Source organism: Lepisma saccharinum, chromosome 1 (assembly GCF_977018435.1).
Source record: "Lepisma saccharinum chromosome 1, izLepSacc3.1, whole genome shotgun sequence".
Lineage (NCBI taxonomy): Eukaryota > Metazoa > Arthropoda > Insecta > Zygentoma > Lepismatidae > Lepisma > Lepisma saccharinum.
In genome coordinates this window covers 99,392,052-99,536,230 of record NC_139229.1, presented here as the reverse complement: position 1 = coordinate 99,536,230, position 144,179 = coordinate 99,392,052, and the positions used below count along the sequence as shown (strand labels likewise).

General features: G+C 38.4%; 2 protein-coding genes across 12 annotated transcripts in view; both read right to left on the bottom strand.

The window, feature by feature from the left end:
- LOC145998714 (uncharacterized) overlaps window positions 1-42,602 on the bottom strand; it is a 372,904-nt gene extending 330,302 nt beyond the window's left edge. For all 7 annotated transcript variants that reach the window (XR_014443344.1, XM_083135223.1, XM_083135230.1 and 4 more), the window contains exon 1: window positions 42,462-42,602. Coding sequence is in view for 6 of the 7 variants with exons in the window: in XM_083135223.1 (XP_082991349.1) it covers window positions 42,462-42,587 (126 nt within the window). In the remaining variant the exon portion in view is untranslated. The remainder of the gene's footprint in view (window positions 1-42,461) is intronic.
- Window positions 42,603-71,684: 29,082 nt separating this feature from the next.
- On the bottom strand, window positions 71,685-140,677 carry LOC145998695 (GTP-binding protein 2). 5 transcript variants are annotated; one of them, XM_083135193.1, is made up of 8 exons: window positions 140,443-140,677; window positions 96,536-96,712; window positions 94,768-94,992; window positions 91,046-91,255; window positions 86,581-87,096; window positions 83,215-83,326; window positions 81,789-81,976; window positions 71,685-74,702 (listed from the first exon to the last, which is right to left on the bottom strand). In XM_083135193.1, the coding sequence occupies exons 2-8, from the start codon at window positions 96,704-96,706 to the stop codon at window positions 74,445-74,447; spliced, it is 1,680 nt and encodes a 559-aa protein (XP_082991319.1). In that variant the 5' UTR covers window positions 96,707-96,712; window positions 140,443-140,677; the 3' UTR covers window positions 71,685-74,444. The 5 variants fall into 5 exon arrangements, with proteins under 5 accessions (XP_082991319.1, XP_082991301.1, XP_082991334.1 ...); XM_083135175.1 differs by lacking the exon at window positions 140,443-140,677 and adding an exon at window positions 139,732-140,230; XM_083135208.1 differs by lacking the exon at window positions 140,443-140,677 and adding an exon at window positions 127,703-127,827.
- Between the last annotated feature and the right edge of the window lie 3,502 nt (window positions 140,678-144,179).

Sequence of the window (144,179 nt, the reverse complement as noted above, 5' to 3'; positions counted from 1 at the left end):
TAAATTGTTTCACGATTTTCTTTCAAACGAGAACATATGCTCATTTTCTTTCGCTCCTAAAGGTTCAGGGTTCGAATCTCTCATCATCAATTGAATCTAAGATTCATCCTAATCGTAGCAATTAACCTAGTCAGGTAGCAAAAATACGTACAAGACACACAACTCATAACTTACACAATACAAAGACATGTAACCCCAAACTTTTCGTTACAAGTCTATGAAAGCAAAGCAGTGCTTCCAGTGAATGAAAATACCTTATGTATGTTTAATTCTCTTACAATGTGGATGTATCCAGATACAGATTCACGCACGTAACCCCTTGCGTTGCCATGACAGCGCGGAAGACGCCGTCTGCCGAGGTTATCTGAGAGATCATGACGCAGACAGTCAGGAGTCATTAGCATCCACCAAGAAAAGCAGAGCGCCTCCTCTCTGTGTATAAATACCCTCCGAAAGAGGGACGAAAATACCCGATCGCTTCGTTTCTTCTGTGGCCACATTTTTGCCATTGTCGTCAAGTCGTAAGGGCTGCTCCTCCTTCGTAGTTTTTTGGTCAACGCACGTGTACATTGTACTCCCCCTCCCTTCAACTTGATTTCTGTATAAGGATTATGCAAGTATGTTTGTTTCTTATCAGTGGACAAGCAGCCTGCAGGAAAACCTGATTTTCTTCGGAAGCAGCAGGTTGATTTCTTGTGGAATAATTGTTTTTAGTAGACATAAACTAAAGTATGGTTACGAATACTAAAATTCTAAATCAAGATTAGTTTGTCAGTTACCCAGGGCACAAAATTGTGTATTTCAAAATATGTGGATTCTATTTGCTTTATGGCTTAGTAAAAAATAACCAAATCCGGTGAGTTAGATATAATCCCGTAAGGAAAATAAGATGGAATGATTGCAGACAATAACTGATATGACAGAACTACATTTGACAATAGGCAAAATACTTATATTACCTTCTCCTCAACGTCATAACTTTGGTTCACATCGTGATTTTTCTTTAATGTCGTCAATGTGTCTTGTCGAGCCTAATTCTGAATGTTTAGTGTCTATTTTTTATAATGTTTGGTTATACACGGTTTTTTAAATGCCTATTTCTATTGTTACTCATGTCTATTTGTGTCTGTGTGCCATATCGCATTGGGGGGACTTGTGGTTAGGTCTCCAGACATTGACAATCACGGCTACTTGTGAGTGATGTGATCAGCACCAGTGTGTGATCAGTGTGTGACCTTTACCCCTAGGGTGCTCTCAAGAACCCATTTATTAGAGTCTGGGTGATCCTCAGAGCAGATCCATACAGCGATAGTGCTGTGGATATATTGTGGAAAAATTTCCCCACTTGAAATCGAACTCGGGTCTCCTGCGTGGCAGGCAGACGGCCTACCAACTGGACCACCTCGGCTCTCTTTCTCTGTCTATTTATCGATCTATCTCTCACTCACTCTGATATTTTGACTTCGATTTTTACTTCTCTAGGTTAATCACGACGCTAAGGATGGTATGAATTGGAGAAATAACAATGACACTTTCACACCTTAGCCATCGTAGCTCGTTACGCTAACAATTTCGCCACGGAGGTACGCTATTAATAGTTTTAAACTAGAGTCCCTTCAAAGGTTACCCCATTAGGAAAGGTTCGAAACTTGCAAACTTTCACAGAGCGTGTTAAACGACATGAAGGTGAGCAAGTTTCGTTAGTAACATTTTGCTCATTACTCGGTATTGAAAAGTTTATCTTTATCGCAAAAAAAATTTCGTAACTTTGAATTAACTTTTCAAACTTGTGATGTTTTGATGAACTTTCCAGTCTTCAAGCCAATTTGTTGAAATCTTGGCAAATGAAGAACAAACAGTTCTGTGCCACGTTGGTCTTCCTCTTCTACCATTTCAAAATTAGCGCCATTAAATTTGGCTACACCGACTCTTTATCCGCCAAAAGGGCATACAGCGAATCGTAGAATTGGCACAAGAAAATGAAGGTAAGAATGAATTACGTTCTTACCTTGACGACTGTTTGATGTCCTCTTTAGAAATGTAATTAGTGCAAAATGCAACCAAGAGAGGATGAAAGCAAGGAGAAAAACACAAAAGGGTTAGCATAAATAAGTCTGTTTCTGCCGCCCCTGTGCTTTCTGTTGGGTGTGCATCAAGTACAAGATGGATGGACGGACGTCTTTGGTTGCCTTTGAGGTTAAGGCACGTCATCCAAAGAGAAGTCCAAAGGTCCCAGACAGCGTGTGTGATTGCCAGAACCACCAAAACGGTGGATGAAAGCGTGAAGCAAGTGCCAGAAGACATTCAGGACAATTAAAGTGGTCGATGAGTGAAGGAAAGGCTTTGCTTCGAGTACTGAAGTGCGTCAAGCTCTAAATGGAAGAAAATGCTTATTCTCATGTGAAGAGAAAAAATTGTATTCTTGGGCAAATTAAGGTGGATATCACGGTCAAACTGAGACAGTGCCTGAGGAACCGTTTTGATTACCGTGTCTTTAACGTCGATTATTTCAGTCTTTGAAAGTAACGAGTAACTTCCAGTAGCTATAACTCGGTTACTCTTTAAGTGAGTAATTCTAACTCACTTTTGTCAAATAAAGAGTTTGAGTTTTTGAAGCAAGTCTTGAAGCTTTCCCAAAAGACGAATGATGAAAATATTCTCTCTGAATATCGACCAGGTGAAGTGTGGAAAGGATTCCAAACTTTCTAGAGCTAACGTCACTCTCATCTTCAGGGTAGAAAATTGTAGTACTACCCTGAAGATGAGAGTGACGTTAGCTCTCGAAAGCTTGGAATCTTTTCCACAACTCACCTAGTCGATATCTCGAGAGAATCTTTTAATCAATTTGAGGTTAAGTCCACTTTATTCATAAATAGGCTAATCAGGACTGGACCTACAGTTTAAAGTGGCATCCGAACAACTATGTGTCTCCACACTCTAAAAATTATGAAACTGAGTTGCCACGTAAGGCAGCGGCAAGAGGACTCTCCCTTTGGTGTTGATGCGGAATTGTCGTTGCTTAGCACCATCTTTGGTGTCTTGTTACACCATTTGCTGTCAAATCACACCAATTGTGGAGGCCTTTAAACTCCATTAGGAATTGTTTTACACCTACGTATTAGGGTGTTACAGCACTTTCGGAGGCAACTCGGTTGCATTTTTTGTAGTGCATTTAGATAGGCTAATCGGAACTGGAACTACAGTTTAAATTTGGATCCGAACCACTGTGCAATGTGCCTCACAAGGGGAGAAAATAGGTTTTTGTCTCCTATTCACTTTACTCCTCATCTGATCGTTCGGCCGTAGGCGAGGAGCGCACAAATAAAAGGCTGCGTGCGATTGTGGTTAAAAATGTATACCACGAGTGCACAAAATCCATGGCGATGTTGACACGTTGTGTCAACTGTTTTTTGCCTTTCAAGGGACCCCGGCTGGGTCCTTATAACTTCAAATATAATGTACCATATATTATGTGAACGGCTATATTCATAACACCCTATTCCATTTGAATAACGTCACTATCTTATAAAGAATTTGGCCTCGTAAGATGGGCAATGTATCGCTGCAGAAGGAGGAAGACCCCAGAGACATAGTCGAAGCTTACCTAACCTAGCCATTACACAATATAGATGTGGCAACGCAGCATTGGATGTTGTGCGCTCGTGGCACCTTTCATATACCACGAGCTCACACTTTCACAATTTTGTGCGCTAGTGGACCGCACCCGATCGTTCAGTTTCATGTGGCAATTGGAGGAATTGTGACAAAGGCACACAATAATCATGACCTATTCCAGCCCAGAACCCCTGTTCTTGCAAGGAGTCAGCTTGGTTCCTGTTTACAGTACTATGTAATACTTACATAAAAACAGCGGATGTGTAGTATGGAATTGATTCTAGATCAGGTCAGGTTCCCCTACTGAAATTCGTCTATACCAACTATTGTGCGAATTAACGAGGGAATACCGAGGATTCCCCGTCCCCACAAAAAAAAAAATATCGGCGGCAAATGAAAATTACTTTTATACCTCTGAATGGAAATGGAATTGAAAGAATATAGCATACCATTTCTTAAATATGCAACAAATGCAATTGAAAAATCATTCGTGTACATTAATGGTCCAGTTATCAAACCATTCCCTGCCGAAAAGTTTGCCAAAAAGAACACCATTCTGCAACTGGCCAACCCCACAAGCGCAGGTTGTTCTCCATTTGAATTTTCATGGCAAAGTGCCTATATTAAAAATTTCACAAGATGCTTGCAGGTAGGTTAAACTGACGTTAAGTTTGAACTTGAAAATTTGGTCAATTTTTCGGTGTTACTAGTTCGGTAGCTCCTTGTGTATATGAGTTTGGATTTTCATAGACTGTTTCTAAATTACGTATAAATGTTATAAGATTTAATGACCCAGGTTAGAGCCCATGTTGTAAGGTACTTAGAACTGCAAGGCAATAGTTTAGTTAGTGACATGTATCATAGAAATTTGCATACTCCCTCCCAAATGAATACGCCACTGAGTGGGCACCCCCCCCCCCCCAAAAAAGCTTAAGTCGCATAGTGCTTCCAATTGTAGCTTCTGGATACGCCACTGTCACCGTGAGCATGTCTACATAGTGACTGGACCCTCCCACGTTGAATAACCGTTGCGGGAAGGTCAGTGGAGCAGTTTTCTCCTCGTGACAGAGTTCCTGGCAAGAATCCCTTCATCAGGCGGCGAGGGAGTCCAAGAAGAAGAAACTTGGCAATATTTTACGTCAGCTTACAAAGTCTTCAACGCCAAGTAACATTTAAAATGACCTCTCCCTTAAGTAGTGCTGACACAAGGTCCAGACCGCATGAAGACGACCACGCATCTAATGAAGGAACAGGGAGGGGGCGATTTAAAGATGTTTTTTTGGGAATGACACAGTGACGACACCGAAGTAGGCAAAGGTTCTTGCCAGGTCGGTCTGTCTACCTCACTCCCAGCTCACCCTACAAATATAAATTTGATAACTAATTAGTTTTAACCCAAATACATTAATTTTATTACAAGAGCAAAATGGAAACTTTAAAAGTCCAATAAAAACTGTATACACTTAAAATTTATATTCAAGTGTCAATTGTTATTTACAAAACGATCTCAAGGCTGCAACACAAATCAAGTGAGTTTCAAAACGCCATTTTTGTTATTTTAAAGATGGCGCCTCCTATACACACTTGCACCAGTCAAGAGGTAACACACGTAAGCCTTGTTTCCATATCAGATACATTAAATTGCTGACGAAGGCAATTTATTAAAAATTAAAATCACTTTACAAGTAACGTTTCTACCCTATATCAGCGTCTTCCTCAGGCGAAGAAATAAATTAAAGTGATGGAATACACAACCAGAAAGTATTTATATCCATAGCAGTGTGTCTAGATAGTCAAGAGGATTGGATTCTTGCCCTCTGTCAGCCTAAAACTTACATAAATTTCTCGGCAATTGAAAATTCAATGTATCTCTGCATACTTACCGCACCAGCAAGTTTACTAATGGAGGAGAAAGTTCGACAATGACAGTTCGCAAGCAGATGGGTGGAAAGGCCTTCGCAGTGGCTCATAAGCGATTACCCGTGGACCCCAAAGACATTTTCTTCTTAAGGTATACAGGCACTATATTAAAAGTTGAAAATATGTGTAGATCAGCAATAGGTCTGTGCTAGAATGGAGCAAACTTGTGCATCCCTACATACAGAAATCTACTAGATAAGGAACAAGCAAATTAAGGTTTTGATTTTACTCTCCCTGGTACAGGTGGTATTTGGGCACGCCTGAATTTAACTGGCTATCTGCTGTTACTATAATTCTGCACAAAGTTGAAATTTGAATTACGATTTTTTTTATTTTGCCTAATATGACACACCTCTCCATCAGAAGCAGTCGTCAAATAAAGACATTAGGGAGAGAAATAAATTATTCTTGAGTAGGCCTACCAAGAATACCTACCGGGAAGAAGAAAATGGCAGAGACAGGTTTCGATAATTTTACCTATTAGGGAATTTTTGTTTCCCCTCTCATTTTTCAAAATAATTTTCTTCTAAAACATGTTAATTTTTAAAATGAGATGGCATTTTTGTTTCAATTTCCACAAAAATATTTTTTCAGGACTTTCAACGGTTGTCTAATATTACCATATCACTTCTGAGAGGCGTAATTTTTTGGTATAATTTATTTTTCTCTAGAAAAACTGTACGTCAGTAAACGTGTAGCAAGTTGTTTCTAAGTAATCGACATTTCCAGCTAATTTCAAATAATGAACCTCGTGAAGAGTTGGGATAAATTCCTGAACCGGGGAAGACTATGTTGAAAAGTAGTGTATGAAGTGTCCTTTCACGTGAGCCCGTTTGTATTCGTCCAATAAATACCTACTGGAATTTGTAGGCTTTGTATTATTTTCTTTCGATCATCCCTATACCTTCACTGAACTCGATTGTTCAGTTTCAAACAAGGGTCCAATATTCGATGACTTTATCGTACTACATATTTTTTCTGAAGCAATGTTGAAAGTGTAACAAAATATTATATTTACCTAAAATAGTAACAACAATAATTCATGGGTAAAAATGGACATGATAAGTACTCACATTATTGCCTCATTACGCAATTTTTCATCTCTGCATCTTGTCTTTTCTAAATTTACATACTGCATATCAGCACCGTTTGCAGAATGATTTCAATTATTTATACAAATTATCAACGCTGCCACATAATCCTTGACGAATTTCACTTTCGTGTATCTATGCAAACAACACGTAGCACAGGTCTATTTTACACAAAAGAACCTAGTAACTCAAAGAAGATCTCTCTTGTACAGACTTCCCACACAATATAAAGACCTCCCATCAAGTATTGATATATTTTCCTGAGAGTACGTCATTCGGTCTTCCCTCAGAAGAAGTGCTTGTAAATAATATCAAATAGGGTCATCTTTTACTTATTTTTTATTAATTTGTTATTCATTTTTATGTTATTTTCTTGTTTTAATATTTTTCTTTGGCTTCTTTTCATTGTTGACAATTTCAGTGTAAAATGGCCATCTGTGTTGAATCTGGAATTTTCTCAATGAATAAATTTTTAGAACATCTGCAGCTTACTTCATGATTCTGGCTAGAGAGCCTACCAACAGTGCAGTATGTGGACAAGAGTGTTAGAGATATGTGCTGGGTTAGGATGACGTCATCGATTCACTTGCTGATTGGGTTCCTTCGGAAGTTGAGACTCGCACTCAAGCTGCAAATACATAACAGCCACAGACAGTAGCATAACTAACACGCTCTGCGCTTCCCCCCTCCCCAACTTTCAGTTGTTCGCCCCTACTCGTTTAAACAAAAGAAAGGCTTCCTTTTCTAATAGAGAAAAAACATACATGTAACTTGAATCAGTGAAAAACTGGTAAGAAAGGTTAAGACGACATGTACAATACAGTTACTACAAAAATTACGATATTGTTAAATGCCAATTACCAGTTCCCTGCGTTTTTTGATGGATGCAAATTCTTATACTAGTTTGGTCAAGTCCAGTTTTCAAGCCCGATCACTTTCGATGGTTAACAGAGTCCATTCAATCTCACTTTTGTCATCTTGCTTCTTTTGATCAACTTTAGCTTGGACAACGACCTCTCAGCTGATGAAGACGTCACGGGTAGGGTTAAATACAGCATATAAGCAGTCAGGAATGGTACTAACCAGAATTTTGTTTTCTATCAAGAGGAATTCTGCAACTTCGCTGATGTTCGACATGCTTCTTCCTTTGATTTCAGTTAACACTACATTCCGAAAACAAACAATTTCTGTGGCTAGCATCATCTTCATATTTCTCCCAGAAATTAGTAGCGGATTCCAGTAACAGCCTGTCGGTGTGTTCCCCATTAGGGCTGTGAGGCTTAAAAACGTGAAGCTATCTTTGATCTGTTTCATACTCTGAAATCTATTGTTTACTTGATTTACTAGAATATGTAAAGCACGGTAGAAAATCTTCACTATAAAACAATGCATTGGACGAAAAAGCCAACATCTGTCGGTTCGTCAAAAAAATATTAACTTTACTTTTCCGTTTGGTAGAAATTGACGTTTCTATTTGCCACATTCTGACCAATTCTTTAGCTTCATTTTCTCACACCCAAAAATTATTCCGAGACTCATTAAGACCACGTACCGACTTTTCTAGAATGCTGGCAGTATGCCTCATCAAGGAATATTCTGGGAGTTTGTAAAGTTTTGTAACAACATTTACATGTTGCAATATTTACCTTGGATACAAGTATTATTTAAGACGAAGTGGAATGAAGACATTTTCCTTCGTAATGCAGATGCTTCTGCTATTTGTGCATTTTTCTTTGGCGTTCCTATGATTTTTGAAAAGCAGTTTAAGATTAAATGGAAATTGACTTGAATTGCGAACAAGTAATCAAATCCAGACGACCATCTAGTAGGGCACAATCTTTCACTTGTCTGTCGTCTACCCTTCGGTGACGTAATCATCGACTTGAACTACTCAGCTAGTGAAGGTTTTCTTCTAATCTGGTAATTCACTTTCTACTTTTCTAGTGAGTGATATTTTATGTTTGCAGAAAAAAAATGTTTGGATTTGGAAATATATTTTAACGCTGAAAGAAAAACTTTAGAAAACTATCGGTCTTTCTTAATTTATCATTCTTACTTCGCCCCCTAAGCTCCTACGCCCCCCACCCCGCACCGCTGGGGTTGCAGGTGTGTTATCAACGCCCCCTGGCCACAGATGTTACGAATATAATCTCACCCTACCCTCAGCAACCCACTAATGCCCCTTTCTGTTTCAGGGAGGTAAATAACGCTTTAAGTACACAAAGAGAAATAAAATCTAAAACTTAGGATTATTTCACCCCGTAACTTTATTGCAATTCTGAAAATCTTACCTATACTATTTTTATCCAAGGGTAACTTTCGGGATAGTTATAAAAATTGCTAAGTAACACTTGCTGAATTTGATTATTTATCGTTTATTATTAATTAAATTAATATTATTACCAGTAATTGTCAATATTCTTCAGTTACTTTCAGTTGCAAACATAACATCAGAATCTTAACTCCTTTCCACACAGAAATGATTCTTTTCTACAATTAAGTTCAAAAATATCCAAATAATATGGTAAACTGTTCTCATGATACATCACGGTCACGAACTCTCAATGTCACATGGTGCGCATCGTACAGTGCTTCCCTCTGTTATCACGTCTGGAATCTCGTTTGGCGCAGCTCCAGCTGGCTAAAGCCCCGCTTCAGGGTTTGTTACACTGAGCGAATCCCTATTTTTGCCGCTTAAGTGAACCCATCCGAAACACGTCCAAAATATGCATGCGGGGAAATTTTTGTATGCTATCTTCCCCAATGCTTTTGTTTCTAGGAAAGGAGATAAAAGACAACTGCCAAGAAAATCCAAAGTTTTTCTGGAACCGCATGGTGAATAGAAAATTGCATCGCATTGTGGGTAGCTTCAGTACCTCGCTACTCGCGACAATGATAATGAACGGTTGTCAACACATCGAAGACAGTTTTTATTACTGTTACTTTGATTTCATTTTGAGTTTTCTTTTTGCAACTCTTGGCTAATAGCGACGACGAGGATGAAGGATGATATGATGAAAAAATTGATGATGGTACACTCCCAAAAAACATCCATTCCCATGACGCGATTCAAACCGGGTATCCTTGGAGTCACAGCGCGCTGTGCTAACCACTCCGCCACGGAGATCAGCTACTGTTAGAGTTGCGGCGATTAGGGGGGCGAGGGGGTGAGTTGCCCCCCCCCCAATTTTCGCCACTTTTGCCCCCGCACTATGCTAAATCTTATCTACAAGGGGAAATATACAGTCTTTGCCCCCCAGGTTTGGCACCTTGCCCCCCCCCCCCCCAGTTTTGAGACCCGAACGCCGCCTGCTGGTCAAGATTACACTTGAGGGGACAGTCACGAAAGGGTTCCCGATAGAGTAGTGGTATTTTATTCGCCTTGTGATCAAGAGGTTCCCGGTTCGATACTCAATTGATTCACACAATGCTTCGGATCCCACTTTAAACTGGAGGCTCAGTACCGATTAGCCTATATGTGCATAAAGTGGACTCAAAACAACACTTCAGACAAAGAGACGTTCACGAAGGTACAGTCACCAACAATAAAAATGGAACACCTAGATCCTGGAATACTCGCTTTTCTAACTCTAAGGCAACAAGTGGATTTTAATAACAAACTTTCAATGCCAACTTCTACCACCGCCGTAGACTTAGGCAACACGCACAACGCCTTGGATGCGAATATTTCAGGATACAGGTGTCACATATTTATGCCTCTGGCTGTACATCCGTGCCCGGGAGGACTCGAATAATAACCTTCGGGCGACGACTCGGCTACCGAGACAGCTGATTTCACATGAAGAGATAGACTTTTCGGCCCAAGACGAAAACGCAGGTAAGGTGTTTGTAGATTCAGCCTATGTCAAGAATCACCATTCGGCTAGTCAACACCTCCCCCCTCGGAATTTAGCCGAGAAGATCTTGGACAGCAAATGCATTTCATAAAGTTACAAATCCCTAGTTGCAAATCCGTTCTGGCTGTTATGTTTGGTAACATATCAAAACAAGAAATCCGTCTTCATGGTAACGAACCTTGTTTGATTGGTTCAAGTACCAATCCAACTACAAGAAGACAAATGTTCATTGACAGCCCTCAACAACTGTCACTCAGAGAACAGTAGTGAATTACTATCTGAATACGAATTGACAATAAAAATATATATGCGGTATATACTGAGGTCTACAGTAATGTCATGCGCATTTTTTTATAAAACAAACATTGAAGGCAGATATAACAGATTTATTCTACTCATATACTTCAACCAGTTTTTACTTCGACTGTACCGTTGATGCTGTACACGTTCTTCCCGTGTTTCACAGATTTCTCTGCACAAATTGTTTGCACCGGTATAATTATGTAAAGCTGCATTTTCATCGGGTCATTTTTACATCTGCAAAGGGAGTAATTGCCTTTTAAATGTAATGTACTCATGTAGCTTTCATTGATAAACTTTCACTTTGTTTATCGCAAATGTTTATCTTATCAAAACTTTCTGCAACCGAAGAAACAATAAATATGAAATTCTTCAACATATATTGACAAACGAAGTTACGTTTTTAGCAACGACTTCACATTATAAAACAAACAACATACATTTAAATTACTTTGCTTTAAAAAAAACACTCATTTTAAATTTTACTTAAAATATACAGGTTGTACCAGAAGTGATAGCGCAAACTGAAACGGTGAAAAAAGTACACAATAGTAGAAGCAAAAATGTCTCAGTGAACGAACCGTTTGCAATATAATTGTGAATGTATGGTTACGATCCGTCACTGACTTGATTGTTTGTACACATCGTATGCTTTTCACATATGTGGTGCCATAGTCCTACTTAGTAAGAAATAACAGAATTTAAAAGGTTCACCTCGCTAGACATTACTGTTGCTCTTTTTACCAAGGACTATTGTACTGTACAGCATGTTACATGTTCGGCAGTATTCAGTTTATAAAAAAAAACTCGGAGTGTGCAAGGAGACAAGAGTACGATGTGTACGAACAATCAAGTCAGTGTCGGATCGTAACCATACATTCGCCATTATCTCGCAAACGGTGCGTTTCCGACCCCATGTTTACCGAGACTTTTTGCTTCTACTATTGTGTACTTTTCACCTTTTCACTTTGCGCTATCACTTCTGCTACACCCTGTATAATTTATTATTAGGAACGTCGAGAAGAAAGTTGTTCTTACTCGACTACGTATTGGACACAGCCGTCTAACCCATCGTCACTTGCTGTAAGTACTGGACCCTCCGATGTGTCGTGTTTGTAATGTTGGTTTAAGTATTCGGCATATTCTCGTTGAATTTTTGCTTTCTTCAGGCAGACTTAGTATCTTCCCAATTGTTTGTCTTCGCTGTTGGGAGATGATGACAGTGTTTTATCAAATATTTTTAGCTTCTTGCGAAGAACTGATCTCTTCCACTGTCTGTGAGGAAGTTTTTATAAAACTCTTGGTTTTTAATGTGTTGTGTTTGTCTTGTGGACGTCCTTTAAAACCTTGCCTTTTAACTCTTCCCAACGGGCTTTTTACACCCCTTGTTTTAAATTTTAAGTAAGAGTTTCAGACAAGGGGATATTTCCCCGTGTACATTGAAGGGTGCAAAATGGCCTGAAGTGGCGACGCACCAAAAAAAAAATAATTCATACATTCTTAAGGGGGGGTCTGGTCGCCCAGAACCCCCTCCTAAACACGAGCTTAATTATTACAAAAAGAAAAAGAAACTGTGCTCGAGAACGAAAGTGTAGAAAATTGTGAAAATGTGTAACGACAGTACGCAATGATCTGGACTGCTTCATATGCGTAATTTTCCGCATGTTTGGCGCGAAACTAATCTTCATCTTGTGCCACTTTTTCGGAGAGCTTCGAGTCGAAAGTGAAAACAGCTTAGTTAACGTTTTTCCTTCTGTTCCTCAGCCACTGCATTGTTCGGCAAGAATTTACAGCCTCGTATGCAAAATGCACTTGTTAGAAGTGAATTTGTTGGATCGGAAAATGATTGAATATAATTTCCACATGCGCATATGTAACAAGACTTTCACTGATGAAAGTGTGAATGCATTTTGCAATATCACTACACAACCCTTTTGTGTGATATAAGTTGCATGAGATCCTAAAGGAATAAGGATTAACCGTGGGTTTTGATCAGTGACGTACTTACGGTTCCATTTCGGGGTGGGCGTCAATTGACACAAATATGTCGACTTCAATAACACGTTGTAATGCATGCATGCACTTTTGGTGCATCAGAATATACTTTCAACTAAAAATGCATCTATTTAACAAATCAGACACGACAATTTCAAATAAATCAAAATTACACGTTTAACTGAGTCAATTCGTGCATCAAAATGTATCAACTTTGATTTCAGGGACGTCGTTAAGGTGAACTTAGGGGACACTGGCCCAATGTTTAGACGAAAATTTAATATTATAAAAGCAAATTATCTACAAATTACCGTATTTGCGGACGTATAAGACTCACCCGCTTTTCCTACACATTTTTGAGGAAAAAGCTTTATCACTGAATTTACAATTAATTTACAGTATTTTAAATATAAATTAACACGAAGGTCTACTTTCAGCAAATAACTTACCTAATCTAACTAGGAAAGAATACAATTTAATCTCCTTCATATCACACCCCAAGAAAGCAACAAAAAACGTCTAAATCAGAACAGAGAAAATTTCAAGAAATAAAGATGATCAAAAACTCAGTATCGGCGTATAAGACGCACTCTGTTTTGAAAAAAGGGCGTCTTACGCCGGCAAATACGATATATTTTAGAAAACGTTACATGTAGATTGTAGGGATAGCTATACAATATATAATTCTTAATATATGTAACTCATATGTAGGTATTGACTCCCAAATCACATCATTCGAAGCATTTCGAATTCTGTGTGCACAATACAATGTCTCTTGTCCGAGCACTCCACCGATAACAATACTACAAGGTGAGTAGGAAATGATAGCAGTACTGTCAGCCTCATTCCCACATGCCTCAGCAGAAATGGACGATCAACTAGTTACGGGATGACGAGTGGTCAGCACAACGAACCCCCAGTCTTTGTTGTGGGTTTCCATGACCGGATTACGCTACTTATTCATAGCTCTCCAATTTCCTCACGATGGTGAGTGGCCACCGGTTTCATACGCAGGCCGAAATCTCAGAAGGGAGGTTGTTACGCTTCCCCCAGGAGACTCGAACCAGCGAGTGTCTTGTTGTCCGAGCACGGCCATGGTCTGTGATATTTTACTTCTCCTCTGCTTGTTCATTTAGGGTGATATACAGCATGTGCAATTCATGTTAATATTAATATGTGTATCTAAGATTGCAAGATTTGTGTTTCGTTGTCAAGTAACATACACTCCTCACAAAAAGTTTGGAATGTTGTTATATTAGGCAATATGTGATAGGCACGGTGGCATATGTCGGGGAAAAGACGAGAAGGCCACCAGACAGATACCATGTGTTGTTGCATTCCAAGGCCTATTGTCTAACGTAAGAATATTTCAAACTTCTTGTGAGGAGTGTATCTAACTTTATTTTGTAGTTAAGAGGTGTGAAGACAAATCTGAAATTTATAAATTTAATTTACCTAAAAGTTAAAATTAAACATATCTGTTTATGAAATTTTATCTTTATAAAGCAATTTGAAGCCTACTTGCAACTATTGGAACTAATTATTACATTCCTATTTTGGTTATTTTATGTTACTCTTTCTACCTTTGTAAGTTTATTACGACGATGAGAATAAATGATGAAACAAACACAATGAAAATATCCATTCTTTACACAAGGTCTGATCCTGGAACTTCTCTCGTCGCAACACTTCACGAAACTATTTCTGAAATGGTAGCTAGTTCCGTACAAAAGAGACGAATGATGCGTTAAACTGTCCCTTCCCGTTTGAAAGCAATTTCCGGCGTGAAACCTCCTGTTTCACCTAAGCTGTTGCAAGCTGGCGCCGTGATTGGTCACTTGCGGGTTTCCTTTCCTACGCGTCACAGCAGGCGCTCGGAATAGCTAATCAAACGACCATATTGTTGACCAAATCTGCCCGCGCTCTTATGCTATTGAAGGCCGGAAATTACGCCGGTCGTTCTTAGTGTTTCGTTGCAGCTATTTACAGAGCTTCAGTACAGTAGCTACAGTTAATTTCTTATTCAGTGAACACAATTCACGGAATTTCCACGGTGCCAGTCCTGAATAATTCCCAGATTTCAAGGAACTGGCAGTCAATAGTAGACACCACGTAACTGGGGCCGTAAGTACAGATCAAACTACACATGTCGGCCTTGAAATAGAGCCACGTCTCATTGCGGAGTGAATTCCTGGAGAAATATATCCAGGAAGCATCTCATTTATTCGCCAGTGGAGCGCCCGCGTTCTAATTTTCACACCAAGTCGAATTCTTGGTGAGCGATGAAAGCGGAGATGCACACCTGGGCTAGTTGCGAGCCCCCCCCCCACCCTCCCCTCTCTTTCTGCGAGACTCAAGTACGCCAGCAACTCGTTTTATCTCCGACGAGACGAGTGATAAAAATGACTCCCGATTCGTCACCCTGGCCGAGTTGACGATAATGAGGGCCCTTGTTTGCTGGAGGACCCAAGGATGCAGAGCAGTGTTGCCATCCTGCATTATTTGCCGCTGAATTTCCCCCATGTTGCAGGATGTCTCTTGTCAAGTTGAAAAATGGGGAAACGAGATTGAGCTCTCGTTTCAGGCAACAAACATGAACGTCATTGGAATTTTTTCTGCCTTAATTATTATCATTACCTGCAGGAGCATTTCTCAAGACCTGGCGTGTAACGAAAGCAGCTTCATAGATGTTACGATTATTTATTTTTTTTTTTTTTTTAAAAAAAAAGTGTTAAATCTGTAAAACAGAAAGCTATTAGAGTATAAGAGAATTTCAAGAATGAGATTTCTTGTGACATAATTTATCCGTCCAAACATGGAACTTTTGGGAGTTTATCAAAAAGTATATTTATTATAAAGAGATCAAAAATACTGAACGATTAATTGATTTGGTTTATTTCACTTCGCTTTTCTTTCACTTCTGGCTAATCGTGAAGACGAGAATCAGTGACGATTCACAAAGAACATCCATGACCAAGTAGGGATTCGAACCCGAGACCCCTGGCGTCGTAGCGCTTCAAAAACATATAAGTATATATGTTGGCTGAGTTAAATATAAAATTTTAAGATCAATGACGAATTCATTAACAGACAACTGATACTGAATTACACATCTCGCGACTATTAACGATTATATAATTGTTTAATATACAGGGTGTACACAAATTAATATCGGAGTTTTAAACTTGTATATTTTATATGCTATACACATTACAAACATGAACCATATATGACATGAAAGAATAACTCACCAATTTTTGATTCTACGCATGCGCAAAATTTGTTTCCTAACTCTGCCGCTTGGCGGAGCCATTCGTAAAGATGGCGACTCCCGAGCATAAGTATCTTTGTGTGTTGGAACTCGCAAGGTCTAATTCAGTTGTTACAGTTCAACGGACATATCGGCGAAGATTTGGAAGTGAGAACAACATTCGTAGGTGATATAACCACTTTAAGACGACAGGATGCATGTGTAAAGGTAAAAGTTCCGGATGGCCACGTGTATCAGGCGAGAAGGTGGAAAACGTCAGAACGGCTTTCACTCACAGTCCTAGAAAATCTATGTGGCGGGCGAGTCAAGAACTAGCAATGCCAACAATGACAGTGTGGAAAGTGTTAAGGAAAAGACCCCAAATGAGACTGTACCATCTGCAGCTGTACAGGCCCTAAAGCCTGCAATTCATTAGGCTCGTAGGAACTCCTGCACACAAATTCTTAATCAAGAAGATATATTTTCTTAGTCGTATGATTTTCAAAGATGAATCCACATTTCATCTAAGGGAAAAAGTGAACACACAGACGGGCGGTCACGTCCAAATCTTCGCTGATGCGCCCGTTGAACTGTAACAACTGAATTAGATCTCGCGAGTTCCAACACACAAAATGTCTTACGCTAGGGAATCACCATCTTTACGAATGGCTCCGCCCAGCGGCAGAGTGAGGAAACAAATTTTGCAAATGCATAGAATCGAAACTTGGCGAGTTACTCTTTCATTTCATATATGGTTCATATTTGTAATGTGTATAGCATAGAAAATATACAAGTTTAAAGATCCGATATTAATTTGTGTACACCCGGTACTATGATATGAACTCAATAAATCACCACAAAACGAAACTCCTTGGCCCTTAAGCCCTCTGAGGGCCAAGGACCTGCCAAGCTGTTTTGATCGTCAGCGGCCTTTTGGCACCCTACGCTACTGGTTTGAAGAATAATAGTAGAAATCATACATACCAATCCTTAGCCTACCGGCACGGACCTGTATAAAAGTGTTTGAGAGGCAAAAGCATCTACCACACCGAATATAACTCCAACTCTGAATGTACGAGTAAACTACCAATACTTTGCTTGTTGAAAGTGTTTCACTCTTCAGTACCGCTTATGCATTACGGTAGCTTAATGTTATTTTCGAAAGCAATAAACACCAAACGCACATTGCAGATGCAACACACGTTCAAAGCAATTTCCGCCATGTTACTTTCGACTAACAGCTTGTTAATGCTTTAACGGAACCAAAAGGTTCCATTAAAACTTAATAGCGCACATTTAGTATTCCGTTAGCTGTAAGGAAGATTCGAGAAATATTTAATTGTGATAAGAAAGCATAGCATGAACTTGGTAATTCAGCTAAAGTGACCAGCATTACAGGGACAGACCCTTTAATTGAGTTCCTGTCCCGATTTTTTAAACGTAAAACGAGACGCCAAAATAGCCTTCTTTATGACGATGACTTATCAGCATAGAATTACCACAACAATACACCTTCTCTACTATTACTATGAACAATAGCATAGTTTATCTGTTTCCCTGGAACTAATTTGCCCGCTTAACAAGTTGGACATTGTTTGTGGAGAACATAAACAAACCCCCACCCATTTATTTTTCCAATGCCCGTTATGGAATACACAACGTCAGGCACTCTTTCACAGACTCCTTCGAAAAAAGGTTCCTTTTCCTCTCTCCTTGCCCTCTTTACTTTCATCACCTTCCCCCTCTACTATGTGGATTCTCTATGGATTTGCTCGACAGTGTGAACTTCGCTTTTGATATCATCCCTCATCATTGCAGTGCTATAGTGACAGTGAAGTGAAGTGTAACAAAATACTGTGCTGTTCATACTAGTGCGCGAATTTCCAGCCCTCAATGTTTTCAGACCGTTGCCCAAGACTGCTACCATACAAGCGGTGAGGGGCATGAAGAAGAAGAAGAAGAAGAATTGTTTGTGGACGAGTGACAAGAACGCTCATTTAGCACAAACTTTGAAAGGTATGTTGATTAATAAGGTGAACGTTAATCACACGTGTGTAAACGTTTACAAAATGTTATTTGAAATGAAAGATCAACTGAAGAAGTTCAACTCATGGGCAAAATATCAATAAAAGTCTAAAGGACTGCTTGGTTGGATTGATCGATTTGATGTTTAGTCCACAGTAAGGCTAATCGGGACTGGACCTATAGTTTAAAGTGGGATCCGAGTCACTAAGTGCCTCCACCAGCTATCGAACCCAGGACCTCTTGATTACAAACCGACGACGCTACCACGACGGAGAGGAGCTGCTTGGTTGGAGTGTAGTGCATATCACCACATAATATAAGTTATTTACACAGTACTTATGTATTTATTTAATTAGTTTTCGAACACAAGTATCTTTGACGAAGAAGTGTTTCTATTAAAATGAATTTTTCCTTCAGGAAAATATGAAAATGCCCCGTTCTGTTAAAGTTGCCAATGTTTATCAAATTGTATAATTACTGATAATAATAGATATTTTTTCCCACTCTCCTCACCTCCTCGTTGGGGCCCCCTGGGATCTTTCAAGATGCGAAAGGGAGAGTGGTGTGCGGAAAAGCAACGGGAAGCTACCGCATATATATTTTCCCTAGAAAAACTACAATCATGATGAGTCGTTCCAAGGCAAAATATTCTGTACGTAAACTAGCCCCCAATCGGATGTCCGGGAGGGGGATGTCTGGGAAGGGCAAATTATGACAAAGGACAGTGATGGGGAAAAGAGATGAAACAGAAGGTAAGATTAAGGATTGGAACGTGGAATGTCAGAACCCTGTTACAGTCTGTAAAGCTAGAAAACTTAAAAGCAGAAATGAGAAGAAACAAAGTAGATGTTATGGGAATATCAGAAGTGAGGTGGGAACAAAATGGTGAAATAGTGAGTGATGAGTTCAAGATGTTTTATTCTGGAGGTGGTCAACAAGGAAACCGTGGTGTGGGAATAGTGCTAGGACCACGTGTGAGACATAAAGTTATAGCAGTGCGTTATGTGGATGACAGAATTATAATAGGGAAACTTCAAGGAAAGAAGAAAGACTTAGCGTTAATTCAAGTGTATATGCCACATAGTGGGTTGTCAGAAGAAGAAATGGAGGAAAACTATGAGATGATAGAAGACTTGATGGAAAAAGAGAGAAAGGGACCGTGCATTATCGTAATGGGTGATTGGAATGATGTAGTAGGAGAAAGGCAGGATGGAAGTACAGTAGGATAATATGGATTAGGTGAGAGAAATGAGAGGGGGGAAAGCCTGGTAAATTTCTCCCTAATTGTTGGAAACACACTCTTCCAGCAACATAAGAGAAGGAGATACACTTGGATATGTCCAAGAGATAGCAAAATATACCAGATAGATTACATACTGGTACAAGAAAGATTTTAAAATTGTTTGAAAAATGCGAAGACATTGCCAGGAGCTGACAATAATTCAGACCACATCTTGCTAATAGCAGAAATCAATCTTAGATTGAAGAAGATAACACAAGATCAGGTGAGCAAGAACCCCTACTTAGAGAAGCTAAGGGAAGAAGGACAAAAATTTGCAGAAAATTTCCAAGGAAACTATACTAAGTTTAAAGCTAGTTGTAACAATAAGAATGAGATGTGGGATGGAATAAAAAGTTGCTTACAGAAGGCAGTGGATGAAACAATAGGTTACAGGGAAAGGAAAAGTGAAAAAAACATGGATTACTGAAAGTATGCTGGAAAAAATGGAGGAAAGGAGAAAATGGAAGAATGTAAATACAGAAGAGGGAAGAAATAATTACAGAATACTGAATAACCAGCTAAGAAGAGAAACTGACAGGGCAAAAGAACAATGCATGTAAGAAAAATGTGAAAAAATTGAAGAACTGGAGAAAAAAAGGGAAGGTATGACTTGATGTATCGTGAAGTAAACTGCTTAGGCTTCCAAAAGAAGAAATGGAAAACAATGTGGATGATAGAAGACGAGGGAGGATGTGAAATGACAGACAAAAAAAGGAATATCGAATGTGTGGGGAAAGTACGTTGAAGAGCTCTACCAGAAAGAGAATCGCCCAGACAGTCTGAATGTAGAAAATGAAGAAGACGTGCCTGATGATGAGAAAGGATACTATATCCTGAATGAAGAATTTGAGCAAGCACTTAAAGAAATTAGGAATGGGAAAGCAACGGGCACTGATGAAATTCCTGTTGAACTTATCAAATGCCTGGGAGATGGAAAAAGAGAAATACTGCACTTATGCAATGAAATCTGTGAGAAAAGGGATTGGCCACAAAATTTCACGGAGACTATTTTGGTACCTCTGCAGAAGAAAAGCAATGCCAGAAAATGTTCTGAGTACAGGACAATCAGCTTGATATCTCACTCGGCAAAGATTCTTCTAATAATTCTGAACAGACGCCTATACTCGAAGGCAGTGGCGAGTTAGAGGAAAAACAGTTTGGTTTCAGGAAAGGAAGAGGTACATACAAGGGATGCAATTGGTTTACTGAGGACCATTGGGGAAAGATATTTAGAGAAAGGATAGGAGGTGTTTGTAGTATTTGTAGACCTGGAAAAAAGCCTTTGATAGAGTGAATTGGGTTAAACTTTCAGAAATTCTGAAGAAAATTGGTGTAGATTGGAAAGAGAAAACATTTCTAAGCAACTTATACATGAATCAACGATTTAAAGTGAGAATAGGAGACAAAATGACAGAAGGCTGTGAATTTGGAAGAAGAGTACGACAAGGATGTTGACTATCGCCTACTTTGTTTAATATCTACTTAGAAAATATAGTGAAAAATTGTTTCCAGGGCACAGGAGGTGTCAAATTGGGACAAGAAGAATAAACTGCATAAGATTTGCTGATGACATGGCATTATTCGCTGGGGATGAAAGAACCATAAATAGTATGTTAGAAGAGTTAAACAGCAGCTGTGAGCAGTATGGGATGAAGATTAATGTAAACAAGACAAAGGCAATGGTTATAGGACGGAAACCAAGGAATATTAATGTGAGAGCAAACAGTGAAAGAATCCAGCAAGTGGATAGCTTCAAGTACCTCGGGTGCACTATAAGCAGTGACATGAGCTGCAACCAAGAAGTGAAAATGAGAATCGCAATAGCAAAAGAAGCTTTCAATAGAAGAAGAAATATTTTTCGTGGACCCTTGGACATAGGTCTAAGGAAGAGATTAGTGAAATGTTTTGTGTGGAGTGTAGCACTATACGGTGCAGAAACCTAGACGTTGAGTTTTGGTTGTTGAGTTGATGTTTTAAAGTCCACTTTATGCACAGTAAGGCTAATTGGGACTGGACCTACAGTTTAAAGTGCCTATGTGCTTCCACCGGGTTTCGAACACCTGGACGTTGAGAAAAAATGAAGAAAAACGACTCGAAGCTTTTGAAATGTGGACATGGCGAAAACTGGAGAGTGTAAAATGGACGGACAAGGTAAGAAACGTAGCCGTACTGAAAAGAGTTTGTGAAAAAAGATCTATACTGGAGGCCATCAAGAGGAGGAAAAGAAACTGGTTTGGAAACTGTCTAAGAAGGAACTGCCTGCTAAGGTATGCCTTGGAGGGAATGGTTGAAGTAGGGGTCGTATGCTATTATGAAACGTAAGGCAGAGAATAGGGAAAGCTGCAGATTGCAGTGAAAAACCTGCCAATTAGGCAGAATACAATGAATGAATGAATGTGAAAATACTTAAATGGAAGTAAAAGACCTATGCAACAACTCTACCATTATAAATAAATACATGAAAATGAAGAGAACAATTATTGTCAAAGGTTGGATCTGGAATGTTTACATGACAAAATGCTTGGATGGCATAAGCTGTCACACCCTTATTGAATCCGAACCCCGTAACCCCGATTTAATCAAATTACTAAACATCAACTTCTCTCTCACTGTTCACTTCCACAAATCAATAATTTGCTCTGTCCATATGAAAGTTGTGAAAGTACAGCGTTATAAAAGAGAAAAAACCTTCATAGGCGAAAACTGCTATCTTTATTATTGATATTTTAGAAATAAAATCAAGATGCCAACAAATTTTTGAAACAAAGATCTCCGCTTGTTTGAAGGAAATGGTCTGTAACTGCTATCACAGTAATGGCAATTAACTTTCACCTCGGCTTAGGAAATTTTATATAAGGGCTCTGTAATATATAAATGCGATGTACAGAACAATCCGTGCTATAAAAATCATCTGGATCCAAGCAGCTGATAAGTGCAATAGAAAACTCCTCTCGCTCACATTGTTACGCAATTGCTATTTGATGTAAATTGGCCGTGTCGAAGTATGCAGTAACGCTGGAACCTCCTTGGGCCATCGGAAGACGCTCTCACCAGCCTCAATGGTATATATTAACACGGATATTTCACGTGGTAATTTGATCCTACATTGATCACTCTAACAGAGGAAGAACGGGCACTCCGATGACTTTGATTTCTGGTTCCTGAGTGGCCTCCCTATGACGTAGTGCTAACGCAGTAGCCTTGCAATCAGAGTCCCTGGTTCAATTTCCTAATGAGGCGCATTGCCCAGTGCTTCTGATCCTAATTTAAACCGCTGACCTCCGTAACCGAGTGGTTTCTTCACAGCGCGCTACGACGATAGGGTCTCGGGTTCGAATCCCGGCCTGGGCATGGCTGTTCTTTCTGAGTGTCCCTTCATCAACATCATCGTATAATCACTTATCCTCATCATCGCGATTAGCTAACACTGGCAGATGAATCGACGCTAAATAACAAAATTGACATCAAAATCAAACCTACTCTAAACTGTAGGTCCACTCCAGATTAGCCTACCTGAGAAAAAAATGACTTTTTATAGAAAAGCTGTGCCATGGTCGTGATATGGGGCGAGAAGAGGGTAGATGCCCCCCTAAGTTGCTACAAAATAAAAACAATAATTTCCGATAACTGCTGCATTTCCATTGAGATTCAGCACGGTGGAAAATATTATATTTCAGAAAACACTAAATAATCATTGCCTCTTGAAATGTATTTTTAAAAGCAGTATTGCATATTCATTGTTACGAGGGTCACTATTTATATTTTGAGCCTAACAATGAAAAAACAGGAATTTGGCATTGAAAACTGCTTTATTGTTTTTCGAAGTATTCTCCTTTATGGTCAATACACTTTTGCATTCGTTCGAACCATTTGTCAAAGCAGTTTTTCCAATCTTCTTGAGACACCTCCATAATATGGTTTTTGAACGCATCAACGGCGTCTTCCGCCAACGAAAATCGTTGTCCACGCAATTCATTCTTGATATTCGGGAACAAGAAGAAGTCATTGGGTGCCAAATCAGGACTGTATGGCGGACGACCCATCAATTCGATTTTTTGACTGTTCATAAAGTCGGTTGTTAGACGAGATGTGTGACAGCTGGCATTGTCTTGATGAAGAATGATCCGACGGCGTTTGTTTGTTTTCCGTATTTGAACGAAGACCTCTGGCAAACAAATTGTTGTGTACCATTCAGAGTTGACCGTTCTACGTTCCTCTAAAGGCACAGTTGCCACATGACCAGTTTTCCCGATAAAACAGGCGACCATTTGTTTCGATGTGCTTCGAGCGCAAACAACTTTTGCTGAATTGGGTTCATCTTGAAACACCCATACAGTCGACTGCTGTTTACGTTCCGGCTCTTATGCATATATCCAAAATTAGTCACCTGTTACAACAATCTTATATACGTCTTTTGAAGCACCACGATTGTATTTATTGAGCATTTGTTTGCACCAATTGACGCGAGCGTCTTTTTGAGTTTTTGTCAAATTGTGTGGGATCCAACGAGAACATACCTTTCTCACAGCTAAATGATCATGTAATATTTTATATATGCTGATGGAACTAATGCCTATGGTTGCCTCAATCTCACAGTATGTCACATGACGATCTTGCAGTATTAGGTTTTGCACAGCATCAATGTTTTCCTGAACAACAACTGATTTTGGACGACCTTCGCGAATCTCGTCGGTGAGCGAATGGCGGCCACGATTAAATTCGTTATACCAGCGTTTCACAGTGGCAAAGGATGGAGCTTCATCGCCAAATGTGGAAGTAAGTTGATCGATGCACTCTTGTCTTGATAATCCACGTCGAAAATCGTAAAAAAATCATCGCACGATAATGTTCACGAGTTAATTCCATTTTATTGTTGTCGCGCAATCTCCAAGGCAACATAAACAACACAAATGAAGCTATTGACAAAAACATTTGAAGTACGTTATGGTCAATAATGCCAGACGATTCCGTGCAAATGTCAAATCGCGCCTAACTTCAATCAGTGTTGCCAAGGCTCAAAATATAAATAGTGACCCTCGTATCTTGTATTTTTGCTTCGTAACAGTAAACGCTAAGCCACTCCGCCTCGGTTAGCAATGCATACCTAGTACTATGTCAAAAACGTAAATTACGGTTTGTTTAGTGTAATTGCTAAAAGCACGTTTGTAACTACTGATGAATCACTAGACCTCCAGGAAGATTATTTTTTTAAAAATAAAAAAGGTTTGAAATGATTGGTTAGAAAGACATAAAACACAGTTCCGATTAGTCAACACCAAAAAATGGACGTAGTTCACCAGAGTAGTCGCGTGAACATGAATGTGTTACAGTAACACATATGGAATGTTACTGACTATGTGGTAAGAGTGAAGACATGGACGTTGTGAATGATTGATTTCTAATTATGGGTGCGTTAGTACTCTTGCTATTTGCCCCTTACTTAATACGGGGTCAAGCCCCTTAACGAAAACCTCATAGAAGAATAAACTTCACTTGAAAACAAGCTTATTTATAAATGCTATAATACAATAAATACACTATCGTCAGAGGACTTAAAATCTCCATATCCTAGTTAAAAGGTGAGACTGTAGAGGGGAACTCGGTACACTTATAAGTCAGTGGCGGCGATTGGGTTCCAATACCGGGGGGGGGGGGGCAAGGTGCCATAACTTGGGGGGGCAAAGACAGTATATTTCCCGTTGTAGATAAGGTTTAGCATAGTCCGGGAGCAAAAGTGGAGAAAAGTGGAGGGCAACTGCCTCTCTCGCCCCCCTAATCCCCGCCACTGCTTGCTTATAGTCAAACACAGAACAACACACGAGAACACAGAGAATTATACTGAGTGTGGGTCCAGTCCGTTGTAAGCGAGGAGGGGGTCCAGATGTGTCTCCGCTAATAATTCAGAAACATACTTTTGGTGTGCGAATGGGTGATGCATATGAGATAGTGTAATAACATTACGTTATACGTTGAATGTTTGTCTCCTGTAAGTATTCAATTTCAGTTACACATTGAACGGTTCAATGAAGGAATAACTCTCCCCTCTCTCTCTGTATATATATATATATATATATATATATATATATATATATATATATATATATATATATACTCAGTAATAAATACCCATGGCCAGGAAGGGACTCGAACCTAGAAACGTTGGTACAGAGATTGAGAGTCAGCTCAACCGTCCGGCATCCGAGGCTTCGTGTATATAAATGCATTATTTTCGCTTACGTAACAACGAAAGATTAACCGTAATAATTTAAAATTTTAAAAAAACTGCTAGACCAATGTCAGCAAACTCACCTACACCTCCATCCATGAGGGTTCCAACACACGTGTAGTCGTTCACATACTTCCATCACTCCAAAGACCACATTCTGCACTAAATCCCCACCTTGCTTGCAGGAACAAATCCGCACGAGAACTGAATGATCCAAGAGACATGCATCGCTGACCCCGAGCTTCTGACTTTACACAAAACTCGTTTTCTTTTATTCAATGTCGTGCAAGGCTCCCAATGGCATAGCGGTAATGCTACGTAGTAATTCACGGATTATTATATACGAGGGAGATTCACATGAAAAACCTTATTTTGCTTTTGATCTATTAGATATATGCATATAAGGACGCGCAAATTAGCTGCATTTTAGAATAGACCCTTTGCTGATCTTTTATACATATATTTTTAAATCTTAGTTAGCGTGTGTACCTCAAGGAGAATCATCTCTGGAATGCACATTCAGTTAGGGGTTTCCATCTGGGGGTGTAAGTTCGTATTTGGAGGAGGGTAAGTGTAAATTTAGAGCCAAAAACACCGTAAATTGGGATTTTGTGCAAAAAATTATGGGGTATTGAAGGTGTGTGGATAAATCACTGCATGCAGCCGCCGCTGCGAAGACTTGCCTCCGTTCGTAAACTTGTTGATTAAGTAAGCATTTATAGGGATGTTGAAGTTGAATTTGCCAAAGCATTTCTATAGGTTTTAGGGTTCCAGAGGGCAAGAAACCACTGCTCTTCACTGGTGCAAGTGTGTGCAGGTGGCGCCATGTTTAAAATAACAGAATAGAGTTTTGAGACTTTATAAGTGTTGCAACATTCGGATAGTTTTGTGAATAACATTTGATATGTAAAGAGTTGCCCGAGACCCTGCGATTTAGGGGCCTCCGCGCTAGATAAAAATAATTGTTTGTGTAAGGTTTATTAGGAGTTTATAGGACGCAGATGCTTCGAATTGAGCTACAAATCTTAATTTTCCTGACATCATGGATTGTATGACGTACTTAAAAATATCGAAAATTACTCAAATCTTATTCTGAACAAAGCACTACATAAAAATCGCGTTCAAATATAGAATCAAAGCTTAGTGGTAACGTCGTCGCCTTGTAATCATGGGGTACCGGGTTTGATGCCCGGCGAAGACACACAGGAATTCGGATCCCACTTTTTTTTAAACAAAAAAAAACTGTAGGTCAAGTCCCGATTAGCCATACTCTGGCCATTCAAGCATTTTTCGAAAATTTATGTTCTTTCAAAAACCCACTATGATATTCCAAATTGTGAGAAATCACATCTGCTTAGAATTACTCCGAGAGCATTCACGTGAATTTTTGTGTGGCTTGCTTTCGCTGTTGTCTAAATAGTAGGCCTATATGTGATTGAAAACAAGCTTACGTAGCCACGAAACTATTGTACGTAAATAGGCAAGTGAAAGCAAGCCACATGAAGATTTACGTAAATGCTCTCGGAGGAATTCTAACCTGACAGATTTATTTTTCAGGATTTGGGATATCCTAGCAGTTTCTCGAAAGGAAATGAATTTTCGAACGGTTTGGTTGTCGTTGCCCAAAACTTGCATACAAATAGTGAAATGAATCAAGTCCGAACTCAGTTTACGGCAGCTGGTATTTAGTAGGGCACTGTCTCGTGGATACTATTGGCCAAAAATCTCTTCCCGAACTATTTAGAGCAGTTTAAGATAGGGACACCTCATACTCGTTATGAAAGTTGAGACCTTTAGCAATTGGAAACTGTTTACGTACACCATATTCATCAAAACTTTGGTAGAGATAAAAGAACATATCAGCCAATACACAAAAATCTGGAAACTTTTTGGGCACACATTATACTGTACGTTATAACTTGTTTGTACATAATTTAATCCTAGGACTTTTTTTTAACATTACGCAAAGTAAGAGCTGTTCGAAATTTATGTTTCTGTTAACTCAAGTTTCTTTGGAATAGCGGAGAATCGGTGATGTGTTAAATGTATTCACTGCAAGAGCACGAAAGTGAAATCACTATTGTCGCAGATGGGCGCGTCATCCCCTTCGCTCTTGTCGTCTCCGCCTTTATCCCTCACTTATCCACTTACTTTCACTCTCGGTTCTCCTTCTCCTTTACTCCTCTTTCATTAAATCTCTATCGCTCTCTCTCTCTCTTTTTACACATACAGGCCGCATAATACCGACATTTTTTTTCCCAATGACGTAAAGGACATCAAATACCAGTTGGTTGTTGACAACTTGTGTTAATAACATTTTGCTCCTTAAGATCTCGTTTCCAGTCTATGGCCCCTCCAAAAGCGAACTTTTCTATCCTGTATGTAGGCAGCCATGCAGCACAGTTTCAGGTTGGCCACCGCCTACTTTTTTTCTGTCGGATAACATGCTGCAATCGATAATATGTTACAGAAAGAGTATCGTGTCCACAGAAACACTGAATTAAATCCATAAATTACGTAGAAGGTCCAATTTTATGCTTTTCCATTCAAGAAGTACTTCATTTGTCTTGTTCATAAGTCTTCATACTCCAGATTGTTTGTGATTATCCTTTCATCAATTTCAGCTTACCACCTTTCATCCTCATGAAAAGTGAGAGTACCGCAAAGTACAGGGTGATTCACAGAAAACTAACACATTTCTTTCCTAATTTATTTCAACAAGAATGTTGCTAAAAACAATTTGTTATGCCACAAATGTAGAGTAACTTTGGGAGATTACTACCCTCTACAGCAAATGCTGAAAATGTCCTCCCTGCTACTCCAAGCACAACGCAACATGTCGTTCCATGTTACTGGCCGCTCGTTGGAGAACGCTGTTGTCAATACAATTGATCTCGTGTAGTACAATGTTCTGCTTCAAATCGTCCAAAGTCTGGGGGCGTGTGGCGTAAACTCTGTCTTTAAGTAACCCCCATAGGAAGAAGTCCGTGGTTTCCAAATCTGGAGATCTCGGTGGCCACAGGTTCTTGGAAATTATCCGGTCGTCAAGAAAACTTTCAATGAGCTCCATCGATTTGTTCGATGTATGGCATGTGGCGCCGTCTTGTTGAAAATATCCTTAACTCAGCTCTAGCCTTTACGCAGCCCTGTGTCATTGCTCAACAAACACCATAAAAATATGAAACACGTACTGTATCCTTATCCTTGCAATGACTGAGCCAGTTTCAGAGACGAAAGCTACCAAATTCTGCACAGCTGCGTACTCTCTTGAGGAGGTATGAATCTCCCAGATGTCCTGAAACTAACTTGAAGAATTACGAGGTATTCTTGTAACAATAAAACGGCAAAGAAATGTGTTAGTTTTATATGAATCACCCTTTATAATAAACTAACTCAATTTTGTTTTACGTTACTTTCCTGCCACTTTTGGCTGATTGTCACAATGAGGATGAATCATCATTAGATGAAATTGATTCGCAAGCAGGGATCAAACCTAGGGCCTTCGGACACAAAAAACACCTTATTTTTCACTGCCTTAGTGTAATGCAACACAGCATTCTTCGTGAGCGTTTCTTCACCAATTTCATCACATAATCACCCTTCCTAAACGTCGAGATTAGATGAAAATGGCACGAAAGCAATGCTGAATAACAACAATCAAATCAATTGATTTATTTATTGATTTGGTATATTTTACTTTGTCTTTCTGCCACTTTTGGCTAATCGCTAAAATGAGGTTGAGTGATGATATGATGAAAATAATGAAGAAACACTCACAATGAACGTCCTGGTTAGGGTCTAAAACCGGGGCTAAAAAAAAATCAAATCATAGTTTAGACCAATTACTGGACACTAAATATTGGGCAATATATCATGAAAGTTCTGCTACAGTGCATAACAAATCGGTAGAGTAACTAGTCTAGTATTTACCAACAAATGTTACAGAATACCTATGCTTGTAACCTCTCACCAAAAGTCGTGATTGACAGTTCTTTCTAAAGAGGTTAACTTGACGTCAATACATGTTACTTATAATAGATTTTGTATCTACTAATTGCGTTCCACAGAAGAGGGCCAAGGTAAATATTAGTTGGGAAGGTCATGGGAGGGCGTCGGGAAGAGTTTCCGCCCAAGCACCGATCGATGTCTCCTCTCGTAACCATAGCCACGCCCTACGCATGTTTATTCAACGTTCGCGCCTCATCTTATTCTGCGAATACAGTTGGAGGATGCGCAGATTCGAGTTACCAACTGAGTTATTCTGCTTCCATGAAATACAGTTTCTAATTACTTGAGTTACTTCAGTTTGAGTTGTTGTTTCTACGTTCACTTTATGCACAGATAGGCTAATCGGGACTGGACCTACAGTTTAAAGTGCGATTCGAACCACTGTGTGTCTTCACCGGGTATCGAACCCAGGATCTCTTGATTACAAAGCAACGACGTTACCACTACGCCATCGAGAAGGTCTGGAAATACGATTGAATTGTAATCAATGATTTTGTGTTCAGTTTCAGGCAATATTACCAAATGCAGTCGACCGTTTTTTCAAGGTAAAAGTGGCGATCTCCTTGACGGAGTGGTTAGCACAGCACGCTACGACGCCAGTTGTTCAGGGTTCAATTCCGACTCGGCACAGGTGTTTGTATGTTCGTTCACCAATTTCATCATATCACTCACTCATCCTCATATTTGCAATTAGACAAAAGTGACAAAAGCGAAGTAAAATAAATCAACAAACAAAACTATTCATCACTTCAGAGCAGGCAGAGGATTCTTTCTACATTTTAATACCGGAAAAATTTGGCATGTCCCTTTCTCATTTCATCGTTATGGTAAGATCCAGCCAAAGCTTGGAGCATACAGTAAGCGTACATGAAACATTCTTTGGATGAATTAAAAATTGCTAGAAAAATAATAGATTTTATTTTCTCGGTTTCAAGCACGTGGTAAACAGAATAAAAACCATATCTAATTACAAAATCTTTCCTTTTTTTTTAATTCGATGGTGGATCAGTGAGGTTTAGATTTAACTCAGTTACAAACATTGTTGAAAAAATTGTTTGTCCAAGTTCCATTTAATTTCACTTTATACTCAAGTAGTAGTACTGTCTGGAACAGTTTACTGTAACCACTGTATATTGTGTGTATATAAAGTAGGAACATACCTTCGAGCAGACGGCGAGAAAATTCAACCAGCATAACACAAGCGTAACTCACAGTAAGAAATTGCAAATGAGCTTCTACTAATCCTTCTTGCAACAACAAAAAAAACAGCTTTTACTCCAAGTATGTAGGTCTGATAAACAGTTCATCTTCTCTTGATTTTTCCAGAATGTTCAATGTTCAATTCGCTGATGCATGTAAAAGGTCTTGTTCGTATGAAATTTCCGCGGCTTGCAAACCGTCAAAGAGATCTGAATATTTTAATCTGGTCAGCACGACTATTGAGTTGGAGTTTTTGCTTTAAGTTCTCTTTTTTGCACATAGGCTAATAGGGACTGAACCTACAGTTTAAATTGGGATCCGAACCACTATGTCCCTCCACCGGGTATCGAACCCGGGACGCCTTGAGTACAAGTTATTATTCTTCAGCGCATGGATGGTACTGAGAGACGAGAATTGGAACATTCTCGTCTCGTGAGGCGAGTCTCCTTCTCTGTCCCTCCTAGAGCCGTAAATTCTCGTGTACGTCGAGAAATAATAAATACATAAATGTAGAGAGCTACGTCAATTGATGACTTATTGCTAAGTTTAGACATTTCGTTTGGGGGGGGGTGAACCCCTTGTGCCTCCCCTGTAATCCGCCCGTGGACATTACATAACCAAAATACAAGTGAAATAATGAAATATAAATATATTGCTTGTAATATTGCTCTCATCATCTTTATAATGATGATGATGATGGTAATACCAGCAACAACCTGTAGAATTCAAATGAAATGCAGGCTTGACTGGGACTCTACCCTGGGTCTCTGACATACCAGACCTTTGCTTTACTAACTGAGTTATCGAGTCAGTACTGTTTTCGCCTAATTTTTATCGTATTTGCTCTTTTAGCTGTGTGGAAATTCATTTCAATCAGTCTTTCAAAGGAACAGATCCTGTTACTTTGAAACACTGAAGACGTTGAGTGTGTCTACTATCTAAGAGCTTGGTAGCGTAGTGGTCAACGTATACTCTCTCTGTCCCTGGAATCTCTTGAGCAAGCTGACGAAAACAAGTCTCTGCTCAAGTAGTGACGCGAGGGGGTTCGACCAATGAACACATGCGAGGGGACGAGATTGCGTGGAGGGGGAAAAGGAACTACAGCTAACAGCGGTTTGCAGGAGCATGTTCTGCTTTGCTCCACCCACTAGCTTTCTCCCCTTCTCTATCGTTACGGGCAACCTTGCTCCACATACAACAGGGATAGAGTATAGATCTCTATGACACCAGAAGTCTCAGGTTCGAATCCTAGGCAGGGTATGGATGCGTGTTTACAGCAGAAAAGAGAAATAGAGGAAAACGAAGTTCATGGGGCGAGATCACAGTATGCCAGAGAGCCTGGTTCGAGTCCTGACAGTACATCTGCATATGGAGCCGCGGTGGTTCTATCGATAGGACGCCTGACTGTCACTCGGGAGACTCGGATTCGATTTCCAGGGTGGGTGATTTCAGGTGAGAAATTTTCCACAAATGTCCCTGCAAGGAGTGGCTCTTGGGTTTACCCAGCCTGTAATAAATTGATACCTGGAAGCAACCCTGGTAAAGGCAGCCGAAAAACGGTGCTGATCACAACACCTCTACAAATCTCTGATATTGCGAATACGTGGTGCCACCTTCCACATGTGCTTAAAGTTTAGGTGATAAAATCGTTAATAAAATTTAACCTCTCAACCCCCGTACACAAAAGAATGTCTAAATACGTCCATGGACGCGCAACAGGAAATTGTTATTTTCGAACACTGAAAAACCAATTCAAGAAGGCGTCCATGCAGTCTTCCCCCGGCGTCACCCACGTCTCAGCTGATGTCTCATTTTTCAAAGCCGCGACGATGAGTAAGAAGTCACGTGTGGGTGTCCCCGAAGGTCACACCACTTGGGAACCATTCTTCCGTAACATTAGGTTACGAAACAGCAGAACCGCCCTGCACATACGCCGCGGCTTCGTCTACTCCTCGTTCTGGTCTTCCAGCTAGTCTCCGTCTACTCGAACCAAGCGTATTTCCATATATTGCTAAGAATAATGGATTCACTCCTTCCCGGAACTTTGCAGAAACTGATAATTTTCTCTATTTGTTGGTAACGCCCTCTGAGTCATAATGTTAGTAAATCGACATTACTTAAGATTTATTCTAACATATTCATAGAAGCCGAATTTGAATGGCGATACACCCTCCCCCCCGAAATTTCTCAAGAAGGGGCGATGCTATATCAATGCCGACCGCAGGATATCTTCTCAGATAGGGAGGGGCATCAGTGTTAAAGTGGGGAAAATGTGGACTGATGCTTTCCCCTAGTTAAGATAATTCTCATAAAGCATCCCAGAACCAGGATAATTTCCATAGGCATATAATCTGCTGTCTTTCACGGCACCCCTCGTCCATGTTTTCAAGCTACAATATCGAAATTTGGGGGGGGGGGGAAGTGTCCCCTTGGGCTCGCTACGGGCGACCTTGTGCTATGTATATAAAATAGCGTTTCTATAAATCTTGCCTTCGTCCATTCAGAATAAAGTTTGACAATGTTTAACGTTCGTCCCACTGAGAACAAAGTTCACAATGTTTAACCTTCGTCTTATGAGAAAAAGTTTCACAATGTTTAACCTTCGTCCACTGATGTTTGTAAACAGTATATCCATTCATATTGTTGAGAAGCCAGCCGGCTAAGCACAGTCCGTCCGCAATAGTCGTGACCACTGACGCAAGTGCGCATGCTCTAACTGGACGAGGCTACTGGCTAAATAGGGGAGACTGTTGCAAGTGGAAGAGAAGATCGGTCAATGAAGCAGGTACCGATAAAATCGTCTTTCTTCCACTGTGAAAGGATTCGTTACGTGCCATCGAATACACACACAAAAAATGCGAGCGAATATAAACAACCGAATGCATACAAGCGAGATACTTATCTGAAACGTACAGTGTTGTTTCGCGCATATTTCTACCTACCTTCCCTTTCGCGTTTGAAATCGTCCACTCGAACTAGGCGCGTTTTTAGCGGTCGAATAGTTCTTACCGAAAAGAAAAGCATGGGGACAGCTCATTAAGAGACCCAAATGACTATCTTTATTACTGAACTGTTCACGGCCAATAAAGCAACAGCATTTCTGTGCTAGTGCGGTGAATGACTGGACAAATTAGTTTCACGTTTTTTCATTAATGAAAGCATAATAAAAGTCACGAAATTTTTGTGATAAAAGTAATGGCAAATTAGGAACGGGAAGATCCGCGAAACACGAAATGAATTAATCGACCAACATACCGCTCACGAAATGGTTGAGTTTTTAAGTCCACTTTATGAACAGATAGGCTAATCGGGACAGGACTTACAGTTTAATGTGCAATCCGAAATACTGTGCAGTGTACTTCCACCAGAGTTCGAAGCTGGGATCCCTTGATTACCAGGCGACGACGTTACAAGTACATCATCGGGGAGGTCCTGCACGAAATGTCATTAATATCTCATGGACTATAATAGCTAGAGAGATATTACATGGTGATGAGTAGAAAAATACACTAAACTATACACTCTTCTGGAAGGCAAAAACTATAATTCGTACACTGCATTCAAGTATGATCCTCACAAAAGCAAGAAGTAGAATGCGAGTGATGAAAACGAATGCTTTATGTTACTATGGTTGTCTCTGTATATCTCCTTTAATCTGGCCCATTTGTCCTTGGTCGCGCGCTCGATGCGAATCTGTCCTTGCCAACGCCAAATACAGTGTTCCTGTTCTCCAGAAAGTGTTTCAAGAGCAAAGAAGCTATTCTCTGTCCACTGTAAGGACAAAGTCAATGTAAACAAAAGCACGTGGCTACTGAGAAATCCTACTGGTTGTTCGAATGGCAACAATGGACGGAGAATAGGAAGGATGCAGCTAAAGGACACACAGAGGGTACACGGCTTCTCTTTCCTATGATTGATTGATTTGATTTAATTTACTTCATTTTTCTGCTACTTTGGCTAATCGCAAAGATGAGGATGGGTGATATGAAATTGATGAAGGGACACTCACAAAGAACACTCATTCACGGATTCAAACCCGGGACCCCTGGCATCGTAGCGCGCTGTGCTCTTTTCTCCGAGTTTCTTCCTTGCCTATTACTTTCAGCCCTCGTTGTGCGTTTTAGACGTGGTCCGGGGGGAAGATCGTTTAATTGTCACATGTTGTTTGCGTCCTACTTATGTTGGTTTTTTCCGTTTTTGGATTATCGCGACGATGGGAATGAATGGTGATAAAAGATGAGACGTATGAAGGGAAAATCACAAAGCCACATGGACAGAATACATGAGTCCCTACAGAGGATTATATTGGCTGTGGTGCCAGGCACCAGTGCCTCGTCAGCATGCAATCGGAGGTTATCGTTTAATCTTAGACCTCAGGAAAGTCGTCTTCTTCTTTTATTTAACAAAAAAAATCAAATATAGCCAAGGGCGCCCCCACGATTTTTTCTCAGGGGGCGTCAGAGTAACAAACTTTTATTATTATTATTATTATTATTATTATTATTATTATTATTATTATTATTTTATTATTATTATTATTATTATTACTGTTATTACTATTACTACTGTTATTATTAATATTGCTATTATTACTGCTATTATGATTTTTATTTCTGTTGTTATTAATATTGTATTACATTACTATTACTACTACTACTACTACTAATGTTTTTTTAAAAATTACATACATTTGTAATTTCCATATTCTGTATATCTATATACGATTTGCATAACTGTATACTTAACATTAATTCATGTAGGACAAAAAGCTGTTTTTATAGTTAGATAGTCTGGAGGAGAGTATTTTTGTGTATATATATCGTCCTTTTCTTGTACCTTGTTACATTTGTACTTGGTACATAGTCCGAAGAAGACCTTGCTAGAAGGTTGAAACGTTACGTTTATGTTTATGTTTTATAATAAAATACATCTCTGCCTTGGTCAGCATATTGAGTTTTTCATATCATGGAAACAAGGCTTAATGGTGTTATAATTACATAATCAGTGTAAAATAGTCTGTAAGCTTAAATGTAAGCGATTACTTTACATGATTTTGTACACTATTAAAAAAAATCAGAAACCTTAGGTAGGCCATATTGGGTTCAGGTACCTTACGTTTGGCAACAAGAGCCCGCAGACAATAGATCATTTAGTGGTGGACACTTTACGTATTGAGCTACATAATGTTACAATTGGTTAGTTTATATACAGTGTTGTAGTTCCAAACTTTTCAAAGGGTACACGCCAAATTTCATGAAACGGCCAAATTACATGAATAAATATAAACGAAACGGTAGTAGAATTTACGTATACCATTGTAGCAGAAGGTTAACCAGAGGGTATACGGCGTATACAGTCGTATACCCTTGACTTCACCCCTGGGAATATGTGTTCTTCAATCTTGAGCATCTCGATGAGAGTGTAGATATCCGGCATATTTATAAGGGGTGTCCACAGGGGAAATTCATGACGCGCCTGGATCATGGGAATTTTTGGAGTGGACAAAATTCTGTACCAATTCTATATATCTAAACACAAAAATGGGGGAGGGTCGTTTCCTTGATTGAGTTGTTATTGATTTTTAGTTATTGTTATTATGTAGTTTTTCAACCTACCTGCGGGCGACGACGGGGTTGAAATGAAACACCACATCTTATGCCCTTAGAATCGATTTGGAAGGGGGAACCTGCTGTTTGCATTAATACAAGGTTAGTCAAGCAGACAAATTGTTACGAATAAGGTTCAGTACACTAACAATGGCAGAAAGCCTGAGCAGTTTTGTACGTTTTATGTTAGCAAACATGAAAATGAGCCTAAAGTAAAGATACGTATATTGTTTAAATATGTTTGTATTATATCGTTCCGCAAATTTTGTCTGACCAAAATAATTTGAGTAAATAATTCGGCATAAAGGGGGGGGCGGGGGGAATGCTCTACCTTCTGGGGGGAGTGCGTCATAGGCCTTGGGGGAAGGAGGGTGGGCACCCCTGCCCTTTGAATGTCTTGCAGATAGAATTCAATTATGAAAGATCGGCACTTGAGGCCGAGTGGCCAACTTGACGTGATTCGAAGCCAAAGGTCCCAGATTCGAATACTCGTCAGGCAAGGATGTATCATTGTGTTTGTCTCATCGGGATTGCATCAGTTCATCATCCTGATCGTCGCTATTAACCCAAATGGTAAAAAAGCGACGAAAATAATAGAAATAGGGTAGGGACTTAAAATAGAGTTTAATCTAGATAGATAAAATGCACTGAAAGCAGTGATAAATTATTAACTTCAGTAGCTATACATCACCGAGGAAGGGCTTGATTGGTTTGGTTTATTTAACCTAGCTTCTCTGCCACTTTTGGCTAATCTCGAAGATGAGAATGAGTGATGATATGATGAAATTGATGAAGGGGCATTCACAAAGAACGCCCTTGCCGAGACCCTGATTCGAACCCGCAACCCCTGGTGTCGTAGCGGGACTTGGTGGAGACGATTACCATTAATTGTAGACGTTTTGGAAAATAATCGCTTGATTATAGATGTAAATGAGGAGGGAAATGATTGCCTTTTTAAAACTTTCCTCATCAATAACCCACCGACACATTGGTCATCATCAATAGATGGAAAAATGAAAGATGCAGAACGAGAGAAGAGCCAAAAATTTCCTGAACTGGAGTTACACTGTTGTTATTCAATCTTCAACATTCCTGGCTCGAATCCAAACAGGATGCAGCACTGAATTCTCGCAATAAAGGCAGAGGACAGCGACTGAAGCCCTGGATGAGATCATGCTCGATGATGCGGTTAATAAAACCCCATCGTCTATCTCTCCCCACATCGGCTGACGTTCTCTCTGTAGCGAACGCTTCGGATTATGAAATTCCTAGATATTGACTCTGCCCTTCTGCACAATTGACTGCTCGGAACACGAGGAACTCCCGTGTTGATATTAAGGAGCGTTTAACTCTCGGGGCGTGCCTGAAACCAGCGGCGGAAACAGACAAAAGCCTCGTCTGGTCTATTTTTGCCTCAGATCTTCTCTTCGCTCTGGTACATAGCTTGGCTGAAGTGATCATATTGCTTGACAACATTTAAAACGATTCCAAAGTAAAGCTCGACTTCAACATAGTTTCCACAACGTAGTACTTGGGAAATTTAAAGAGAGGGGAAGAGTTGCAGTCATAGGCGTAACTTGATATATATATATATATATATATATATATATATATATATATATATATATATATTATTTAGCATTGTTCTCTGCTACTTTTGATTTAATCGCGACGATGGGAATGATGCGATGGATAAAGGGGCAACCACGAACATATGTGGACACCTAAGAAACACCCACAGAAGATTATGCAGAGGAGAAGTTGATCGCGACGATGAGCATGAGGGATGACGAACTGAAACTGATGAAGGTATACTCGCAAATTCATTCATGCCCAGGCCGGAACTCGAACCCGGAAACTTAGGTAGCGAGATCGAAAGTCTACAGTTCAACGTGATTTGTGACATTTTGTGAAGGATCGTATTACATGTATTCAGTATGTCACCGTAAAACACCAATAAACTTGTACATCGTGGCGAATAAGAGTTTTTTTTTGTTTTTGTTTTCAAGCCATGCTAGTTTTTCCGTCGTGGTGTTTAGCGTAGCACGATACGAAGCCAGAGCCACAAGGTTTGAATCCTGGGGTCAAGGGTGTTTCACCGTGCTGGCTCCTTCATCCATTTCATTAATTCACGGTTCATCTTCATCGTCGCGATTAACTTAAAGAGAAAGAAACATGAGCGTCCGCCAGAATTTTTTCAGGGTGAGGGGAGGAAGCAAGGAGTTATTATCCAGAAGGAGCAAGTAAGACATTTTCCCCCAAGCACTACAACGATCTATACTAGTCTTACTTATTATTTTCAGTTCCTTATAATAATTATCCCAAAGTACAGTGAAATTATAATAAATGTATGAAATTTCTAATTATGGTCCGACATTTATTGAATTGTTGTTTTAAGTCCACTTTCTACACAGATAAGCTAGTCGGGACTTGACATACAGTTTGGGATCCGAATCACTGTGCAATGTGCCTCCACTGGGTATCGAAACCGGGGACTCCTTGATAACAAGGCAACTACGTCATCGGAGAAGCCCTGACATTGATTTTCCAGGGGGCGGGCAGAACTCCCCTTATTCCTCCGGAAACCTATGGATAGAGCGAGCATAAACTTAAAAAATACAAATATAGATTTTGTTCGAGAATATTAAAGGTGAAAAAAGGATAATTATTTATAAGGGCACATACTATTATGTGCCGTATGCTTGTTGTCAATTATCTTTCTTGGTGATCTACCAACTTCTGACTGTCTTCTACATTCACGAATAACAATATTTGCTTTATTTCTATTGTACAGTGGGATCCATGAGTATTACCGTGCAAATTGTCCATGACTATTTTCATTAATTTTCCTCTCACATCCCATGTGTTTTTAAGCGATGGATCTCTATGTTCGATGATGCAGAAGTTGTCGACAACTTGTTTTGAGTTTTCTTTTCATTCTTGAAGCTCTTATTGGGTCAAATAAAGTGCATGAACATGATGATGGACAATTTGCACGGTATTACTCATGGATCCCACTGTACACAAGCTTATAAAATTAACAGGGACCCATTAAGATTAAGAACGCTGTATCAATGTCGATGTACTTTTAAGTTGTTGATTTCGATTCGTTTTTGTTATGTGAGAAGATTGATTTAAAACGTTTTGTGCCAAAAAGTTGCAAATGAATTTGTATCGAATGATTTAAGATGAAATAATATTTAAGAAGTTAAATTGTGCTCTTTTAATTCTTACAATGTAAGTTATATAACATTATAAAAACCCAGTTGAGCGCTGAGGACTTGCAATTTAAATTTTAAATTGCGTAATAGTCTGCTCATCCCTCGCGTACTGTATGAACCATTATGTTCAGCGTAAAGTATACTAATTACATTTAACTAATTACATTTTTTTTCGTAAAACATTTAATAATTTCATAATAAAGCACTAAAAAGACGAAAATAAGTTGACCTGTGTGTATGCCCATAAGTGAAAATAGCAGAGTGTTGTTTTCATAGCTTGTATAATTGTCCACTTTGTGGACACCGTTTGTTCATATTAGAATGAGAACCTTGTGTAAAGCTTTGAAATGTTAAGAGGGAGTCTGCATCATTCCCGAGCATCTCCTTTAACGTGGCCGAATTCCACGTTGTTCATCGTTCGATGCAACATGGCTGTCTGCTTCCCACGCCAAATACAGCTCTTCTCAACTTGTTTCAAGATCAGATGCTCCACAGATAATTTGCAGGGTAAACCAAAAGTCACCCATTTAATGAAGCAAACGTAAACATACTGTTTTATACAATGGGCCCTACGAATAAATTTGGACCTACAATTGATCTATTTCTCTGTCAAACGCTACATCAATGTACTAGTCTAACGCACTTGACGCCTATGTGATGGAGCATCATCATGTTGAAAGTAAAGTATGTTGAAACTATTACAGCTCGTCTGCAACCCGAGATATATGAGCCAAGTGACATTTTTAAAGTCCGATGCATAAGTATTACCAAGCAAATTGTCCATCACCACGTTTATTCTCTTTGTTTTACGCAATGAGAGCTTCAAGAACTGAAAGAAAACGCCAAACAAGCTGAAATTAGTCATGTACAAATTGCCGAGCAATACTTGTGCATCCCACTGTACCGTCTTATAAAAATTATTTAAATTTACCGAAAAATTATCAGAGAAACAGAGAAATGCATGCACAGATGCCGTGGTGAGAAATATTTGCACACTAGCGGAACGTAATAAATGAAAACTGGTTCTAAGAATGGGATATAGTGTCAATTAAACCTTCCTTCCGAGGAAGAGAGGGGCGGGGGGGGGGGGGGTAATACACAACGACGGGCATTTCAAGAGGACAGTAGTACTTTTTCCCTAAATATATTACTATTATTTCAGTTATTAAGAATAATGTGCGTTGCACCATGTCCACGGATAAGATGTCGATTTTTTTTCAAACAGCCATTAAGTGACTGACAGAAAATCCATGAAGACTAAATACCCATTTTGAAAACTTTCAATAACAGATTTCTAAGAAGACACTCGTAAAATGTAACCACGTGTCGAGCAAAAGCACTGATTCGTGCCAGTGGTAAAATGACACAGGAATTATCTATGAAGTTCATCTTGTGAAGGTACTCACGTGTCCAGAAAGAAGGAAAATGATATTCCTATGAAGCAATTGAAAAGGAATACACGTACGAAGAATAAATTTTACTGATTTATCCTTAATATAGTTTACAACTGTCTCAATAAAAGCAATGTTATGTTTCTGCTACATCAAGTTATTCTATGAAATTGTACAAGTTTGCTTTAAAAAATCAATACAAAATTGTATCCAAATGTGTAAAAAATGCATGGGTAAGAAACGCCGTGTTCAATATACAGAAATGTGCGATCCACGCTATTCATATTTGTAACATTTTGTACTTGTTTATTATGTCATATTGAAATGATCAAATCTGTGTTTGTCCCACTCGAAAATAAATATAACTTTTTGTTACTTTTCCACCATTATATTTAGAATAGTAAAAGAAATAATACTATCATAATTATCTAAATTAATTATCATCCACCTGATTTATTCTATTAGTTCACAGAACTTCAATAAATTTGGCATGCTTCCAATATTTACTACGACATACTGTAAAATTAAATTTTACGTAGAAATAACGTGAACCTTACTTCATGCTTACGTCTCGGTCATGTCAAGAAGTATATTTCAAGTTCAACAGCAAATTATAGTAAAATTAAATTAATTAAGTGGAAAGTAATAAAAACACCTATCATATTCAACCTTAGCTAATGAATTTGCAAACACTGATCGATACAGTTTTCAACTCAAAATAAATTATGAACACAATTTAACTTATGTCAGTCACTTATTGTTAAATCTAGAAGTACATAAACACAAGGCATAATCAAATATGCCAAAATGAAATTAATTGATGTGGGATGTTATTTTACTACACTAGGAATAGTGTTACAGGATCAAACAACGCCCACGCACGCAAGGAAATTGAACGTCAAAGAAAAATGTGTTATGTGACATTGCCAAATTCGAACAAGTAGGCTATGCCCTTGTACAGTCGTATTTTGGGTAATAATTTTGTTGTGTGCTCTATGTTACGTTAATACTATTGTACAGTGGGATCCACTAGTATTACATTGCAAATTATCCATGACCATTTTCATTATTTTCTCTCTTACATCCTGTGTGTTTTTAAGTAATGTATTTTTATGTATGCTGGAGCAGAAGTTGTCAACAGCTTGTTTTGGGTTTTCTTTTAATTCTTCAAGCTCTTATTGGGTCAAATAAAGTGCACGAACATGGTGATGGACAATTTGCACGGTAATACTCATGGATCCCACTGTACCTATGTAATTTTATTGTTTCTTATTAGTGGACTTCGTGTGTGACATGCCCAATTAATAACTCAATGAATTTCGAAGACATTTTCACCCAAGCGTATTGAACAAACCGGACATTAACTTCATATTCGGTCTGCACATTTCTCGCTTTATGCAGCAAATAAGGGAATGTCATAAAACCAAAATTGAACTGTCACGTTTGTAAAGCCATAAATAAGAGCAGTCCTTACCTTAAAATAACGACCGGTCCTGCTTTCAAGTGTCCCGGGACCCAGGAAGACCTTTGCAGAAAACTTGGCCACTGGTCGTTGTAAAATGTCGTCGAGTATTGCGACGGTGTAGCACCGAATCTTCATTTCTCGCCGCAAGATGCCACCAGCAGTCGCTGCTGGATTTGTTGGGTTCAGACGGCGGATTTTAAAATTAGCCACATTTCACTTCTGTAAGCTGCTTGACGAAATCGGGCTACCCATGTTTATGCATCACTGTGGAACCGTCATTTTTTGTTTACATGAAATAAACATCAAAGCGCGTAAACAGAAAAAAAAAATGAAGAAATATCAGGTTTTGGCTTCGCATCCAAATATGTTTGAAGGCGGATCCCGGTTATGTATTACGTAATTTCGTCGTGTAGGGCGTATGTTGCAAGATCAATGAGGTTAGGACAAAGAAGAAGAACGTAAATTAAGGTACAGGAAAGAGCAAGGTAATTTTGGAACAGAGGAAGCCGTAAATTTAGTATTTGTAATGCGCCCACACTTGGAGGTAACCCGTGTGCAAGGGGAAAAAAGCACTGGAATGAACACAACACCGAATAAAAAAAGACGATCTGGTTGAAAAAAAGCTACACGACTGTCACTGCACAAAGTATAAACACAACTAACTTAATGGCACCTGTTGCTCGCTGGCTTGAAATCTCCCTTGCACCAAGAAACACGACCTAACCCAGTTTTCACGTTAGACAGATTGCACGCACGCAAGGGGCTCTTTAAAGTCAAATGCTTCTCTTTAAGAATTTCTTCGGTCAGCGAAGCGAGTCTTATAAAAGATCGTTAGCATTGTCGATATTAGCTCATTTAATTCATGCACTTTTTAAATGTTTATATCGGCATACCACGTACGATGTGTACTTGTTGTAGTAATTTCCATTAAAGGTTTTTTAAAAGTTCTATTTTACAGTTCGGTGATCTTCAGAGGGTGAAAGTAATATGGATTAGGAATAGAGAAATCGAAAGGGGGGAGAAAGGGGGAGAATATCATTGGGGAAGAGTTGTTATGGTTAAGAAAAAGGAATTAGACGTTATGTTGATAGGCAGCAAATGGGAAATGGACAGGGGCTGCAGTTTGTAGTAATCCGAATCAGTGAAGTTTGCTACCCGCAGAATGGATTTCCCCACTCCTGTCTCTTTCGTTTATTCAAGTGTTTCCACGAGCAAACAGGTCCTGTGAATTGACTCAGTGCTCCCGGAGACAAGAGAAATAAAGAAAAGTTCGCCGTTTTGAAAATAGTAACCGTTACAAAACAATTTTTGTCATAACTAAACCCCGGATTTCTAGGCACTAATAGGCTATCTAACCGAATGGGAAGGCAAAAAGGCACTAAAAGCGTGGTAAATAGGCACGATAATAGACATTAAAAATAACTGAGTTATTTTATGTCCAATTTATGCAAAGATAGGCTAATCGGGACTGGATCTGCAGTTTAAAGTGGGATCCGAACCACTATGGAGCTTCACCGGGCAACGAACACGGGACACCTTGATTACAAGGCGGCGACGTTACCAAGTCGCCATCGGAGAGGTCCTGCACTAAAAATAAATAATGTATATGATGGGCATTCACTTTTAATATTATGAATAATGAAAGGCTCATAAATCAATTTCCCTCATCCAAAATGTCACACTTCCATAATATTAACAGCTGCAATTTATAATACATGCAAAGGATTGAACAATACGTGTATATTTTTTATCTGACGGAAACGGGTGTTATATATTTATGTTCCGACTCAAATAATACAGAAATTTTGTATAACATCAATTGCTCTGCATTCATGATGACATGGCATTTGCACAGGAACGGTCATGCCCGAGTCGCGATTCGAAACTGGAATCTTCGGTATCAAGAATGTGGGTCGGCCGTTTTGTTTTTAGTTTGTTTTTAAGTCCACTTTATGCACAGAAAGGCTAATTCGAACTGGACCTGCTGTTTATATTGAGATCCGAACATTAGTGTGTCCCCACCGGGTATCGAATCCGGGACTCCTTGATTACAAGGCGGTGACGTTACTACTACACAATCGGGGAAGCCCAGATCGTGGTCGACCGTTCAAAGCGCTTGGACAACTACAATAACGCAGTGACAGACGGACTTCCTCTCAAGGCACGAGAGGATTTGGTTTTCTAGTTGCCACCTACTATGCACATTGAAATGACGCCAAGGGGCAGTCGCTCTTTATTCTCATGTTAATTGAATATTTATTGTTAAGTTCTAGTCCTAGAAAAAGGACTTTCCTGTGCTCCGTCTGCGGGCAAAACCTAGACAAGAAGCGGCACAAAACCACACTTCTTGCAGTCGAAAAGTTATTTTGTTCCTTTTTTTAAACATTTTAGGCACTTATAGGCACTAATAACTAAACAGTTTTATCTTAATAATAAATTGCCTTGGTCAGCAACTTAGTGCTTTTAAATATGGAAACAAGGCTTAATTATATTACAAACCTACTTCTGTATACTCAAAGCATACGAATATGATCACAGAAACAAAGTACGGATTTAGGGCAAGAATCTCTTTGAAAAGTGAAAATATCTGTTTCCTTTATATTTTGGGGCCATTGTATGTTGTGGGGTGTAAGGGGTAACCCTTTCAGTAGTTCAACCTGGACTGGATTTTGCAGACTACCGAGGCTCTGGCGTCTGAACTCTGCGGATCTCGTGTTGTGTGGTCCATATATGTTTGTGTTTGTCCTATCATCCATTCATTTTGTCACCATTCATACTCATCTTCCCGATTAGAAAAAAAAGTGGCAGAAAAGCGAAGCAAAATAAATCAATCAAGGTTAATATTTTTGGGATTGAGGCATCGACTTTCAAAGAAGAATACACCGGATCACGGTCTCACTAACCACTGATCTAGGATGTTGCATGTGGTTATTGTGAAAGTGCACGGTAACACTGAGCAGCGTATGTCTGCAGCTTTGTACTATTGAGGACAGCATGTAAACTTCACTTATCAGAAAGTAAACTGAGTGCAAGGGCACCGTTAATATACCATAAGGAAATTATTGGGTCAGTCATGATTTGTGGAGTGAAAGCTGAATAGATAAGGCACTTTGTGGTTGCTTAAATGAGAAATTAAATGTTTCGAGTCAGGAGTGTTGTTTGTATCGACAGGACGGATTGGCTTGTAATATACTTTTGAAGGAACTGAGGCAAGCACCGTGACTTTAGCAGTGGGCGTTTCGTTTATATCGAACAGTCTACTTTTTTAACCATGATCGGACGCATGAAGCTAACAATAAATCGTCAATTAATGTAAAGACTATATGGTGATCCCCCCTATCCTCCTCACCTTTTTGCACGTCCTCTTAGTTTCTTACTTGAGTAAAGGCCGAATCACACGGAACCAGTTGGTTGGCGCTGAACTGGCTAACTGACTGGAAGTGATGCCTGCTTGACTGGTTTTGATTTTTTGAGAAATAGGTCTTGTTCTAATTGCAACTGGCTTTCGTCGACTGGATTCTGTGGAACAGCCAATCAGAGCGAAGTTTGACCATGTGAAGATAATCTGAGTTTGCTGAAGGAAATATTTTGTCTGTAGTTTCCAAGTGTTGGTTTGCTTTCTTCGCTTCTCGAAGAAAGAAAAAGTAACTGAAATGATTCGCGTTCGTGTTTAGTCTGTTAGTTATTTATGCAAAGCGATGAGATTTAACGTGACAAATATGATTAGTCGATAATGAAAATCTTTATTATTATAAGTTGAAAAAAATATTGTTTTAATGAATGAATCCTGCTAATGTTGTGTATGAATACTCATACCAGAGTTCGTTAAAAAGTTTGTTCAGTACGCATTGATTACCATACTTTCTTCCGAGTCAATTTCTAGTCCATACTTCTTTTCTTAATTTTTAATACAGCAGTAATTCTCCTACAAAGTTCTTCAAATTGCGCATCCATCTTTTTAGATTGTTTGCTCTGCGCAGTGTCTTGTGGGTGGGAACAAAAGTATACCGACAAGTACGGTAAGAAGTAAATTTTAAATAAAGCATATAAATGAACCTAGTCACTTCCCAATTGATTCCGTAATTTTTGAATAATAATTTCTTCCGCTTTTAAGGTCGCCTTTTTCTTCGATACTTTAATCGGTATTCGACCTATCTTAAATTACGATATAAACCTTTGAATCGAATTCAGGACACCTTGATTCAAAGGTAATAATACATGTAAGCCATCGGAACTTTTCAGTCGAATACAAGACATCCATTTGGATTCACGTCTTAAAAGCAACTACTGTATTATAACACCATTAAGCCTTGTTTCCATGATATGAAAAACTCAATATGCTGACCAAGGCAGAAATTTATTTTATTATAAAACATAAACTAAACGTAACGTTTCAATCTTCCAGCAAGGTCTTCTTCATACTCTGCACCAAGTACAAATGTAACAAGAAATTATAGGAGAATGGGATAGTGAAAGGGTAGTGAAGGCGCTGGAAACCATTTGGAATAACGGTTACAGTAAAATGGGGGATAAAATAATGTTAATGAGTGAAGGACTGAATATAGGTTCTAGCCTAAGCCCAGCATTGGCTGAATTGGTTATGAGTGAATGGGAAAAGAAAGTGGTAGAAAATGGATGTGACAAAATAATTCTGTTTTGCAGATATGTGGACGATTGTTTTGGCATATGGAAGGAAACGAAGAGGCAGCTCGACATAGCCTATTTGCCAAAGAAATACAAGATGAAGAAAGAGGGATATTGTTGGAACTCAAAATTGAAGAAGACAAGATAAGCTACCTAGATATATTGATGAAAAGGAAGAGAGGACAAGAAATTGAAACCGCTTGGCATCAGAAGAAGTGTGCAGCAGGGGTATACTGCCACAAAAGAAGTGATGTAAGTGAGGTGACAAAAAAGAAATTTTATAAAGAATATGGAGGACAGAATCAAGAAAATATGCACGAAAGATTGTGAAAAAGAAGACAAAGTAAATAGCCTATGGAAACAGTTGGAAAAGAATGGCTACGAGAAGGAGGATAGACTGGACATAAACAGAAGAAGGAAGAAAAGTGGCAGGGGAGAATTGGAAGAGAAAGAAAAAGAGAGAAGGTTTGGAATAAGGAGTATGGGGAAGACCACAGAAAAGATATGCAAAGTGCTTAGGAAAGCGGGCATTAAAACTTACAGGAAGGGAGGGAGAAGCATCTTAAGAATAGCGAAGAATTCAAACAAGAAAAAGGAAAACAGAGAAGAGGAAGGGATTATCTACGAAGTTAAATGTAAAGATTGTCAGTGTGTGAACATAGGAGAAACGAAAAAGAGGCTGAAAGACAGGTTGAAACAACATAGGGATGATGTACGACTTAGAGAGAAATGCGAAATTTAAACACACGAGAGAAACAGGACATGACATAGAGTGGGGTGAGGTTAAGCAGATAGGAAGGGAGAAGAGAATACTAGTGAGAAAATGGAAGGAGGCCAAGGAAATAGAGAAGAAAGGTGAAGAAGACACAACGAACTGGAATGGGGGACTGAAGATAAACAAAGAATGTAAGAAGGTGTTAGAAAGAGTGGAAAGGACACGAGAGAAAGAGGAGAGAAGAAGGAAGAAGAATGAAGAATGAAGAAAGGAAAAAGAGCGTGAGATAGAGAGCCCAACCACATCCCAGATGAAAGAAAAATGTTTAGCTAAATCGCCTATCAGGTGAAAGTACAGTTGACAAGGGAAGGCCACCTGCTAGAATGTTCTAGGAAATCAACTTTATAAAAGTCTGAAGGGAAATAATTTTTGTGTATAATTATCGTCTTGTTTTGTACCTTGTTACATTTGTACTTTGTGCAGAGTCTGAAGAAGACCTTGCTAGAAGGTTGAAACGTTACGTTTAGTTTATGTTTCATAATAAAATAAATTTCTGCCTTGGTCAGCCTATTGAGTTTTTCATAACTACTGTATATTAGCATCGGAATAAATTATTATTATTGTGAATTATCATTTTGAATACCTCTTGAATGCGCAACTGCTTAAATGTAACAGATTAACAAATAATGTTACACCAAAATGAGAACTTTGGTTCGTAAATTATTTAATTTAGTAACATTTCAATATATTACACGTACAGTAATCTTCTTCAAGAGCTAAGAATACATTGTAATCTAATATGTTACAAGATACGTATACACCTGCAAAGATTTGAGTAACAGATCGGACAGGGGAAGAACACAATATTTTTTTTAAAAGTGTGCGTATTCTCACCCGACCCAAAATAGGAACAGTTTTTTTCAAACGATTTTGAAAGTCTTCCATTCTCCCTAAATCAATTGTCAGCATGTTTATAATCCAGCAACGTTAATTCTAGTGTTGCCCACGGGACGAGACGGGACAGGCTTTTAAAAATTCGAGACGAGACGAGATTGACCATGTGTCATAAGACAAACGAATATTTTCGAGACGAGATAGCATTTCCACGAGACGAGACAGGCCAAAGTCTCGTCTCGTGGGCAACACTAGTTAATTCCATGCTGAAGCTGTAAAAATGTAGCAGGTCTGATGAAAATATTAGTTATTTCTATCAAGATCAAGTACTTTTTGCTACTTGTCTGTTTTCCATAGTTGTTTCGAGTATCTGTGCTCGTTTGTTCTATATACGTGCATATTGCAACACTGCTCTTTCTCATCTTGTTGGTTAGTTCACAGACATGTAGAAATGCATGCTTCAATGCAAAAGCGTGGTCCTACATTTCGTATTAGAAAATTGTCTGATGTTAGAAACAAGAAAAGTGTGGATTTTTTATGAAGTGGAGTGCACGACGGATCAGGCACTGTGCATTTCTCTTCTGTCTGTGGGTGATTAATCCATACATGCTGTGAAATACGAAACGTTCCCACAAAATGCATCATTTATACACATACTCACAATTTTCCGTGTCAAATACCAAGGAAATTAATCACGCGAAGGAAAATTTGTCAAATTTCAACTTCGATTTAAATGTTTGTTACAAACAATTAGCACAGAATGAATTTTATCATTCATGAATCTTCATTTACGCAAAGCATTACACACTTCTCGTATGTGAGATTTGAAGATTTGTTCCCACGATACCTTCACGAGCAAGGAAAAAAAACAATTGAAGTACTACTTAGCTACTGACCGAAGTTGGGTGAACACCTTAAACTCCTTCAAAATTGAAATAGCAGCCTCTCCAAGAAAAGAATGGTGATCCGGCTTCCGTCACAGAGAATGTGCACAGCCTACATCCAAGAAGAAGCTGAAAGCTGAGTTCCTGAAGAAGTGATTTTCCAGGTAAGATCAGCGGCGGCGTAATCAACTAGGGGTACAGGCCTCAGCTCCCCGGTAGCCCCCTAGATTTTTGTAGTACGGTAGACGCATTTCAACCGAAAACTTAAAAAGTAAAATTTACATTTTCCATAATGAAACTTCCATTGGGGCAAGTACAATGTTCAAGTACATTTTCTAGTTCGGTTAGATCACAAGGTTACTTTATTACGATGTGTTCTGAAATCAATGGGCCACTGGTCATTCGATACTAAGTAATTTGCCAATCAGGAGTCGCCAAACTTGCTACGAAATCATCTGCCTGCCTGGAAGATGGACCTATTCAGTGGCTGTGAGATTGTTCTTTGATTGTTGTTGGCAGCCTCTGTAAATCGTATCACCAGGTATCACAATATTTCGGAATAGGTTTAACAGGTATGACAAATAAGATTTTATAAGTAGGATGACGTTCAAAACCTCAAAAAGCGTTATGTTTCTTTCTGTTTGTTAGTTCCTCATTAGAGTACCGACAACTACATGAGAGTTAGAGATGTTTTCTCATTGGATTCATCGTTATATCTATTCTTAAGTAACTAATTCTCCAGCATTCTTAAACCCGAAGGTTTATGGCTGCTGCAACACAAGCCATCCTATCCTTATCACTGTAAATATTCGAAAGGGATAAATACAAAGTTACAGAATGAAAGAGTACACAAAGTACCTAATTCCTAAGCGCTAAAACATTGGAAATATTAAAATTGGCCTCCCAGCCCGCATGGTCTAGCGATAGAATTGCTGCCTTCATATCAAGTGGTCCCAGGTTCGATCCCAGTGGAGGTAACATTTCATTAAGTCATTCAGATTCCACTAGAAGGGCTTCCCCTATGGCGTAATGGCAACGTCGTCAACTAGTAATAAGGGGTCCCAAGTTCGATACCCGGTGGAGGCACATTGCACAGTGGTTCGGATCCCACTTTAAACTGTAGGTCCAGTCTCGATTAACCTATCTGTGCATAAAGGACAATTCAATTCCACTAGAAGCTGTAGCTCTCGTCCCGATTAGCCTCTGTGCATATAATAGACCTTAATACAAATTCAATCAAGTAATCATTGAAATACGGTGCGAATATCAGCAGGCTTGGGCAATTTTCTTGCTCGCAGTCCTAGTCCTACATGTTAATATTATAATTTGAGGTTAGAAAATAATTTCTGCAGTACCACCATATGGACAAACTTGAATCTGTGCAGAAGAATTATTCTTTGAAGCAATTCTAAAACTATTGATCCAATTCTGTGCAGTATTTATGCACAATATATTCTGCAAAAAAATATTAGAATTTTCAGCAGTTATTTTCACTAATAAAAATGCCCAGTGCAAGTGTTGCAACTATATTCATTGCTTTTATGTCAATGTATTTGTCTCCTAGTGGAAGTGAATTTGTAGTAAAAATATTCTTGTTCCTTGTGAGTGGCACCTCCTAAGTGGACGGCATTTCTGCATCCCAACTATTTTTAGCCATAAATTCTGAATTTCAGTCGTTGAACAAAAAAAGTAAGATATTTCATCATGGCAGAGAAAATGGCATCATTAACATACTTTCTATTCAAAGGTGGTTTGTTTATTTGATGCCTACTTTATTAAGTTAGTGCTGCTTTTCTGATGTACGAAAAGCTACAATCTTCGCCGGTCCCTACTGTTGTAATTTGAACAGTTTAGAGTTATGGCACACTGAAGCAGAACTGGAACTCAAAATAAAGACCCTTCAGCAGCTGCTTGCAATGGTTGAAATATTTAGAATTGCCTTTAACGAACTTTATAAGCTTGTGTTATTGAAATGTTTCCCACCCCCATCAACGTCTGCTTACGGCAAATCAAGTGTTGCCTTCATAATCGAAATAGTAATGAGAGGTTGAATGCTGTCATTGGATTTAAACAAGGTTGTAGCTGCTCATAGAAACAGACGTACCTTATCGTAGTTTCTTTGTGTGGGTATTTTCTTATTTGAACAAAAAAAGTACTTATATTCTCTACATATATACATAGAAGGGTGCAAAATGGCCTTAAGTGCCGACAAACCCAAAACTTTTAATTCAATCAATCACATTCTCTACATAGAAAAAGTGTTACGTGTGGTATTTATACATACATCCAGCAAGTTGATAATGAGTGTATTTTTTATGGTGTATTTTGTTTGCTGTTCATATGAATAGTAAGTATGGAATACTATTTCTCTCGATAATGGCTTAGGAAAAGAAAACAATACAATTATTGCATTTTATTTGACATAAAAGATTCGTGCCTGTGGAACAAAATGCAACATGACATCTTTGGATCTAACTGTAAAGTATGTCACTGGTAAAATTATACCGTAGTAAAGTATTATGTAATTGCCTTTTAGCCGATATTAGTTAGCCCCCCGAGAATTTGACTCCGAAATCTGTAGTCCCCTCCCCCCCCCCCCCACTTAATTTAGGCTGGCGTCGTCACTGGTGCTGAGGGGGTGCGATTTTGAAAATATAGAAAACGAGAAAACTGCATGTTTATTTTAGAGACTAAGTCAAGCATAATTCACTTTTAGGAAGCATGTGTGATAATATGCCAATGAAATAAGAATATTATCTACCTGCTTCGCTTTGCTTGATTTTAGCACACCAACAACATGTTTGGAAATTTTAAATTTTGTTCTTGGAGAGGCACGAACTGTTTTATAATCAACGTAAGTTACTGTGACTGAAATTATATGTGTGAAATATGTAATTACTGCGCTTTGGGGAATGGGAGAGGTGGTGTGCCCACTCAGTGGGGTATTAGTGACTTCATTTTGGAAAGTAGGTTTCTATGGGTATGCAAATTTGAGACAGTTAACTAAACTTTGGCCTAGCGGGTCTAAGCACCTTAGAACACTGGTCCTAACCTAGGTTATTAAATCTTATGATAATATTTACACGTAATTTAGAAACAGTACGTTTGCATTCTAAGAAAATCCAAACTCGTACACAAAAATATTGCCAGGTTCAAACATAACGTCCATTTAACCTACCTACAAGTTTCTTGAGAACACTTTAATACAATTTCGGTGAGATTGGCCAGTTGCAGAATGGTGTCCTCCTTTAATTCACAAGGCTGCATACTTTCCGGAAGAGAAATTTTGATGACTGGTCCATTAATGGGCACGAATGATTTATGAGTTGTCTTGCTACATAGTTAAGGAATGGTAGGTATCCTTTCAAATTTTCTTTCAGTGGGATAAAAACATCCCCGACACTGGAAAAAAGTAATTTTATTTTGGCCGGAATAAAATTATTTGTGTGTGTATGGGGGGAGGGTGAAATCCCGCAGGATTTCCTCTCGGGGGGGGGGGGGGTGCAGAATCATACAATTTTTTATGATTATTATATTATTTTATTATTATTGCTATTATTTTTGTTATTATTATTAAAATAAATAAAAGCTAAAAAGGATTTAGGTTTCATATTTTTTAATTGGACTTTCTTTAATAGAATGGAAACTTTTAGATTCCTATTTCTAGTTTTGGTTCGACCATTAGTGGAATATGGAAGTGAATTATGGAACGTAGCAGCAAATAGTCACACCGAGAAAATTGAATCAATTCAGAAATTATTTATTAGGTTACTCTGTATGAAAATGAAGAAAAGTTACATATCACTAAATTATATGGAGTGGTTGGAGATATTTAATTTACCAACCTTGAGCTCAAGAAGGAAATATAAAATTCATTTATTGATTGATACAAAACATTTTTTCAAATAGGATTGATAGTGGATACTTTATAAATGCAATAGTATATAACGTTCCAAGATACAAAACAAGAAAAATTAATTATTATCAGTAAATTTGAAAAGTGGTGGTGAATTTATAAAAATATTAATTGATGATTTTTAACTATGACTTCCCTTAAATATTATCTTTAGATATAAGATACGATTTACTGTAAAAACTATTATGAGTAAATCCTTTTATATTACTCTTTGTGACATAGTGCTGTATAAGGTTTCTTTTCTTAACTGTTCTCAGTACTTTAAAATAAACAACTATTAGAGGAAAGGAGCCAAATATGGCATACCATTTACATTTTGGTTCATACCAGGGGCGGCGCCAGAAATTTTCGACCGGGTGGGCAGAAGCTCCTTATTGATAGATTAGGGTGGGCAGTATAAATGTAAGACCATATATAGTTTATATGGTGTATGTAAGACGTATGTATCCCCCTCTCTCTTACACTCCCGATTTTCTTCTTACTTCTTTTCCCTTCCCTTTTCTTGTTTTCTTTTTATTCTTTTCTAATCTATTCTCGCATCTTGTTCCATTTCCTTTCCTTTGTCTCTGATGGACACAATTATTTCAAGGAAGTGTTTACCCATGCGCAGACATACATTCTAATCACATTCTTTCATGGATGTTAATACAGTGAAATAAATGTGAATTAGGTTTAAGCTTGTGTTGGAAATACAAGGCACATACTTGACAATGATAGAAAGTGCGACGGTAGATATCGTGAAGTTTCCTGAGCATAGTATTTTCATCGTATGAGTTTTTAACTGAAATAATTTTTTTTTTTTACTCCTTAGGGGTCACTTTTCTTAGCTTACAAGGTTTGTACAACTGAGAAATCTATCTCAATGTTTGTAGTAGCGGCGATTGGGTGCCAACATTTGAGGGGCAAAGACAATATACTTTTTCTTGGTAGAAAAGGCTTAGCATAAAGAGGCCATCGTGCGGGGGCAAAAAGTGGCAAAATTTGGCGATGGAACTGCATCCCCCACTTCCCGGTCCTCCTAATCGCCGCCACTGAATGTTTGGATTAAAATGAACGTCTTATTAGGAATGATTTAAAACACACACGGAAATCAAATTCTTTGTTCATTGTCCATGAAGTATTCCTAGGCTAACGAAAGGCTAACCCCGTTTTTCTCACTTGGGCTTTCTGAATTGTACACGGTCGCGTGCTCCGATGTTTTTGTTTTCAAACAAAAGTTATCCGAAGTAGATTGCTCAAATAGTCTCAGAGATATAACGTTTTTCTGAAATAAGTGTAAAAATTTAAAAATCGCGCGCAAAGGCCGCGGCGAGAGAGGGGTTACTTTCGAAAGGTTTAAAGGTTAAATATAACAAATCAACCACAACTTACTCTTCCAAAAATGGAGTTGCATTATTTCATACCTCTTAGAAAGTTGAGATGGTAGTTTCAATTGCACAGTGTTTCATTAGTAGATCAAGGCAGCTAATTCCGTGAACAATGATGTTGTTTTCCGAAAGTCTCAAATATTTGTCTCAGGCAATAGCCCTCCTAAAATGGACGCACCTTCTGTAGTGATAAAATGCCACGTTTGGTGCGAGTTCATTCTGTATATTTTTCCACAAAGGCATAACGCTGTCGCATTATAATGAAGAGGTCCCGTGTGCGACTCCCTCCTCCTCTGGTGGAAGCACAATGCACACTGGTTCCACGTTAAACTGCAGGTTTAGTCCCGATTAGCCTATATGAGTATAAAAGTGGATTTAAAAACAAACTAATAAAATCGTCTTCTGGATACTTCGTGACATAACTTTTTTTCTCTACTTCAGCTACATCTACAGATTCTGTTGACATTTTCGGCTGATTCATGTGGCAAAACTTATGTGCGGAAAGAGGATTTCTAAATAGGATAAGCCACTCATTAGCAATTGAATAATTATGTAGCTTTTTCCATACAAAACTGGTTTATTAAAATTTATTAACTGCAGTATTGTAGTGATTATTGTGATTCCTTCTTATTAGTAGAATGAATATATAGTTGATATTTCGCATACCATATTGATATTTGAAGATAACAAGTATATAAAAATTGTAATGAAATAAAAAAGGGACACTTCTGGAATTTTAATGCCGTGCTAAATACAAACTATATTATACTCTATAGCATTCTTAAACCCGAAGGTTTATGGCTTCAGCAACAGAAGCCTTCCATCTGTCCCTATTCGGGGCAAGATCAATCCAATCTTTTCGATCCTTGCCGATTTATTTTAGGTCCATCTCAACGTTACCCCTCCATCCTCGTCTTGGCCTTCCTACTGCTCTCTTACCATCAGGTTTCCCAACAAGAATCCTGTAAACTATTTTTTTCCTCTGCATTTGTGTCACATGGCCTGCCCATCTAAGTCTTCTTGATTAAATTATTCTAATAATAATAATTAAAAAGTCAAAATAATGTATTGTGTTGCCGGAGGAAGTAAGGCTAAGGTGATGATTTTATTTGTTTATTTGGAGATTATTTTAACCATACCCAGGGCGGGATTTATATACGTATGTGGAGGCTCGGAGCTACAGTCCTCAAGTTCACCCTAAATTCTGATATAATCTTGATCATACCCTGCATAATTTTGAGCCTCCTAAGCCTACTAGCTGCTTTTAATCATGGAAGTATTCATTTTATCACAATTTTTGTTTCAATAGCTCTAGTATTTACTTTCACTTTCTAATGACAAAATTGGCTTTTTATGGGTTGATAATATGTGAATATTTCTAGCATAGATAATATTCACAAGTAAAATATATATGTCATGAACACCAGAATACACTTATTTATCGAATTATTCATATAGCTATCTCCAAGTATATGTACTTATTGAATTTGATTGGGTGGGCAATCGGGTGGGCACAGGAATTTTTGGGTAGGCGCTTGCCCACCCGTGCCCACCCCTGGCGCCGTCCCTGGTTCATACGTCAGTCAGATTTATTTCCAAGTGTGTGCAATGTACATAAATAGTTATAGTATTGAATGTTGTGTAATTATTGATAATAGTAGTCACATCGGACAACACAATTAGTCATGATATACAAAAAATACAAACACTGCACAATTTCAGACATGGCAAGTAGGGTTACTAATATGGCATACCTGTAACTTCTGTGAACAAAACAGTTTTAGAACCTGATAAACATAACCACATTGCGTTACAGAATATTAGAAAACAGTACGGTCTATGTCAGTGTTTTCAAGTTGTGATAGTCTCTGCCATAGACCTAATAGAACTCATTCCTAGTCTATTGACAAAAGTAACACACATAGCATTCTTCTTTGATCCAGCAGACTCCACGTGGGTCCACAAACTACACAACATACACATAATCCACTGTTCACCATGAACAACATTTGAAAATTTCCCATCACAGAGCATACAGATGGCATCAGAGTCCTGTGGTTCGTGATCGCCATTACTGCTAAAATTAGAGCTAGATGAATCATCCCTAATGCTCATAACGTCATCTTCCTCCTCGGAATCTGTTGATTGCTGATCGACGTACTTCATTTTCTTTTTCTTGTTTTTTGCTGCCGCAAGAGGAGTCTGCACAGATTTCTCTACTTCGTTAGGGCTAATCATTTGCGCCAATTGAAGTTTCTTCTTTGTTGACTTAGCAGGTTCCTTATTTAGTGAAATTTCCAATGTGGTTTTGTATGGGGAAGATGTAAGAACAGCTGAGGAACCAGCCTTCCTTCCACGACGTCCAGCACTTTTCACAAGTTTGGGAATGGGAGAGATGTTCCATGGTGTTACCCTCGATGTTGAAGGTCCTGCCTCATCCGTTGCTTTTTGGGATGAAGTGTTGATGTCTGTAGTCAAATCTTCAGCAGAGGCCTCCATCTCGGCATTTATGAATTCATCGGCAAAAATGTTGGGCTTGAGAGGATAAATCCCCGTTACCTTAAATCCATTCACAGCAATTGCCCCTGTCTGAACTTTTAAGTATGCATTTCCCAAATAGTTCTGCAATATCAAAGTTGTTTAGGGGGCGTGAATTGATCTCATCCAGAGGCGGATTTCTTCACTGTGTCTTGCTTTCAGTGGACTCATAAAACTCCTATCTAAAGGTTGAAGTTTATGCGACGCATGTGGAGGAAGGCATACAATGCAAACATGATTCTCTCTTGCCAATAGCAACACCTGCCACTTGCCGTTTACCTTTACGGGCCAACACCTGGCGAACTCTCGACTGCACTATGCTTAACCCAGTTTCATCAACGTTAAATATTCTCTCTGGTCCATAGTTTTTCTTTTCCATCTCTTCTCCTGCAATATGCTATTGCTCGACTCATGTTGTCATGGTCCCACTGCTTCCTTTTGGGTGGCATGTCTGAAAGAAGAATACAGACCCTATAGAACCTCCACTAGCATGTTTAGGTAGCTGTTATCGTTCCATTATAGAGGTTAACGTTCGATTATCTTTCATATTCCTTCTTAGGCAGTGTGTGGCGGTTCCCTATTAATGTGGCTGCCTGCGTCAATTAGGCCAATGGGTCATCCTCTAGTTTCACTGTAGCATTTTTCTACCTAAGACTGCGCAATACTCTCTCTCCTTCTCTTGCGATTGAACAACGGGCAAAAACGGTTCTTTCATATGCCAACGTTAACCTTTACAGTGGGACGAGTACAACTTGCTTTGTATCTGGTATGGTATGTTACAGGAAATTATTCATTTATTTCATTTTTAAACAAAACAAGTAGTTGATATTTATTACCTAGACTAATGGATACATTTATTTATTATTATTTTATACTTATTGTCACTTTTCTTAGTGTTTGTCATGAAAATAATTAATGTATTCCTACAAATGAACATTGAATAGTAGAATACAAATATGGCGTGATGTGGGTACAAATATGGCATACTACTATGCCATATTTGTAGCCTCGCCATCTTTGATTTCCTGATCGAAATTTTACTGAACCCTGGCAGCACACATAAAAAACAACTATGCTCATTTGTGCTTCAAACAATAGCCTTTTAAGTGCACACACGGTTATTGCCACTTTGTTGCAACCAAATAAACTGCCGATGGAAATACAACTTACCTAAAAACTTCTGAAATCTTCGAAAAACAAACAAGGTTCTCCTGTCTCACAATACACGTGCGGTGCTCAACGCGATAACACTCACAATGCAAAGACCTTCCAAGGGTTCGTTCCAGGAAACACCAACAGAGTATAGTAGTTACCAGCAGAGATAATGCATCATGCCAAATTAGTACCCCTATGCCATATATCTCTCCTTTCCTCTATTATTATTATTACTTACTTACTTTACAAATCATAAAATTTCAAATGAATTGAAAATACTTTGGCGTTATATACAAGTTCAGACTCGAGTCTATTATTTAGATAGAAACTGGATTCGCCTTGGTGCCATTCAATAAACATTATCACTTTGTTGATGAACAGTTCTTTGTTTTTTGTACTTTTTCACAATGCACAGATATCAATCAGAGTCAGAGACCACTTAACCCTAGCAGGACCAAGGTCTGATCTGTTACATGCTGGACTAAGGGTGGCATTTTGTGCCACTTTACTATTCGGCAACATTTGTTAGTAATTTTGCACTACTAGTATGTTTTGTTTAATATAAGTCATAGTTTGTATATTTTTAATGTTTGTTAAGTATTTTTTTATTTTGAAAAGTAAGTCAGTCATATTTTATATATTTTTAATGTATGTTAAGTATTTTTTTTATTTGGAAATGTACATCTGCATATTTATTATTAACAATAATAAAACACATTTCAGTTCTACATTGTCAGTAAATTACAGTTCCTCAGTATTACTCACTATTATTTGAAATAACACAGTTGTCACAGATCTGAACTTTCATGCAGTGTCTTCCACAGACACATTTACCACAGTCATTGCATGAAATTGTAGTTCGTGAGAGTTTGTTTCTTCTTTCTCCATTGGAAATGCAAATGTAACACCTATTTCCTTTTCTCGAAGCAGTTGCATAAGTAGATATATCTATGGGATTGTCAACCGTTGACCTAATTTTCCTTTGAAGCACGTTTTCCATTGCCGTAACTGTATTTGCATTCAATCCCTCAATGTTCTTTCCTCTATCTGCTACATGTGGCTCAATCAACTTCAGTCCAAGTTCTTGCAAGTAGATCCGATGTCTGTTTGAACTTTTTAGTTCCCACTGTGGATTGTTCATCAAATATAATGAATATCCATTTACCCCAGCAATGTCTAACAGAGTGAAAAATACTGATAATACGAGTACATCTCTTTGTTGTAAATTTTCTTGCCATTTGATCAATTGTATCAACCCCACCTTTGGTTTCGTTGTAGAATAAATTTATATGAGATTTATTCTTTGCTTGTGCGGTATCAACAGAATCGTCCATATGTCGTGTGGACAGCAGGAGCACAAGTTTCTTTGGCTTTTCACGAATTACATAAGAAACCAAAGTAACAGGGTGTTTCCCTGAGGCTGGGTCAGTAAATGCAAATTTGTTCGAGTAGACCGTTCGATCTTTGGTAGTCTTGAATTCTTCGGGAATGTGCTTCCGATGAAGGGTTATGGTACCAACAAGTTAAGTTGTTTACAGCGAAATCGCTGTAAAGTTCATCTGCCAGTTCCACTGAGGTATAATATCTGTCTGTTGTAACGTTTCTTCCGGATTGTCTAAACGGAGCTACAAGTCTCTTCACAACTTCCTTAGGACCTCTGTACTGTGGGCTGCTGTCATCCGTCTTGCCTGCATAAACTTCCATTTGTAGAACACCTTTCGGCACAGTCAGCCAACATTCTTATAAGTGTTCCTTACTTTCCAGGTTTAGACTTCATAAAAACTTTAAATGGACATCCTCCCCTAAACAATGACAACATCTCATCAACAACTATGTTCTCTCCTGGGCAGTAATACCGTAAGAAAGTTTTATTCATTTCATCAAAAACTTCTCTCCGTGCAGCGAACTTGTCAGACTTCCTGCGAGCGTCTCTAGTTTCTCTGTCATCAAAACGTATTATTTTCAATAAATCTAGTACGGCTCATTGTTGCTAAGTAGACAGGTCGACCAAATTTTTATGACCACAAATCGTGGTAGTCAGTGGCGTGCCCAGGATTTTCGAAAGGGAGGGGTTAAGTACACTTTTTCTGGTAGTCAGCTCTCATTTTGCCATCTTTTCCTACCTTTGATGTTCTTTTTTTTAGGAATACTGGACCAAAAGGGGGGGGGTTATAACCCCCACCAACCCCCCCTTGGGCACGCCACTGGTGGTAGTTGATTATTGTATCATCATTACACGCCATGAGAATAAAGACGCCAATCAGTGCCTTCATTTCAACCTCATTTGTCTTACTTATGCCAGTCCGCTAAGCCTCTTCATTTGAATATCTCACTATTATTTGTAGAATGTCTGAAGTGAAAAAATTCAAGAAAGAATCCAAGATATTGTCGACTCTTCCTGCAGGTAGCAAACTCGAGCGAACTCTAACAATCTTTTGTGTAGAGCGTCGTCTTCCTCGAGGAGGTTCAGGTAAGTACATTCTGCCTGACTTCGCAACATACACTGTTGGAGAACTAGATCCAGAGATTTGTTCTGTTCCCTCAGCACCATCTTCATCCTCACTTGAATGCGCAACATCAGTATATTCAATTGAATCATCTTCTACCTCACTAATATTTTCGTCTGAAACTGCATCATCATCCCATAAATGCTCAATAGCCTCCTCCAACTCTTTCGGAGAAATAACGTCACATTTTCTTCCGCTCATGATGGAAGGAAACATACGTCTATGAACAGTGCACTTCTGAAACCGAATGATTATTTGCGGTAACAACCAAATAACAGCGGCGGCTACTTCAAAGAGAATTCGGTACGAAACCGCTCTGAAAACTTTATCAACTGCCTCCGGACAAATATTGTAGCATACAAATAACACATGCAGCTAAACAACAATACCAAACACTAAATGCAAATGATGCCGACAAGAATTGTAAAGAAATTGGCAGGTATCACCTTGGACCAAGGGTGGCAGTTAGTGCCACTTTCTATATGTGACCTTTAAAAATTAAAATGGAGATAAAATTTTCTCTTGAATTTTAGCAGATATGAAAATACACACCTGAATTGACAATAAACAGGATTTTTAATTCAATTGCTCAAGGCAGTTTCGATTAGCAACACAAAAACTTCAAAAGTGGTACTTTATGCCACACCTTGGTCGGAGAGGTCGCGCCCATTTCACAACTTAATGCGGTCGCGGTGGGTCACTGTGACCCGCAATTATAAACTTTTCTATTTTTAACATGTAAATATTTTTCTTTGTTTTGTTCTTCGGATATTATTTTTAACCTATTTGACAAATTAATATATATAAATTTATGTTTCCTTAATTTTTATTTCTAATGTTATTTGGAATTACATATTGAATAAATGCAACATTTCTGTGATTGTCTCAAGTAATCACTAGAGAGCTTTAGAAAAAAACAAAGAATTACAATTTTTTGAATAGTAATACAATCAGTAAATATGTACAGTACATTTTCATGTGAAATACCTTATAATTTGCTTCTTTCCAAACAGTCATCACAGGTGATTTTTTCATGTTTCCCGCAGATTGGTACCTGACAAAGCTGGCAGCATTGGGAAGTCTTATTGCCAGTTCTCGGACATTTTCCACATCTTTTTCTTTTACTTGAAGTTCCTTGTTCCTGGTCATCACTAGGAGATGGTTGAACATGGTCTTTCAAAAGTTCGAGGATGTCAGTTCTCAGTTTTCTGCTGAGATTTGGAATTACCAGACGAGACCTTATCTCTGTTTTCTTCTTCCCTGTCAACGTCACTTCCAATATCGCTCTCGTCACTCTAACTCTTGGCCTTCTTCGTCTTCTGACACCACATCGTTCAGCATACGACGAATTCGATCTATAGCTTTTGAATCCATCACACCGAAATTCAAACAATGCACGATGCAACAATGCCACGCTACTGCAACAAACTGAGCGTTGACTATTTGCGCAAACGTTAACGGTCGCTGCGGGTCACTGTGACCCGCACACACCCTTTCCTGCCGACACCTGAACGCAAACTAAAGATCGTCTGCAGGGGGGTAAAGGACAACAGAAGGTAGGAAGCTACTACAAGCACCAATCGCTTATTGCGGACCCTAACGGAATTGTAAAGAAAGAAAACTTAGGTGCGGATCATGGTGACCCGCGCGACCTCTCCCGGGTTAATACTGTCCTTCATGGTATCTCGGATTATGTTTTTACGTGCTGAAGGGTACTATTAAATAGTAGTAGTAATTATCTAGTTCTGAAAAACTCTGGCTTTAATCGCGGCGTTGAGGACGAATGGTGATAAGATGAAAGGACAATCACGAAGGAACATGGACAAGACAAAACAGAACCCGTCATAGGATTACACTGGCTGTGGATCCACATACCGGAGCCTCATTAATCTGCAACAATTCAGTCCACGGTGTACTACGTGGAAGAAAGGTTGATATTTGAGCGCCCTCTGTAAATACCACTCCCTATTTTAAATAATATTGGTGGTTTACTGACTACTGTGATACCGCAAGCGCACGTGTGTGTGTGTTTAACAATACGATAAGTAAACAATAAGGAATCATTACACAATATTAATAACCATGTCGGTTTTGAGAGTAGAATTTTACTAGAAATGGATGTTGCTGTTATTTCAGTTTTCGTTATGTAACATAGACGCCGACATGAGCCTTGAGTGGTGTATACGTACTTGCGCCAAGATAACTGGAACATCGGAACTACAGACTTCCCTTCCTTTATTCACCCTGGCATTTCCATGCTACTAGGGTTTCAAATGCGGTGATGGATCTGTAATATGGGAATATAACTCCAACAGCTGGGTATCTCATGTATATAGCTTATACCAGATTCGAACCTAGCACCTTTTATTTCGAGGCGATCGTGTTACCCACTACCCTTCGGGGAGGTCCCTGTCTGTTTTACCAACTTGTGGACTTCAAGAATGATGACTTTGGATAACCAATTTTACATATATTTATGGTCTAATTTCTTAAAAAATAATCTTCTTTGCGAGTGCAGAACTAAATATTTTATGGCACTGGATATAACAGATTTCGCACAGCTAGTGGCTAATTTAATTTTTATACGAGAGCCTAACGTGGCTTTTTATGCACCCCGAGATGGTAATTTCCTTCAGTCCATTTTTACAGTTTTTACAAAGGATTCTGCTTTCGACGTGTAAGTGTAATACGCTATGAAACCAGAGGCCCCAGGCTCTAACTCTGGTCAGGCATGGGTGTATTATCATGCTTGTCTCATCCCCATTTCTTCAGTTCATCATTCACCCTCACCCAAGAGATAGAAAAGCAACGAAAAATAAGCAACCTAGAAATGGAATTTCAAAACGTTCTCTCGAAACTGCACTGAGTATACTGCCCTACGGGAAGATTTCCGCTCCCGTAAGTAATGATTCATTGATTTGCTTTATTTTACTTTGCTATTTGTGCCACTTTTGGCTAATTTGCGAATATGTGGATGATATGATGAAACTGATGAATGGACACTCACAAACATCCATGCCCAGGCCGGGATTCGAACCCACGACCTCTGGCGTCATATCGCGATGTGCTAACCACTCAGCCATCTTCCTTGAGTAATTATACAAACAAATGATAACAGAAAGCGCTTCATAAGTATTGCTTTGGTGTTCTTGCCGCGGAAGATTTAAGAGCAGTGTTTCAAACTGTAAGCAAAATTTACTGAAGAACAATTTTGCAAATTTGTCATCAAAGTAAAATTTGCATACCTTAGTCTTGTCCTTATTTGGTTTTCATGGATGCCTGTACACTCGCTTCTTACTTCACTGTTGAAGGAATGACATGATGCTTCAAATGTTGACATCCTGGGATATGAATTGCAGTGAATAACCACAACAGTTCTAGACATTTCCACAGCACTGAGCGCCATGTCACAAAGTACAAATCTTTAGCACTTGTAATAAACTCGACAACTTTCCGAAGCACGCACGCTTACCAAGCCTTCATGCAACAGATGTTCGTTTGGTTAGTCGCTGAGCTGGTCCAATTGGACGTAAAATTCTTTCGTCTACAGATTCAGTCTTTAGCACAAAATGTGGTTCACTTCACTACCGATAAGGAACCTCGTCTGAGACCTCACACTGCACACTAGTATGCACTGGGGATACAGAGTAAACTACTCTATTTTCGCTACACAGGTGGCCGCACAGAAACAATGTTTTGTAAGAAACTCGTCTGTTCTGTCCCAGATGTTGAGGCTAATGAATCCTGGGAGAATAGTGATGATTGTGACGTTCATTTAATTTTGTTGCTTTCGTTGTGTAAACGTTAAAAAGTAAGTACACGACGTGAATTTCGTCATTTGATAAAACTTCTGGAACTCAAATTTAAAGACTATTTTCGGACGGTTACGGATCAGTTTGATCGTCTTTTATCGCTACAAGCATGAATACTTTTTTGTTTGACGTAGCGAACATAGCGCTCTGTGGCAGAAAACTATATAAGACAAGTGAAAATCAATGCTTGTTTCTTCATTCTAAGCGCCATCTACATTCGAAGCGCTATCCACTCATGGCCTTTTCTATGGGGAGGGTTTATAAAGCAAATGCACAAATATCACAGGCCTTTCAAAATGTTTCAAATGCACAACAAATATACAAATACAAATGCCCGAATATTTAACTGAGAACGACTACATTGCGCTCCTTGCAAGGGAGCCAGGGGTGCATTTGTCCCCCCTGAGATATAGGCCTATATAAAAATAAGTTTAACCAAAGGTGGAGGGTGTTTGCATGGATCAAAATGGAGAAAATGCAATCGGCCTTCGTGACGGAATGATTAGCACAGCGTGCTACGACGCCAGGGGTCCCGGGTTCGTAAACCAGCCTGGCCATGGGTGTTCTGAGTGAGGTTCCCTTCATCAATTTCATGTCACTCATCCTCATCTTCGAGATTAGCCAAAAGTGACAGAAATTTGAAATAAAATTAACCAAATCAAGGAGGATGTCTATGCAAATTTTCTTAATGGTTCCACTTTATCACTTCTGCCGCCCATCGAAAAAAATCATGTGAGCAACCTTGGTTCCTTGTATATTGGGATGCCCAACTATTGCTCAGCAAATTGTCCCTATTTTCGTTTATTTTTCTCTTGCATTCTATGTAAGGATTTTCATGTATATTAGTGTAGATGCTGTCCTGGTGGCAGCTTGTTTAAATTCTTAAAGCTCTTATTCCTTAAAACAAAGAGAATAAACATGGTGATGGACAATTAATTTGTTTTATAATACTTATGCATCCCACTGTACCTTTGCTTTGTTGTCAGTTTTCTTCCAGTTCTTGGACCTTATACAGTGCAAACCAAAGTGACCGAAAAATAAATCAATTAATGTAAGCAAAATGTGGGATGCAACCATCTCCAGTAAACAATATACTTTACCAGGAAGTGTTGGTAAATAATGTAAAACTGTCACATTTTCAGGTGCGCTCTCGAGCACAGAAGTTCCAAACTTAAAAGCAATAATACCACTGCGGGAGTATTCAAGCATGCTTCTACACAGTCAATTTACAAAATTTTAATTAAATACATCATTATCCTTTTACAGAATCTATAAGAAAAATATTGCTATAATCAGTCCATTGTGCTGCATAAATTAAATGAAAAGACCCATTCACAATTGTGTTTTCATGGTCCTTGGTATATTATACTGGCTGTAAGGTATTTTTTCTTTGATTTTGTATTTCTCAAATTGACAGAGAAATTTTTTAGTGCAAATTGATGCTGAAACATATATTTCTTTCCTCGTGTCGACATAGAGCTAAAATGTAGATGTATGAGGAAAAAATAATGCCCTATCTAACGCTAAATCCCCCATGAACAAGTTGAGTGATGCTACCCTACCTCTATTTATGCAAGGTACATACATCTTAATATTAAACCACGGCTAATATATCTTCAGGGTAGGGTTCTTTTTCAAATACGAAACCAGACAGGATGCCTTCCAATGGAGACGTTTAAATGATTATATTCTCTCAACAAGGATTTATATACTTACATTAGATACATATTTCTGTGATTCTTATTTACATTCAATTTGTGTGCTCCAAGAATTTATTTCTTCTTTCTAATGTGTATAATCTTCTTTCGTATATGTTTTTTCTGGACTTCTGCCTGAACTTCCTTTTTGTGGGAATCTGGATCTGGACTTCCTTCTCAGCTTCTTTCTTTGTGGAAATCTGGATCTGGACTTCCTTCTAGGCTCTTATGTAATCCCTGGAACGTGGATCCTATATTCCAATTCCTCTGGTATTTTCATATGTATGTCTTCCCTCTTCACTAAGTTCTATTTTCACAAGCTGGTAACACCTCACTTTTTCTTCATCCACATCAAGTCCTAGAGGGTTACGATTTCGAGGGTGAGGGCTGATATCCACGCCACCTATTTATGCTCTTCGAGTATTGAGGAACTCTTTTATCCTTTTCCCAGCTCTTTCCCCTCGTGCTTTGGGTCTTTTCTTACTCTCCTCCCTTGTGACAACGATGCTAGGTGCCAACTCTAAATAAGTGCAACTTTGTGCTAGACGACTGGAACGTGCCACCACGGGGATGGCAAATCAAGCTAACAGATTCGAGATCTGTTAAAAGACACAAATTTGTATCAGTGTTTTCATTTATTTAGTTTTCCGGTATATGAGGGGCAGTCAAATGAAAACCGAACACCCGCTACAAAGTGACAATGGAGTTTGTTTTATTCAAAAGTAATTGCCACAAGTGTTAAGACATTTATCCCACTGGGAGACGAGACGATAAATTCCAGTCTTGTATAAAGAGGTAGGTCGCTGACGGATCCACAACCTCACCCACTGTTGCACTTCCTCGTCTGAATGAAACTGACGTCCACGAATGTCTTTCTTCAGGTCACCAAAAATGTGGAAGTCACAAGGGGAAATATTGGGGCTGTACAGAGGATGTTCAAGCATTTCCCAGCCAAATGTCTGAAGCTTACCAGATTGGCAGTATGGGGACGGGCGTTATTATGCAAAAGAATGATTCCATCCGACAGCATTCCAGGGCGTTTTGACTTTATGGCATGTCGCAGTTTCTGCAACATGTCTGCATAGCACTACGCATTGATTATGGCTCCACGCTCCGAGAAGTCGACAAGCAGAGGTCCCTTGCAGTCAAAGAAGCAGCTCAGCATGACCTTACCGGAACTTGTATGGACAGCCTTGGATTTCTTTGGCGGGAGAGAATCGACGTGTTCCCATTGTTGGCTTTGCCGTTTGCTCTCGGGCTCGAAATGGTGGCACCACGTTTCGTCCCGTGACGATACGTGTGACAGAAAAGCATACTCTTCCTCATGGTACCGCTGCAAATGACTCAGACATGCAGTCATTCTGTCAATCTTTTGTCCTTCCGTCAGTTGATGCGGAACCCACTGCACGTAAATTTTTTGGAACTGCAGGTGATCTTTGATAATGGCATGCACACTTGTCAGGGACATGCAGTGTTCGCCATACACTGCAGACATGCGACGATGAATTTTGCGCGTTCCAGCGCCCTCAGCCACCAAGAAACGAAGCACACCTCTCTGCTCTTCTTTGCTTGCCTCAATTTCCAATGCTGGACAAACACACTTTTCACTACGCTCACCTCCTGAGCAATGACGAAGCAACTGTGTGGACCTGTGCATTTTCACTATGCATTTCTCCTACCATACAGATGGCAGTATCAATACATAACAACAGTGTTGCAAACTTTTGCAAGGAATGTGTTTTATGGTGGGTGTTCGGTTTTCTTTTGACTGCCCCTCATATTTACATATGAGCACCAATTTAATTTATTAAGTATTTACATTAATTTATTGTTTTTATATCTTCATCCTCATATAATGGATTCTATTGTTGTTCACCTTTCCAAATTACTTTGCGCTTATTTACACTGTCATTCGCATATCTCATGTTAATCTTCAATCTTGCACACCGTGTGCTGCCATCTCTCTTCCACTTTGGCAAACTGTTTACATGAGTTGGTCCCATTGGGTACATAACAGTAACAGCTAGAGAAAATGTATAATAAGAGCACTACACAATGGATAACGTCCAATTAACAATGCATGCTAATAGAGAACTAAACTAAAAAACTCCAACTAAAGTAATTGGGTTTTCATAGCACTCTCCTCCGCCTATGAATCGTGCACTGGGTTCGGTACTTCAAATTTGGTCAGGAGTTCAAGGTAAGTTGTAGTCACAGACACTGCCAGCTTGTAATGAATATATTGACTTTCAATGGAATCGTTACAAGCCGGGAGTCCGTGACTGTACATGTCACTTGTCACTCTGGCTGGGTCGTTTTCTCAACAGCGTGCATCCTGTCATCCCAGTCAGCAATGTTAATGCACTGAATGGTAAGTGCCTATTTTAGTGTGTGCAGTTTGTAGTCATGTCGTGTGGATGCTTCCGTTCACATTTTTGTCACATTCCATTCATCATCTTCCTACCATCCTGTCGTGGTTAAGACTTGAGGACTAAAAGTGATAAACGTTTTAAGTGCCAAAAGCAACAGTGTTGGGAAATTGCATCGTTCAGCACATCAGCCCGTAAGAACGTTCACACTAGTGACCTCTTTACAAGCCCTTTGAACTACTTAAGAGGGCTACCAGCCACATTTCAAGTTTACCACATTATAAAGCATGGCACATTTCACAGTTTAATGTGGGAAACGGTGTTTGAATTATTGTGGCACTTACAGCATTTACCAATTTTAGTCTTTACTTCATTATGATAATGAAAGTTAAAGTAAAGGAGAAGAAGAAAGAAATTTTACATAACAAATCATATTCGGAATGCCGTGGCATAGACCAAAGTGTAGTATGTAGCACTGGTATATTTCTACAGCCATGCAAAGTTGTGTTGAAAATAGGCAGATACTTCTTGGGTAGAAAAAATAACAATGCCTAAGGAAAGCAGCATTGCCATCACATGGAAAATATTTCTGGAAAAATCGCAACTAGCATTGGCCCTGTAGATGGACCAAATATTGCAGGGAAGCATGGCAAAAGTCCACTCTCATCCCCTAGTTTTGGGGAAAAGAATGCAACATTTTTAGACTAATTTTGAAAATTGTGTGTCTCTCTCTCACTGGATCCATAATTGCCACATGTTGCAAACAAGTTTTCTGTTTTCATTATTACATGTCAAAGTACACGTATGAGCAAAAATCAGTGATTGAAGAGTAATACCCATTCATAAGTTACATAACATAATTTTTGGAGGGGGAAAAATCAATATAGTTAAAAAATACATTGGTTAAAAAAAGTAACAGTAAATATATTGTTATGTGATTTGAGTATGTCATACCCTCCTATGTACAGGGTGGTGCAAAAGTCACTTTACCCAAAAAGCACATTGATAGTGTGTGTGTGTGCTTCTTGTACTAAGTAATTTTTTTAGGTATACGGTTGGCAACATGGTTGTGTGACACTGGCAACAGTGCACTCGTTATTCTTTTGTCGACAGTTGAGTCTCTGGCTTGTTGTAGTGTGGTTGTTTGTTGTTAGATGACACATTTGAAGTGTATAGGATCCCATAATACCAGTGATTGGCCTGCACGTTCTTGTGATTTGACGCCATGTGATTTTGCTTTGTGGGAAATTGTTAAGGATATGGTATACTCTGCATCACCAGCAGATTTGGATGCACTGAAAGAATCAATTATCAATTTGTTTCATGTCATCAACAATGATACAAGTTTACTCCATCGTATTTGCAATTTTGTTGTTGATCGTTGCAAACAATGGAGGACACTTTGAATAAAACCATTGAAACTGGAATTTTGTGTATCTACTTGTATTTTGTATGTATACTTGAATTTTGTGTATAAACTTGAATTTGTGTATGGGTAAACTGACTTTTGCGCCACCTGGTATACAAATGACCAAAATAATTAAATGTCATGCATCATTTTGAAGAAATTATGTGTTAATTGCAGCCACATGTTGGTGGTCAATATACGAGGCATATTCGGAAAGTAAGTACCGAAAGGGTGTAAAAAATAAAGTTAAATAGTTTCGTACCTTTTTTATTTGCATTGCATTCTACAGACCTTAAACTACTTTTCTATGTAGTTTCCACCATTGTTCAAGCATTTGTCGTAGCGTGGCACTAGTTTTTGTATCCCATCATCATAGAATGTTCCCGTCTTCGACGAAAGCCATCCATGCACTGCTGCTTCGATGTTGCCATCCTTGTCGAAACGCTGACCAGCAAGAAACTTCTTCTTCAGATGAAGAAAGAGATGGTAGTCACATGGTGCCAAGTCAGGGCTGTTGGTGGATGAACATATTGTTCCCAGTCAAATAACGTGATAAAATTTTGAGTTTGTTGGGCCGTATGAGGACGAGCATTGTCGTGAAGCAACACAATGCCTTGCTAAGCATTCCGCGTCGTTTGTTTTGAATTGCACGACACAGCCGGATTAATGTGCCACAGCAGGCATCTTTGTTGGTGGTCTGTCCTCTAGGCAAGAATTCAACCATTCTTGCATTGAGAAAACAAATCACAAACCGGACTTCACAGTCGGCGGGCCGATTGATTTTCTTGAACATTTCAAACCCTCAGTAAACTACAAACCCTCGGAAAACTACGAAGAAAAAGAATGGCCTGCTCCCACACGTGCCTGTGGCTAACTAATGGATGAAGGACGTCAGCGAGAACTCACACGGTCGCCACTGGCATCGCTACAGCGGCGATATTTGCAAACGGTACTTACTTTACTAATACGCCTCGTATTGACTGCCTGTTTGAAGCACAATACACAGGTGGTCTAAATTAAGCAGCTCATCCTCTAAAAGTTAAATTACGTGGATAGAAAAGAATAAAATACTAAGTAGAAATAGTAAGAGCAAATAGTAGTGACCCCTCTATGTTTCCATATACACACATGCATGCATATTTATGTTATTAATGATTCTACTAAATTTTGTTTTCAATTATTTCAATGGCTACTGCACCATCCACCTATGAAATTGGTATTTAACTTAAAAGAGATGACATCTGGGCAGATAGTAAGGTCACTCGTATCTAAACATGAATATAGAAAAATATTATGGTTACTAAAATGAAATGCAATGTCATATTTCTCACTGTTATTATTATTAACTATTCAAATTGAAATATACATTGAGAGATCTTTTCATCAGAACACTTGGTCAAATACATAGCATTTTAATAATCATTACTAATATGTACAACAATAAAAGTAACAACCTCATAGAGGTCTCAAGGTACAATGAAAACTTCCTGCAGCACAATGCACGAAGACATTTTTTTACACTCAGTTTATGCCATTGAAGCAATGGGTAGTAGAGCTATATAAGGCAACTATACACATTAAATATATTTTTATGCTCATTTTAAAAACTAAAATCCATAAATTAGAGAAATGTGACTAAATATATATTTACTTTTCATTCTTTTAAAAAAAATTAAAACTCAGGAAATCTATACTTTATTACACAAGTAAAACCATTTAATTTTTTGACAATGCAATGGACACAATATATGATCTACAATAAACTTTTATAGGTCTCTTGTTCTACAGCATGTGCATTTCAAATTAGATTTTAAAAAAGTGTTCAAATATTATATATACACATTTTTTTGATAGATTTGGGCAAAGTGGAGTTCAGTGGTTAAGTCGTGAGATGTGCAGAAAATGCATTGCAAAGAATGTAGTACACACACGTTTTCAAAAACAGCAAATAGTTTTCACCAGTTATACTAATACCTATGTAGATTTAGGTCTGAATATTAGGATTTCCTTCATTAAAGTGTACCCAAAGAATCACAATACATGCAAACCAGTCAGTCACTTCTATAATAGGGCGTAAAAATGTAAACAACTTTGTGCTTTAGACAATATTATGTTAATTTTTTTAACTTTATTAATGAAGGATATCTCGACAACATGTATGAGAGAAAAGATGATGGTAATAGTTTATTTTAAATGGCAAAGAAATCCGCATGACACACAGATGAATATCCAGATGATGAATAATCAGATATTGGAATGAATAACAAATAAATATCCATCATGTAATTCTTGAAGCTTTCTTAGTGGCAAATTACGAAGAAGTTTAGTCTGGATATCAGTCAGGTGATTTCCCGATAGGCTTCCGAGCTTTCGAGAGCTAATGTCACACTCATCTTCAGGGATCTTCAATCCCTGGTTACGTTAGGTCAATCCCTGAAAATGAGAGTGACATTAGCTCTCGAAAGCTCGGAAGCCTATCCAGAAATCGCCTGGCTGATATCCAGAGAAAACGTCTTCATCAAATATCCATCATCTTGGTTTCTGATATACGAATAATAATACATTTTTCAACACCTGGGCACCAGAAATGAAAACTGTGATATCACGTCACACTTACAAGGAACATGAATACAAATGTATGAAAAACTACTCAGTTTATGTTAATGTTCACACGACATAAAAGTGAAAATTTTACTACCACAGATCAGATGGGATGTAGCATTCTTTCATACTTTAAATTTATTTTTTAATGTACATACATGGCACAGGAAAACCTAATCCAACACAGTAACCTGCCAAATAGGTTTCTATTAACACTATCTGGTGTTTTAGTGAACAAAAACATAAAATCAGTTACAATCAGATTTGAAAGTTACAAACACTTCATGAAAAGGGTGTTATCCAAATATACATGGCAATAGTTAAATGTTGAAATCAAGCAGTTGAACTCAAGTACATACAAATCATATATGTGTTATCTAATGTCAAAGTATTTTTATATAAGAACTAGGGTTTATCAATAAATTTGGATTTCAATTATTGTGTGAATCCAAATAATCTTCATGACCTGGTTACTCAGATTATCTGGGATAATTAAATGCTGGATAAAACAAATAAAATATCCAGATTTCATCAGCCTGACCAAGAACAGTAAACTACTGATTTACAACAGGATCGTAATTTCCGCATCTTCTTAAACAATATAAATCTCATTAGCAAACAAATCTGTACAGAATTCACTTTACTCTCACAGCCCAAACTGTACCACATCCTATCCACTTACATATTAATACGAGTGTCAACCACTGTTGCACATGCTACGTATAAAATATTGCACAAATGTACAAATTACAATTCACTCCAATGTGATTAAAACATGTAAAGTTTATTCATACTCAACATATAGTATGCAACGATAGGTATAAATGAACTTAAAATTGACCAACTTGTATCAACTAAAATAGAAAAATCTTCATTCTACACAAGTAATAAATAAAATCCTCTTCACTAGCTAAAAGAGATCTTCATTTATGAACTTTAAGTATTTAAAAGTTGAAAAATATAAAATTCCACTATTTCAATAAAATAATCTACTCACATTCACAGTATCTTGATTAAAATAGCACCTATTATGATGGGAACATCATCTTGAATTTGAATTTGTAACAGTGAACAAGATACCAGCAAAATAATGTATTTCAATATGTGCTTCCTCTATTATTTTTGCACTAGATGCTACTGGCAATAACACTTGTACTCAGTAACTGCAAGGCAAAACATGTTACATGTATTAAAAATAAACAGACGTTGCATACTAAAAATCTACTGTAATAACAATAAAAAATACTGCTCTCTTGACCACATACAAAGAGGTAAGTAAAGGTAAATACTTCGATCTTTGTAAAAATTACACTTTATAGATTAAAACTCATTCAATCCAATGTACTTCGTAACTCTAATTTCTCCACTTATATTAAAATGACAAAAATGTTAGTAAATTCATTCTGGTTAGCACGTGAACTTAGTAATACAATGTGAAAGGTATGTCATGATTATGCAGTGTTATTTGTGCATGAAAATAAATTATTAATTTCCATACTGATCCATAGGAAATACTTGCGTTATCTTTCCTATTCCTTTCGTTCGTCCTTCTCGGAAGAGAAGTCTCATGCCTACCTTCACATACTCGGGGTGTTTCATAAACTGGAAAAGGACTGATGCGGTCTCATCGCTGTGCATACCAGTAGTTGACAGAACGCCCCTGATTGTTGCGGTCTGCCTAATGTTACCAATGTACACTGTTGTCTGAAAGCCTGGGTAAATATTTGTTGCAGAGACTGTGGCCTGCAAAAAGTACACTCATGATGAATAGAGGTTATTGTAAGATTGAGATAAAAATCAAGTAGAATTTCAGGTTTTCAATGCAAATTTTGCAAAAAAATTCAAGGCTTTACGATATGAATGACAAAAATTAACTGGCATGGTACTAATATGGAAAAAATTGTAGATATGAAATTTTCACAATTAAAAGTTACAGGAAATTTAAGAAATCATTACTACAAGTGCAAAAGTGCATTTCTACATAACATTATATTACAAATTTGTAAAGTTCTGTCTGTTTGTCTGTTCTCTTTACCCACTAAAAACAACTTGTGTTTAGCAATATCTTCAATTTCTTAGGCAAAAAAAGAAAATCCCATGGTTGGGCAACTCATGTGCACTTGTGGAGTGCCATGTGGTGCTAGTTTTCAGCCTACACCATGCATCATCAAGACCACTAAGAAGCAGAACTGTGTGTGTTGAGAACAGACACGGCTCATGCATGGCTTTCCTGGGGATTCACTGAAGTCACATGGAACATATTCAGTTTCTGCAAACGGACTTTCTCTGCCAAAAAGTGGGAGAGGAGGAGGGGGGGGGGGGGACAGCTTCAAAGTTTGGCCACAATTTTTTCGTCTAGGAGTATAATGCTTTGTAGCATTATAGAATTAATTTTGTACTGAATCGACAATAAACCGTGCCTTTATGAAAAATTTGGGGGTTGTCTGATAGAAAAAAAAGGAGAAACAGTTAAGAGGGTGTTTGGGATGTGTCGATAAATCACAGACTTAAATCCTTTCATACCACCATATTATAGTGTGTAACATATCAACTGTAAACTATACCTACAATTACCATATTTCATCGCAGAATTTATGCCAAATTTTGTTGTAAAATATTGGGGTGCGACTATTATTTGAAGCTTTATTTAAAGAAAAAAATGTGTTGGTATTACCAGTATTTTAAAAATCATTTATCACTAGGTAAACTGTCTTTGGTGCAAAGCGAGGATGCACAGAACACTCGTGAACATACATGAATAGTCCATGTCAACACACATCATTTGTTTGTGACAGTTTAGCGAATATTTTTCAGGTCTGAAAAGAAAGTTAACACATTAATTGAAGGGCTCGGGTGTAAAACATGGTAAGTGACATTTTGGTAATTTTTTGAGTTACAAAGTAAAATGTGCTATCCTTCAATTTTCGAGTGAAATTGACATGTCATACAGTTTGCATTGGACTCAGCGAAGCCTTCTGTAATTGATAAACACAACACAAAAACAATCTATCTACAGTATAGCTTCTAGCAACTTTTTCTTAATGAACTCGGAAATGACCAAAATGTCACTTACCATGTTTTACACCCGACCCCTTCAATTGTTATAATTTGTGCATTCTAATCGAAATATTACACTTGTGAAAAGTTACTACCCCCACCTAGTGGTTGCAGGACCTTGTAGTTGGTGGTGGGGCTTGCGCGCTCTGATGATCCCCTAGGCTATACCGGCGGTAGCATAGTCACTGGCAGGGTCTCCCATGCCAGGCAGGCTAGCGGGTAAAGAGCCAGACTAAGAAGCAACCTAACGGTCAACGGCACCAAAGGCAGAAGAAGATTGATGGTCATCTCAACGGCTGAGGAGGCGGAGGAATCTAGAGGAGTAATACCTCTATAAAAAACCTTGGTCCATCTGGCTCCGGATGGTAGCACCTTGTAAGGGCCCCTTGCCAGGGTTACGGTGAAGACCTCAACGACATCTGTGGTGGAGAAGGAGACCTTCGGAACGGCAGAGATGGCGGAAGAGGCAACCCACCCTCTTGGGAGAGGAGGGAAACCACTGCCTTGTGGAGAAGGGGAACTTCAAAGGCTAAGGGAGTAAACCCAGAAAGAAAATCCTGGTCCCCCAGGTTGGGGGTTGGAGTGAGAGATTTTAACTCTACCCGTAAAACGTAGAGCAGAACAGCTAAGAACAGCTAAGCTATGCTCACTGCAAGCCCAGAGGCAGAAAGGAGGCAGCCCCTCCACTGGGCTAAAATGATGTAGGCCAATCCCCTGCACATTTGAACCTACAATGATTAAAAGAAGAACAAGAGAGCAAGCTGGACAGATCACGACGACGACGAATTGGCGAGGATATGGCTCAGTGAATGTTGGAACATGGAATGTAAGAGAGATAAAGGAAACAAAAGTGAAATACCTTGCAGCTACACAAACAAAGAAGAAAGGTAATGGAATTGAAGAACTTCATGAAAACTTTCTTCTATTCTACAGTGGAGTACCAAAACAAGAAAGAGCAAGATCAGGAGTGGCATGTATGGTACATAAAGATAGAAAGGAAAATGTCAAGGGATGGAAATTTATAAATGAGAGAATAATGACAGTAGACATTTTAGAGCAGAAAGAATTAACTCTAGTGATTGTATATGCCCCTAACGAGAATGAAACTTCAAACAACAAAGATCAGTTTTATGAAATACTACAAAGAACTATTGAAGACATAGATAAAGAAGTTTTTATCCTAGGAGATATGAATGCCAGAGTGGGAAATAAAACTGATCGATGGGGAAAAGTAATAGGAAAGTATGGAGAAGAAGTTGTAAATAACAATGGAGAGAGACTATTGGAACTCTGCATAATAAATGATCTGATTATCACCAACACTATGTATATACATAAAGACATACACAAATATACTAGAGAAGAACCAAGTAGAAATGAAAAATCTATAATAGATTACATCATTGTGCGGAGAGATATGAAAAAGTTCATAAGAGATGCAAGAGTTAAAAGAGGGCCAGAAGTAAACACTGATCATAAACTTCTCATATTAGATATGACCATAGGGGTTAAAAGTAAGACATCAAGGATGAATAGAAGGAAGAAAACGATAAATTACAACATAAGAGAGAAGATAAAGGTATACAAGTTGAAAGAGAAAAATGTTCAAGGAGAATTTAGAAAGAAAGTGAAAGAAGAACTAGCGATGAGCAAGTAGAAGAAAGAGAAGAGAACTTAGAAAAACTCTGGAGTAAATGGACAGGGGCAATAATATTTGCAGCTGAACAAGTATGTGGAACATCTAGAGTTGGAAGCAAGAAAAATATAACAAATTGGTGGAATCCAGAAATAGAAGCCAAAGGTAAAAGATAAGAAAGAAAAATGGAAGAAATACCTGTCAGCGGGTACTCTGGAGGCATTTGAAGAATATAGAAAGCAGAGGGATAAAGTGAAGAAAGTGGTTCAAGAGGCAAAGAAAGAAATGTGGGAGCAATTTGGAAGAAATATGGAGCAAAATCGTAAGGAAAATCAAAAACTTTTTTACAAAGTTTTGAAGAACATGAGGAAACAAAAAGATTGCCCTTTAAAATGTATATATGATGAAAATAAGAAATTATTAACAAATTCTGAAGAAATAATGAAAAGATGGAAAAACTATTTCCAAAAATTAAGTGAAAACGAAAGAAACGTACCAAATGAAGAGGAGGAGGAGAGAAGGCCTGAAGAACCAGATATGCTAGATGTAGAACAAGAAGTAATTACATGGGAAGAGTTAAAGAAAGCTATTAGTAGAATGAAACTAGGAAAGGCAGCTGGTCATGATGGCATTGCACCAGAAATGATCAAGTATATGGGAAAGGAAGGAGAAGATCTGTTGCTCAGAATAATAAATGTGGCATGGAAGGAAAAGAAGATAGTGAAGGATTGGGAAATATCAATACTAATACCAATATATAAGAAAGGAGATAACAGGGAATGCGGAAATCACAGAGGTATTTCACTACTCAGTGTGCCTGGCAAAGTCTATTCAAGAATTTTGGAAACTAGACTAAGACAAGAAATCGAGGATAAATTAGAGGAGACACAAAGTGGATTCAGACCAGGTAGAGGTGTCCAAGATCACATATTTACAATAAGGCAAATAATAGAGAAAGTTATAGAATACAATAGAGAATTATACCTAAGCTTTATAGATTTGGAAAAGGCTTTCAATAGGGTGCCATGGCAAGACCTACGGAAACCTAAAGAAAAACAATGTAAACAAACAATTAGTAGAAGCAATACAAAGTTTCTACAGAACAAATAGATGCTATGTCAGAACTGGCAATATCAGATCAGAGGAATTCAAAACATCAACAGGAGTAAGACAAGGTGATATTTTATCCTCACACTTGTTTATCATTCTGATGGATGATGTTCTGAAAGAAATAAAACCAAAGATGAGAAAATTCAAAGTAGGAAATTGGAAACTGAAAACTGTAACTGTATCTGAACTTTTATATGCAGATGATATTGTATTGTTTGCAAATTCACAAGCAAACCTACAAAGAAATTTAGAAATAATAAATGGTAATATGTCAAAGAAAAATATGAAAATAAACAAAGATAAAACAACTGTGTTAAGGATAGGGAGAATAGAAAAACCCTGCATAATAAGCCTTGAAGATTCAGAGCTAAAACAAGTACAAAGTTTTAGGTATCTAGGTGTTACAATCAATAGTAATGGAAAAATAGATGAAGAATTAAACACTCGAATAAAGAATACAAACAGATTATATTATGCCATAATAAAGGATTTTTAGGGGAAAAGGAAATAAGCCAAACAACAAAAATGATTGTGTACAAATCAACTTATGTACCAACATTGATATATGGAAGTGAATCCTGGATAATTAATGAAAAACAAAAACAAAACTTACAAACAGTAGAAATGAAATATTTGAGGAGAACAGTGGGAAAGACCAGAAGGGACAAAATCAGAAATCAAACAATCAGAATAACATTAAACACAAAACCAATATATCAGGATGTGGAGCAAGCACAACTCAGATGGTCTGGACACCTCAGCAGAATGCCTGAACATCGAATACCTAAACAGGTATGGGAAGCAAGAATGGGAGGACTGGGTGCAAAGAGACCGAAAGGAAGACCACGTAGGACATGGAATGAGGGAATGAAGGATATCCTGAGCAGGAGGAACATCTCGTGGAGTGAAGGAAGGAAGTTGGCAGAAGATCGTGACAGATGGTGAGCTCTCTACAAAACCTCGACACCAATCGATAGAAGAGGATCAGAATAAGTAAGTAAGTAAGAAAAGTTACTACAGCGTTTCGAAGTACCGACTACAAAATTTAATTCTGTATCCGAAGATTCTGCACCACTATCATTTGTTTCGTTATCTGATGTGCCAATGGGATTATTACGCAATGAAAGGTTATAAACTGACTGAAAAAACAGGGTGCAACGATTATGTAGTATCCACTGAAATACAGTAAATTAATAACTAATCAGAGGAATAACAACCAATGACATGTGCACACTAGAAATCGAACCAAAGACCCCTCGATTGAAATGCAACAAAAATGTACAAATTTGTGGTTGGCTGACCAGCTTTGTCTCTATTTCCTTTCATGTGATGGGATCTTTATGTTAATTGTGTCCATTTCTAGTGGTAATTTCTTACCAGAGTAGACAGCAACACCATGTCATTATTTTACTTTAAAACTCTGAATACATGCACGAGTTATTTTGCTAATGTATTTCTTTTATTTTAATTAATTGTCTCAAATTCGAGCATTTATTCATTGCTACTCATCCATCTCCGCCACAATCTTGTATCTATTCAAAGAAGTTTGACACAAAAGCAATACAAAGATAAGATAAGAATATGTCACATATTGGTTTCAAACTTGAACTCGGAGCAACACTGATAGGGACAAAGCTGCAAGGATAGTGTGCATGTTCGCTTTTTGGAGATTAACAGTTCAGCATCATCAGGTTGCATGTGTTGTGACATCACCCGATACTTTCACTGTGTGGGTTCAACTGAGAAACTGTACCCACATGGCTGATTCACAATTGCTCTTCGATTTCTCTTTCTCGGCAAAAGAATTCATCGTGTTACGACCAGAAAAATAAATTATGTATTGTGCAGAACTTTTAGTGAAAAAAACTGCTAAAAGGGATAAAATATTGTTTACTGTTCATTCTGGAAGTGAATGCTGTACATTACTTGGGGTTCACTCCTCATGGCCTATAGGGCCAACCATGCCAGGTTGAGATAAAATTTTTAAAGAAATAAAAACTATGGGCCCCTTCTTTTTATATGACTATATTTCCTGTTTTTCTGCCATACTGCCATGCTGTACTCACACATCAGAGACTAGATGTTTCTTATTGCATAAATGTAATCAACGAAGCCTTCTGGCTTGCTCAATCCTTCCTTTTCCGACACTTTTACAACACTAGAGCATTATTGCTTGTTCTGTAGTCAACAAGTGTATACAAGAGTGCTCTTCTACACATATAACAGGTTGAGCAGCCTGGATTATCCAGATTCTAAACTCTGGATAAAAAAATATCTAATAACCAGATACAATTTTATCCAGGTTTTCTACGTGTATTACAGATAAATATTCTGTGAAGGAAGGGTAAATAAAGGTTTTTAACTTATGTAAAATACTGCGTAACAAGTGGAAAATGTTGCAAACAGATTTGAGATTTGATATGTCATAATAAGAGGGAAACGTCATTGTACAGTGAAACCTCAATTTTACGTTTTTTAAGGGACCAAGCTCAAAAAAATGTAAAATCGAGAAAAATTTTATAATCATTTCCAATGTTGGGACCATCAGCATTGAATGTATAATGCAGAAAAATGTAAAATCCAAGAATGTAAAATCATGGTTCCACTATATGTATTGGAATCTGAATCCAAATTCCAGTCTTGCTTTGTACTGAAATTTGGATCTTTAATTTACTACAATTAGTCCTGTTCTGTGACAGTGCAGTCTAAGCTGTAAGGCTTTGGGCTGAGGCTGCAAGACGTGCGTTGGTTCAAGTCTCCTGGTGGCAAGCATAACAACTTTTCCCCTGAGATTTCAGCCTGTGTATGGGACTGGTGGCCGGCCACACACCACGAAATTGGGAAGCTACGATGGGTAGCATAATCTGGTCAAAGAAACCTACAACAAATGGGAGTTTGTCATGCTGACCACACAACACCCCATAACTGGTTGCATATTGAAAGTGTAAAATTTGGAAGATTTATGTATGAAATAGACAAGGTAAAACACTATTTTAATTAATTTTTTCTTACAATGGAAGACATACCTGGAAAAAGAATGAAGCAGAATGCTTGGCATCTGGAGAGAGCAGCATCATTCCTTTCCGAAGTCCAGCTACTTGCTGATTTAGCCCCAGCGATGCACTCTGGCTGGCCCTCACGACTCTGCAAGGAGCTTTATTCCGATGGATGGATTGCACTTGCACCGGCAAAAATCTACCATCATCTAGAGGACCTGTAAATTTAATACATGAATATTATTAGGGACTGCGAAATAAACTTAAAATTCAGTTGTTTTTTTCCCCCATCCAACATTTCTGAGATTCCAAAATATCATCAACATATGCAAAATCCTAGCAGCAAAAGGTGGCAAGGGGAAAATGGACTTGTCTACACACAGGAATAAATTTAATACACTCCTCACAAAAAGTTTGGAATATTGTTATATTCCCGATTAGCTTTACTGTGCACCATCTAGACTTAAAACACCAATCAATCAAAACCTATCGCCTAACACAACAATATTCCAAACTTTTGTGCTTTACATAATAATATTCATAATTTTTTTATGAGGAGTGTAAAAACCCATATTAACTATATAAATGAATCTAAAAATATTTTAGAACAAAACATTTCTAAACTTCAGATTTATCACTTCAAAGTAGCTTCCCCACTGTTAACATACTGGTCTCAGCATTTCTTCAACTGTTGGAACATAAACTGGTAAGCATTAGTAGAATAGCCTGTAGGTTGCATAGCAAATTTTCTTACATCTCTTCTGCTGTCTGGAAACAGTATCCTTTTAAGGTGGATTTCATCCTCAAAAACATAAGAAAGTCTGCAGACACAAATCAGGAGAATAATGAGGCTGAGGTACAACAGTTGTGTTATGCTTAGACACTCTTCCATGCCTCAACCAGCTCTCAAACCAAAGGCGACCTTACAGTGTGCTATATTATACAAACAACTTTGCTGCACACACCAGCTCACCGTGAAATTTAACATGATCACAAATATAAATTTCAACAACACGCACATGCACATGTCTACATGAAACATCAACATTTTGATTTTTGCATTTCAATTAATAAAGTTGTGATTCTGGATGATAGATTTGGTTTATTTTTATTTCATTCATCTGCCACTTTCGGCTAGTTGCAAAGATGAGGATGAGTGATGATATGATGAAATTGATGAAGGGACACTCACAAAGACCCCCATGCCCAGGGTGGGATTCAAACCTGGGACCCCTAGCATTGTAGCATGCTGTGCTATTTACTCCTTCACAAAGGCGATCATGATTCTGGATGGGTGAGAAGCAGACACTCACAAAGCTTTGTGGTTTTGTAGTCCTAATGTTAATTTCATGGTGAATACTCTATACAGCAGGCACATAATGCTTACTTGGGTGAGGTAATTATTATTAACAAACTGTAAACTTACCTATATATTATTAACGAACTGTAAACTTACCTATCACTAAATTAGTTCCTTCTGTGATAACACCTTTGGTTAACAATCCACCAACTACCACTCCTACCTCTGGCACTCTAAAGGTCTCGTCTACTTGGAATTCACAAACCTCCTACCACAGAAATAGTCCACCATTAAACATTTTGCAAATATATTTCTAGTATCATATAGATTTATAATTTTTCTAGAATTTGAGAAGATATAAGATTGTTTTCAGTCACTTGGGCTAGTGGTAATGATGAGGTTGAATGGCAATTAGACACAAAGTGTCTGACACATTTCAATTATGAATAAATCAGAAACTATGAAGATACAAATAAACTGGTGGCAATTACAGATACATAAACTCAAAAAGTTTTATGTCTTGTATCAGTACACTTCCATGTGTGTTCATTTTGTCACATGGAGAATGTCAAGACAATAATCAATTTTTTCACACATTCGGGTCAGAATGTCGACATCCACAGTAGATATCACGTTGTTTATTCTGGCTTTATTTTCATCTCTTTTGTAAGGTTCTTCAACATTGTTCGTTGCATTTTGAATGAACGCTTGCTGGGAAGATGAATTTGACATGGTGGCCCGATTCCTTGGCCCACAAGATCGTGCGACAAAACCCCATTGAACTTTTTTCTCTTTGAGGATATATGGTAGAAATTTTTATGAGGCATAAGTGATGAACATATCAACTGAAAGACAGAATAAACAACACAACAGCGACTGTGGATGTAAACATACTGACCCGAATGTGTGAAAAAACCGATTATTATCTTGATATTCTCTGTGTGACAATAGGAGCACACCATGGAAGTGTACTGATACAGGACATAAAACTTTTTGAGTTTATCTATCTATCACTGCCACCAGTTAATTTGTATCTTCATTAGTTTCTTATTTATTAATAATTAAAATGTGTACACCCTGCATAAACTCTACAAACAATTACACTGGCTAGAAGACGTCACAAAACTTACATTGCAGGAGTGTGAGACAAATTCTTAATTCAATTGTAACACATACTTGTTGAATATCGGAAGAACAGAGAAATTTCATGCATTTATTGTAACAGATAATTAAAGCCTTTGTCATGAAAGTTAACTCTGGTCAATGATAGAATTCTGAAATCAATGACAAACTGTATATGGATTTTACAAAAGAAATTCTGCCCAATATTTTTGTTCAAATTTTTAGAGTTGTTAAATATGTGTTAGGTGTTAAGCAATGTAATTTATGTTTTTATTATTATCATGAGAGGCATAGCAAGGGGTGGGCGAAGTGGGCAACTGTCCGGGGCCTCGCATCCCATTGAACTGATACCACAAAATTTGTAAAAAATAGAAGTGAGAAAAATAGATGGAAAGGCTAATTTTTGTTGGCAACAAAATTACAACATTCCGTTTATATCCAGCTTCAAATTCTAGTTAAACGTTGCAATTTGAATGAATACATCAAATATTTGGTACTACAAGAACATTTCAGATGTATACAACAAAATGAGATTCATAAGTAGTATCTAAGATCCTGAAATTCAAAGTGAACTGACAATTAATGTGCAACAAAGTCAAAATGGTTACATTAAAAAAATATATGTATTAGCTAAGTAAAACATTGCCTGGCTTTGAAAAATGTCTTGTGTGTTGGTGAAGAATGTGATGTTGACTGTTTGAAGAATTAGAAGTGCTTGTTGTGGTAGTTGCATTCAACCATATGCAGCACGAAAGAAGTGTTTACATATATTGTGTGGTGAAAACTTTGTGAGGTGGATCTGAATATTTGTATTTTACTAAGAATAATTTTGACGGCTCCTGTAAGCACTGCAGACACTTTTTTTTGCAGGTTGAAGTTAATCTGCGAACGATCATGTCACAAGAACAATTCTCAGGAAGGCAACATTTTCCATAGAGAACAACATTGCCTTAACTTTGGACTATTCGTTAGTCGCGAGCGAATTCAGCTCCAGGAAAAGCAGAGAATTACATTTTTAGGATGAGTGAAATTATTAAATATAATTTTAATCAGTAGTTTTTATTTTTTTATTATTCAAATTTGTTAATAGCTACATTTGCTGATGTATGCCTGAAGAGTTCGTATCGTCACATTGGGATTTCAAATTCAAAGAACGGATGGGGGCTTCACATTACAATCTCGCCCATTGCATCGCGATACGTTGCTATGCTAGTGATTATAATTATTATTATATATTATTATATTTAACACAGAGCATAAGGTATACTAGAATCCTGTATCATCATAGAATATATATACATGTTAGAACTGATGATTGTAGATATACATATATAAAATGTGGCAATGATACATAAAAGAAAGGTATTTAAACAATGTAATGTTTATAAAGATATGGGATATTTAAAATGCAAAAAAATATTTTCACAACATGACCAAGGTATCCAATATTCTATTTATTTGCAATACAAATACAGTAGAGTCCCGATAATTCGAAGTGGATGGGACCCAGAGAAACTCGAATTTTGGAGGAGTTGAAACTAAAACACAATTTAACAAAAAAAATCAGTATGTGATAAATGGGAAACACAGAATTATTTTGAATACATAAAAAAGAAAAAAAGTGAAGTGTTCCCCTGTGCTTAGCACCACGCCTTGAAGGCGTATAGGGGGTGTGGGGTTAATGCCCCACACTTTCTTGATCCGATCGTGAGTGGGGATGATGTGATCAGCACCACGCCCCTGACCACCTTTACCCCCCAGGTTTCCCCAGGTAACCATGTTATTCGACGCTGGGTGGGCGCCGGGGCCGCTTCCATTAGAAAGGTCCCGGATTTGAACCGGCTGGGGATCGAACCTGGGACCTTTAGCATGGTAGTCAAGACGTGTTACCGACTGAGCCACCGCGGCTTGAATACATTGCTTGTTTAATTGAATTAGGTTATTTTACATTGCTATTCTGCCACTTTCGGATAAGTGTGACAATAAGGATGAGTGATGATACGATGAAATTGATGAAGGGACACTCACAAAGAACACTAATGTCTAAGTCGGGATTCAAACCCAAGATCCCCGGCATCATAGCATGCTGTGCTAACTACTCCACCACGGAGGCCTATTATGATGAATACATATTGAATTGCTTAGTACAATAGTAACACAATGATGTTAGAAAAAAATAGTTAAATAATATTGAACTTACACTTTAAAGAAATGATCAAGTGTTTTCTTGAAGAGTTTCCATTCACAAACCCACTTATCTGAGCACTTGTAAGAAGAAAACTTGGACTTTTTTAGCCTCAGATTATACGAAACATCAGAATATCAAGGCTTGAATTATCTACTGTACGTCAAAATGTGATGTAGAAACAACCATTAATTAAAATTAACTTTTAACCTTACCTGTTCCAGTCTTTCTTTTTCCTTTGCACTTACTCCAGGAGGTAAAACATGGAGAAACTTAGTCACGAGTTCTAGTCCACTTCCAGTAACATTTGAAACACAAAATATGGGCACAATGTTTTCTGTCAGCTGATTCGACCCTGCCGTTATAACATCATCTTCATTCTTTATTCGAAGAGGAATCCTCTTGCACCCCAGCGCCTTTAGTATGGTCTCTAAGTTCTCCAGCGTATTCTGCAACACAGCAGATGGGGTTATATCTACTTTCGTCACAATAACAAAGAACGGAACATTCAGAGCGATTGCTAAACTTAAGTGCTCGTGTGTCATTCCAACGATGCCAGCGTTCGCGCTGACCACAAGCATCACATGGTGCGGAGAATACCCCGTAAGACCCAGAATGGTAGTTTTCAAGTATTTCTGGTGTCCAGCCAAATCTATAAAGGTGATAAGTTTGCTAGAGTTCTCACAGATCTCCTCTGCTGTCATGAGTTCACTGTAATTCACAATACGACCCTTAAATGGAAAGAAAAACTTATGTAAATAAAACATGAAATCAAATACAAACGAAAAGGTGAATAATTAATTCCACGTACTAACATTTTTACAATAAATTTATGGGAGGCCCACTCTGGCTATAATCCATCCAGAAACATAACTTGCATGAGGTACGTTGAAGTTTGAGGGAATCAAAAAAGTCTAAGCTTTCCTGGTGACGAATGATGAAAATATTCTCTCAAGCTATCGACCAGGTGAGTTGTGGAAAGGATTCCTAGATTCTCATCTTCAGGGTAGAAAATTTCTTCTTCCTGAAGATGAGAGTGACATCAACTCTCAAAAGCTTGGAATCCTATCTACAACTGACCTGGTCGATAGCCCAAGAGAATCTTCTCAGGAACCAAAAAAGTTTTAGTTACTATAAGCAGTGATGCTGACCTTCTGGGAGGTAACGTAAATTAAATTAAGAATAATTCTACAGTTATTAAAGCACATTGCAACATGTCCAAAAATTTTTCAAAACAGCAAAGAAGATAGGTTTTGATGTTAGCAAAGTGAACATTAAATATTACAGACCAAAATCAATGCATTGGGCAATAATCAAAATAAAATAATGACTTCATTCACGTAATGTATGGTACTTTTCTATTCATAAACTGTTATCCTTTCATCTAATATCAATGAAACTTCTTAACATTTTAATTATTACATTTCTACAATTTTGTTAAGTTTTGTCCATTATAACTTGACAAGTTTAAAAACAAGATGCTTCAAATAGCTGTTACGCAGCTCACACTATATTTGCCCACTCCATTCTCCGTGGCGGTGCTGGTTCGCAGTGCTGAAACCTGGAGGGAGCGGAATGGTCTGAGGATTTTCAACGGAATTTGTATTTGCTTTTCCTGGGCTGTTTTCTACCTGTCGGAGTACAGAAATTCAGCTCACCTTTCACCAACGACTCTTTTCCTTCTTTTAAAACTTGGCCTCCCCGATGGCGTAGTGGTTGCGTCATCGCCTTGTAGGCCAGAGGTCCTGGGTTCGATTCCCTGTGGAGGCACATAGTGGTTCGGATCCCACTTTAAACTGTAGGCCCAGTCCCGATTAGCCTTACTGTGCATAAAGTGGACTTAAAAAAAAAACAAATCAATCCAATCCAATCCTTTTAAAACTTGAGAAACCATCCATTAAGATACTCCCGTGGCAGCGATTGTGGACTCATCAACATTATACTTAAGTTTAAGTAACTCCTTCTGATTTCGCAAATATGTTGTAACATTGTAAACAATTTCTCTGGCCTGTCCTCTAAGGGGCTTTCCAGAACAGATTGTGGATTTCGTTGGACCCAGCATGATTTGATTTTTGCATTTCAAAAATATGCAGCCAAGAGTCAAGAGCAAGAACATTTCAATGCTTTAAAAAAGAACACAGGCAAGCATGTTATCAGATCGCCTTCTCGTAGTGATTGTTGTACGATAAACAAAAGAATCCCCACCCCACTTGGCTTTAAAAAAAACCAGGTCACTGTTCGATATCGCACTCAGAAAATGAATTAATTCGCCCTGTAGTTTCTCTTCGTAATAAACCTTAATGCACGTGCGTAATACTACAGTTTATGATCCGCGTACTGCACACATTTTCAAAGACTGGATTAAATCAAATGAACCACTGATAAACTGATATAATACGTATGAGCCGGCACCGTCAATGTACACAGTAAAAATTGTTTATCATATTTGTTTTAGCTTAATTTTGATGATGAGTTGGCACCACTGGTACTCTCAAGGCCAGACCAGGACGTAGAGTAGTGGTGGGGAGGATGATGTAATAGGAAGTGCTCCGCAGCGATCTGCGCATATTGGGACTTAACTTGTCAGGTTATACCAGAATATTTGTTAAAAACTTATTAGATTTTAATAATACAAAATTATGGGTTAGAATGTGCCACATCTATTTGGAAATGGACAATGGAATTATGATAGTTCTAATAAATTGTGTTTAATAATCATAATCATATTACTTGATTGATTGATTTGCTTCATCTTACTTCACTTTTCCACAATTTTTGGCTAATTACGAAGATAAAGATGAAAGGGCAATCACAAACACAAACGGACAGTACACAACACAAGCACCACAGAAGATTATACTGGCTGGGAGTCCATATGCGAGAACCTTGTTAGTCTGCAACATGCAGTCCAGGGTGTGCTACGTGGAAGACAGGTTGCCACTGGGGTGTCTTCATGAAGGATCACCTCTTGCACCCCTATATAAAATTATTCACCCAAGTAAAGTAGATGGTGAAATTCTTATTGCTACCTATGAAAGAACGTTTAACCTTTAGTGGACCTCACATGTTTGTCTAGCTTCTCTGGACAGGAATGTTTTTAAGCCCTTACTTTTCAAACTTACGGCAATGTACCAAGAACTCATTGTTCTAGATAGATGAAATTGGCTTTACTATCTTTCAGAATGACAGGGCTTTTAGTGGAGGTTAATTTTTACATTGTACCTTCCAAAAACGAAAGTTAATAGAAGAAGAAAATAACTTTAAAAAATGGTTTGCAGCACACCCCTGTGGCCATCACAATCGACCAAAGTGAATGAAAAATGCAGTATATAGCAGTGGTATATTCCTATAACCATGCAAAGTTATGTTGAAAACAGGCTGATAGTTCTTGGGGAGGGATAACAAAGGGTGGGGGGATAACAATGTACAAGAGCAGCAGTTTTGCCAGTTTACACAAACAATTTTCAGAATTTCGTTGCTAGTCTTGGCCCTATGGATCCTGGATGGACCAAATTTGGAGGTTAGCACGACAAAAGACCACTCTTTGAGAAGGGTTCCCCAGTTTTGAAAAAAAAAAGGAAATTACGCAACAGTTTCAAAATGCATAATTTCCAGGAAATTTTAAAAATTGGTCATTTCGTCCTGGACCCCTAATTGTTGCACACTGTTAAAGTGTTCTTTTGTCCTCGTTTTTACATGTAAAAGTGAAATATATATTAGCAAAAAGCAGTTATAGCCCATTTTATAAGTTCTGCTCCACAGTACTCAGAGGGAAGTACTTTTTCACACTCTGCTTGTTAATAATAGTAAAAACGGAAATGTTATTTTGTAATTAGAGTATGTCATACCTTCATATGAATACAAATGAACAAAAAATACAGAACTGAAATATCACATGTAGTTTTGAAGAAATGGCATGTAAATTGGTGCCACGTGGTGCTGGTATATGTACCACTCTTTTTGAGCTGAATACTGCCGATGGTACACACATGTACTAGCCTTGCACTAAAGGTTTAACAGTTGCAAAACCCCATGTGCCAGAATTAAAAACAAAATGCACAAGTGTGTGCTCTCTCTCTCTCTCTCCCTCACACACACACGCATATGTATGTATATAATTTCATTTTATAAATATAGTTTTGTTTTGTTTTTGAAAGAGGAACATAAATTAAGAGTATTTGAAAATAAAATCCTTAGACAAATATTTGAACCTAAAAGGAATGAGGAGACAGGTGAGTGGAGAAGGTTACATAATTTGTATTCCTGTCCAGATAGTATTTGATTGATGAAATCAAGAACACTAGGTGAGCAGGCCATGTGGCACGAATAGGAGAGGAAAGAAGAGTTTACAGGACTCTTGTTTGGAAACCTGATGGCAAGAGATCAGTAGGAAGGCCATGACGAAGATGGAAAGATAACAATGAAATGGACCTAAAGGAAATCAGTAGGGATGGAAAAGAGTGGATAGATCTTGCTGAGGACAGGGAAAAATGGAAGGCTTGTATTGCTGCAGCCATAACCTTCAGGTTTAAGAAGGCTAGAAAGTTAGTTAGTTAGTTTTGTAATATTAGTTATTTTTGACAAAAAGTTACATGTATTTTTTATTGTAACTACACTTATAGCTTCTATAACATATTTATCATATGCTAATGAATGTACTAAGTTGAAGATGTAGCTTACCTGAGATTCAAACCCAAGAATTTCATGTGAAATGGAGGATGTGCGTCCCGTCTGGACTTCGTGAAGATGTCTGAACATGTTCAAACGTGCACGTCCACGACCATTATCTAACTGGCCTTGTGTTAATACTCCCAGTAACGTCGACTTTCCAGCATCTGCACTACCCATAACAGCCACCCTAACTTCAATGTTATGCTGGTCATCTGGAACCTTAAAAAAAATACAATCAAAATCTCAGTCTTCCTCACAAGAAAAGTAAACAAACAAGATTGGCTCGCCAACAATGAAAAAACAACACAGGCAAAAAAAATATCATGGTGGTAAAGATGATAAATTTTATGTGTAGTAATAATTTTCATACTACGAAAATTAGTTAAATCAATATGCCTTCAGGTCACTGTATTAATGAAATTATTTGCAAATAAAATCATGTCCAATTAAATGAAAAAAAAACAACATCCAATTCTGTACATGACGTTTAAACCAACCTTCCTTCCTCCACTGTAGAGGCAAGTAACTAGGGATAAAGGTATGCACTTCAATGTTTTTCCTTTCCTGATGTTACTTTTAATAAAACAGGAAGTCCCTTTTTTCATTACTCAATGCCTCAAAAAGGTTCCCAAATTTATTTGGTTTTAATAATGTTACTAGACTGCAAATTGAATTGCTGCTTTAAGTCCACTTTATGCACAGAAAGGCTAATTGGGACTAGACCTACAGTTTAAAGTGGGATCCGAACCACTGTGCCATGTGCCTATACTGGGTATCGAACCTGGGAACCCTTGATTACAAGGCAATGACGTTAACACTACACCATTGAGGAGGTCCTAGACTGAAAATATCAACAATGGTAAAATGGAATTCTTGCCCCATCATAGAGGCAAGATACACATGATAGCAACCATATAAACTATGCTGCAGTTTGCTTGTTATTTATAATTTACATGTGTAAAGTACATATAAATGTATGAAAACAAGTGAGTGAATTTATGTAATAAGAACAAAGTCCAACAACATCATTCTGCCTTGGTATGAAACAAATCTTATTTTTTCTGAAAAAGAAATTCACCTTTGAAGCACATAGAACTGATATGCAGCCACAGATACTAAAAAGCCAAAATAAAAGCAGGAAGAAGAAAAATAATCCTTACCTTAGGGTGTGAACAAGAATTATCCAGAAAAAATACAACTACCACTACAGTTTATTTATCTTGACACATAACACGCACTTAACCTAACAACATGTACCAAACTCAAGAAAAATGCGTTACGATCTTTGTCCTGTGTGTACCTTTACCCTACCAGTTGCCATCTACCAAATATTATGTGGCACTTTTGAACAGTGTTACACTTGAATATGCACTCACTCATAATGCTAACAATTTATAATCAATTGAATTTATGTTATAACAAACAATTATAATACAGGGTAATTATAAATGATTCATTGGGTTTTAAAGTGAAATATTTCCAAAACTACACTGGTCAAAACAATTAGGGGAGTAAGCAAGAAATCCCAAAACCAAAGTTGGAAAGTCAAAAGTAGCAATGTATGTTGATGAAGTGAGTGTGTCCTCAACCAGTACAATTCATCTGTGATGAATCATCAGCATGAAGAGCTCTCTAGTGACACCATAAGGCACGTGGCAGAATTTGTGATATGAGAAGCAATCACGAGGTCACTTGGGAACACCGGTTGTGTGGTGCCGGCAGACCGTAAGTGCAGGTGGGATTCAGTTGAGTAGTGTTGAATAGGAACGATGGCAGAACAACACGATTTAGGGGAATCTAGCGCATGGAGAGCCATTGGGAGGATGGAAGCAGGGCAAACACAACGTGAGGTGGCTGCAGCCCTTGGTGTGTTACGCAGTGTCATTTCCAGGTTGTGGACACGATTTCAACAGACAGGTACAGTACGAAGGAGGCCTGGGCAAGGTCGCCCACGGTCAACAACAGTTAGGGAAGACCGGTACTTAGCATTGTCGGCTCGCAGGAATAGGCAGCAAACTGCAACTGACTTGCAACGCGGCCTTATTTTGGCAACAGGACGAAGAGTCTCGGGCCAAACTGTACGAAATCGCCTGTGGGAAAGGGGTCTTTATGCAAGAAGACCAATGGTGTGTGTCCCTCTGAATGACCAACACCGTAGGGCCCGCAGACAGTGGGCTGTGGAACATCGTGAGTGGGGACATGGAGAGTGGAGTTCAGTTCTCTTCTCGGATGAGTCGCGTTTCAGTCTCCAGTCAGATAATCGACGCATTCTCATCTGGAGGGAACGTGGGACTCGCAATTATCCCGCACATGTGCGCGAAGTGTCTCAGTATGGTGGCGGTGGCTTAATGGTATGGGCAGGGATCAGTGTTGGTCGACGTACCCCCCTGCACATTATCCGGAACGGTACTTCGACAGCCTTACGGTACCGGGATGAGATCTTCAGGCCTCTTGTTGTCCCAATGGCTGCAGATATCCGTGATCGTTTCATTTTTGTGGACGATAATGCCCGACCTCACCGAGCACGTCTGGTTGATGCCGGTTGATGCCATGCTACAGGATGAGGGTATCGAACGAATGGTATGGCCAGCATCCTCCCCAGACTTGAATCCCATTGAACATGTGTGGGACACACTTGGAAGATGCATTGCTGCTCGGCCAGCGCCGCCTACAACTCTGCAACAGTTGGAAATGGCCCTTCTGGAGGAATGGGTGAATATCCCGCAGGCTGTCGTTGATAACCTTATTGGTTCCATGCAAAACAGATGTGCAGCTGTCATAGCAGTTCATGGCGACCACACGCCTTATAAGAGGTATGGATCTGTTGCGTATCTGTCCATTTCTGTTGTCTTATCACCGTGCTGTTCTCCTGATTTTGTGCAGTACCTTGCAGAAATCACCCCTAGAACTCTGTTATGCTAATGACTCAATAGACATGTATTGTACTGGTTGAGGACACACTCACCTAATCAAAGTACATTGCTACTTTTGACTTACCAACTTTGGTTTTGGGATTTCTTGCTCGCTCCCCTAATTTTTTTGACCAGTGTATTAATATAATATGTGTGTGCTAATCATGAAATGAAAGAACATATCTGAAAGTTAAATTACTTATATTTGTAACCTTGGTGGTGCCACAAACCTAGTTTCCAAAATGGGGTCTATGCAGCAGGAAGCATTCTGTGTTTTGGAATATGAGAAGTGTTTTTCCATTGTTACTGTACAGCATGCATTCCGGAGACAGTTTTCAACTGCACCGCCAGGTCACCAAAGCATTCTGTGATGGCATCAACAGTTTAAGAAAACTGGTTGCCTGTGTAAAGGTAACAGCACAGGACGTCCAAGCATTTCTGATGAAATAGTGGAGCGAGTTAGGGTGAGTTTTGCCCACATAAGTCAACATACCGGACAGTTTCTGTTTATTTTCATGTATCATTCTTTATTGTATGTGTTACATACTTTTCAATGCAGCTCCTTTCAAACCCATTGAATCATTTATAATTACCCTGTATTTATGAATGAAAATTTTAATGCACGTGAAGATATTTCTCTGATCAAAATTATTTCATATCCACACAGTAAATTTTAACATAATGCCCAAATTTCAAGATGTTCTGTCACTCTACACATGCAATATCGGAGATTTTTTGCACATCAAAAAATCATTATGCATGAAACCATGTAAAATGCACTACAAAGAAGGAGACAAAAATGGAAAATTTTAAACCCACCTTCCTCACAAGAACTTCTGCTACTTTCCTATAGTTTCCATTTTCAGCATCTACTATTCGCTCACGAAGGACAGTAGTGGTGGCTCCAAGCTTGAAGGCCATTTGCTGCAACGTCTGCAGACTGGCTGTCATTTCGTAGTCAGTCAGTCCTGTCAAGATTCCATTATCCTCCACTCCGATTTCATATATTGCTTCACCCTGGCCTTCTCTTAATCTCCATTTCATCTGTAAATAAATGCATCCTATTAAATCACAATAATTATTAAATGTCTACAATGGCAGAAAACATCTACATGATATAGTGTAACCAGTGCCAGAGATTGGGGAGGAGTTTCTTTTTGCTCCCACACATGGGCATCGAGAGGGAGGTTGAACAGGTCCGTTGACCATCCATGGAAATTGGCATCGTTTATTTCACGTTATAAAAAACAGAAAACTTGTTATTTTTATTGTTAGTACCAGGAAAAAGTTCAGTTAATTAGTATTCGAACAGAATAGCCAAAGAAAAAATTGCTTCAGAACAAAAAAAAAAATGACATCAAAATACAGTAACCAGGTTATGTTTTCGTATTAAAGCTTCAAGATTCCAAAACTCAGAGTTTTATGAGAAAGGTCAAAGTTTACGACTAAAATTTTCCCCTAACTTTTTAAGGTTGAACTCTTGAACCAAATATGTAGAAGTTAATATCAAAATAGAACTCTATTTATTTCAGTACACAAACTTCATGAAACATAACAATATAATGAAAAAAAGTTGTGATGGATATTCACTCATCTGGTTATCAAGTGGAAAAATCTCCCTGAGAATACAATAATAATAATAAATTTGGAATATAATTGGATTATAATAGTTATTTTATAATAATATATATTATTATTATTAATACTATTCAAGTTTCAAAAGTGGCCTCACCCCAACCACCCACAAAAAATTTCTGGTGACTGTATGGCCTTGTCTACCAAGAAAAAATAAATTGTTTTCCCCCCAGTTTAGGCTTCCAATTGCCGCTACTGGGCATAACCTAATAGCTATGTACTCAAACTGTTTGAACAAATACTATGCCATTGAGAGACATTGTTTAGGGGAATTGGCTTGAGAGTTGTGTGTGTACCGCAGTCATTGAACATTTCCGAGAATAATGTAAGTGTACTTACAAGATTAAGAATGAATGATTTGATTTACTTTACATCGCGTTTCTGCTACTCTGGACTAATTGCAAAGACGAGGATGAATGATGATAAGATGAAATAGATGAAGGAACAATCACAAACAGATATGAACAGCACAAATGAATATGCAGGGTGATGATTTTCTCGTAAATTTTTTATCATTATTGGTTAATTTTATGAAGAAGAGGATCCCAAAATTACTTTTACTTGAGAATTGATTCAGTTGCACTTTACATGAAGAAACTAAATAAATGCAGTTCCAGACAATGAGGTCAAAGTGAGGACAAAATCATTAACATACACCCTACTACACAGTAATAATTAGGACTATTGGCACTCCCTACCATGACTGACGAACTAGACAAGATCATTTTGCGTAGTGAGCAGGTACTCATGCAGGCATTCTACCATTAATTATACCTGGAACAAGACTCCATTCTGAGATAGTAGCAATAGATTTTCAAATTATGGAAGAAGAGAAAAATGGGACCCCACCTAGCGAAGCTTTTAACTAACACGGGAGCCGAGGTTGAATTTAAGCTTCAAAAATAACACTTAATTCTTAATGGCAAATTTATGAAAAGCACGTAAGACCCACCTGCGTTACTAAATGCTCGAATCTTTGTTTAGACGGATTGACTAGTTTTAGTTTGTACTCCACATTGCCCAGCTGAGGCTCAGGAGGAAGGTGGTCGTTTGTGGAGAATCCATCCTCCTCCACCCACTCGTCTGTCGCTCCAGGATCAAACAGGCCTAAAAACGAGTCCATGGGGGCCTGTGAAAAGAAAGAGGTTAGCAATACATTAGCTCAGTGAACGTAACAGTTGCAGCTACATTAATATAAAATGTTCAAATTGACTTACAAATTCACGGGCAAGAATTCAAAGAGTTTCCTTAAAACTGATTAAAATATTTTTGGTAGGGTTAATGATGAATACATGGCACAGACAGGAGTAACAGACAGACGTTTTTAGAAATATATTAGGAATATGGGAAAGCAGATTTCTGTTGTAGAAACGTTGGCAAATGGAACCATTACTGGATCCAGTTAATGTAGATTCCAATACCCAATTTCCTAACTTTGAAAATTTTGTAAAAAAAGAACACATCATTTTATATAATACAGTACGGCATTGTATTATAAAAATGAAAGTTTTAATTTTTGGCTTGTAGATTGTTTCAAATCTCACATATACAGCCCTTTCTTCTTCTCCTACAAATGCTTCTGTACCAATTACTGTATGTTACTCAATAACTTATTGAACTAACTCCATAATGAACCAGCCCTCTATGGGTCAGGGCCTACCAGAGTGGCTTTTTCAGTTTCCCAGGGTCCCATTGCAGTACTGCAAAACTGACAACATGCAGTTATACCATTATTGCTGACGAAAAGGGTGTGTAGGTATTAGAAATTTAATGCAAGGAATTTATAGAATTGCATTGCATAGGTACCTGATTTAGCTAACCAAACATTAACAGGAACACACTGTTAATAACAGCTTCTGAAAGTTCATATACGAGGGGCATCCTGAAAAAAAGCTCCAATGGTGCCTGTACGCAGCACTAGTGGTCGGAGAGCGACACACACACATGCAGGCAGGAAGAAGTGGCATGTAGCTGTAATCTGGTACAGTCACAATGCAGCCGTTTTAAGACAGTTCTAGGTTAAAGATTACAGCTCTCATACAGTCTCCCACAGACTGCGATGTAGCCTACGTGTAGAAATCACGATTTTTGCACGGTCAGAATTTGGCACAGAGCCACCAGCAATCATGTGACGTGTGCAGACATGACGTCGTGAGTGATAGTATGGTCAGATGATGGAGCAGACAATTCATGGAAGGCCAATCGAATGTGCACAACCCCATACAGATGAGTACACGTGCTCCCTTTGCATCACTTCAGGTGAGAGATCTTGGACCACTCCCTGTACAGCCCTGGCTTTGCCTGTACCGACTTTCATCTCTTTGTTTAACTGAAGAGGTTTCTGGTCGGACAAGGATTTGATAGCTACACTGCGGTAGATAGTTCCAGTCTTTGCTGTCAGGCACATATGCCATTGACATACAAAATTTAGTGCCATGCTACGACAAATGCGGTGGTGATTATGCCGAAAATTAGGTTAGGACTCTCTGTTACTATAGTAATAATATAGTAATAATGCAATAAATTACAACTGATATTCTTGTTTTATTTATGCCTAATGGGTAGAGACCTTGACTTTTTGTTATTTTTTTCCAATTGGTGTTATTTTTTTCCAATTGGTGTTATTTTTCCCAAAATTCACATTTTCATTTTAGTGCATTTTCTGGCAAATACCTGAAATTATACCTTCATGGTGCTTTTTAAACTACTGTTTCAAATTGTAAGTCACATGGCCTAAGCCTCTTCGTGAGAGTTTGATATCATGATGTTATTTTGGGAAAGTTATTTTCCATACCCCCCTTTTTAATTTTAAGGTAAGGGTTTTAGATAATGGAATTTTCTCCATACATACTGAAGGGTGTATAATGACCATAAGTGGTGACGCACCCAAAAAATTTAAATCAATCAATCTCACGGGACAGATACTGATATATTATGGCACCAAAAATTCGCATTATCTTTTTTTGACTTGTTAGTGTTACGATCCCCAAAATTCACGTTTTTGTTTCAGAACATTTTTCTGCCAAATACACCAAAACTTAATACTCCATTGTGCTTTTAAACTATTATTTTAAATTGTAGGTCGCATGGTCTTCGTATTTTCGTGACAGTTTGATATTTTGGAACAGATTTTTGAGGAAGTAAAAGTAAAGTGTTCCCCTGTGCTTTCCACCCTGCCATGAAAGCATATAGGGGGTGTGGAGTTAGGGCCCCACACTTTCTTGATCACGGCTGAAGGTGGGGGTGATGTGATTAGCACCACCCTCCTGGCTACCTTTATCCCTCAAAGTGTCCTCCAGGTACTTGCTTGATATGACGCTGGGTGGGCGCCAGAGCAGTTTGAATAGGTGGAAAAGATCCCTGTTCTCCCCCGTAGGGGATCGACCCCAGGTCTCTCGCATGGGCATGGTAGTCAGACGCCAATGCTGATGGTGTGCACTTAGCTTGGTAATTCAAAACATATCTCGCGCACCAAATACTGAAGATGTGGTTCCTGTGGACGGTAGATACACACTCGATCTCCTGTTTGAACCCAGCCACTTTGCTCTGTGATGAAAATGGTTTTGATAGAAGTTGAAAAAATCGTAAGAAATACATGATTTAATGTGGCTGTCGGAATTATTCCATGTATAACAAGTATTATAGTTTACTCTTGAATAAAATGTTGGAAAACTTGCACGTTCTATGTACACAAACATGGCCTAGGAAAGACAAGAATGTTGGATTTCATGGGATTATTCGTTGTTTTAGGACATTTTTTAAAAAAAATCACTAAAAACGCCAACATTTCGCATTTTCGATATTTCGAACAGGCGAAAAATGTGTCTAGACATCACTGCACATTCATAAACACAACTTCGCAGCAATTACCATATTTCATGGTTTTCACGTTTGCGAAAAATCAATGTCCCTAATAATTGGAAATTACTTTCTGGCCACCCCTCGTATAAATCAGTAGAGGGGAAAGTGAAAATTTAGCAGGACTGGCAGAGAAAAGTCAATTCTTGAAGAAAGTCATTTGCTTTTATGATTGAATGATTCGAGTAAATATGATATTAAAATATTTACGTATTTATTATTAGTATTTTATTTCATAATATTGGACATTAATTTCACTCATGTCAGTGAGAGATTAATCAGCATCTCTCACGAGTTTAAACAGACAGGACAGAGAGTGGCGTTAATTTCATTGCAATACTAGTGTTGCAGTAAATTTGAGGTTGGGAGCATGCACTTGTCAATTTTTATAACGTTCACCAATGCAGATTTATGTTACACTTCTTCGTGATAGTATTCAATATATATCCCGTTTTGTTGGATTCTTCTTGATATCTAAGAATAGTGCAATGTCATTGTAAACGTATCTTAACTTGTGCGAACCCAGTAATACGTCAGGATGATGAAAGAAAACCTTCGTAAGCACTGCTACATTAAATAAGGTGAAGTGAGCCAGAAGAGTAATAAAATTCCAGCAGCATATTTGAAGTCTAAAGCCCTTCTTGTTTATGCATGCGATTTTTGTTGGATGTTGCAGTCCATGCAATTTCTGTCGTATGTTGTAGTGAGATACTTTGTCGGGTGGCGATATTCGACAAAAATCGTATGTATCAATGGAGCCTATTTGTTTCCATGTTCCTTCAGTTTGTCCAACAAAATGCCTTACTACGACGTCCGACAACTATCGGATGGCGCCACGCGCTCCCATCCCCTCCATCTGTTGATAGTTCTGTCCCCTTACTACTCCCATACGGACAAGAAAAGATGATAATTCAATGCTTTTTCCACGTAATATTTAAAAAAAGTGTATATATAAAGCTTGGCTTTTTCATATGCAACAATGCACTCACTAACCTCTTCAGCGTCTATGAGAAGCTGTTCGTCTTCGGGACAGTACTAAAATCCAGAAAGATTCACACTCCATTTCGCCCCTTCACAAATACGAGTTCATATTTTCAAAATAAAAATACAAGGCACCATGCAGACAATGCTTGCTTGTACTCTTGGAATGCTATTGAAACATGTCACACGCAATCAGCGCAGCTACACGTAGCAGCTGGAGTTTTACCGCGAGCGTTATCTCGTGTTTTGACGTAATCGTCCTTTCGTTATAAGAAGCCAGACACGGACAGGATATGAGTGGAAGTGAAAGTAAAAATTCCCCACCAAACAATCCACCGCCAGACGATTGCTCGCTGAATATCCTGACCGACGACGATACCTGACCCACTTTGGGCAAGGTAGAATTACTTATCAACAAGCAGGACTATTGCATATGCATTGTTCATTGTCAGGTGTCAGCGATACTTTCCTTAACGCTCACACGAACACAAATTAATTTCTATTGTAACCGAAAGTGTTGTGAACATTTCTTGGGACATCTGGACGTATACAATGGGAGTATATCTAATAAACAGAACCGCTGACTGATTAGCGCCCGTTTAGCTGGGTAGGGATTTAAACCTGACTACAAAAAAAGTCCACTTTGTGCACAGAAAGGCTAATCGGGTCTGGATTTACAATTTGAAGTGGAACCAGAACAACCGTGTATCTAACTCCGGGCCTATTGATTATAAGGTGGCGACGTTACCACTACGCTATCGGGGAGTTCTTGACTACAAGAAACAATTTTCTCCCCCGCCCTCGAACGTTCTGGGCAATTGTTAAATATACTCTCCTCCACTCTTTCGAAAATAATCTTATTCAGGGTGATTTGTTGTTTTAAGTCCACTTTATGCACAGGTAGCCTAATCGGGACTGGGCCTAGAGTAAAGTGCGATCCGAGCCACTGGGCAATGTACCTCCAACGGGTATCGAACTCGGAACCCCTTGATTCAAAGGCAATGACGTTACCACACTGCCATCGGGGAGGCCCGAAGGTGATAAACTTTGGAAACTTCTAGAAACAAGAATGCCATTCAAGTGGCATAGATGCAAAATACATCTGACTATTGAGAAGACGAATGTATGTCTACATAATATATTTAAGTATTTTTCGTGCTTGCTAAAAGAGTAACATATTAATAAGCAGTGGCTAACGTTGTCGCCTTGTAATCATGGAGTCTCAGGTTCGGTTCTCGATCGAAGCACATTCCACCCGGTTAGTTAGATATAAGTCTACTTTATGCACAGATAGGCTAATCGGGACTGGAAGTGGGAAGCTCTAAATGTCCATGATAAGTCCATAAACCAAGTGCTTCTGCATGACAATAAAGAGCAGGCGTAATTTTTAATCTTGGAACGTTAATATTATTATTGTCTGTGATACCCTACAATCTGATTACTCTTAACCAGATGAAGCCCTTTTTTTGTTTCTATACTTGATCTTATTTAAGAGAGTTGACCAACGCCATCTCATCCGAGTGTGTTGAATGATCAACTCAATATGCAAAGATTTCTGGAATCGCGTTCCGGTAATGTGTGTGCGTGTTTCAATGTGTAATCCTTCTTTCAACTACTTCATCTCATCATCGATCATTATCATCGCCGCGATTAAAGTAAATAATTACAAAGGCGACCGTAAATACAAACAGGAGATAAAAAAAGATAACTGTTACAAAGACCCAGGGACGTAGCTAGGTTGATCAGTTCGGGGGGGCCAAATCTGAAATTTGGGCCTCCCAGATGGCGCAGTGGTAGCGTCCTCGCCTTGTAATCAAGGGGTCCCGGGTTCGATACCCGGTGGAGGCACAAGTGGTTCGGATTCCACCTTACTGTGCATAAAGTGGACTTAAAACACCAACTCAAACCAAACCAAATCTGAAATTTGTTCCTATGTAAATATTTCCAGACAGTAAAGGTAAAAAGCTCTGTGTGTGTAATGTACACACACACACACACATACACACCACACACACACACACACATATATATATATATATGTGTATATATATATATGTATATATATATATATATATATATATATATATATATATATATATATATATTACATTATAATATTGCTACATATATAGTGCATTGGTATATTAAACTACTAAGAAGTGTATATAATATACGTATATGTGAATACTGGAGGTCAAATAAAAATTAGAGTTCAGCAATTTTCAGTAAGCAAATCAATTTATGTAATTACTATTAAACTATTACTTTACAGTTTTCCTTAATGTATTTTACTTTCTGCTTGTCTCAATGACAACCTCTTCTTTTTTATCGAAACTATATCCTCTGTGGAAGTGCTAAACTGATAAATTATTCTGTGTAGGATCTTTCCTATTCATTCTGGAGGATACCGGGATTTTTTTTCACCTGTTCGAGCGGCTCCGGTGCCCACCTAGCGTCGTACGTATGAAGTGGGTACATGGAGAAAACTCTGGCAGGTAAACAAGGCCAGGGACGTGGTGCTGATTGATCACATCACCTCCACCTTCGGCCGTGATCAATAAAGTGTGGAGCCCTAACTACACACCCCTATACGCTTTCATGGCATAGCGAAAAGCACAGGGGAGCACATTACTTTACTTTTTTCATTATTTGGTATCCAGTACGTCATCATTAACAAATCATATAACATACACGCACACGCACACATATACACAGTTTTTTGGGGTAACCATTATAACTTGTTACTTATTAGAAACGCTTATATTGAAAGCGAAGCGAACAAGAGAAATATTACTAATTTCATACCTTTCATTCTTTCAAACAGGCAATAACAAATACTTTCACGAGTCATCATGTAAGTAAACTGCTACATTTTCTTCGTCCTCTTGCATCTGCCCCTCATCTCTCCCCCAAGCCCTCCTACCTCCTCACTAAAGTTATTGCTTTCTCGAAGGCAGCGAGGTCATTGGACTGTTCTGGTACTTGGCACCCTGGATAGAAGCAAAATCTACCAGAATGAACAAAATGAATCGAAAACAAAGGTTTACTGGGAAAGGGAAAATTTAACCGTATTTGCGTATTGCCTTACAGAAACGGTGCACTGAAACAGCAGGGGTACAATAACTCAACCCAGGGATAAGTCTTCCCTGCCATTTGAATGCCATTTCCTTCCCTTAATCCCTTAAAGCAAGAAAGACCGCTCCCTGCATTGTCAGGTTCGACACAAAGGGGTCTAGTCATACAGTGACGACCACAGATTAGAAATAGGTCTCGCAGGAACATTTTATGACGGGCAGTTCAGAGAGTATTTGGGACGCAGTGCCGCCTTTGGTTGTCCGCAACCATCTCGCCAACATTTGTTGAACAAGCTTGTTGTATTGTCTCCATTCAAGCTTTGTGCTGGTCTTAGAGCTGCCTGTCAAGATGTTGCTTTCCTGAAGAAAGAAGATCGCGTTTTATTCTAATTTCTGGGCCTTCCCGATGGCGCAGTGGTACCGTCGTTCCCTTGTAATTAAGGGGTCCCGGGTTCGATACCAGGTGGAGGCACATAGTGGTTCGGATCCCACTTGAAACTGTAGGTCCAGTCCCGATTAACCTTACTGTGCACAAAGTGGACTTAAAACAACTCAATCAATCAATCAATCTTATTTCTGGCTGTGAATTTAGGCAGGGACGTAATTATAACAATAATAGGACGTTATAAAAACATTAATAATAATAATAATAATGATAATGACGCTTTTAACATTGAAATTATTGTCAAATTTAAATTCTAGCACATTTAGTAGTATTCCAGCGCAAACAGCACTTTAAATTATGCGATTGATTTGTAACTCTCCTCTAGACACTAACGTGTGCAGGTTTTTTTTTTCAGAGGGGAGGGGGAGAGACAGTATAACATATTTCATAATTAACACTTGGAGGATGCGAATCGGTCTATGCGGCTTCGGGCGAAAGGGCCGACAGAAAGAGGGACAAAAGGAAGTGAACTGTTTTCTAGCGTATGGCGTGGTGGTTCTTGTGCTCTTACTGTGTGCAGGCGTGGAACCCAATCCGGGCCCGGAGAGGTCGTTGGACGACATTTACAACCTTGTCCAATCGGGTCAAGAAAGCCTAAAATCGGAAATTCAGAAGCTGAGGGAGAGCGTGCAGGCACTGACGGACAGGAATAGTGAACTAGAAAAGCAACTCGCGGTTTCACAGAGGCAAACAGAATGGCTGTTCGACAAAGTTCACGAGATGGAGGGGAAATTGGATGCTCTGGAGAACCAGAGCAGACGATCGAACCTTGTGTTCTATGGCGTGCCGGAGAAGGAAAATGAAACATGGGAGGAGTCCGAAGAAACCCTGAAAAAAGTACTAAATGACAGTCTGGGCATCGCCATGGACGACAGGGTCTTCGAACGTGTCCACAGGCTGGGATGGAGAAGAGAGAAGGACAAACCGCGGCCCGTAATCGCGAGATTCGGACATTTCAAGGACCGGACGTCGGTGCTACGAAGAGCGAAGGATATCCGGGAGGCGGGAGTGAGCGTGGCAGAGGACTTCTCGTACGACACGCGCCAGCACAGAAGGGAACTCAAGACATTCATGACCCAAGCTCGCGAGGAAGGCAGCAAAGTGCAACTCAAATACAGGACATTATATATAAACGGCCGGCCATGGACTCTGGAGGAGCTACGAAAGAGGCAAGAGGAGACGACGCTGGACTGCAATGTGGCAACGCCGAGCAACCAGGACGGGAGATCGACATCAAGTGGACAGTTTACCTCACAGCAGGAGGGTCAAAGAAGGAGTGCCTCGCAAAGAGACCCTCGCCTCAGGGAACGAAGACAGGATGACGGAGAAAGGATCCCACCCGCCACCCGCAGGGGGCGCGGAGGGTTGCACATATGATGGCCATCGCCGGACGTAGAAGAAGAGGAGGAGGGGGCGTCTAATTTTGGAAACTTGCAGGCGGCAGGAGAGAGTGACCAAACCGACAGAGAAGGTAAGAGGGTCAATGTCTCTAAAGAGGGGGAAAGTTTGTGCAGGAACAGTTTATTCGGGTCTCAAGGGGAGGGTCCCAAGGAAATTTACCCGAACGATGATCCCAGGCTACGGGTGGTAGTATGGAATGTAGAAGGGCTAGCAAAAAGATTTTGTGACGAGAATTTTAGGGAGTATGTGGAGCAATTTGATATACGGTGTTACGTAGAAACGTGGGGAAGCTCTAATAACATGCCAGAGTCATGGGGGGAGGGGTTCTCAAAAATCACGCGTAGAAGGGCCAGCAGAGGGCGGTACCCGGGGGGCTTGGCAATCATTTTCAAACAAAAATGGAAAAAGTTTATAAAACAGATATGTATAGATAAGGAGGGAATCCTGGGGATCCATTTTGCAGCGGGGTCCCTGAACTTAATCGTGCTGGCAGTTTACAGACAACCCCCAAGCTCCAAGTTCAGAGCAACATTTTGACAATTTAGGGGCAACTATTCAACAACTGACGGAAGAACATCCTGGGGCCAATTTCTTGGTGACTGGTGACCTAAACGCCAGAATTGGGGAAGAGGAGGTATCCTGGGACGACTATGGGGGGCAAGATAGTGACCAAACGACTCATGACGGCATGTACTTAGGACAACCTAGACAAAGCAGGGATAAAATAGTAAACGCGGGAGGGAGGCAGCTCCTAGAACTATGCGGGTTACATAAGCTCCAAATATTAAATGGGAAATTTTTCACAGACTGTCCGGGGCACTTCACATACGTGGGGGCGGGGGGTAGTAGTACTATTGATTATGCTATTGGCTCCCTCGAACTGTTACAAAGAATCAAGGGTTTTCACGTCCAGGCGCAAACGCAATCGCATCATATGCCACTTGAAATCGACGTTCAGTGGGATACTCATAGTAACGTAGACACTCCCAAACTCGCGTTGGAGCCCGAGAAAATATTACGCAAATACGTGTGGACTAAAGAGGGGGAGGAACAATACAAGATAATTATGACCGATGACGTAACAAAAAAGTTGCAAGAGCGTTTTAAAACAGCCATCGAGGGAAATAATATACAGGAAGCAGTGGGATTAGGATATCATATTCTCGAAAGGGCCGGAAGTCATATGATAAAGGGAGAGGGGAAGGGGGGCAAACATGTTAAGGGGGGGTGGTACAACGAGAGATGCAAAATAATGAAGAAAAGGTTGGACCGAGCTTTGAAACTCTACAGAAACACAAATAGCGAAGAGGGCAGAAATAACTACCTCATGGTCAGAAGAGCGTATAACAACATTTTAGAGCAAGAAAAAGAAAAATGGCAAGTTGAAAAATTCGAAGAAATTAGAAAGGCAATCTCGGAGAGGAATATTTCGGCATTATGGGGAGTTCTACGCACATTGAGGGGTCAGAAAAACAACTGGGTGCATATTGAGCCACATATTTGGGAATCTCACTGTCGTTCTTTACTTGGAGGGGAGGGGGAGACATCTCGAACAGAAATTGCACGGGAACGTTACTTCCTAGGGGACTACATACCGATACTTGATGAGGATATACGAGTGGATGAGCTAAGAATGGCGATTGGGAAATTGAAAAAAGGGAAAGCGGCTGGATTGGATAATATCGGAACGGACTTCTTTAAAGCAATTGGGGAAGACATTAATATGTTAGAAAATATCCGTAGACTACTAGATAAGATTTTCAAAGAGGGACATTTCCCGAAGGACTGGGCCACATCAATAATTTGCCCTATATATAAAGGCAAGGGGGATAGGAGCGACGCGGGCAATTTTAGGGGTATCTCTTTGCTTCCAATATGGAGCAAAATATATACGCATATTTTAAACCGTAGAATACAAAAGTGGTCAGAAATATTTGATAAAATTTCCCCTTTACAAGCAGGATTCAGGAAAGGGCATAGTACCCTAGATAATATATTCATATTGCACACATTAGTACTTGAGCGAATTAAAGAGAAACGAAAAAAGTTGTACGCGTGCTTCATTGATTACGAGAAGGCGTTTGACAAAGTTCACAGGGGTATTTTGTGGGGGAAACTGCAAGAAAAAGGAATGTCGGCGCGCATGATAAGGGCGCTACAAGCTATTTATGAAAACGTACAATTTTGTGTGAGATGCGATGGCCACAGAGTATCATCATTACAACCCTCGCATTCCGGGTTAAAACAAGGATGTATACTGTCGCCAATTTTATTCTCTCTCTTCATTGATTGGGTGGCGAACGAAGTATCATGGGAGCAGGGCGCAACCCCATCTATAGGGGAGCAAGAGATACCTGTACTCTTGTATGCGGACGATATAGTCATCATGTCGGAGACAATAGAGGGGCTACAAAGGGGACTAAATAGCATATACGAGGGGTGCCAAAAATACAAAATGACAGTTAACATTAAAAAAACTAAAATCATGGCTTTCAAAAATGGGTATACTTTCAGCAAACAAGAAAAATGGAATTACGGGGGGGAAGTAATTGAGCCTGTCAAGCGTTTCACGTACTTAGGAGTAACATTATCTATGACTGGAAGTTGGACGCAACATATACAGACACGAAAAAGCAAAGCAAAGCTCGCAATAGACCAAGTAATACGTACCATAAGTAAAGTACCGCAAATGCCGTTCTCAGTGATTCAGGGTTTGTACAAGTCAATAATAACAGGAACTTTGAACTATGGGGTTGAACTGTGGGGGGCAAGAGGAGGGAGCACAGTCGCAAGCATTCAAACAGAATACTACAAAAAAGTGTTGTGTGTAAGTAGAAGTACTGCCAATTGTGGGGTACTTAAAGAATTAGGTCTAAGCAAAGAGACAGTACAAGCTAGGATGAGAACTTTAAAGTATTGGCTTCAGCTAGCAAGGGAGGGTAACACGACACTTAAGGGTCAATGTCTGATAATGCAAGTAAGAGAAGAAAATACACGGAACTGGGCGAGGGATATAAAAAACATGTTGAACTCTATTGGGATGGGGTGGGTTTGGGAAGCAGGAGGGAGGGTAGATACATCAGTTGAAAATCAAATTAGAGGGAGACTTATGGACATAGACAGACAAGAAATACTAGCCGACTGTCAGACGAAGACTTCACTAAGAGATCATTTGAAATCAAGGGATTGGGGGAAAGCAAGATACATAAACTTGGTAGGCAAAAAAGAAAGGGGAGGGATAGCATGGTTCAGACTGGGGGGTTGGAAACAAGTAAAAATTAAGAATGAAGCAGGGGAAACTATATGCTCTTTGTGCGGGGAGGGAGAGACGGGCGAGCATCTGCTCTCTGCCTGCCCCTCTACGCGTGATTTACGAGACAAGTGGGTTGAGAACGTAACAGAGAGGGAAATAATGGAAGTGGTAGAAGACAGAAGAGGAATCATAAGTGAGATAGTGCAACGAGTGGGGAGATATTGTGGGAAGTGAGGGAGCGACGAGGAAAGGCGTTAGCGGACAGCGATAAGAACGAAGAAACCGCACAAAGTGAACCGAGCGTGTAATACGTGTACTGTGGGTCTAGCAGTGTGCAATGTATATGTGTTTTGTTTTGTTCTGTTCTGTTTTGTTTTTCACATTATTCAACAAAGAAATTCAAATTCAAGTAAGTCTCCAGACAGGAGGCCGAATGAGCCGGACACACAACTTTATTTGCATGTGCAATATTTCGATTGTTAAAATATACTAATTATGTTTAATTTTTTCTTTTGTATCTGATCAACTGCTAAGAGTTATTTGTATACTAACGTAAAGAAGGTACAATATTAATACATGACTTTGAGGGAAGAGAAAGTGTGTGTAATGTAAAATTAATGTAGTGCGTACAGCGTACAGCTCGCACAAGGAAAATGTAAAATAAATACAAATTAACCACTTTTAAGCTTCCTTTTGAAAGTTGCTCAAAGACAGAAATTTCGGGGAGTTATAGCCGCATCAGCTCCCCCATGTGTACACCAGTGCCTCGAGATGTAGTAGGAAAAATAGATGCGTGCCACTTTTTTTGCGGCAATTTCGAAAATTGTGCACCTCTTAACTTGCACCCTGCATTCTCCCAAAACGACGTTGATGGTTTGTGCAAGTATCATGCACAAAGACACTGAAGTAGGTGTTTTCACACTTGTTTATTTCTGTCTTGAGTTCGTGTTATCAGTAGGGAGCGGGTTTATAATAGCCACAAAGCATGCTAAATAGACAGGTAAATTGACGCCAAAAATGACAAAATTTGACAACTTCAAAAAGCACAAAAAATAGGTAGTAAATATCAACTTGTTATTACCTTTCTTTTTCAGTTTCACACCTATTTTTTTTTATTCTACGTATATTATATTTTTTTTTAATGTTGTGCCGCTTTTCTGTTACTTTTAGTTAATCGCAATGTTGACGATCATGAATGGCAATTAATGAAGGAAAACTCACAAATCGCCATCACAATTATGATATGTAATATGCAGAATATTATTGGCGACTCAAGTGTTCTGTTTCTTGTTGTTGTTTTTTAACATTCTTAAGAATAAATTCATGTTTTTGCTTTATATTGCATATTTATTATAACGTCACGTTTACCACGGCGGACCTCCTCAGTGTGGTTTACCACGTTGCCTTGTAACCAAAGAGTGCCAGGTTCAAGTCCCGATGGAGACGCATTGCACAATGGGTCGGAGTCAAATTTAAATTATAAATCCAGTTCCAATTAATCAATTTGAGCATCAAATGGACTTTAAACTATTTTTGATTACGACGACAATGGGATCAGTTATTGTAATAGTGAAAGAAAATAATATCTCCTTCAGGATTCAAACCTGGGACTCAGTTTTACAGAAATTGTAATCTCTAGACCAGTGGTTCCCAAAGTGTGCCCTGGGGCGCCCTGGTAGGCGTACGGGGCCGCCGCAAGATGTTCCAATATTTTCATTGAAATTCAGTCATTGATATGATTGTTCCAAATACATGTTCTTATTTAGAACATTTTACATAAAAAATGTTTTGGAATTTGAAATATATGTTTATTTTTTAACTTAAGGAAAGCAACCTATGCACACTAACAGAGCGTTACAAGTGTTAGATAGGGCCTCCCCGGTGGCGTAGTGTTAGAGTCACCACCTTGTAATAAAGGGGTCACGGGTTCGTTACCCGGTGCAGGCACATAGTGGTTCGGATCCCACTTTAAACTGTTGGTCCAGTTCCGATTAGCCTTATTGTGCATGAAATGGACTTAAAACATCAATTCAATCAATCAATCAATCAAAGCAAGTATTAGATAGGCCTACATTCTGATTTGGACGCCGTGAAAAAATCTTGAAACACTAATGGCGCGGCGAAACGAAAAAGTTTGGAAATTCCTGCTCTACACCATAAAGATTAGCTTTGTTCCTTCGTTCGTCAGTGCCATATATATTTTTTAAAACAATGCAAATATAGGTAAATATTATTTCTCCGTTGTGTGAGGTATCAGTAGACCGTTAACATCTGCTAGCAATGCCAACAATGCATTATTAGTGTACATTGTTATTAGCTAGGCTTCCACTCTCCCCGACATTCATTCTAAACAATGGCATTACTTATTTCATTTATTCCAGTGTTCGTGGCGGAGTGGTAAGCGTAAAGGGCTACGGAATCAGAGATCCCATGTTCAAACCTCCACCAGCCATTGGTGACTCATTCTGTTTGTCTATGCTCCCATCACCTTTCCATCCGTCCATCATTCATCCATCCACATCGACTTGTAAAAATTAACCTACGAGGTAGGAAAAAAGGTAAAATAGCCAAAATGAAAACCTATTGAATTCTAGCCGCCTCAGTGGCTGAGCACGTTAGCTACCGAATTACGATTTTGTCCCAAATTGATCTAAGTTCGAGTCCGGGAGTTTTTGTATTAAGTCCTCTTCATGCACAGATAGTCGGGACTGGACGTACAGTTTAAAGTTGGATTCAAACCACTATGTGCGTCCACTAGATATCGAACCCAGGCCAGGACCTCTTAATTATATGGAGACGACATTACCGCTACGCGATGTCCTCGCCTGGAGAGGCAGGCGCTTTTTTTGTTACTGTCCATGCATTAATTTATTGTATCACCGTTGCAAATCTTTGACATTAGCCAGAAGTGTCAGTAAAGTAATGTAAAATCAGGAAACGAAAATCAAAGTACATCCAGTGTTCAAATTGAAATTTTTAATTTAACTCCTGACCAGGTAAAGAATTTTCCTCTTAAATATTCTCGATCATATTTTGCTATTGCTAAGAATTTGACGTAATCATTTCTTTCAACTTCAAGTAAATATTACATTAATATCAGCATATAAATTGTCAGTTTCTGTACTGAATTTTACATTAAAATTAATACTGTTGTTGGTTTGCAAATTACAATATGTATTTGATGAGAAAATATTTCCTGATTAATTTGCCTTCCTCTAAGAAAAATAATTCTGATATGAAATAAAAGTCCACTGAGACGACATCTGTGATTACTGAACTCTTGTACACTAATTGGAAAATTTGTGTTATTTACTTTGAACCACCAGTCCGTATGTTTTAGGTACAAATCTCAAAATTTGAAAAGGGAAGCTGATATGACTTTTCTCCTCGGCATTTTTTCAATTTGAACACTCGATATACAGACATATACATATTTCATTATTTAAGTTAAACTACGAACACACACACACACACACACACATATAATTGTTTTACAAAACTGATTGGTACTCACTTTGTAATTCGCCCACAGTTCCATGTATTTTAGATTATAGGACGTTCCTCGTTTTCCTTAATTTTTTCACATGGTTTCTTCCAGTTGCGAATCCCTATTTTCCTGAAACTTGATTCTGCATATATTGAATCTGTGCCAAATTTACGGCATGGAAAACAAAAGCATGTGTCAAGTTCCACACTATATTCTAGCCACGGCGCAGATGCAAACCAGTGTTTTTGAAATGACCGCTTTCGCTTTCCGAACGTAGTATTTGGATAGTTTTGCAAAAGTGGTTGCCTAGGATTATCTACCCCAAGATCAGTAATTGTTTTCACATTAGTACATTCACTTGTTTTGTCTAACTTTGGAACGTCAGAACTTGGACCAACACCCTCTTCATTGCCGTCATCTTCCACATGTTTTGAGATAGTTTTAAAATATCCGGTTTTGATAAATTTATCCATTCAAGATGGAAATGCACAACAAAGCTAGAACTCTTCCCACACACGAACAAATACACAGTGACCGTAGGAACCCGATAGCAGACCTTCCTCGCAAGCAAGAACACAAAGCTAATCTGTGGCTCTGAAGCTGAAGCATACAGCAATTTTAAATCTCAGAACAATGTCAGTACTGGAGAACTCCCTCCATAGCCTATGTCGCTCGACCACCTACTGTTGACCGCTCGGCCACGGCGGAGTCTTTAATTCCATCTGTATTGGAAGGGTCATTTGCAACAAAAGGGTCGGATCTCTGGTTTCCAGGAACTTAGGGCAAGGGTAATAACATCGAAGCAGGCAGATTTTATGACCTTGGTTATAATCTGGTAAGCAAGGAAAGGGTGGAATTTTGCTGTCCTACATTTGCTTCCGAAGATTTTCTTCGGAACAGTGTTTCCAACTCTGCTACAAATTTACCAGAAAATAATATGTAGTATTAATTTAGGATAATTTTTAATCGATCAAAATTTTGTTTGCGGGGGCCAGAGTTACAACTGCCGGGGCCAAAGCCCCCCCTCAGGCCCCCCTAACGACGTCCCTGCAAAGACCTAAGTATTATACAGGTACAAATCCCTACGAAATTTTATATTTTTATTTCTGCAGATAAGATGTGCCTTCTTCAAGAGCATATGGTTCTCATTAAGAACTTTTTATCTTCTGTGCAGACTATTATTATTTTTATTATGAACACTATCATTTTCTTTTATTAGAACTGGAATGTTTCTTGATCAAAGTCACTGTTTGCAACCCCTCTTACAACAAAGATAATACAATGTAAAAAGAAAAAAAATCAGTCGTATTCCGAATTTTTGCGTACAAAATTTTGAACAACCTGTTTAGAAAAATTTACAAAAATTTTTAAAAAACGTATTTTTAGGTTAGCCAGATATTTCGCAAACACTGCTGCACCTATTTCTTAAACGTAATGTTTCTAAACAAAGTAAATAAGGAAACTATTTAATTTTCATTTATATATTTATTTACGGATTTTCTTACATAGCGAAATTCAGGCTTTTCTTCCACTATTTTGGTTATTTTCTACAGGCAAAAAAGAGAATAAAAAAACAAATCTGTTTGCAAAACACGCACATAAGTAAATACGTCTTAACTAAAATTATTTACTTGGTTTATTTTACTTCGCATTTCTGCCACTTTTGGTTAATCGCGAAGATGAGGATGAATGATGATGATATGAAAGTGATGAAGGGATACAATGAAAAGAACACCCACAGCCAGGCCGGGATTCGAATCCAGGAGCCGGCCCCCGTGGCGGAGTGGTTAGCACATCGCGCTACGGTGTCCGGGTTCGAATCCCGGCCCGAGCATGGATGTTTGTATGTGTCCATTCATCAATTTCATCACATCATCACTCATTCCCATCTTCGCAATTAGCCAAAAAGTGGCACAAAAGCGAAGTAAAATAAAGCAAATCAACAAAATTGAATCCAGGATCGCTGGCGTCGTAGGTAGAACGTATTCTTAATCACCTACAACAATTTATCATGAATGTACAGCTTGCAGTTTTCCTACATGAAGTGTTGACATGTTGCTTCCCGGTTTTAAACATCTAGACTTTACACTTTTGTAGATAAGGTTTTACTTGATTTAAAACATTAAAGTTGCAGAGGTGTGAACTTCAGAAGAAAAATACTAGGGACGATAAATAAATTCGCACAAAAGTTAGTATCGTGAAAAGGAACCTGCGCGCGATCTGGTGTTGTAGCTACAAGAAGCCGGAGAAAGATGGCATCAGTAGGAGATAAATAAGAACTTTTAGTGTTAAGACTAATGAAGATCGGGATAATATAAAGAAAAGGGGTCCAAATTGGCACAGGTACCTACAATCTAAATCGGTGCTGCTGTCTCCCTCCAACGCAAAACCAGCACCTGAAGCTATAAGCGCTCCATCAGCTGTTGGAATAGCCGACACACCTTGCCAAGTCAAGGCTACATGTGTTTATATGCCAAGATCCTTAACAATGGGCCTCTTACATAACCCTGGCATTGAATATACTCTTCAGCTTCTACTTTCGTTTTTTAGAAATAAATCAAAATATATCACCAACCCCAATTAGAAGCGGACTTTCAAATAGGTAGTAATATTTTGAGTTTTGGATGCCCCTAAATTTTAATGAGTGTGTCGGTGCATAGGCTATTTGTACCGGTTGGTGGGACAAATCCACTTTATTAACAGCTAAATAAAGAGGGTTCACGATTAATACAGTGAGGATAGGAAAGAAAATATTTGTAAATACATGCTCGTGAAACAATGTTGAATTTTGATGGTCCAACAGTATTACATTTGTATTTCTCTATTTCGCGTCGCCTTTCGACCACTTGAACAATCGCGACGATTAAAATGAGTGTGCATGAAATTGACGAAGGGACACTCACAAAGAACACCCTCAGGGCCTCCCCGATGGCGTAGTGGTAACGTCGTTGCATTGAAATCAAGATGTCCAGGGTTCTCATACCTTGTGGAGGCACACTGCACAGTGGTTCTGATCCCACTTTAAACTGTAGGCCCAGTCCGGATTAGCCTATCTGTGCATAAAGTGCACTCAAAACATCAACAGAAACAAAGAACACCAATGACCAGGTAGTCACTCTAACCCGCGAACTTCGGTGGCAAGATCACAAAAGTCGACAACGTGTCATGTCTGTGGAGTACAGATTTGTTAGTTCGGCCAATCAGCCGATCGAACACGGGTCTGGCTGGCATTCTCGTCCAATAAATGTTCAACAGTCAAATATCTCGAACAGAAAACTGTGAACAAAACTTAAATTAAAATACTTGACAAGTATTCGCCACACTGTTTTGTTTTTCAGCACACCAAATAAAAAGTTTTAGGGTGTCCATTCATCAATTTCATCATATATCATCACTCATCCCCATCTTCGCAAATTAGGCAAAAATGGCACAAAAAGCGAAGTAAAATAAAGCAAATCAATATCACTGCGTTTGTCCCACCATCTTCATCGTCGCGATTAACTCAAGAAGTAGAATAGCGACGTATAATGACCAAAAATACAAAACGAGTACCGACCTGGTGCCATACGTACAGTTCCGCCAACCTTCATTTTAACTGGAAGCGAAATCTCCTTGTATTCCGAAACTTATGCAACACTTTTCGAATCGTGTTCATTTTTTGTCGATGTACTTTCCCTTTTTCACGATCTAATTCACCCGATATAAGGTTTAAAAAGTGTCTGGCTCTGAAGTTTACAGCATCGTATTAAGGGCCTGCCGCTATTACAAAGGAAAATGGCGTATAAACATTGTTGGAATATGCATAGGCAGTTTTGTCTTACACAAGACAACTGAAATGAATATATGTCAAGCGAAACCTCGACAGACAGGCACACTAAACCAGGGTCCGTTAAGGTACAGGAACCCATAAATTGTAATGGGTTCTATTGGGTTCCGCAACAGGACCGGGGCCTTTTCTCTCGGACAATTTAAATTCGGTCCAAGTTGCGTATTGTTTCATTTCAATACGGAACTCGGACCATATTTAAATTGATCCGGAAAAAAGGTTCCTGGACCGTATTTAAATCGATCCGAAAATAAGGTTCCTGGACTGAATTGAAATACTTTACACATAAAAAGGTTATAAACGGTCCAGAACCCACTTATAATTGCTGATTTTCTATCCTGGACCGGAATTAAATTCATTTTAAATTCCTGGACCTTTAACAACCCTGCATAAAACCAAGTGCTTATTATTCTCTTAAAAGGGGTACCACACTTAACGACTTACTCATGCGGTCTCATCTCGATTTTTACAAGGCCAATTCGGTCTCGTATCGAATCAAACTGATTGCATATCCGCCTAAATGTTTGTTTGAGCCCTATTAATACACGAGCTCCTTCGCAATGTGGACAAACGCGAAAAGTCGTTATTTGTAATACCCCTTTGACGACTATTGAAGTGTCGATAAGTTCTCTTTGGAGTGTAACAGGTGACTCTTTCCGAGGACACCCAAATGTCAACCTCTCTTCCGTAACATAAAGATACATCAAGTAAAATATCTGGCTATCATTGAATGTGCCTTTGGCTATAAGAGTTGCTAGCGAAAGTCAACAAAGGCTTAGCAAGTTTGTTTCAAAACACGAAGAAGAATTTGCAATGAAGAGAAACGCCAGATGTTCTGGAACCACCGCAAAAATTCATTGGCACAGTGCCCTTGCTTCCTCGCCCCTTGCATAGTCCCAAGTAGTTAATTCCACACTGCGAAAACACTTTGGTCAGAATTAGCATTGCGATTTCGAAAAGATCAGCTGATTTTGTGTCAAGAGCTGTTTGGTGCTAAAATTTGAACCAAAAAGTCTCCACGTTGGGACAATAGTAAGTTCTTTCGTTTTTCTTAGTGGTTAGCACAGCGCGCTACGACGGCAGGGGTCCGGGTTCGAATCCTGGCATGGGCATGAGTGCTCTTCGTGAGTGTCCATTCATCACATGTCCTCATCTTCGCGATTAGCCAGAAGAGGCAGAAAAGCGAAGTGAAATAAACCAAATCAATCTAACGCTTTCTGCCCTCGAGGCTGCTACTATGAACGACTTGAAAGAACAGGGGAGTTTCCTCTGATAGGAAACTACGCCTGTGTCAACTGAAGAGAACTTTTTTTTTCCCACAGAAACTGAAGCGCATGGCCAGCAATGCGAGTCTAATATCCCTGCACCATTCGAAGTCAACGGCATATCTTGCAAACAAGAACGACTAGAGCCATTACTGCAAATAAAGGAAGGAAAAGAACCTATTTTACACTTTCTACCGCAGCACGACGCAACGTTGATCCCCGACATAAGGTCACGCTGATACTTTCCCCTTATGAAGTTAAAACTTTGTAGTCGCAGTGCTTATTGATTGATTGGGTTTACTCTACTTCGATTTTCTGCCATTTTTGGCTAATCGCGAAGATAAGGATTAATGATAACCTGATGAAGGGCCACTCAAAAAGAACACCCTTGCCCAGGTCTGGATTCGAACCTGACCCCTGGCGTCCTAGTGCATTGTGATAATCACTCCGACACGGGGCAGTTCCTACTTGGAAAATAAATCGCATGTTTAAAACTGAGTATAGGTATGTTAAAGGAAGAACTACTCTAGAAATGGGAATAGAGAGAACACCTTTTTACGTGTCAACCTGGAACATATAGCCTACATTACTTAGCAGACAAAAAAATCGGAACACTTAAAAATTGTAAATTTTATTGTTTCATATCCTTTCTTACAGTTTTGTATTTATCTATTGATACGTCACCAAATATAATACATGCCCTATATATAGGGGTTCAGAGAGCAAGTAGTGTAACTCCAATTTTCGTGGAAACCGAGTTTAGAACTGTGAAGTATCAACATTTCAATGACTAAGTTGCACTAGTGCTCCAACAGCTAAACATAGTAATAAATTATCTAAATGTGCCTTTTTCTTAAAAAAAATAAAAAAACAGTCTTGAATGGAGTTACGCCACTTGTACTCTTAACCCCTCACATAGGAGCATCAATTTTCACAATAGCATAACAATTAAAGCTTAGTATTTAACGTGATTTTTAGCGTTTCTCGCGATTTTCGACACATTTTGCGCATATTACATGAAAACACGGAGCACATCGTAAATTAATTTATGAATACATTCATGGATTGATTGACTTGGTGTTTTAAGTCCACAGTAAGGCTAATCGGGACTGGACCTACAGTTTAAAGTGGGATCCGAACCACTATGTGCCTCCACCAGGTATCGAACCCGGGAATTTATGAATACAGTGTCTGTGTGTGTGTGTGTGTATATATATATATATATATATATATATATATATATAAATAGAGAGAGAGAGAGTGAGAGTGTGTGTGTCAGGTATATTCAAACTTGTTCCAGTAATATTTTCCCTTAACAATTCTCAAACACACTAGCATTTCTTCAAGGAAAGTTGGGATCCTCAAGAAAAAACAATTCTGGTTTGGTTTTGATATTCTGTTGCGCTCGACGGCCCTAACAATGATGACGTTGCACAGAAAATAGACCTACACAGGCATTGTTTTAAGAAGGCACTGGTTCTAGTGAGAAATCTACAAAGGTTAAATTGGTTCGACAGTAAACTGCGCCAGCAACGCAAAACTCACCTGACGCTTCGTTCGTCCTCGGGGCCTTGCCGCGGCCGTCGTAATGGATTTCATTTTCTCTCGCTCTAAAGCGAAAGTTTATATCGCTTTGTTGATTATCTGTGACGTCCTTTTCCACCAAGTATTTTTTTCGTAACTACCAACTCGATACAGCCGATGAGTGTCATACCATCCATCTCTGAAACGTTGTTTGTTTGAACGCGCAAGATCCACGACTGTCATGTTTTTATAAGGCACCCGGACAAATAGGCCGCGGTAGGGTGACGCAACCTCTGCAATGTTATGGGCAACTTCCTCGGCCTCATGAAATTGCCAAGCCTAGCATGCAATCCATAGGCGGCGCTAGATGGGAGCGAAGGGGTTCTTTACATTTCAACAATAGTCTCATCATAACAAAACATTTATCATGATAGATATTGAAATAATGTCATATTTTCCTACATTACAGTGGCTATAATAAGCATGTGCAAATTATAGCTCCAGGCTAGATTAGTCTCCGTTTTAACTTTCGTTCTTTATTTCTTCGTGTTTATTCTTACATTATCTATGACTGCTCAGGTTCAAAACTACATTTCTTGTACACTATTAGTACATCATGCTGACATAAAACGATTTATATGCGACTATGTTAAAAAGTTACTGCACGTAGTAATAGAAGATGCCAAATCAATATTTTAAGCATAAGAGTAAACGTACAATCACCGGCAATAAAATTGGAAAAGCTAGAACCTTAAATATTCGCTTCCCTGCAAGGCGTTATGTGCGTTGCCTAACTCTACGGCGATAAGCGGATTTTAATAGCGAACTTTCAGTGGCAACTTCTACCACCGCCGTAGTGTTCGGCAACACACACAACGCCTTGCAGAGAAGCGTGTTTTCATGATCTAGGCGTTCCGTTTATATTGCCGGTGACTGTATACTGATTAATTTATTTAACGTCGCATTTCTGACACATCTGATTAATCGCGACGATGGGGATGAATGATAAGATTAAATGGATGAAAGGACAATCGCAAACACACATAGACAGCAAGAGGATTATACTGGCTGTGAGTCCAGACGGCAGAGCCTCGTTCGTCTGCAAAATGCATTCCAGGGTGTACTACATGGAAGAGAGGTTGACATTTGGGTGTGGTCAGGAAGGGTCACCACTTATGCCTCCAGAGTAAACATACAGTAAACAAGAAATGCTACTACTACTACTACCAGTATTTCACTCACACACCCATCGTCTCACTGTACCCTCCAAGCTTTTTTGTTTTATAGATGAGGCTTCTTTATTCACGAGGCGAAACGAAAATTCTCAGATTGACAACACTGCACTTTATGCTTCCGGGTTGTGCCAGTGTGGGTGTGCGCTACGAAGCAAGGCGAAAGAAACCTATTGTTTACAATACAATGCAAACGGTCTTCCCTCTCACGCTACCATTGTCACACGTGGTAACATGGAAGAGAGTCAACAGTTTATAACACGGAAAGAGGAACCCTATAAAACAGGGGTTCTCAAACTTTTTCGTTTCACGGTGCCATAGTGTTTCAAGATTTTGCCGCGGCGCCCAAGTCATAATGTAGGCCTATCCAACACTTGCAACGCTCAGTTAGGGTGGTTAGGTTGCTTGCCTTACGTTAAAAAATAAACATATATTCCAAATTCAGAAACATCTTATACATAAAAAATACTAAATAAACACATATTTGGAACATATACTGATGGTCCGATTCTAAAACCATGTGTAGAATACCAAGTACGTGTCATTTCAGTGAAAATATTAGAACATTTCGCGGCGCTCCTGTAAGCCAGCCACGGCGCTCTGCACACTTTGGCAACCTCTGATATAAACGACAAATACGTAGGCTTAACATAAACACACCGAGCGCGAGTGAGGCAACCCGAGCTGTTCCCGAGGTTCGGGGAAATTTGTCTGATGTCGGTGTCGGCTATTGATCCTTTGATCCACAGATTATCGCTGGGAACTTTGCTGACCAGTCAAGACGCAAGAGACTCTCAAAATCAGAGTGGCTACTCTAAGACCATGATAAAATTGAAGTATAACTCCCGGTTTTCAAGCCGAACTATCCAAAAATTCTATTTCGACCTAGTACGTATTACCGCCTCTCACAACTCACACACATACACACACAAATATATTAACAACATATATTAAGCGTCTGTGTGATTCCAATGTATCCAGAAATTCTAATTCAATTCAATTAAACGGTAGGATATATTTTTAATATTTTAAAATATTTAAGTTGTGGAGTTTATATTTGCTATTTCACCATACTCAGACTCGGAATACCTCTACAAACACGTCACGATTATTACGGGATACACTAATCTACGAAAAACTGTTAATTGTATAAGAATTTCAAACTGAAATTTAACTAATCAATCTCAAGATATCTTATCTTGCAATAATCTTCCGTCTGTCAGATAGCTTGTTCTGCAAAGGACACTACCAAAGTTCCAAAGTAAATGGATTGAGAATTTTATTTTCAAGGCAGCTTTCTTTTTCTTCCTCGATAAAAATAAAAAGCTAAACTGTGATAAACTTGGCTCAGGGCATTTATAAATGTGTATAAAGTCAAGGGATTTGGATTAATAAAAGTTGCAATTTTTCACGTCTGCGAAGAAAAATTTGCGAAGAATTCCCTGAGCTAATAATTCACGCACAATTCCAGGAATTACCAGTGAGTAGCCACCCTAAAATTCTCACCTTATCGACCACATGCTGTCCAGAAAAATTGGGGCACCCAAAATATGCTCTTCCTTGACATTCTTAATAAATCCGAATGTAGCCCTGCTGCTTAAGTTCACAGTTACTACTTTATCCAAAGGAACCAATTCACTGTAGGCACAACACTACAAAACATCGCTCAGCTTGTGTGAACATAAAGTATCACATCAGCGGGTAAACTTTTGACCGGTGTACTTATTAAGAGTCTAGTTAATTACGAAACAACATACACAGGCAATAATCCAAAATAATAACGATCTGCCGTTTTTAACCAGCAGCGAATTTACCCGTTCAGGGATCGACAAGGTAACCGGTTCCGAATTTCAACTCCGGCCGTTGTGCCTTTCTTTGCTCGTTCTCAATTTCATTAATTCATCGTTTAGCTTCATCGCCAGCGATTAAGAAATAAAACGACAACGAATCACTGGAAGAGACACCTCAAGTTTACCTTACTCCGGAAGAAAGTCATACACCGTGTTGCATGCATTTTACACACCAACACTTCAAGATGACTGACATCACACTATAACCCAACATAAACCTGATCATCATCGCATAAGCAGAGACCAGAAGTGGCATAACAGTCTCATTGGTTCATAATAGCTACACGCTTCCCCGCTCAGAAACACTGACGTCATCACATCAGACTTGCATGAGACTATCTATCAGTCAGAACTGGCACGAACATAAGAGTACTTTGTGCACAAGATAGTTATGACAATGGTTATGACGAAACGCAGCTGTTTCAGCTCGATAACTATGCACACGATTACGTATACACATATATTTTTAAGGTTCAGATGGCACACGACAACTGTAATGCTAAGCTGATTTATTCTGACAAGTCCTTGTAATCTATGTACTTTTTCATACAGTATAAGATTAAAAATCGACGGCCTCAAGAGTTGGAGCACTTTTAACAAAATATTTCTGAAACCATAGTCTTAATATTTAATAACTTATATATTGCCATGGGCGTCGAACGGGTCCATCAACCACCCCTGGAATTGGTATTATTCAATTCAAGTTACAAAAAAACAGAAAGCTTGTTATTTTTATTGTTAATAATGGAAATAAAGTTAATTTAGTTAGTATTACAGCATAATAACCAAGGTAAAAAACTGCATTAGATCGAAAAATTTAGTGGAAAATACAGGAACTAGGTTATATTTTCATATTCTACTATTTAATCGAAAAAACAAATGGTTCCAGATAATAGTTTTATGTGAGAGCTCACAAAACACAAACTTTATGACTAAAATTTCTTGAATCAGGTGTGTAAAAGGTAATAAGAAAATACAATAACTATGAAATCCAGCACACAAATTGTATTAAAAAGTGATGGAGAACAGTTGTGGTGGATCGAGTAGCAAACTCTCCTAACTTATATAATAATAATAATAATAAATTTGGAATAAAATTCTTTTAATTAGTTTACAATAGCTATTAATGTGAAATAATGAAATAATCGTAATAATCATTATTGTTATTTCCAAGTTTTCACTACAAAAATTTCTGGCAAATCCCATGTATGTTATATAATTTAGAGGAGCCTCTGAACAGTTCCAGCACTGTATCTGTATCGTATAATGGATATTTTATGTAGCTCTTTCACCTTTCGATCAAGTCGCGAAGATGAGGATGAGTAATGAGGGAGTCAAGGGGGAAAATTCATAAGGCAATACACACCTAGCACTGGATTCGAACCTAATAGCATCGGCCGCGATGCAAATTACGTTAACATATCACCAAGATTGCAAGGAAAGAAGTTTCATAACATCACAGTCACAATTAAAGATATTATTACAACATTTAGTGATGAAATATGATTCAACGTTTCACTTGTTAGTTCAATAAGATATTGCACAAACGACTCTCTATAATTTCGTATGAGGTTGATAAATGTTGTAAACTATGAACGATGGCTGATGGGAAGTTTATATTCCATACCCATTTTCGACAGAAACTATTCCGGGGCGCCCCTTGCTAGAAAGCAAAAAAATAACTATTTTCCGCCAGGTGGGAAATAGGTACGCTCAACGGCAAAAGTAATAGTAAGTGAATTGTCCCCCATTATTTTCATTCAGTCTGTTTTCCACAATGTGACGATCATGAATTGAAATAAAAACGTCAATAGGTAGAGGAGAAAACACAGGATGTGGAATACAAAATGAAAATAGCGACGGGCAATTGGCCTACTATTTATCTTTGCCGTTGGCTGTACAGGGGCTGGTCGTGCGCATTGAATGTTGGGACTCACGAACTCGCCATTGAAGATTTCGGATTGGAGTGAAGGCCTGAGCATGGATGTTAGTGCACATTGCACCGTGCCATGAAGGCACATACATGGGGGATGTGGCGGTATGGCACCACACGTTCTCGATCTCGGACATTAACGGAGGGGATGTGATCAGCACCACGGTCCGGTCGCCTTTACCACACAGTACCCATTTATTTGAGGCTGGATGAACCCCAGAGCCGCTTTATGCGGGAACAAAGCCGGAAAACTTCCTACCTTAGATCATCCACCACGGGAATCGTACCCGCGTCCTCCGCCCTACTGAGTTAACAACGGCGGCCCCATTTTGTGAGTATGCTCTCATCAACTTCATCTAATCATTCGTTCTCACATCATGATCAGCCAAAATAAAAGGAGGAAACCAATATGTACAGGAAAATTAACCATAAAGTCGCCACATATAAACAGATTCCTGCTAAAAGTTTTTCAAATCCACTTTAAATCGGGACTGGACCTACATTGAAATCCGAACCGCTGTGCTATGTGGACAGTTCCCCACCAGAGGGAAAGATAACAATAATATTTCTAATGGGTGATGCCAAAGAAACTGATAGTGATTTTGTGGAGACGCTAATCGGAATGTGATTTGAGTTTTGCCTCAGCCATCCAGCTGGATGTTAGGATAGCACCTTTACACAAGACCGCGGGTTGTTTGTCCCGCTTCCTGTCCTCTACAGCCCACTCTTTGTCACTTGTCTCATACCACAGTTGCGGTTAACCAACATTAATTGAATCAACCGGCACTTGCGTCACGTTAAATCTATTTTCACCCTGCCGGAAATTGCCCGATGAAGTCAATGGTTAGTAGGAAAACTTAAAGTTTCTGAATAAAAATATCAGTGGCGTGACCAAGGTTTTCGAAAGGAAGGCCACATATACTGGGTGAGTCTTTTAAAAGAGGTACACCGAAGAGGAGAGCGGGGCAGAGAACAGTCCAGGATATGCAATGTCATGTCATGTTGTCGAATATGCTTGGCACCGATATCCTGGACTGTTCTCTCACCCGCTCTTCTCTTCGGTGTACCAAGGTTGCCTACATGCAAGGAGCGCATTTTCCACGGGGCCTCTTTTAAAAGACTCACCAAGTACTTTTTAATTCTTTTTTTTGTCAGCCCTCATTCTCCATCTTTTCTTGCCTTTGAAATTATTATTATTATTATTTTTTTAGGAATCCTAGGTCGAAGGGGCGAGTTATGACCCCCACCAACCTTCCCTTGGGAACGCCACTGAAAAATATTAGTATAAATTACATCGGGAACGAAATCTCACACAAGCACAGGTGTTCGAAGTTATCGGTCAAGCACCGGGTGATATTCTTCACTGGGACTAGATCACGCAAAACAATAAAACACTAGAGAAAAATATCAGCTGCAAAGAAGCATTTAATTATCTTTATGGGCAAATAAAATAAATGAAAACAATTGCCCCGTCGTTGCAATAGTTATTTAGAAACAAAGCAATTAAAACAAGGATACCACTGCAATTACGTCACCAAGTTCTTCGCGGTGTTTGCGTCAGCACCGAAGTGAATATATCAACAGGAAGGAACAACTTGCTGACGTATTGTTCTTTTACAGTCATTTTATGCCGTCAATTATGAAAGCGAATCGACATGTTATAGCCTGACAAGTTAAGTCCCGATATGCGCAGATCGCTGCGGAGCACTTCGTATTACGTCATCCTCCCCACCACTCTTCTACTCACTGGTCTGGCGTTGACAGTACCAGTGGTGCCAACTCAGCAAAATTAAGCTAAAACAAATATGACAAACAATTTTCACTGTTTAGCGTGACGGTGCATGCAGGCTCCTATTATATCAGTGGTTCATTTAATTTAATTCGGCCTTTGAAAATACGTGCGGTGCGCCGATCGTAAACTGTAGTATTATGCACGAGCGTTAAGGTTTATAACGAAGAGAAACTACAGGGCGAATGACTTCATTTTCTGAATGCGACATCGAGCAGTGGCCAGTTTTTTTTTGTTATTTTTTTAACTACCTAGGTAGTGGGGTGGTGGTTCGTTTGTTTATCCTACAACAATCACTACGAGAAGGCAATCTGATAACACGCTTGCCTGTGTTCTTTTCTAAAGCATTGAAATGTTCATGCTCTTTACTCTTGGCTGCAAGATTCTTACTTTGAAAGAGATAGATGGGCTTATGGACGAGCGTGTAGATGAACTGATAATTAGACTTGGTGAAGCCGATTCAGACACGGACACAGATTCATCGGTAGACACAGACTCGGATGAGTGGGAGAGTGAAACTGAAGAAGGAGAACTGGAAAACATTTAGAAGGTGAGCTCAGTTCTATCGTTTATATATTTTTAAATTTTTCTATCGTTTTATTTCATACATTTCTTATGCTGGTAAGAAATATAATTAATATAACTTAATTCATTTAAGGTTTAAAGGGAAAATATCAAAATGTATTTAGAATTTAGCGTAATCAATAGGTAGCGTAGGTGAGGGGATACTAATTCATGCCTTTCACATTCAAATTTCGTTGAAAATTCTCAGACAATTCCGCTCCCTCCAGGTTGCAACACTGCGAACCAAAGTCGCCGCAGACAATGGAGTGGGGAAATGTGATGTGAGGTGCGCAAACAATGGATTGCAGCGTCTTGTTTTTAAACTTGTCAAGTTATAGAAGGGGGGAAAATAGTGCAAATGGAGCATACGAAACTGTGATTCAAATCTGAGTATTAAGGAGTAGAGAATTCAGGCTTCTGTAAGTTACAAAAGAATGCATCATCTAGTATTGTTATTATATTTACAAAGTGCTTGTGTTAAAAATGCTACTGTATTAACAGTTTCCGCATTGCGGCAAAAAAATATAATCAATATAAATGCATTGTGAAGTACCCAATAGAAAAGATAAATAAATTATGAGAAATCAACCCTCCAAACTTCTTGTCTTAATATGCGAGCTTTGCTACAGTTAGGCAAAGTTTGTATAAAGTCTACTTTATGTTAGAATAAGCTAATCGGGACTGGACCAGAAATTTCAGGTGGGAACAGAACCACTGTGAGATGTGCATCCACTGGGGTTCGAACCTGGGATTCTTTGATTACAAGGCGACTGCGTTACCAGCATGCCATTGGAGAGGTCAGTTAGGAGACAAAGGAGCGTTTGTTATGGTGGAGCCCGCGTACTTCACACAATATCGGTAATTATTTTGCTACGGATTCTTTACTGGGTTGGAGGGCCTCCCCGATGGCGCAGTGGTAGCGTCGTCGCCTTGTAATCAAAGGGTCCCGGGTTCGATACCCGTTTGAGGCACATAGTGGTTCGGATCCAACTTCCAACTGTAGGTCCAGTCCCAGTTAGCCTTACTGTGCGATTTGCTTTCCGACCGCAACTATACAAAAGAAGAAGAAAAGGATGATGATAATATTTGCCTCGAATACGGAGATGACGAATTATATTCTCTTCCCTAGCGCTGACTACTGTTCTGGTCGATTAGCTTTATTTACTAGTGCAGCTGCAACTTCAGTTGAATGGATTTTTTTCTTCATGTTACTCTAGCCTAATTGCGACGATGATGGTTAGATGAAATTGATTAAGAAACACCCAGGGGAGGACTCGAACCCAGAGCCATCTTAAAATCAAAATCCATCCTCGTTGTCGCGTTTAACCTTGACGCAGAAAAGCGACGTAAAATAACCAGACCACAAATAAATGCGCTTCACAAATTTTGCCGCCAGACTTACCTCACTGTTTGTACGGCGTAGAAATTTCAACGAAAAATTCAGGCTCGACCAGGACTCGAACCCTGGTCATTACTTTCAACCGAGCTTCCGAGCCAGTCCTAGTTTCGCCTGATCAATTGGTACAGTAACGGCACGGTATGCCAGAGACCCAGGTTCGAGTCCTGGTCTAGCCTGCATTTTTTTGCTGAAAACTCTACGCAGACTTACCTGGCATAAAACAATACATTTTGCTTACCACTGAAGTGCGACTTTCGATTCGAGAACAGAACTACAGAAATAATTCCTTTGCAAATATTCCGGGATGAATTTTCTATTTTCTTTGGAGCATCTTGACGCTTCACCGTGTTGCAAAAGCCCCCGCACACACAACTCGCCTTGCGACATAAAGGGCGGGCACCTTTAAAACCGCCGACCTTCCCTTGATCAATACGAAAATGTCAAAGTCAAGGTCGTCAGAAGCACTGCACGGAAACTTGCACGGGGGACTGCGGGAAAAGCTTCCCAGTGCGACTAATATAACGTCGCCTGCTTTTAACATTTTCAGCTTTTAAACTATTTTGGCTTTTTTTTCATTTGTCAAACACAGTTACGTTAGGTCAGTTGCACGATTCGTACGAGGGGAATGTGACCAAAAGGAAGTGGGTAGCGATTGTACAGTTAACGGCAAAGTAACAGTAGGCGAATTGTACATCACCATTTTCATTCATTCTGTTTCTCGCAATGTGACGATCGTGATTTGAAATAAAAACGTCAATAAGAAGAAGGCAACATCTGCTTCGCATCAACAGAATTCCATTCCATAACACAACACAGGAAGTAGACTGTACAAGATGCTCTCTGGTACATTCAACGGCAAAGATAATGGTAGGCAAATTATCAACAGCTATTTTCATTACTTCTTTATTCTACATCCTGTGTTGTTTTAAGGAATGAAACTATGTTGGTTCGAAGCAGGTATTGTTCTCTGCTTATTGAAGTCATTATTTCAATTCCACGTTGTGTAATACAGACCGAATGAAAATGGTGGTGTACAAGTCGCCTACTGTTTCTTTCGCCGTTGGGTGTACAAGTGTTAGCTTAGTCCTGTCAATTGGTGTAGCAGAGCACGGGCTCACGTGGGCACTGCCCCTACCGAATTTTTGCCACATTAATGCAACTTTTACAGCAACAAAGGAGGAGCATGTAGAAGAAGATATGATGATAACAGAGAATGAAGTGAGAGAAGTAATTAAACGGATACGAATTGGGAAAGCAGCAGGATGGGATGGAATAGCACCAGAACTTATAAAATATGGAGGACCAAGAATGGCTGAAATACTACTGAATATATTAAGGGAAGTATGGAAAACTAAGACTATACCAGAAGAGTGGAAAAGGAACATAATTGTGCCAGTACACAAGAAAGGGAGTAATAAGGAATGTGATAATTACAGAGCAATATGTCTATCATCAGTGGTATATAAGATGTATACGAACATATTGGAAAGGAGGCTGAGAAAAATCATAGAGGGAAAACTTGAAGAGGAACAAGCTGGATTTAGACCTGGGAGACAGACTCAAGATCACATTTTTATATTAAGAACAATGATGGGGAAAATGCTGGACAAAAATAAAAGAATATACTTAGCATTTCTAGACATCAAAAATGACATTATTATTATTATCAAACAATTGAATTTCGTTTTCATGTTAAACGAAAAATGTAGCTAAAAAATTTCGCAAATGTATCATGTGACCTATATGTTAGGGGGCTTCAGTTTAAAAACAAAACAATGCAGATGTAGTATCTCTACGTGATTTTAGTGTTTCTCATGAACTTCAATAAACATCGAGCTTATTCTTTGGGGGTAAAAAATGCGAAAATCGCAAATGATCTAAGTGATTCCCATGTGTTCGATAACATTCTGCAAAAGTAGTATTTTACGAATACTTTATATCCGTACTTTTTCCATTAACAACTTTCCAACACACTAGTTTCATTCGTTTGATCAAAGCTTGGTGCCTCCCCCTAAAAGGTTAAAACACGTAGGATTCAAACTAAAAATTAAATAAAATAGTCATGGATAATTTGTCGAGCAATACTTGAGCATCTCACTGTACAGCATCTACGGGAGGGTAAACCAACCAGTCCGTCACCCCCCCCCCCCCACTTTCCTTGGAAATTGGCATCCTTCATTTAAGTTACAAAAAAGTATTTTCAAAGTTGCAAAAATTAGTTTCATGTGAGAGTTTACACAACATAAACACTATGACTAAAAAAAATCCCCAACTTCTAAAGCTTTTTCTTGACCAAGGAATGTAAGAGTTAATAACAAAGTATGCATTTCGGTGTACTCACTGTATAAATAAAAATAATAAAAAACAGTTGTGCTAGATATTAACTCATCTAGTGGAGCAAGTAAAAAGTGTCCCCAAGGCAGTGGCGCAACCACAGGGAGGGGCATTGCCCCCCAACCTTGGACGGAAGTTAATTATAGGGGGGCAAACGTTGACGGCCAAGGGCTTCTGCAGGGTACACAGAGGGGCAATTGGCCCCTCAATTTCAAATTTTATGCAAGTAAAAATACATTTCATAAAATTTTCTTGCTCGCTTCGCTCACAATGCATGTTTTCTCAGTCTCCTCTGTCAAGTTCAGATCCATACTTAGGGGGCGGCGGGAGTCGGCCCTGGACGCCGAGCGATCTACATAAATAAAAAAAAATTGTAAAAGAGAGAATGCCATGGCGCCCCGTGAAATTATTTGCTACCTATTAAATCAAAATTGTTTTTAGTTGCAAAAATGTAATCTAATAATTTTCTTGCTCGCTTCGCTCGCAGTGTGTTTCTTTTCTATAATGTATTTAAGTAATATGCATACATGGAACTTTGAATATATACACAATTTAGTGTTAGCATGTTGCATGTGTATTTTCTTATGCATATGTGTAAAACATATCTTGTACATGAAAGTTATACATGTTATATGTATGAAAATAATTATATTCGGAATGCATTTATCACTCATTTTCTGCTATTCAGAAATACCGTTTATGTGCTTGTTTTCCATTATTAGCTAATGTGAAATTGAACGTGTTGAATTTTTTTTCAAATAGTTTGTTCCAAACAGCATCCACTTCAACCCCCTTTTTGCATAATTTATGAGGATAATCATGTATTTGATACTACTACCACTAGTATTAATAATAATAATGTCATTATTATTGTTGTTATTATTATTATTATTATCATTATTATTGGTAAGTTTGTCCTGGTAATTGCCCCCCCCCCCAGACAAAAATTCATGGTTGCGCCTCTGCCCCAAGGATATAATAATAATAACAAACTTGGAATCATAAGGGGGTTATTTGCAGTAGTTTCAATTTAATGTTGCCATTAGATGTGTGTTAATGGATTTGCAGAAACTAGTACTGCTTTGTGCAATTTTGTTTGTGGAACATGTATTGTCATCATGACTATGTAGAGGAAGAGAAATAATGGGTGTGTGTAAATGTCAGTACAATAAGGCTGTTATTTTATTATTATTAGGTCTATTATTATCAGTGCTCGAAGTGGAGAGGAATGGTATCCTTCAACTGGGAAAGTTTACACTAAGATCATCCTCCCACTTAGCTTCATGGCTTGAGCAAACATCCATCTCTCCACCAAACAATAACAACTTCAAGGACTTATTATGAATATTTCAATCTGAAATCAGACACAAAATATGAACAGCTATGTCAGATCCTGCATGCAGTACTGACTTGTCAGCATATGTTTCTTCTAAAAAAAAGGAAGGCAGGCAAAGGTCAATGGTTCGACATGAACAAAAATGCTCACAGATATACTGTCCTGATGTGGTACTAAAACAGTACTGACAGAATTAAACATAAAACAATAGTTGTAATGAACTCAATAGTAACTAGAAATGCATTTCATGAATCTCCATACATGAATATGTGTTTCTTTTAACAGAAAAAGGTAGAATGAATCATTGATTCAAAATCATACATGAACTAAAAATATATGTATTTTGACCAAAAAAGCAAAAACTATACTAATATATCAAATTAATTGTAGTATTTTCTTCACGTGTCGAAATGTCAAGAAAATGAGTTTCTGAAATTTAGTATTTACAAAGTCAGTCACTTGATGTAGTAGATAGAGCACACACGGCATCATTATGACATTTACAGTAATGTCTACAGTATACAACAAACATGTTACTTAGTACAACAGTATAAAGGGTACGCAAATACATTACAATTACTCTATTCATTCATTCTTTCAACATTTTAATCACTCTGGAAATGTCGATATTTCTATTTTTTTAATCAATTTTACATGTAAGCCTACAGTTATGTAGAATGAGCGCTGAGTAAAGCACGTATATTTGATTGGGTATAAAAAATGGCTCTATATTTATCTTAATTGAAAGCGTTTCTCAATATAGAGTGAGTCTGTATAGCAGAGAGGGTTAGCAGAATTTGCAAATATCCTCACATGTCAATAATCTCTTGTTTTGGGCCTTGGTCATCTATGGGAAAGAAGTTAAGAGTGTTATAATAACTACTTCTGTAAGATGAATATGAATATAGTACTTTTAGCCACACAATTAATAATAATAAACAAGGTGGTTATGATAGTTTAATAGCTACTTTTTTACACATGCAACTAATTTTCAGAAACACTGAGGAAATAGAAGTAAGGTCCACCATATGGCTTGTCACATCCCTCCCCCAATTTTTTATGGTTTTCAGAAGCTTTTCAAATGCAAAAGCATATACATACCTACATGCATTTAAATGCAGTGACTTATCCACACATGCACAATATTTCATTAACGTGTTTCTAAAATTTTGCACAAATACCCAATTTATGGTCATTTGGCCCTAAATTTACCTTTACAGTCCCCTAAATACAAACTTAAATGCATTGGAAGAAAATTTTGGATAAACAAAGTTCTGCAACAATAATTCTCACATATTTAATGTACCATCATTGACACATGAGTGATTTCGATATCAAAGAACCATATAAGAATGCTTTCGTAACAGAATCGCTGAAATACAATACCAACCATCACAAATTAATGAAGGGTTCAAGGTACCATGGACCTAATTACCTAACCCAGTAGTTCTCAATCCTTTTTTTTTTTTGATCACGGGGCACTGTTTTACTATGTGGAATGTTGTGGCAAATCGGTACAGTAGATTGTTTCTTTTTTCTTTTTTTAATTAAGCTCTTCCAACCCAGCCTATTTCATTCAGGTCTTTCGTCATGGAATAAATAGCACAATATCCACAGATAATCACACTATTCCACGATAAACACTTAAATCAGTGCAAAAACAGACCAACAAAATTGACACAACTATAGTCAAACATAATTACATTGGGTTGAACATTTGACCAACTCTCAGCAATAACATAGTAGATTGCACCCCTGCCTGCTTTAACATTTTGAGCACTCAGGAGTGGTGACAATATATCACAAACTCTAGCAGGAACTACTTGATCACTCGCGAACCATAGTTGGGCATACATAAACCAATTAACACTCATCCCCAATTCACTAGAAACAGAGTGGCGAGTTGACTGTACACTTTGAAGATTGTTGATTAAGTTGCAATATTTTCAGTGTCCATGACATTTCTTTAATATGGATAAGATTTTAGTTAATACTAACAATTATTAAGCAGCCAAAGTAAAGAACAACATTGTGGAAATACAAGAGATTTGCCCGTATCAAGTGTTCATGCCAAGTTACTTTCCCACATCAATTTATCTTCCAGTGCTGTACACAGTCTTATTTAGTTATGGATTTATGTACACTGAATCTGAAAATCATGAACTTCCTGTGTTTGTGTTGTGTGTGGCAAACAACTGAGAAATGAAAATATGGTTAAGAGACACTTGAGTAAGCTTAAGAGATACTTGCTTTAAGATAAAACACAGCCATTTAATAGATATAGATAAAGCCTATTTCAGTTTAGTCTCCTCTGAAGTAAAGCACATCAAAATAATGGAGAAAATAGTAACAATTGCAGAAAAAGTGCAAGTAGTGAGCTATAAAGTGTACCAGAAAATGCAGCCACATACAGCAGCAGGAACCACGATTTTACCTGCTTATAAAGAAACAGTAAAATCTGAGGTAGGAGATGCTATGAGGGAAATACCGAAAGTATCTTTGCCCAATGATACTAGTTTTCGCTACATAGAAGACATCCTCTGGCATTCAGAACCAAGAAGCATAAAAATCACATGATGATATGAACTACATAAGATTTCTCTATAAGATTCTCTTGTGGAACAGTTCCTATAGCGAAGAAAATTTCCTCTCACATCAATAGGATTCGACATCTACGATTCCATGACAACTAAATTGGAAGAAAATTAACTATGTGCTTTCAGTGTACACTAATGGCAAACTAGCAATGCCTGTTGAATGAAAGGCTCTCCTTCAAGATTAAAGCATGATTTTCCTAACATTGGATCCACCCATTGTATTCTTACATCACAAAGCTTTGGCAGCATAAACCATTCTTCCAGCTCTAAGGAGCACAATGATCTCAGTAAAACTTTATGAAAAGTAGAACAGTAAAAAATAGATTTCTGAAAGTCATGTGCCTGGAAGCAGGCTCTCATCATGAAACTCTGATCATTCACAAGAACATTTACTGGTTAGCGACATTTTATTAATGTAAGAATGAATTATAACCAATATTTGCCAGAAACTTGATTTTGCTGTCCTCATTAACCCAAGAAAGCAAACACGTTGTCTGGCAGACTACGCACGTGGTGCCACTTTCTTGTCTCACCCTCCTTCCATTTCTACTTTCATTTGGGTCAAAGAGACTGACGGGAAGCATCGGTGTCCATTTACAAAAGTGTTCCTTTGTGTGATTCTAATTTTGCATCGTCTGGCAGACGAAGCGTTAATGTCTAAGTACACCAAAACTTCCACGACAACTTCACAAGATTTTCCTAACATCCTGAATGTGGAAATGCAAAACACTAATGCAGTTGCTCAACAAGAACAAGGAAGGAAGATTTGTGCATTCTGATCCTCAAGCAAGCAGAGGATGACCAGATTCCTCTGTTACTGTTGCTCCAAAGCTATGTGCGGTGAAGATCAGTTAAGTGTTGTTTTGAGTGCACTCAAGACTTACAAAAGAGTAATTTTGCATTCCTGCATGCTATTCATGTCTTATATAAGTAAATAATAACTTTTGTAGTAAATTAAATAAATGTGTTTTGTAAAATGTACCTATGCTGTTTTAATTATCAGGAAATCAGTAAGTAGTCCAGCAGTCGAATGGTTAGCTTTAACGTTTTGCAAAGGACACATTATATTCTAGGGTTAACGATGAAACATGGTATTCAAAAGTTGCATATTTAGCTGATATTTTTGGATATTTGAATACTCAGTGCTAGTATGAGGAAGCGAAACAGGCTAGATGCATTCTTTAAAAATAATCAAAACATGGAAGTCAAAGCTGAAAACAGTGACCTTCAAATGCTTCCTCTCATAGACGATACTGGTACAAACATAGCTTCCAGTTTGATTTTAGAACTTCTATCAGTTTTGGACACTAAAATGCAACACCATTTTCCTTCCCCATGTGAATGAATATGACTGGGCCCACAATACTATTGTAATGACAACAGAAGATACAAAACACGTTTCATTACATGAGGCAGAAGAGTTGGCTAACTTCAGGCTGACGAACTTAGAAGGTCAAATTTAAGGAAACGAAAGTACTTCAGTTCTGGATTTTGGCAAAACAAGAGTTCTCAGTGTTATCAGATCAGGCTCTATCTACACTACTGGAGTTTTCTACAACCTACTTGCGCAAACTGGAATGCTCTGCATTGGTCAGCATAAGCTATGCTGGTGTCAAGATATTTACCATTGGGTTCTGTAAAAATCTAAACAATACTACACTGATACTGTAGATGTAATAAAGGAGCAAATTATGTACTTCATCTTCCATTTGCACTAATCAAGTGATAAATAGATAGTTCGTCAAGATTAGAGCATGCCTCCATTACTTTGCACCAGCGCTCAACCATTTAATCTAATATATACCAACTGTGATTCACCACTCCAATGATTTTCAGTTGCCATGATGCCTGAAAATTTTCACCTGGCACATGAATATTCAAATTCAGTCCTAAAGATTTTTTATTTATTTTGAGTGTGCATATGGAAATTTTCATTACCTTTTTTGGAGCGAATTTACAATACCAGACCCCTCCTCGATTTTTGTAATATTTCGCATACTCACTAATTGAGGCCTCCTAATCACGTATTTGAAGTTAAAATTGGGGGGGGGGGGGGGGGTCACGTGTAGAAATTGCAAAATAAGCGAAATTGAGAGGGTCCGCGATCGGAACAGAAACCCTGGATTTCTCCATGAAAACAATGGTTAATGCAATATTTTACGTTTTAGAATGAAATTTATATATTCCTGATATTACTACGACCCCAAATTTTAACTATGCTTCCCTAACCTAACCTTACCGTGAATGGTTGGGGGCTATCCGTGAATGTTTTGTGGGGCTACCCGTGCATGGTTCTATGACCCCATATTTTAAATATGTTTGCATAACCTAACCTAACCTTACCGAGAATGGTTCGTGGGGCTATCCATGAATAGTTTGTGGGCCAATTGTGATCACAGACCGAAAAAAAAAATGTTAGTTTCGTAGCACTGTAACGGCAAAATGTCCTCACTCAATTTCGCTTGTTTTGCAATTTCTACACGTGATCCCCAAATTTTAATTTCAAATTTGTGATTAGGAGGCCTCAATTAGTGAGTACTTATGCGAAATATTACAAACATCAGGGAGGGGTTCGGTATTATAAATTCTTACCCTTTTTTTTTAAATAATGAATTAAGTGTGTTTTTTAATGTTTGTGTTTTTTCTGTATCATGTGCATTATTAAATCAGAATAATAAACATGCCATTATATTTTTTTTCACTGTTGGTAACCGAATTTTAAAATCTGCAGCGATATGGTAGAGTCGGACTTATTTATGGTGTTACCAGTTGAGCCTTCCTTTGGATGGCCACTCCAGCGCAAGAATTAATTACTTTTAATCCAATTTTAGCATTAATTAATACAATGTAAATCAATTTCATAACTTATCTTGGTGAATTTGTGGCTTTCCTAACGTGAATTTGAAAAAAAAATGCTGGCTCCTGAATTTTTTTAGTTCTGTATACCCCTGTATAATAGAACCATTTTATTGTTGTAACCTTATTTGAATAGGGATGTATATGGTTAGCTTAAATAGCTAATAGCAGATTACCACAATGGTACAGTTACAGTCCTAACAAGACAAGAAAGTCTGCAGCCCACTTGCAATAATATGGAAACAAATGATCACAGAACTAATTGCTTTTTAATTATATCTTGCCATGAGACAAAGCTGCTATTGTACACATTATTATTTTGAGCAAAAAAAACAAAAAAATGAATAAATAAATAAACATTGTGAACACAGATGCCTAAAATAATGTATTAGCATGTTAAAGCAATAATACGAGTGTACAATAATGCGAATGAAGTGTAGAATTGGAGCATGATAGTGAAAGAATGTTCTGATTTATTCCACACACAAGTTCAATTGAGTCTGATGTATATTTGACACCCTGCAAGCTTTAAGTATTCATTATGTGATTTGTACAGCACTTCACATAATTAGTCCCGGCAAGCAGGTAGTGAAAAACTATGTTTTCAAAGTATGTATGTATGTGTATTGGTGTTATCTTTCATCACATTAGTAATTTTGTTGTTTGTTATTAAGTTATGAGTGTTACATATGATGCTGTTTGCACTTGCATTTGTTTCTTTTTGGGAGAGGAGGATTTTGTGTGTGTTCACACAATGCTATTTCATGAAGAAAGATAAATGACAAATTACTCTGGGATACGGGGGCTTCCATATCTAGAAATAAGTTTTAGCTTCCATAAGACACAATGTAATTTTCAAGGAGATACACTGTCGCTGGTGTCCTAAACCAAAAACAAATTTTTCAAGGGTAAAATTTGAGCTAAAATGTAGTAATACACAAAAGGTGTATCAATTTTTGAATTTCATTGTAACAATTAGGAACACCTCATAACAGTAGTGTATAATTGCTTAATCAATGTTTTGATCGATTGATTTGGTGTTTTAAGTCCACTTTATGCACAGTAAGCCTAATCGGGAGTGGACCTACAGTTTAAAGTGGGATCCAAACCACCTTCAATGTGCCTCCAATGGGTATCGAACCCGAGACCCCTTGATTACAAGGCGACAACGCTGCTACTGCGCCATCGGGGAGGCCCCTTAATCAATGTTTTTTTTAAGAGGCTAACATATGTAATAATCTTACTCATTTGCCAATTCAGAATCATGATGAGAACCATTAAGTTTTTGAAAAATTAAATGTATTATTACAGTACAAAGGAAAAGTATTATTTTTTACTGAATTCCATAATGCAGCTGTCAACTGGTTTGAAAACAATACGTACATTTTAATCCACCTTTTATGTATACATACAGTATGTAACATTGTTATTCGTACACATAGAATTTCCGAGGAAAAAATGTCATATCTACTAGTAAATATAATCATTTTCATATGTACATGGAAAGTAATGTTAATGAAGGTTTCACCAACAAATGTCAATAAAAATGTATGTTCAAAGTGCATAAACAGAGCATTTAATTTGTGTGAAAAGAGAAAAATACCCTGTTTCATGCAACATTGTTATTCGTACAGGCAAGAGTTTCAATCTTCCTCACATACAGCGCCACCGCTTTTTAGGCGATTTCGTGCAGTTTGCAACTTCGTAACAAGTTTGAACATGAAGGCGCGCTCCCCGTCAGGCGGAATGCTGGCGCAGTTATTGTTGTAGGCCTATCGTCTATCTATCAGCGTGTTCGAAATGGCAAGGTGAAGGAATTTAGTTCCGATCTGAAGGATGCTATTATAAATTTGGCTCTTAGAGGTTATTTGTTAAGAAAAAATTGGACAAACAGTCAATAAATCACACTCCACAGTTCAATACATACAGTAGTAAACAAATTTAGAGAGGAAGGTTCAACACAGAATGTGCCAAAAAAAAAAAAAGAGACACGGTTGAATAAACGTGATGAACGCTTAACTTTAAAAAGAGTGCGAGAAAACCCCCGACTAAGTGTTCCTCAGTTACGACCGTTAGTAAACAATGTTGCTGGCAAGATGATGTCCGATCAAACTGTCCAACGTGCCTTGTGGAAGCATGGATATCATGGCAGAATACCACTAAAGAGTAAAGGTAAAAAAGGTAAAGTGTTCCCCTGTGCATAGCACCACTAAAGAGTTCGTATGTAAATAAGGTGAATCGCAGAAATAGACTTTCATTCGCGAAAGATCACATCCACAAGGACCAGGAATTTTGGGATAGTGTCAAATGGTCAGACGAGTCCAAGATTAATATATACGGGTCAGATGGGATAAATAGGGTCTGGAGAAAATCAAATAAAGACAGTGATCACATTAACACAGTTCTAACAGTTAAACACGGTGGTGGATCATTAATGATTTGGGGCTGTATGTCGTCCAAAGGTGTTGGTACGAGTACCATCCAGTTTATTGACGGTATCATGGATGCATATGTCTATTTGGACATATTGAAGAACAATGTAAAGCAGAGTGCCCAAAAAATGGACATGCCGCCTATCTACAGATTCCAACAAGACAATGACAGTAAGCATAAGGCGCGAGTTAACATGAATTGGCTAATATGGAATGTGCCCAAACTACTACAAACACCAGCTCAAAGTCTAGACTTAAATCCCATTAAGCATTTATGGGCAATTTTAAAGAGACGATTCCATAAAGCAGTCGTCAAGTCCAAACAAGAGTTGAAAACTGGTTAATTCTATGAAGAACAGGTGTCAAGCAGTAATTAAAGCCAAAGGATACGCATCAAAGTATTAGAACTGTCAGTCAATTTGCTCTGAATATATACTTTTTTCTTTTATATTATTAAGTGTACGAATAGAAAAGTTGTACAAAAAATGGCATGTTTATCTTTCAGTTTCATTTAATTTATTATTTTCATTGGTTATACAGAATTTGGGTAAGATTTTATGTTCCTAATGATATTAGTTATTGAATTGTAAAGAAACAATTTCAAAAGAGTGTATTTCCTTTCAGATATTAAAGAATTTTCTTTGAAAATCCGTGTGTACGAATAAGAATGTTACATACTGTATAAGGGTATCTAATACTTAACAGAACTAACCTTTTTCCCAAATGCTCTACTAGATTCACTTCTTGATCGAGATCTTCGCTTTCTATCCATTGCCCAAATCTACTATCACACAGAAATGTTACGGCAAAAGTAAAACCTTTCTTTTATGTATTAATTACGATCAGCTGGCAGAGAAACGTACATCTGTCTATTCTCGAAGAAAAAACACTCCATTGTATTAACAGATAAACACATTCTTCCGTAAGTACACGTCAGGTATGTGTACAAAAAACACAGAAGTTTTGCACTAGGTAATCGTGAATTAATTGAATTTTAAGTTTAAAAAAGTTTCAATTGTAAACTGACAGATAATAATATTTGAGAAAGTGAGAGCAACTGTCACTGCGTCCGTATACTAGTACACACACCACTGTTTGTTTTCTTCTGCAGGCATCAGAACGTAAACTCGACTTGGAACACAAAACTACCACACTTGAAACATTTCCAATAATTACTGCCAAAATCCCAGCATCATCCTAGCCCGCGAACCTAAATAAGAAACAAACCTACAGAAGATGGAAGTCAACAAAGAAAGCATTCTGGTCGTTATCTAATGTAGTACCATTCACATAGCAACAGAACGTCACCTGGTTTTTAAACGTCGATTACATCATAAGGACAAAATTAGTTTCTTTAAGGCTATTACAATTTGGCAATATTCATTAGTTGCGTACCCCAGTAATTGCAATAACATAAACTTACCTTTATTGATTTTATCCGATCACTGTCTCAGCTTCCTAACGCTTTCCGCCATATTCCATCAAAACATCACATCACATCAGCTGTATCGTTGGCTCACTGACCAGATATATTGGTAGAAAATAATTAACCTGCTACAAGAGTTGTTTTCTTAAATGACAAGAAATATTCATTCATTCACACCTATACTTTTCAACTTTAAAATTTGTGAATATCATGAACTTGCACTTTTTCTATTAACTTTATGTAAGTATAATTTTCCTTCACATTATACTGCCTTATACAAATCCAAAGAGCGAGTATATAGCATGTCTGTGTTTGTAAACAACCAACAGGAACAACATAAACGTTGCACTTGCTTACAAGGAAGTCACATGAATTAAATTAAATTTATTTCGGTTATGATCATTTGTCATTCCTACAGATCTGCAGTGCAAATTGGTATATATTTAGAATTACATACATACATACACACACCTATATGAATCAGTGACAGCTCCAGAAAAAGATAGTGGGAAGCAGGCACGTAGCCAGGGCGGGCCTTGGGGCCTGGGGTTGAAAGTCCCCCTCGAAATCCTATAAATAGATCGTTGGTTTATAATCCTGCCACTTTGAACCCCTACCGAAATGAAATTCTGGGTACGCAGAACATAGTTATTATTTTTTTAGAACGGTTCTCTAAACCTTAAATTCACAAACATCTGTCCCCTACTTTTTTCTCCTTTAGATGGGGCTGCTGATTAGAGATGAGCCCCCCCGAAATAAAATTCTGGCTACTGGCCCGGTGGGGAGACGGGTGTGGATATTTTCTGGCGGGATACATTTGTTTAGAATTCATCCTGAATGTCATTTTTTTTTTAAAAAAAAATGTAAGTTACATTTGGACTAAAGAGCATTTATTTATCTATGAAGAAATAGCTTTTTAGGTTGGAGTTACAGATTGGTTGACATGGGAGGGAGGCATTCGAACCCCGTACCCCCTCTGATGCCGCCATTGATCTGAATTCATGTCAAATTCTTGGGAAGAAGAAAAAGTGACGTAAGGTATCCAAAATTAGAATGCCAGTGCAGTCACACAACCAACCCATCCCCCGCGGGGGCATGCCCCCCTCAAGCCATGAAATATTTTAATGCGAACCTATAAAAAGACCACTAGGATAATATGGACTATTTTTCAGATTTTGCAAGAATTTCAATTTTTAGTTTTATGACCATTGATGTAAAGTTACCAAACGTCTCAATTTTGTACGGACAGATCACTATTCTTAATCCCTGTCCTGATTTTTTTCGAACTGCAGTCTTGATGAGAAAATGTCCTTTTTTTTTTTTGTTAATTCACATTCAGGCATGTTCTTCATTATAAGAATCATTCTTAATATATGTCATTTAACTTATAAATATATTACTTTGTAATCACAGATTATCTTTATTACAAATCAAATCAAATCATGGCTGTTCAATGGTGGGGGTATAAGTAAATTGAAAACATTGTTAATTTGGGAATATTGTATTATTCAAATACTTTTGACAATGGAATGTAATCAATAAGCACCGAGCTGTACTTCATGTGACAGACTGTATTGTTGATTGTCGGGTCAGGAAGAGAAAGAGAGGGGGGTTGATTTTTTTCCATTACTTTGATCCATAATATTGCAACACTCCAGGGATCTCCCACCTTCCCACCAAGGATCTTGTTCTATTAAAATTCACCTCCATCAAAATTTTCCGAGGGGAAGAGTTTCTGTTATAAAAATTAAAATAAGCAATTTGTTTAGACTTCATACATACTTTACGAAGAATAATATCAGAAACACATACAAAGGAGGAATAAAAAATAATGATGTTTGTCTGTGTGTGGATGTTGCATACATCTCTTGCTCTCTCTGTCTGTCTGTTTCCTTCTTTAGAGCTGGTAACAGCATGCGGTTAAAACGCACTTCTATAGTCACTGATAAGATTTTATAATTATTCATAATGGACTAACTGAACGGAGCCGTAGCTGCGGAGGGGGTTGTAATTATAGTCACCCTAGGCCCCTGGAACACAGAAATTAGACCGACCTGCTATTTCTCCTCCATTTCTCACCTCCTCTCGTCGGAAATAAAACATAGCACTTAAATGTTAATTTAATAGGAAACTAGTGTGTTCTTGAAGTCTCTTATTTGTTTACCCCTCCATCTAGTTACGTATATCAGATCGTTAATTTGCAACCCAATTTGCAGATGCGAACAATACCACACACTGCTTGAATGAAGATGAGGTGGGATGCACAACCGACGGACCTTTTATTAGCCACATTTCTTGAATGCTAAGTTTTCTTTTCGTCCGATTCGACGGAAAAGAGTAGGTACATAAAATGTATTCAATGTCTAAGTATGCGAGCTACATCTAGGCAGGGGAGGGAGTGCAAATTCAGCGCAGGGGGGTGCGAAAAACTATTCTCGTCCTGGGTGCTGAAATCTCTAGCTACAGCTCTGATAAGGAAATATTTCCTCTCGAGAGATCATTAACAGATTTACACTATTATAGAAACATAACAGATCATTATTAATAGAAAGCAATAATTAAATAAAATCTAACACTTATTAAAACATTTCACATATCTTCTAATTTCTTGACATTTTGAGTCAGTTGTTAACGGAATTAATTTGCTGGTTTATAAATGTACCAAATTTATTTATTTATACATGTTTAATGATATTAATTAATGATTTAATAATTGACATATATTTCATGATATAATATATATGAATGGCTTACTGCAGAAAGGGACCTGAGTCACATTTTTAAGGTATCGGAGTCACAACTTTTTCATCTCCTCTGTCTCTAGCAGCATACTGCAGGAGGGCGCATTGAGGGTTGCAAAATTAACTATTCATTATGCTAAAAATTTGAGCCAACAACAGCACATTTCTTTCTTACACTCTCAATATTATACGATTTTTCTTGTTTTTCTCAGAATTGTGCAAAAGTGACTCAGGTCCCTTTCTGCAATAAGCCATTCATATAAATAATCAACGGTTTCGGGCTTGCCCCCCCCCCCCCCCCCATAAAAAATCCTGGGTACGAGCCTGGTGTGATTTACTCTTTCTGGATCCATCACCCGAACAAATTTTCAAAAAACGTGAACGTGAAGGTCCAGAGGAGAGGCAGGCGAAAATATTATGTGGCCAGCAGTCGCAAAATATCGACGAATATGCTTTTATCTCAGTTAAAAGTTCGTTAACTTAATTAGCCTACACAGTTTTACTTGGCTGTTTGATTTAATTAATGACGAACACCATTAAGCCTTGTTTGGTACAGAGTCTGAAAAAGACCTTGCTAGAAGGTTGAAACGTAACGTTTAGTGTATGTTTTAAAATAAAATTAAATTCTCCCTTGGTCAGCATATTGAGTTTTTCAGATAAAATTGAACATATTAGTTCCTCCATTGTACTACTTTATCTTTATCTTTATCTGAGCGAATTTAGGCGATCAGCCCCCCAAAATTCACGCATAGGGACAGTTATTATATATATTTACATATATAAAATATTGTTTATGCCAACCTGGCCCCCCGAATTTATTTTAAGTTGGCGCCTTTGGCTACGTAGAAAATATGTAATCATTGAATTTAAAGAAAACAATGTAAGTAACACTAAATACATGTTAAGACTAACTTTTAAAAGACGAAATAAGCATGTATTATTGAAATTACTGTATGTTATTTCTTCCATTTATCGTTTTTGAGATGTTCCGTC

Excerpts from the sequence above, each read along its gene's own strand:
- LOC145998695 (XM_083135175.1), bottom strand. The coding sequence starts at position 139,791 with ATGGATAGAAAGCGAAGATCTCGATCAAGAAGTGAATCTAGTAGAGCA. Across the intron at positions 91,256-94,767 it reads CAGAAGTTCTTGTGAGGAAG|GTTCCAGATGACCAGCATAA; the intron begins GTGGGTTTAAAA and ends ATTTTTTTTAAG. Across the intron at positions 87,097-91,045 it reads TTCTTGGGTTTGAATCTCAG|GGTCGTATTGTGAATTACAG; the intron begins GTAAGCTACATC and ends TTTCCATTTAAG.